Source organism: Falco punctatus, assembly GCF_963210335.1.
Source record: "Falco punctatus genome assembly, chromosome: 11".
Taxonomy (NCBI): domain Eukaryota; kingdom Metazoa; phylum Chordata; class Aves; order Falconiformes; family Falconidae; genus Falco; species Falco punctatus.
The window spans coordinates 2,849,974-2,970,663 of NC_137591.1; the positions used below are offsets into that span (position 1 = coordinate 2,849,974).

Genomic DNA, 120,690 nt, shown 5'->3' on the forward strand with positions numbered 1-120,690 from the left:
TGCTGAAGTGTCAGAAAGTTGGAAAACTGAAAATAAGTATACAGAAAACTTTTGACCAAGTTCCCAGTTTCCTGCAGCTCTCAGTGCCAACCTGTCTCAGAGCATCTGTCTGATTGCGTTACCTCTAGGTGCAGTTTTAAAATTAGAAAAATCCATCAGTGTTGACCAAACTGGAAATATTTGGCAATCTAATCCAAGGCTGGCCCATTGTTCAACTGGTATGATAGTGCCTGGGTTTGAGGCGGAGAGACTGCCAGTTTTAGAAGTTCGGCACGGTGTGGCACCACCTCTTTCTCTTTGGTTTTTTTATGCAGACATACTGCTTGTAAAAAGTGCCGACTTGACAAGTCTTGGTGGCTGAGGTTGCACCCTTTATCCATGGAGTAGCTGTTGTACTCGCGCCTTCACATTTTGGCGCCAGGTGGAGGGTCGGGGAACAAGGGCTCCTGCACTACGCTTTTTGGCCAACAGCTTCCCTTCCTTGCTATCACTGCTTTTATTCCATTAGTGGCAGTAACAGCGGAGAACACTTGTTCAGGCAGTGCTCCAAGAAGCTGGTGGTTTTACCAGTGTCAGCTTTAAAAACGTAGACTAAAATGGAACAAAATGTAATTGTTACTGCTGGCTCCCAGCTTTGGCAAGCAATACCATCTACTGCTGCCGCTAACGAAACCAGACCAGGGACCACAGCAGGGTATTTTTCCCACAGTATTTAGACGAGGCCACTATGATTCACCTGTTAGCTGAAGGTGAAACTTCCAGACCTAATAGATGTTCTGCCTCTGCCACTGAATTCGTGCATCTTTTCTGCTCAGGCCACTGCTACTGCTAACTGGTACCAGCAGTCACTTTCTGCTGGGCATAGAAGAGTGTTGCATTACAAACGCCTTAGTTAAACAAGAGTACATCTGATTATTTGAAGGAAACTTTCGTACTTCAGACATTTATTTTCCCTTAATATATTATTAGATCAACTGTTCACTGAAGACCTCACAGGAAGTTTGCAGAAGAGAGGTAGACGTGATTAAACCTTTGCCTGCAACAGTGCAGGCAACCGGTAAGCACATGGTCTAGTGCAGGCTGCCATGCCAAGTTGGTAAGTCACTTTGGAAACTCCTGTTCACACAGAGCATTTAGTTACGCTCTGAATTTCTGCCAGTTTGGGCTCCTTTGGGTTCCCAGGCAGAGGATCTGCAGGCCCAAACCTCAAAAAGCACAATCCAAAGGAGGCAACATAAACGGTACGGAGGCAGGGAAGCATCAGGCTTTTCTACAGAGATAAAACCGGCAGCGTTTCTGCGCATGCGCTGGCAAACCGACCAGTTATGCTTGGCACTTCACTAACGAGGCAGCGCTGGAGGACTTCACTCTTGGATTTGAGTGTCTAAATTCCACTGTAGCCTTGGCTTCAGAAATGCAAGCCCTTCTGGGCCAAGGTCCTTCTGTGACTCACTTCAGAGCACATAAAGTAGGGAAGATAATTACCTCTCATCACGCAGAAGTGCTGCAAGTAAGTAATATGGAAAGCTCTATGGCACTTACACTACTTTTTTGTATAGTTGGGGTCCGTGGCAAAGAGGGAATTGTACAGCAAAACAACCCAACAGTTACCGAATTAACTGCTGTAGGAATTAATATTCCAAACATCACTGAAAGCCTAGCTCAGGCTCCTTTGAAAATCCCAGCCATAGCTGGGATTCTCTTTCAAAAACAAATCCAATGGGTAGCTAAGAGCTATGAACACTGCAAATTCATCTTTGCACTTGCACACAGCCTCTTGGATTACCTGCACTCTCTTAACTTGATCCATGACTTCTGCATCCTATTTTTTACCCCCTTTTCCATCCTTGCTGCCAGCTTACCACCATAATTTGTACTCTGACAAATACACTTTCTATCCTCATCACCATTTCTGGGTCACTTTGCAGAAAAAAACCCCACCTTTGAAAGCTAGAGATCTCATTTTGACCAGTTATAGTCACAACCGCTGCTGCACATGTGAACATCTCATGAATTCTCATCAGTCTTCTCTCTCATTGCTAAGGGCAAGGGTAAAGATAGTATTTCATGGCTTAAGTGCCCTTGTAAAACATTCATGGGCAAACTGTAACATACTCTTCTTTCCAAATCACGTTTCTATCAAGGCAATAGCGTAAACAAACAGTCTCAATTAATTTTCAAACAGTATATTCTGAACATGGAAACAGCTTGTCTCTCTGGGCAGGCCAGCTGGGTTACTTGGACGGAGGACCAGCTTGTTACAGTTAGGAAAAATCAATCCACTTCACAGCGCTCAAATGCTGAAAGCACCGAGTCAATTTAACATCAGTGAATGCAAATCAAAGGCAATACTCATTTTCGTTTCAAAAGAACTTTTTATAGAAGAATGAAAAAAACCCTACAGGGAATTAACACCACTTTCAAAAAGAAACAAGCAGAAAATGAACGGCCATAAAGTCTACCAGTTATAGGGAAGGAGGACACAGGGTCTGAGTCCAAGTCAGGCAGCTAACCGCTCATTTTATGATCTGTTCCTCAGTCAACACAGTAAAATAATAATGGGGAGGGAAGGCCGTGGCAGCAACACGGGCAATAAAAATGGAAGCACTATCATGCAGCTTCTTAGAAACTTCGATTACATCCATTGTCAGTTTTTCTTTTAAATGAACAATAGCACCTTTACCAGCATTACATTTAGTCCTGCTGGGACAAGGTTAGCTGTCAGCATTTGAAGTTGTGATTTGGCACACCTCTAGATCTGTCTTTTTTCTGCAATTATTCCTTAATAGCAAGAGCTTTGGCTCGTCTCATTACTTCAAGTATAAACAAGGTTGTCCAGACCCCACAAACCAAGAACGGTTTATACGTCCTAGAACAAAAGTGACGAGGCAGCAGTGAGGTGCAGCTCTACAAAAGCTTTTAAAGGTAAAAGCAAGGGGGGCTGATCGCTGCCGCTTTTGATAGCTGTTTAAAGAGAGGTGTTCTGCAGCACTTGGCTGTATTTCTGGCAGGGCTGCAACAGAGCACTGCAAGCGTTTTCTGCCCAGCACATACTGCGAAGAACAACAGAAAAGATCTCTCTGCTGAAATGGTACCGTAGTTAAAGTAATTAACATTATTGCCTTTTACAAGGTATGTGCTTATTCATGTTACTTTCTGATACGTTTTGAACAAAAATGGTTTCTCCCACTGTAAAAACATAGTACAGAATATGCCAGCGTAGGTTAATAGATGTATACATACAAGCTGTGTTTAACACTGTCGTTTAATTAGAGCTGGGCTTAATGACTTGCCTCTCACCACAAATGTGCTCCATGGCCTTATCTGGTTTAAATTAATATCAGCACCAGAGCAGGCAGGCAGGTGCAGATCAAGCCAAAGGTGTGCTTTTCTTTCTTTCTGTTTATATTATTTTATAAGCAAAGAAACTATTCTAATGTTGCTTGACAAATTACAACTGGGGAGCAAATACTCAAGTTCAAGAACTCTGCTGCATAGTGAGATACCTTCGTATGTATGTGGATGGGCCAAATACAATTCAAATTCCACTTTACAAGTCATTAAATCCTAGAGACACTTTTGTCTTGTGGTAACAGCTTCTGGTTGAATTCCAGCTTCTACAATACATTCAGAGTCAAACGCATACAGTCCTAGCTAGAACTTCAAATCTCACTTACCTCTGAATTTCAGTGAGAACACCTTTATGAGTTCTATAGGACTAGGAAATCAACAAAGCACCTCATTCAATGTTTCACTTCAACTGTTATTAAAACTTACATACAGTTGAACAGTTTCAACACTGAAAGCTATTTTCCCATCATGCTTAAAAATTCTGCTTCTTGGCTCTGTATGTTGTTCTTTGGTCGAGCAGTAATAACAAAATAATGCATTGTCTTCTAAAAGCAAACCTGATGAAACAGCCAGTTTGTCCATTATTCTGGATTCAAAATTAGAAATTCTAGTAAGTGGCTCTACAGATTGACACAGAAAGTGTTACAGGGCGTCAGATTCGGACCTTTGAGAGCACAAAGCAGTGCTTAATAGATTTCTACAGCTGTCTGGTCAGCAAAAACCCACAACCCAATCCTCACAACCACAGCAGAATGGCAAACCCAGTGCAACCAATTTTTCAGGTTTTCAGTAGCACGTAAGAAAGAAAAAATCCAAACCAATTACTGGCTTTGGCGAGTCTATGCAGTGGCTGACCACTCCCAGAAATGTTCATTTCCCAAATAATGACCAACAGGCAAAGGAAAAAAAGCTTTAAAACACATCAATACTGTCATTTACATGTGAAGTTTAGACCTTTCAAGATTGTTGATCAAAACTACAGGAACCTGACCAAATGTTTCATTCCTGTTGTTATAGCACTCATTCAGCCAGAAAACTAAAGGAACAGAGATAGAACAATTTCAATCTAGCCAGTTATCCACAGAACTATACTTTATATACAGTTTATTTCACTAGAGATTTTAATTTTATACATAGTATAAAGGGGTATCCTGATATCACACATACAGTTATTTTACCGTACTGTTTAAAGAACCAATTTTTTACATATTACAGTATTAAGTACCATATTCATTAAAACAAGTGATTTTTTTAAAAAACTACATAAAAATGGATGTTTATCATATGCACAGTGCAAGAATGGTTTTATATCATTGTAATCAAAAACTGTGAATCTAAAATACAACACTGTGATTTAAAACTAATTTATAATTATGATGCCCTGTGTTGTAGACAGATGGATTAATCTGTGTTTGAATTACCAAGCAATGTTAAATTCCAGACAAACAGCAGCAGCAGCTTATAATTATGATTTCAAAAAGATATCTTCCACAGTAACCCAAGTTTTACAAAACACTGGTTTATCCCTACTTCCAATCTTGACAGTGTCCTAAGGAAACAGAAGAATGGTAGAGATTTCATTTGGAATTATCTGGTAACTAATGCTAAATAAATTCTTTGTTACTTTCACACAGGAGACCTTTAAGGAAGATCAAAGAGGTTAAAGATGGAGAGGTTTATGGGCAGAATTATCAGAATTTTCGCAATGGAGTACAGGATTTCTCCTCTGCAAACAGGAAGAAAATACTGTAATATAAATCAGGTTGTAATATTTACAGAAAACAATTGTGGAAAAGAAAGCATTCATAATGTAAACACGTCAGAAACGACTTCTTCATTTTCCCTTTTGCAGAGTGGGGCAGTGGATGAGTATCAGCTAATAAGAAACAGATGTCTTCCTCAGAAGAACCACTTCACCATCACAGAATATATGTGGTAGTTGTTGAGAATTGCTAACATGTTTTCTCCCCTCCCTCCCCCCAAAGTTTCAAGTTCAATAAATAGTAGAAAAATAATCCTTTACTTAAAAATCTTGAGATGCATTGTCCCAGGTTCCATACAGCAATTGTCGGAGCAGTGAACTTTCCATGCGCAAAAGAAACCGCAGAGAAACCAACAGCCTTCCCTCCACCCCCACCCCCCCCGCCACTTCTTAGTCTTCAGCTGCACAGATTTCTGCTCTTCCAGTTAAGGAAACCAAATCATCTCTGGCTCTTTTAAGCGCTCTCTCCCCTCTGGGCTCAGCATAACAGGGCTTCCAAAGCTTCAGCTGCTGTATAAACTTGCGTCCCTGGTCCTGGAGATCTAACGTGCCTCCTGCTCCACTTTATTAAATGTTATGTCAGGTCCATTCATCAAGCACGTTTCCCTTTCATTTCAGAGCCAACCTTACATTTATAAAAATGTAAAGCTTTTATACCTAACAGTTTACTCGGGAAGTTAGTTAAATCGTTCCTGGTGAAAAGCACAGAAACCAAGCTGCCCGTTGCCGCATGGATCATTGTTCACAAGTTCGGTTTCTTTTGTCGTTGTTCATTAGCATTCTGCATCCACAGTGTGTACCGTGACTGCAGCCTGTAAGTGGTGGCTGTGGTGAAGAGTTGGGTGGTGCAACCGGTAGTGGTGAAACTTGTGACTCAACAGGGCAGCTGTCTGAGGCGGTGTGTCCAGGTCTAAGTCTTCGTCGTGGTTTCCAACATCAACACCAGCTGACAACGGGTCATTGTTGCATGGAGGGTTTTCACTGTCTTCTTGAGGGCTCATAGTGCTGTAACCTAGAGTATTAAACATATATATTATAAAATAAATATATATCAATATATCAAATAAATCAGCAGGGCAAAGAATTAAAAGCAAGACTAAGAGGTCAATATTCCACGGTGCTGACTGCTGCACCCTTCATGGAATCAGACACAGTCAGTGCTTTATAGAGAATAAAACAATTTTCCTTAATTCATAGAAAAAGAAAAAAACCCCACCCTCTCCTGTAAGTTCATAATGGATCCCTTTCCCTGTTGCTGCCTTTGTTTATGGACTTTGGGGACCTGTGGTCTGTACCACCCCAAACAGTAAAACACACTCACATGTTCAACAGTTTGTTATGGCAGGATTGCCAGCACTGATTTTAAAAACAAATTATTCTTTTTTGGGGGGTGGTATCTTTTCAGATATTATTGAATTTTTACAAAGAGACAAGAAACAGGTGGGTTCTACTGCTGTTACTTCTGTTCCTATCAAGCTACGCTTTCCTAGGAAGGACTGCCAGCTATTGTATCTGGAAACAGCAAAACTTCTTCACATCATCTTTACAATCACAGTATTATATTTTTAAAAGGAAAAGAGCACTTTTCACCTCTTATTTGCAAAAAACAAGCATATGTTTTTAATGCTGGTGAGCTTTCCACAGAGTTAAGGAAATCTATTGAATCCACATGGGAGGTGTTTCACACAGCAGGTCCGTTAAGCCAAACAGCGCTGATGCTTGCAGCTAAGCACGTGCACACAGCACAACTAACTCAAGGCTCTCCTGTGGCTAAAGTATGTGCTCCTGGAGAACAAACCTAGGTCAGCTGTCTATAGGCGTAATAAGACATACTCACTGGATATCCTAAGGAAATTATGTCACTAGGAAGCCAACAGCTAACCTTTGCAAGACAAAATTGCGCTTTCTCAGCGAGGAAGCTGTCTTGTAACAGGCCCCTCAGACATTTTCTGTTTCTTTTGAAGCAGGTGCTGGTAGTTACTATGAGATTTGAATTTACCACTGGAACCAGCTGTTACCACCCAAAATCAGTCTGCAGTACAAACAAACCCACCTCAGTATTTCTAAATGCAAAACACACACATGAAATTTAAAAAGGAAAAGGATCTTGCTTTCATTAGAAAAATAATCCTTCTCAGAAAACTCTGGCTAAGAACTGAAAAAACACTAGCGCTTCTAAGCATCTCGGTCAGGTTTTCAGCTTGAGACACCTAAAAGAAATGTGTTAAAAATACCGGGCTAAGTACCCACAGCTGGTTCTCACTTGCCATGGTCTGAGTCATGGCTTCTAGCTGGCAGAGAGGAACTGGGGAAGAAGACTGGGCAGCCCTTTGAAGAAGATGGAATTACAGAAACTAAACCTAGAAGCAGACATCTCAGAAATAGGTAGACAGTTACCCTGCTAACCCTGACACGCTGACTAGAAAGATGGGAAGGATTTGCCAGGTCTACAAAAAATGGAGCAAAAGGAGCATTAGCCTAGCAAATCTGCCTCAGCACAGGTAATCTGACCCCAAATCCAGGGTAATTCCTCGCAGAGCAAGATTGCCTCTCAGACATCTGTTCAGCGACGCTCCAAGGCTTTGGCCTTCCGATTGCCAGTCTCTCAGCAATTCCATTACTGCAACCACTGTCTTAATAATTGAACAGGTCTGCTGTAACATATCCAGCCACTACCCCAGGCAGCTAGAGCTGACATCTGTGGCAGACTGCCTTGTCTAACCCTCCTCTTAATTTATATGAAGCCTCCTCATGAGTCAACAGCATTACACCCTTCTAACAGCTTTCAGGATTTAAGACGACTTAGTCTCAGGGCATGACAGACATATCAAAAGTCCCTCAACCTAAACAGGGTTGAAGTGCGTGTGCATGGCAGACATATATGGCTGAACCCCCTTCATCACTATACATGTACGCAGTTAACATTGATCATTATTTGCTTAAAGGAGACGTAAGAGATCCTCTGCGCTGATGCTATGGACTGGATGTGCAACAGAGGCAGCACCTGGTCTCTAAATCCCTGCTTGCTTTACCCCAGCAGCAAACGCAGGCGTCCAGCATGTGCTGCTAGAACTTTATGAAAGATGTGTATGTCACATCAAAGAGAAGAGCAGCAGAGATGCTGCCTTGGGTGCAAGGGATTTTCCTTCTCTCGTTCGGTAGGAGAGGTCCATTATCTCAGCTGAACATGTGGGTTGTTAGGGCTGGCAGCGGAAAAGGAGCGTGGTAAATGCAGTACCATTTCTGTCAGTCTGAATTCCGGTCACCCAGTGAAGCTGGCAGAACCCAGAGCCAGCCAGGAGGCGCACGGCACTCAGCTGCTGCTACAGTACCACTCTGAGAAAGCCAGCTCCCTCGCTGGGCAGCGTCATCTGCTGAAGGGTGTCAAAACTGTTTAACTGTGAAGCAATAAGGAGCAAAGGTTTTTGTTTTACTCTGGTTTTAGCAGCCTTATCTGCAACGTGCCAGATATATGAAGGAAACCAAGTAACCACAATGATTAGCCTGGGGCCAGGGCAGTGGTTCAAGGTCTTACCGTGGTCGCTTTCTGTTCCCGATCGCCCCCAGTACCGGCGTCTTCGTTCAGGGCTGTGAGCGTGCCGCTCTATTACCGCTGCTATAAATCGAGTGTTACTAACTGGGAGAGAGAAACAAACAGAACTGGTTTTAAAGAAAGTGCTTTTACTGAATTATATCAGTGGGACAAATCAGGCGCAGGGGAATAGGCTTTCTGCAAACTAGTTCTTCTCAAATACTACTCCTTTTAAGAAGACTGTCAAGCGACAGAGGAGTAGGAGTAAAGAGATGCTGTTTAAGTGTGGAATAGATGAAGATCCAGTCGAACTCATTCACCTCATCTGCTTGGATTAACAGAAGTTAGAGAATTACTGTACCAATGCTAAAGAACCTGTGGCAGCACTGAAAGCTGACTGGAAACTAAAAAGGACTTGGAGAAGCAGTAGATGCAAGCCATGAGATGCAGATATGCTTGTTTTTCGATCTTTGAGTGTTGACACAGTTTCAAATCTTGGGTATTGTTTTAATTCTGCTTTAGTGAGGGCCCAGAGACAAGGGATCTGGTCTGACCCAATTTAGGTGCACCAGCTCATCTTACAGTACACTGGTAATCGTATGCAAAGTGCCGGTTTTACTCAACAGTAAAGAAGTACAAGCATCCCAGATCAAAGCAAATAAAATTTACTGCTACATGTGTTGAGCGTACATGCCAGCCTGGGCCCCTGCCTTCCAAGGCTGACCACAGGTAAGAGTTTTCCATACCCTGTACCATCACAATTGCAATTTTTAAGCTCATCAGAACTATTTCTGGAAGTGGTCGTGATGGGGGGGCATCAGGGACAAACCTCCTCCACATAAAAAATGTAATTTTTCAGCATGAAAAAAAAAGGTGCACCAGAAGCTACAGCTTAAGTTAAAATGCTGTGCTGTCACTTTCTACTGCTAATCAGCACAGGGCTTCCTCACATATTTTTAATACTAGCGTATCAAGAAAAAAAAAAAAGGCTCATTTAATCTCCCCCATCCCACCCCCCAGCAAAGTGATTTGGTACTTACTGATTCCTCTGTCTTCGTGGCTGTCATCGTCTCTCTCGTCCCTATCATTTTCCAGGTTCGACATACGCACTGACATTTCTACACACCATTACAAACAGAAAAATGCAACTGTTAAGAGAAAAATTTTGGATCATCTTACTAACGGCTGTCACCCTGGTAATATAGTGGAAGCATTCTGTGTTACTGTGTGAGGAGATGCAGTCTGAGCTTCGTGTGCTCTTTTCCCAAGACAGATGGGGCTAGGGATACCAGGAAAACATCACAGCTCACCTCCCCCTGAAAGGAACAGGCTTTCAAGTTCTGAAGAAAGTTAACTGATTCAAAATGGAGCCAGGATACAATCAAATATAGAAGTAATTAGCCTTGATCACACTTCTCACCCTCTGTATCTTTCTACCAGTACCCTTTCTCCCAAACAGTTTTGTCTCTCAGACTTCAGCGGTTTTATCCATGTATGGATACTCCATAAACATCACACAGACCAAAAACGGGAAACACAAGTTAAAGAAAAGACACGTCCCAAACAGCCCAAGCAGAAAAGGTGTGAAAACTGTAATACTCCCCAAAGCACCGCCCTTGTGCAGAAATATGCAACTGGCATGCTATGACAAGGCCCAGAAAGCTGTGAAGCTGGGCTTATCATTGCAGCTCTACAAAAAGTGTGACTTCAGCTTCCTGACAAGAACAGCATGTTCAGGTTTTTGGGCAGGCTCTCCTCAGGCGGCAGCAGGTCTGGCTGCACCAAGGAGAGTGCACAAAGCACCCTGGATAAGACTTGACTTTTAGAAGAGTTGGCAAAAGGGAAATAAAATGGGCTGAAGCATTGAAACCAATCCAAAGAAAGAGGGTTTGGATTTTTTTGTTTGCTTAGTTTTGGGGGGTGTGTGCGTTTGGTTTTGGTTCTTGTTTTGTTGGGTTTTTTTAACTCCCACCCTACTATTTCTCTCTCAAGAGTTATCAGCTCACCCTGGGCAGCCAAAGGTGACATGTGCTGGTGACTCCTCCGATGTATCTGGTGGCGATATGCGTATACTGCTAGGACAAGCACCATAATGCAGCCCATAATGCCTCCAGCCACCGGGCCAACCGGTGCACTTTTGATCATGTTCAGAGTGATTACCTCATCTCCTAAATCAAAAGGGACAAAACAGAGGAAAAACACCCATTAACGCTCTGCAGAAAGGTTTAAATCAACATCTCTCAAGATTAAGAGATGATCCTGAAGGTTTTCTGGGTGCTTAACTGCGCACACACAGGACAGCACACTTTAAATTGAAGAAATTCAGAGGGGGTATATCTTAAAGACACAAACATACAGCTACACCCTGTGGTGACTGAGGTACGGACTTTGCAAGGATGGTGAAGCAAAGGCCTTTATCGTTAGTTACATCTTTTATAAGTTTATACTCTGCACACGTGCTGCTAAAAGCTTTATTATTGGTCAAAGTCTACCACCCACGCGCCCAGCCACTGTTCACTATAGGCTACTCTCTGCTGTTCATGCTGCCTCCTTATCTTCCAGAGGTGAGATCACACTCCTCCTTTGTTTCTGTCTCATCTGGGTTTCTTCTCACACTTCCTCAAAGTTATTTACTTCTTTGCTCACGGTCACAGCTGCACATTATCAATGTCAAACCCACCGTCTCCATACTCTATAACATGCAGCTACACATCGATATTTTCAAAAACGTGATACTCACAACAGGCCTGATGCTACCTCTTTACTGCTTGATGCACTATTTATGCTAATTCACCACTCGCGAAAGAGATAAACATGTTACGTGAAGCATGCTCTGACACTGAAAGTGCATGTTATTGAATACAAACAGTGAAATGCAGCGTCTGTTCAGAAAGGCAGAGTTACCTATTGCTCCCAAGTCATCCACGTACGGGCTCTTTGCTCCCACAATGCCGCCAAAGCATTCCTTCTGAGGGGCACAATAGGACTTGTCCAGATGGGTCTTCCCATCACTGTCTACCATACACCACTCGCAGTCCAACACCCCAAAGCAATCCCTGAAAATTAAAAATGAAAGCGTTCACTGCTTTTCATTTGACATGGCTCAGTCTGTTTTAGAATTGCAAGACAGAGGGAGGCCAAAATCATCCATAAACCCTCATGTACATAACATTTGGCCACAAAAAGCTTCTCATTAAAATGCTTAAGTGCCACAAGGGAAGTTATTATACAGGGAAGCCGCATCTTCAGTATGCATCCTCCAAGCCCGCTTGCTTTGCTTTTTTCCTCCGTTCCTCAGCCTGAGCAAAAGAACAACCTACTTATAACGCCTCCAATATGACATTTCTCAGCATGGCGAAATGTGACCACAGTTCCACCCTTTTTCTGCACTCCTTTGGAAGATGGAAGAAAGGATTTGGAACGTCTGGTCAGAGCATGGCACGTTCCAGCAATCGCAGCTCCCTGGAGACTGCTCATAACTAGCAAAAAATAAGCCCCCAAGCTTCTCTACGTAATGCCAGGAGTAGAACAGGGAAGCAGGAAACCAGAAGGGACATGCAGCTACCACCTCTAATGTGCTCCAATGTTACCACCACCGAAGCTCTGTCTACTTTCTGTGAACCCATTTCTCTGGGAGGCAGACAAATGTATCAGCGCTATCCATTTTGCAAAAAGGTAGAATTCATTGTCCTTTCAACAGCAAATCTTCCACACGTACAACCCTTGGATGTGAGAGCCACAGAGCGTGATGGGAAAGCCGTTTGTTTGCCATTAATGGTGTTACGCGACTCAAATGGGAATACTGAGGTCTGTTTCTGCACTGCAGCACACCATTGTCATTGCTGTATGCTGTAATATTTCATCCTGGCATCACACTTCTTTTTTTCCCCCTCTCTAAAATGTGTAAGGAAGAGCTATTTTAATGGAACTATTTCAAGAAGATGGTACAACTTGATCGATGCAGAACGCCACTTTACCCGCTCTCTGTTCTCTGATTGCACTGCGTGTTAATACACTGCGGGAGAGCATCCTGCAGGCTCGGATCGATTGCCGTGAAAGTCATTGGCTCCTGATGAACTTCACAACTCGGATTCCTACATCGGGGCAAAAAGTAAAGCCTTGTATTATAAAAATAGTCAAAGCACAAACAAGGAAAACTATCATGTTCACCTATGACACATCATCTGCTTAATTATATTTAAATTACTGTCTATTCTATCCTCTATCACCTGTACGTTAGCATGAACAAACAAGTAACTTTGTTAATTAGCTTCTGTACCGTGCTGTGCCTTTTCGGAGGAGGCTGGTTCTCACCTGCTCTCGGCGTTGGTGAGGTTGCCGGTACATTCATTTACCTCCAGAGGGCACTCACAAGGGCACTCGCATTCGTTCTGTTCCATTCTTCAGGGGCAGAAAACACACAGAAAAATGCATCAGACCTTGCAGGATGATTTTAACCCCCCAGTGCAGCTCCGGAACAGCCGTTCACCTCGGAGAAGGCTGTTCAGTAACCTTTCCCGTTCTCCCAGGAACACAGGGATCGCTCTGTTCTGCACTGGGCCTGAGGGCAATGCCATCAGAGCGCCTCTCTGGCCTGTTACCCATCCCCCGAAAGGTCAAATGAAGACAACCGCTGGACAAGTCTCAGATCTAGACACAAAGATCCAGCTTGCCAGTGCAACAAACATGTAACGATGCTGGCGTAGGCAAAACCTCCTGCAAGCGCCAGAATCTCCTCAATCAAAAACTACACCAATCCACATAAAATCGCAGGTACCGATATGCCAGCACAAAGGGCCTGACCCACAGCTAACTGACCCTGAGAAACTGAACCTCTCACCGTCTTTTACCATGTCAAGAACAACCAGCCCGTGCTTTAATACACTGATGATATGGCAAACGATTAGAGGTATGCTATGTCGCTGTCCTGCTTTCGGCTAGGATAGAGTTTATTTCCTTCTGCATCGCCGGTTTTGGATTTAGTATGAGAACAATGTTGGTAACGCGCCGATGTTTTAGTTGTGGCCGAGCAGGGCTCGCTCTAACTCAGGGGCTTGCCAGGCTCCCCCTGCCCTGCCAGCGAGCACCTGCACAGGGAGCCGGGAGGCAGCGTGGCCAGGGCAGCTGACCCAAACTAGCCAAAGGGCTAGTCCATGCCGTACGATGTCATGCTCGGTATATAAACTGGGGGAGCTGGCTGGGAGCCATCACTCACCGCTCAGGGACTGGCTGGGCATCGGTCAGCAGGGGGTGAGCCCTTGTATTGTACATCACTTGGGGTGGGGTTTTTTGGTTTTTTTCCTCTTGGATTTTATCCCTCCCTCTCCCTCGCCTCTTCATTACAATTATTATTGCTGTTGCTGTTCTTATTATATTTACTTTATTTCATTATTAAACTGTTCTTAACTCAACCACTAAAACCACAGGTTTTACCTTTTTCCGATTCTCCTCCCCGTGCCACTGGGCCAGGGGCAGTGAGTGAGCAGCTGTGTGGTACTTAGCTGCCAGCTGAGGTTACACCACGACAGACACCACGCCTCTCACAAACAGCACACGTGAAGTAACTATTCTGTTTTCACTTCAGCTTTGCACTGCACGTTTTCATTTAGCTTATAAAATAAATGTGCTTTTATGAACCTTGACTCAAGGAAGAGGAAAGCAGTAAATGCCTGGACCAGCCCCGTTCACTTCCAATCTCTTGCTCACCTGTGGCAGTTGAGGCAGAGTCTGTCTACCATACTGCAGGCACAGAAGGCGAGTGAATCGCAGGTCTCATTGACAATTCCCACGAAGGCGTTGGTGCCTGGGATTCTCGTCAGCCTGTACTTGGAGCAGTGACTGCCGTGCACAAGGTTTGTCAGATCACCCTAGGTAAAAAACAGATAGTGTCAACGGTGCAGCAAGAAATAGGTTGTTTTAGGGAGTGGAACATCTTCCCCTTTCCAAGGAAACCTACAGAACTGAGGGAACACACATGCACGGGAGCACCACCTTCACAAATACGAGGCTTACAAAATTGGTCACATCCAGCTGTTGAGCTTTGCTTCCAAGCCACTGCTGGGTGGAACGACTTTGCTGAAGATGGAAAAAAATAGGCTTAGCTTGTAAACACTATGAGGTGTGGCAGCAGCATGGAGTCCGATATCCCGTCAACGGCAGATTACGTTTCAGTCCTTCGCATCGCTCACCAACCCCTCCCTGCAGAGTGCCAGCCATCGGTGACCTCCGCAACGAGGCTCTGTGCTGACAGGAAGGCACCATCACAACTTGTGGAAAACTTCCTGGCACATGTATTGTAAGAAAAATGCACCACAGCACTGTACAGCTGTGATCTACTTGGTAGGCAGATTCATTCCTGGTTCCTATTTGCATGCCACCGTCTTAATTTTTTGCTCTGTCCTATACAATTTCCTTTACAGTAGTACACTTTCTATTTTGCATTTCAAGTGTGGGGAAAACGTTTAAGCCTACCTGACATAAATCAACGTATTCTGATATAACTTCCAAATAGTTTTGACACTCATATCCCACCTTCTCCTCCCTGTAATAATTGAAAAGTATTACTTAAAGAGCAGCTTCTCTCACAGAGTGTAACAACTTCTGAGTAATCCTGCAGGGGCTGATATGCGGCACTGCTACCAGCATTCACGGCACAGCGAGAGGACAGCCCCTAGCTTAGACCTCTTGGCATGGCTGAGCGCAGGAGGAAGCTCATACATGACCTGTGGGGCCTGCAGGGCATTCGGGTGTCCAGAGACTGCAGCCTGACAAACACTACTCCGTGAATGCTCACGTACATTGCATCCATAAATCCATTTATCTGGACACCTAACTAAAAGGTATCAGAGACCCTTACTACCCGTGTCACAGGAGGACGTTACACTGGTCAGAGTGGGAAGCCAGAGGTCAGGTCAGAGGATCCAAAGTAAAAAATCCCAACTACTGCTGGAAAGTCCTCACCTAACAACAGGGACCCGCTCGCTCTTATTTTCATGATGCTGGATGAGACTCTGCAGACATCAACCACAGCTGGCCGGCGATCACATCCGTAAATCCCTTGTATGTCAACTGACTCCTCGTGCGAGCACAGTTTGTGCAGTCCAGATCGCTGATTTGTGTTTGGAGAGGGCGGACGGAGGCCAATCCACACGGAAGGCTGGCTTCCAGCCTCAGCTGCGGATCCTGGCAAGCATTTGCGTTTCCACCAGAAGAAACCCAACCCAACCAAAGTACGCTCAAAAGCAAAATAAAATAGAAAAACACACTTACCACTAAGCTGGTATTGAATTTATAAAACCGCTGAACTGTTCTGTCACTGAAGCTGTTGCAGAGGTTTTTCTTGACGAAGTTTGGGTGGTTCAGAATGTCATTTGCTACCAGAGGTTCCTAGGCAAAAACCATAGGATTTTACGCCTTTGAAGTCAGACACGAACAGCAGCTTCTCTGCAGTCCTTAGACCTCAAAAATTAGAAAAGGTAGGAATAACCCAAGAAGAAAGGAACCAGACCTTGTGCGTAATGTGCTGTTGCTCCACCGGTGCGTGTCCCTTGGGATCGATGAGGGTTGGGTGGGCCACAAGGTACCCTCTGTCCTCCATGATAAAGCACCTGCCCAGAACAAACAAAGCGGAGAGCCTCCCATTAGACCTCCTCGGGCTTTCGAGAAACATGGTGAAATAAAACACGATCGGAAACGTACAGCTAGAGGAAGGATTTTTAAAGGCTTCTGTTTCCTAAAATAACAGGGACATTAAACAAATTCACTGCAAAATATCTGTAAAGAATACATTGGGGATTTCCCTGAAGCTTTTAATTCTGTCACTGTTACAACAAGCCTGGACCATTAAGGACTTGAAAATGGAACTGATTAGAAAGAGAAAGGAAAACTGATCAGTGCGTTGTCTTGTCTGATTGAGGAAGATCCAGAAACAAATGAAGCATAATGAACTTGGAAAGCTTTAACAGTTTATTAATCTACTACGTTAACTAATTAAACAGAGATTTCACACTCTCCGTTAATGACCTCCCGCTTTAGAATTCAATTTTAAACAGAGAGATAAATCACTCCTGTTTCACTCTCAGCCTTCCCAACCTTTCCTCTCCCTTTTCAGCTCTTCCCATTAGTTTCCCGTGTGATCTCAGGGAAATGATGTCAGATCCGTGCCCTTATCTAGAAAGCAGTGTGCTGCGAGGTTTTAATCCGTAATGTTTTTGGCACCTCCCGTTTCCATAGCCGCAGACAGCTGCGCTGGGGAAGGCGTAGGAGCGAGTGGCACTGGGGACAGCACAGCCTGTGCCAAGATCAAGAGAATCAGTGGCCGCAGAAGGGAGACCGAGGAGGTTAATGTGACCACTCCATGCTCCCGAAGAGCGCAGTGGGGTAGCAGCCACGTTCCCCTGCGCAGCGCGGCTTCGGCTGGGCCCCACAGCTGCCCCACTGCCCCGGCCTCCTGCCTGGTGGGCACTTCAGGCAGCGTTAAAGCCTGCGATTCCCATGGCAGTCTGCTCTGTAAAGTTCTACTTACATCGGCTCACGGAGGGCGGCAGCAGACAGAATGTAAAGCAATCAGCACAGGATAGATGGGACCGCACACTTTAAGTACACAAAGGAGTCATTAAAACTTTTAGTTGGATGGGGTTTTTTTACTGCCCCACACTGTTTGGGTTTTGCATTAGAAGTTCATGTAGTGATGTTGCTTTTTCTCTTTTTTCCGAAAGATGCTATAGGAAACAGGAGAACGAGTAGGCTCGTGACTACCCCAGAATAACTGCAGAGAGAAAAGGCTCAGTAGAGATACATCTAAAACAAAATGCCAACGCCTACCAGACAGAATAGTTGTCTCTTAATACCTGCGTGCATTTTACACAGAGGCTGTAAGCATTAGATCCGGCTTCTACATTAGAAACGTCTAACAAAACTTTTAACAATACGCTTGAAATTCCTCATTTCGGGAATGCAGAAACAGAATAAAGCACCTGACCCCATTGACTATTAGTAGTTTTTAACTGAAATGAAAGGAATGCCAAACCAGAAATGCTGATTGGTTTGTTGTTTTTTTTAGTACACCATAAAATATATAAAAAAATACCCAAATCAAAAAAGAACTGTGAGGATGACAGAAACCCACTTCCCTTCCTAAATTTAAGGTTTAAAAACAAAGAAGCAACAACAATGCCCAAACCATGTTATTAACTTACTCTAGATTCAAACCAGAGTCTACTTCTGCCCCTCCCATGTGATTTTTCAAAAAAAGGGTAAAGGGGAACAATTAAGATACACGTAAGTCTAAATAAAATTAGATACTTCTGAGACTTCTGACTATTGCTGTGCTATATATTTCTGAGAAAAACGTAACAAAAGTTTATTTTATTAACCACAGTTAAAACAAATAGAGATGATACATCACCATTACATGCTCACAGTAACCAAGTAAGTAAAATGAAAACAAACAGAAGTGGATAGGAAATGTGTTCGTAACATTTTTTTTGCCCAGGATTTCAGCGAAGTCTAAATATAACTGAAAAAAAAATATCAGTTATCTACTGTTTTCATATTCCTGCAGACTGTTTACTTGGCTGATGACAGTTTGATCTTGAGTAACAAAAAAAGTCTACATAATCTTTATGAGAACAAGTAGTACAAATTTTAGTGGAAATAAGAGAACCTACACTGAAAGTAACAGATTCCTAGAGTAAGTTAAGTCGGAAAGTACCTCTGGGTCTTTCAGTTAAAGAGGGAAGAAGAAGAAGAAGAAAAAAAAAAAAAAGGCTTTAACTATTTATTGCCTGGAAGGAAGGGTTTACCTGATTTTGTTTCCTCCGTCTTGGTTACACACTGGCAACAGATCCATGAGAACTTTGTAGAAGTATCGCAGGGTGAAGTCAATGCCCATTACTGCCACTGAATGTCCTGAAGACATCTGTGCGCTGCAAAGAGGGGAGGAAAAAAAAGAAAAAGGCTTTCATGGCTGTATTAATAATTACTATTTTAATTACTTAGTTCCCTGCTTTAAAAGCAGACTGGCTTCCCTGGCATATAAATGACCAGCTCAAATCCACACCTCCACACTGAAGCTCAGTTCACCCCGCTTGTGTTTAAATCAACAGTCTGAGCAGCTGTGAAGGGAGAGAACAGCATCTTAACAGTGTTAGTTATTTGCTGCCAGTCCTGAAGTCTCTCCACAAAAATTGCACCTCATTACAACCAGCATGTGGAAGAGACAGGACCCAGCCCAGGACTGGATCACACCCCAGAACTGACCCTTCTCCCTCGACCCTTACATACACCCCCACCACCTATACACATTCAGTATTTGGCAAGACAAATTAGGACTAAAAATTCCCCACCCGCACAAACGAGCGCAGGACGCAGCTCCTGCACTCCCAGCACCTGAACCCCCACCGCATCAGCGGGGGTTATGTTCTGCACTGCTCCTCTGCTCAGCCCCCAGCATCACGACCTGACTATGAAGCTGCCACAAACACTTTGCTAAATCCTTAAAATTCCAAAGTGTAAGAGTGATTACGAATTTCAGCCAGAAAATAGAGGAAAACAGTATTTATTCGGGTGGGTTATGAAAATGATGATATGATGTGGTGGTGTGCAGTAGCCTGCGGCTGGACCGGATGACGAGGGAATCTGTCACTCCTCCACTTCCAACACCCAAATTCTCAAGGTTTGCTTCCCGCAGCACTGCGGAGGCACGGCCAGGCCACGTTAGCTCCCATCCCTGAAGGATGCTAAACGTTCAGCTCATCCTCAAATCGCAGGGCATGCTATTTTGCACCTATGTGGGCTTTATCCCGGTGACCAAGGAGACACCTTTGACCTGCTGTTTTTTAAAATGTACTTTCCTAAGTAATTTTATCTATGAAGACAGGAATAAAAACGTTTAGAAAAAGAAGATACTGAATGGCACAGCTGGACTGCACAAAGTAGAGGCTGCTGGCGAGACCTTATCAATACAAACCCAACTCTGTTTACTGCACTGAAGTTTGTTTGCTTTTATAGAGGTACAGTGAAGATGTAGTCAAATCTAATTTGCAGATTTATAAACACAGAATCTAAAAACCCAGATCTGATTTATTTTTAGCACTATCCATTTCACAGAGAAGGAATGGGAAAGAGGATGACAGTGAAGCAGCACAGATACATTTAACTGTATGTGACAAGACATCAAGCTATGAAGTTTCTGCTCTGTCCTAGCAGACAAAAAGCCATTAGGAACGCTGTAAGTATTTTAGGCTCATTTTGAAACATTAACTCCTTCTGGTTTGCTGATGCAAGCTATATTAAATAATTTCTTGCATGAATCTTCTATTCCCAGCCTCCAAAAAAGAAGTAAGATATACATAAAATGGGAATGAGAGGTAAACGTCAGTTCCAGATAAACTAATGTTGCTATTTAAACCCACACAGCAGTTTCTAATGCGAGCATGCCAATTAACTCTACCGATTCCTCCCCCACCCCTCTGGGTTTTTTTTAACTAAGATTTCTTTGGGGATTATAACCGCATGTGACTATAAGCTTCTAGAGGTCATATTTACCCAGGAATCACACTCGCATCTGCCAAATTTTGTTTAACCATTCTTTAATCATGTTCTAATAACCCACATAAGCTTTAAGTTCGTAAACCTAACTAAACCATCTCTTACCAGATAAAAATCAGAGGTTTGATTAATTGCACTTTTCTTCTTACAAAAGTGCTTATTTCTCTTAAGTAAATTCTTCTGTGAGAAGCACCACACAGGCGTTAGGCCTGATAATACTTCTGCCAAAAAAGACAGGCAGATGTCCTGTGGTGGGAAATCCCAAACAAAGCTGAGGTGTCTCTGAGGAGAGTAGAAAAGCGGTGTCCTGGGCTCTGCCGGCTTTGTGATCGGTATTTACCAGCGCAACATTAGAAGTCACCTTTGTACTAGCGGGCTGTTTGAGAGTGTGCGCAGAAGCCACATGCTCAGTGAAAGCCTTAGAAAAGGCTCCCTTGTAAAAAACAAAATGAGTAACTACAATTTCTGAAACTTGGGAGAGCTTGTGATTGAAAGGTTTAGTACACGTTCTGTGAACTGACCTCCTTTAAACATCCTACATCTCAAACCAAACCTCAGCCTCAGGCTGGGGGCCTGGCCAGGAGGGAGCTTCTGAAACAGATAAATGTCTGGTCCTCAAGGAAAAGGTCATTCCGGTACTGACACGATGATCACAGAGAGACTGAGTCCGCTTCTCCTGGTGGCAATATTAACTGTATTAACATATGGCTGTGATGGCCCTTTAGCTGTATGTGGGGTTTTGATCCCAAAGGCACGGCCGCTGTTTTCACTCTGATTTGTCTTCTGCAGTCCTGTAAGGGCAGTTGAAGGTTTACAGGCTTCTCCTCAGATGGTTCTTCCTTCTCCCGAAAGCCTGTCCAGAAGGGCTGAATTTAAACAGCCCAGGTGAGGTGCTCTGCCAGTGCCTGGCGTATGGACAACTCTTCCGTTAAATCTGTCTTGTGGCCTGACCTCTACTTGCAGTTAGGTATCTGCTTTCACTTCTTATTCCCTTCCTAACGTCACACTGGTACATGCAGCTTCAGCAGTGGAAGTGTAAACCTCAGGAAATCCAGAGATTAATAGTCTTGATGAAAAACTATTTGCCTGCCAGCAGAGAGAGAGCATCTCCCAGACTGCCTAATGGAAGCAGTCCCTCTCCTTCTCCCAGGTCTTTGCCTCGTACACATGACAGCTCATCTCATGCTCATCCAGGAGCACATTCTCACCATTGTTTCTTCTATATGCTGTTATTCTTCATCTATCAGTAAAGTTACAGAATATAAACTATTCATATAACGTGGATTTTTCACCGTGTTTCCATATACTATTTCCACTGACTCTACAGAATGTTAAATTACAATTTCACTGAAAGCACTTTAAAACCAGGTTTGGGTTTCACTTCCTGAACATGTACGTATGAGTTGCTCAGCACTTTTCTCTCCTACCCAAAGCACATCTTGATAATTCAAGATGTATTCTAATTTGACACAAACCTCAAAACACCACTTACCTGGAAGAATGGACTGTGTGACTGATCGTAACGACGTAGCCAGCCCCTCCAACATCTAAGTAGGGACCAGTAAAGGTAATTAGCCCTGGATTAGCCACTGCATGCAAGTACCTGAGGGAAGTCAAAAGAAACGTTCACCGTTAGTGAAAAATGGTTACTGTAAACTTTAAGACAGCATCCTTGATTTTGCAGAAATACAGACAGGCACTGAATTCTGCAGACTGTGAACGATACGCTACCAAATCAATGTTTCTTAATATTCAACAAGTACCTAAGCGTGATTAGGACCCAGGCCTAAAACAGACTAGCCCAATAAATGGTTCCTCAGTACATCCAACTGCATTAAAAACTTCAACTTACTTCTGCACAGAATATGTTTAATATCATTTTAGACTTTTTTCCCCAGAAGAACACATGACTTTATGCCAGCAGAGTCTCAAACGCAAAGCAAGTACTGGCAAAATTACTATGTTGCAAACGGAGGAGAAATGACATCCTATAGTAGACATAATTCATGCACAAAAATTGAGAAACACGCAAGCCACGGTCACATCAAATATCTTTCTACTGTCATGAGAAAGTTTATAAAACACTCCAGTGCTGACAACATTTTTGTGTGAGAAAAAGCTGTTACTCCGCTTTTCCCTACCCCAGTATACTCAGCTGACTCCAGACAGCACTGTGCAAGCAGCTTAACTGACTTCTACTTTATTTCTAGTGTTTTACTTGCATCTTCTTTCAAAAACGCTACCATCTGGCTTTATATGAAACCCAAGACACTATCTCATGCTGCATACGAAGGCTTTTTCAAAACCACAGATTGAAAAAATCAGTGAAACGTAAAAGCAAAAAAACTCAAATCCCAAATCCTAAATAAAACAAGAGTGGAAGTAATATGGGAGCTTTTAAAATGGAGACAAAGGATTGTTAAAGGTACGTTCAGTTTGTTTGTAATATGAACGCACCCCCATTTATCTCTGCTACAAAAGAAAAAAAAAAAAAAAGCAAAATTCATCATCTTATGCAAAAACATAAATAACAAAAAAAGGAAGAAAACCTGAAGAAAAGCTGATCAGTAGCTACGGCAATGATTTTTTCAGGGAAAACCCGAGTCAAGAGAGCTACAGCATCACCAAGGCCAGGAGCAATTCAGACCCTTCCCCGCAGAGCTGGAGGGTTTGGACCCAGCGCTGGCTTGCGGCTTTCACAGTGTGGCAGCTCCTGGCTGGCTCCTTTCAACAAAGCACAGATGTCGAAACACACTCCAGAGCGCTCTCATGTCTCAGGCTCTCGTTTGTAATGTATACAAATACTTTCCCAAATCAGATGCTAGCGTCTAATTAATAGTGCACAGTCGAGCCAACAAATTCCTACTTTACGTTAGAGAGGAAACCCACTGTAAACAAACAAAGAAACAACCAAAAATGGCACAAGTTGCTGAAAACACTCCCGAATTAGCTAATCCCTAAAGCAGATGCTAATTTCCTGAATATTTATATTCCCATCTGCCATAGGAGGGATATGAAACAGAAACCATCACTTAAAAAGGGTTGAAATTAGAACCAATAAAGGTTTTAACTAGCTGTATTTAAGCACCGAGTCTTTTACCCACGATGAAAACAATTATAGTTAAATAGTTCATTAGCTGGCCATAAAAAAAAAACCCCAGGTTATGAAATCGATACCAAATATTTTCCTTATTGCCCTCCAAGATTATCCAAAGCTTTGATAACGGGACCCTAAAAACTCACCATTGTCTCCTGGTGGGATCAAATGCTTTGTCCATGAGGGAACCGGGGTAAATTCGGAGCACCCCATTGGGGGTTGCTATGTAACGGCGCACAATGTAACTGTTCAGGCTACTCATTTCCATTTGTGTCATCCATTCATCTGTGACGTGACTGGTAGCCATTACTTCATTTCTGACAGAGAACTGCAAAACAAAGGCAGACCTAGCAGGGCTCCTCGAAGACTTGCATGAAAAGATAATAAGCTGCTCACGGGGTTTCCTAAAGAGCGATCGGAGATCATCTAAACTCAATTACTTGTTTAAAGTCTTCTCACACCAGACGGATCTGGCACATTCCAAGCAAAGGAAAAGCTTATTATAATGAAATATCGTTGTCATTATCTCTGCAGCTTTTAGAGTTTGCTTTTTTATTTCATGCAAATATAAACACTGCTGTGCTTGCACACAAAATAGAAATTTCTCATTTATATGCCTAAGAATGCAAAGACATTTCCACTAAGAATTTACTGTAGCTTTAATTCTTCTAGTGTTTATTTCAATAGCTGCTTATCAACTTTTTTCCCCCTCTTGCAGCAGAAGCCCCCTCTCTCCCTCTCCACTGTTCTGTGCCTTGAAGGCCACGGCCAACTCTCCAAGCATGGGAATACCATTCCAAACCACCACTCCATAACCCCCTGAGCATCAGGAGGTGAATGTTGCAGGTACTTCCCCGCCGGGTGAAGGCGTGGGACGTGAGGCAACCAGGGTCTCCAGGGCTGACCAGAGTGGTCAGCACCAAGGACATACCTTGAGGCCAGGGTTGGCAATCAGGCGCGTGTTGTCGCTGAGGTACGCCGTGTAATGCTCCACCATCCGCTTTGTCTCGGGCTGGCTGAGATGTTCGTAAGGAGAAGAGAAGCTGCCCGCAGAGAGCATGACTGTAGGGCTTTCTAAAAATAGCAAAATACGAGAAAGTTAAGGCCAACGAATTGCACATATTGCATAGTAAATGCATTTGTACCACGGAAGGGCATCTGACGTGGCGTCCTAGCTGAGTACACGTGGAAGGAATTACACTGATGCGCTCTTCATTCCTCCGCCTGTTCCTCCAGTCTCCCACTCCTGAGCGTGCAAAGTGCACCGCTTCTTCAGGTCGCGGGCGGACTGTGAGCGAGGGCAAGAAACACCAAGTTTCTGAGCCAAACCAGAGCCCTTACGGCACAGCTTGCCTCCCCAGGCACCCACAAAACTTAGGTTGCACATGAACTATCTTTCTTGCTTCAAAATACAGAAGGGACAAAGTTAGTCCAGTTACTCTGATTTGGTAGGCTTTAGTGCCCCTGCTCTCAACGTCTGAACCACTTCTGAATTACTACTTTTTGAAAGATTACAAATGCTGTTTTCCCTTAAGAGAAGATTTTGTGCTAAAGAAGAAGAAATTAATTAACCGTGTTTAGGTTAAATACAGCAGAGGAAAAAGGAACCAAGCACTTTCAGTTACAGATAACAAACAAATGGAGAATTACAAGCACAGAAGAGGGAGCTACACCAGAAGTGTAGCTGTCCGGGGTGATTTTTCAGAACAGACTAGAAAGCAAATTTTCATTGTGCAGAAACTGCAATGCCAGACAGCTTTTTCTTCTTAAAAAGAAAAATGATTATATTAATGCAGGGCCGAAGGTTGCAAAGAAGGTCTTCTCTGAATATTCGACCCATGGAACCCAATTTCCCCATGTGTAATGGTCCCCAGAGGAAAAAATCTCACCGGCGTATGTGAAGTGTTCTGCTTTTATTCACATTCCTCTAAAACACATCACCATACATCCAGCAACCATATGTACTGCAGTCATCACTTATGAACTTCTATTATAGTCCTTCATCTGCTTCCCAGACCAAATATTCTGATGTGATTGCATTTTGCTTTGCATGAAGTTTTTCCACTTGTGAGCTTAGTGCTGTGTTTTGGGGATATTTTCCACTTATAGCTCGTCTTTCTGCATGTAAGATAATCATGACTAGGCACCACATTAAAGAAAGAAAAAAGCTTATGTTTTAAACAATTGGCAAAGCAATTCTGATAGGTTTGTCAAGTTCCTCTGCATCTCTCAAGTCTAATCTCACATGGCTATTTGGGGCACTGCAATATAGCTATGAAAATATCACAACTGTGCCACTAATCCACCATGAGACCTTCAAACCCTGCTACAAACAAAAGCACCTAATTCAGAACTTCTTATAAGAGAGCGCAGATCTTACTAAACCCCCCAAGATTAATACTTAGAAATGAAAGCTTTCAACTTATGATGCTTATATTAAAACCCCCTCTATGTTCTTAGGATATATTAGATTTTTTAAGTTCTCTATCCTTTCCAGACACTAGAACTTACACTGCCGTGGAGACTCGCCCTCTTTCCTCCAGTAATGTTTGAGCAACTACTGAAATTACAGGTAGAGCAGAATCACTTCAGCTTATCAAAAGCAGCAGTGCGTCTGTAACCCAAGAATTTTTAAGCAGTTAAGGAGGGTCTGGAAACCATCACACCACTGAAGCTCTCAGTTTTCCCCAACAGACTTAACTTCCATGTGAAGTCAGATCGATGGCATTAAATGCTTATGGCAGTGAAAAACTTGCATAAATCCAAAGTCAAAAGAATAGCAGTGCTGCATGACTGGCTAGGACTTCGTCCTACTTATTTATCAATAAGCTGCTTTACAGCCAAAAAAAGAGAACTTAGTTTTAAAGCTTGGTGAGACATCTCTCACTCTCTCGACTCCGCTTTCTGGGAACTTGATCGAGCAAGAGTCCCAGTGTATTCATCTCGTACTCTGATGAGCAGTCCCACTGTGTTCATCCATGCAAGTGCTCACCATCAAGCAGAGTAGCTATGATCAATGAAGAGCTATAAGAAGGTAACAGCTGATTAGAAAATCAGCCTTGGAAATAAAAGCCTCTCAAAGGGAGACTGTTTCCAGGGTTCTGTGAGAAGAGTTGTACTTTCTGCTGCCACACTCTACAGAAACATGCCCAAGGTGGTCAAGGTGAACTGCAAGAAAGCTTTACCTAAGGTGGCCAGCTGCTTGAAGTGCAGGCAGGCGTTGAGCTGGCCCAGCAGATCCAGTCGATGATACAGTAGCTTGCTGCTGGGGACAGTGTTGAGATTCTTCAGCTGTTTAACAGGTATTTCTGGCTGTATTACCACAACACACAGGATAAAGGATGTGTCCTGGACCTGAAAAACATAAGCCAGTCATCAAACAGAAACAAAAAGGTGAAGATTTAGCATTCATTCTCTTGTCTTTAATTGCTCATCTTGTCCAGTTCTGGAAGGCAGCACCACACTTTGCCATACTCTCAAGGATCACCGTTTCCACTGCATCTCCTTTTCAAAGAAGCCACCATAGACTTGATCCTACAGAAAACAGAGGGGAGGACTGTGCTCAAGCCACACTGGTCTCCATGCAGGATAGAGACACTTGTCTTCAGTGGTTCGATTACGGCAACCCAGTCCCATACAGCCACATTCTAGTCCGTAACCATCTTGTACGTGTTGCAGCCACTAAGCTGTAACAAAAAATAATTTTCCACAGCCTATGCACAAAATAAAAATATTTAGTTTTCAGGAAAAAAGATTACATTAAGAGCTTCATTTTGTTGTTCAATTAGCAAATAATTTCTCACACAGTTTCATGGATACTTTTTGAAGTGTCATTAACAGAGGAGAGGCTTCAGTTTCCCACTTGATAAAAACACGCTGGTATTCCCTTTATGAAGAATACAGACAAACTAACTCTCGAAAACAAGATCTTATCATTACCACTGTTAATTTTGTGCTACATGTGTCACATGCTTTACTGGTTTGTATACTCTAAGTATCCTATAGTACATTAGGCTAGCAAAACTTGGAGCTGCCCAGCTGCTCTGCAAGCCTGTTTGATATTTAATGTAGCATTACAACATTAGAAAATTAGCTCCAGACACCCTCCTATGTGAATTTCTCTTACACAATGACAGATTTAATCTCTAACAACTGCTCAGCTTAATCTTTCAGGTTGGATTTAACTTAATACTGTGAAATGATCCACAAGTACCCTCCTGAGTTTGTTGGCACAAAGAAGTAGCCAATTATTTCTGGCATCAGTGAAATTCACCTGGATTATAGTTAACCTCAGATTCCATTTTAATCCCTGGGTCAAGATTAGCATTCAGATATGTTCAAAACTGAAGAAAGGAAGACAGCTGCCAGAAGCTCTCTTAAAGCGCCGCAATCGGTAATATAGCCTGCTGCATAAACATCGTGCTCCGTTTCAATGAAAGCTTTGATAGGAGTAATGTTTATAAGAAAAGCACTACATTACAGCAAACATCATCACTGGCTACTGATACAGTTCTGCAACAAGACAGTATCAGAATGAGAAGATGACATTTTCCCAACTGTTAATTCTACTATGGGGTAGAGATTATACTACTCTGCCCCAAAGATAACCACAATATTAAGCAAAAGAGTGACCTAATACTAAACACTGCCTCAGCACTGTACTCAAGTGTGGTCTCTCGTAGGTATTTATGTGTCACCTGGCTTGCAGTGTGACATCCAGACCAGTACAGATTTACCACCATCAGGAAAGCACGAGTATAATCTCCACCTAACTGTACGTTACATGCACCTTACGAAATGAGTGCCTTCATGCAGAAGGGACACGCACTTAGCCGTACAGACACATCTCTGAAGCTGACATGGTAAGAAACCAGAAACGGTAATTTCGTTAGTTCTTCATTGTAACAAAAAAGCCCCACGTGCGTGCAGTTTCTGAGTAATTCAAAACTTTCATACTTTAGTAAGATAGCAATACTGCATGCTTCACTATATTCAGTACATTAACATACTCTTCAATCTAGGAACTTACTCTACGCCATCCTGTAATAGTGTCATTGTTATTCCTTACCATTTTCCAGGCATAGCTGACGTTGTAGGCTTCTTTTCCAATTTCTCTCAGTTTGTTTACATGCCAAGACAGTGAGGAGTTCACAGGAACTGTAATGATCTGGCTGCCCAGGGGAATGCTATATTGGCAGATATAACACCCAGCATGTTATTAAACACTGAGTAAAGGCTTAAACAAAACCTATCTGCTGTACATTCATAGAAGTATCATAAGATACGAAGAGATTAACTGCTATCTGTCTTAGGTGAAGAAAAAACGTATGTATGCTAAAAATGAACTCGTTTACCATCACATTTTGAGTTAAAACACATACTCAGATTAGACAAAGGATAAAGAAAAACCCAGACCAAATAGTGGGAAATCTTCCCGACATGCAAGAGAGAGATTAGAAAGAGTACTGGCCAGATCAGCCGTGGAAGCCACTGCTTAGCACACCAAATGATAAAATGAAGAAAGTTGGAGGAAACAAGCCAGAACCATTGCGGGCAGGGGAATTCCATCCAAGTATACAGATATTGTAGGAAAAGGAATTTTACATTATCTTCTCTTCAAACTCCTCTAGAAATGTTTCTAGTGCCCTAAGGACTGCTAAGATTTGGAATTGCATCCCAGTCCCTTACCTAAGGATGTTCTGTCGCACCAACTCAAATTTAGGAATGTTCTCATAATGGATAATATCCGTGTGGAGCGGTGGTTCAGACAGCAGGTAGGGCCTGGTAAGGGATGGGTGCATAAGAGTGTATCCTAAAAAATAAAGACACAAACCCATACATTGACTATATTATAGCAACTGAGCCCAGGATGAATATTTATTAGGGGGAAAAAAAAAAAAAGAAAAAGAAAGGAATACAGTAACTACATACAGTTTTTGCAAAAGCTTAACAAACACCAGTAAACAAGCAATATTACCATTGAAGAAGCTGCAAGTGCAGAACCAAGCAATAAAAAGAGGTTGGGATCAGGGGAAAAGAGCTGAACACACATATACACAAGTTCTGCCTTCTGCCCTACACATACAGAAAACCTCGGATGTTACACATGTAGAAAATCTCAACAGTAAGTAAGCATTTCCACATCAAAATTCCAGCACAGAAATTTCAAGTTATGAATCCTCCTATAGCCTCCAGCAACTCCCAGGCAAAACTAACCAAACAACATGCAGCTAATCTTTTAGTAAATATTATCATTCATTACTTACAGACTATTTAGAGACATGAGAATTGAGTATCCTTCTGACGGTTGATGACCTCAGTGAGACTAGAAAACATTATGTGAGCCAAAAAGTTACCTTTATTATCAATGAGGAAAGTGTAGGAACCCAAGGAGTCTTGATAATAGGTGACATCTTCCAAGATATAGGCGAGATTAACGTCTACTCCAACAATCCCTAGCAGCAGGTTTCCAAAGTAACACGGTTTACTTACAGTCATTATCAGGCCTTCGAATGAGAGAAATAATATAAACTCATCAGCAATAGTATCTAGTTAATTATTTTTAGAGGAAACAGAGCACACACTTTGTAATTTCAAAATGTTACGTACTTAAATCTTACACAGTGTTCCTTGCTGGAATATAGACAAAAACTGGCATGCCTACAGGGAAGCTGAGCAGGTTATCTGTCTGCTGTTAGCCACTCGCCCTAATCAGTTAATTTCTACGTTTCTGATAGTGACCTAAGGTACATTTAATCCATTTATTAAAGTACACACCACAAGTAATGTTTTGGGCGTTTTGTCAGTCTGCAAATGGATGCTTTACAGATCAGACATGTTTGCATGAAAAGCCAAGATAGTACTTTGTTCTTTATCATTTGAGGCAATTTAAAAAATAGGAGGAGGAGGGAGGAAGAGAAATTGTATCTGTAAAGCAACAACAGAGATAAATTATTGCTCATCTAATTGCATTTTCAGAATATTAAACCTCCTCTGCTTAACTAAATCCCAACACGGCCACTGTACTGGGAATCATACCCGTAATTACACAACGCTTTGGGACACATCTTGGGCCTGAGGTAAGAACTCTTGGTAATACTTTATTTTTCTTACTTTCTACACCACTGCTATTTGGAAACTCAGCGACTCTTTTCCTTCAAACCAATATAAAAATCATTTGCATGTATAAACTAAGTACACTTTGAAATTTATGTAATTTCCTTCTCCGTTGCACCAATTCTAATCCTTCTGTTGCTCACATTTTCCATTATGCTTGGATATGTCTTTGTGTGAGAGTAATCATACGGCTTAAGTACCGAGGTTAGGAAACACAGAAAACAGCAAGCATTCTGACTCAGAAGAGATTTGCTCAGGAGTAGTCTTAAATTTCTTTTGGGACTCAACACATAAGGCAAATGCACAACGCAACTCAGCAGTCCTTGAAAACTGTTCTGCATAACCCTCAACTACTCCTGCCTGCTAGCAGAGACTAGGAGCGTGCAAAGTCCTGAATGAGGAAATACAGAATGTGCTCAATTCTCAAAGCAATATAAAATCACCAATACATTTCCTAACAGCACTGTGACGGTCAGATCTCTTTACAGAGAGGACACTTAAGCAAAGCAGGAGCTGAGGCGGTGGGACCCACAGCTGGGTGTGTGTCCAGCCGGGGGAGCTCTGCCAGCACCGTGGGAGCAGCCCAAGCGCGGTGGTAGCTCCAGAAGCCTCTATCGGTATCTGCACCTTCACTCTCCCCATTACTGGAGGTAGCGGGGAGATCAGATCAAGCTGAACACGCTGCTTTTGTTAACAAGGCATCTAATCTTAAGGTAAAAGGGAAGACCCATGCACCTTCTCACCCCATCAGCATAAATTAGAAACTGATGGGAGAGTCAGAGTGCAGACATCTGCTGCGTTAAGATGGATGCGTTCACACAGTCTGTGGAAAAACTGTCACCAGGTTTCCACTGAATTCAGCGTATCACTCACTCCAGACTGGCCAGGCGATCACCAGCCAGCTCAGGCTTCCTCTTCTGCCTGGTGCTGGGGGCAGACCAAGTGTGCTGAAGCTGAAGAAGAGCTAAGAATAGCAAATTTGGGGCAATAATCAATCAGTAGTCTCTCTCTGTGCCATATGCTAAGTTGGTTATCTTCCCCCTCTTACAGAGCTCTGACTGCCGGTGTCCAGCATACCCGTCTTCAAAGCCTGTCAGCAGGAACAGATGCTAAACCAGCTGTGAAGAGCCACTACTTGGGTTGCAAAGACAGAATGAAGGGAACCCTGGCAGGAAGCACGACTCTGAAGTCACATCCACGACCCCACAGGAAAGGGAGGCTCAAATGGAAACAACTTTTTTCTCTCTTCCACTGTGGTGACCTGGGCAATCCCCTGAGTCTACCTGCAAGACCTCAAGACGTACCAAAGTACTGCAGTAATGAATCCTGCAATGGTGCGGCACAGTGAAGCCTGTCATTCCAACGTGACAAGATTGCTTCCCTCAAGTGCTAAGAACTTCTCCACAAATTATGGATGCTGTGTATGCACACATACCTAAGAACAAATTTCACCCTGAAGAATCCAACCTACATCTACCTACTCCATGTGTTATTACCATTTTTTTCATAACCAGACCTTCTGCAGATCAAAAAACTTAGCTGCGTGAAAGGCTAATTGTATATTTGCCTTGGGAACACACCCAAAAGCATCTTATAAAGCCACAGTATATCTGAGAACAGGTAAGCAAATGGAACCTATGCCCTTACAAGTTTATACCTAAATTCAGCGTAAGCACTTACCATCTCCCATTTCATCTGAGAAAGGCAGGCTGAAGACTGCCTCATCGATCATTCGGTTGGGGAGGTTTGTATAGAATCGGCCAACTGTAGTTTCCAGGTTACTCAGCTGGTTTAGGACCATCATGCTTCCCTTGATCACAGGTAGGGCTGTTCGGTCTGGCACCCCGTACTTCACCGAGTTCTGCTCTGCCAGGTCTCGCAGAAAGGCCAGTTCCTTCAAACCTGTCACTCCCTCTGAAACAGAGATACAAGACACAGAAGGAAGGAGATAAAAGCAGCTTAATTTCCATCAAGACTTCTGTATCTTACTCCAAAGTACTGTAAGTAAACGCAAAACGATATATACTGTGGGACTGAGTATACTATAAGGCTTATTTAAACGGTAAGGCAAAGTGCTGAAAGACTGGTGTGGTCTTAAGAGAAGTAATTAGCTAGCTCAATATTTAGTAAGATTGCCTCTCACATACCGTTGCATGATGTAAAAATTGAACACGCTGTCCACATCGCCACTTTAAACAAAGATCTTTTAACAAAGACTTATGTGACCCATAAATCCATAGGACAGCTCTTTGTTCGCCACCAGTGGCTGGTCCGCATAAAGGACCAGGAGCGTATTACACACCCGTGGAGATAACAGGCTTTGTTCTTTAGCTTAAACGTTAAAGTTTCATGTTTTACACAAGTTCCAGGCTCAATTTCTGCAGACAAATCAAATACTTTTGTACATCTTACATCTCAAATGAGTATTTAAATTTACAGTCAAATAATACTTCAGCTTTAGCATTAGTTTCCTTGGCTAGAGTCCACGTGCAACTTTTTAGTGTACAACATATACCCTTCTTACTGAAAATGCTTTATTGGAAAAAGCACAGGATGCCAAACTACCGTGTGCATGATGTTCACACTTAACTTCACTCTTAAGATGGGTCCCGAGTTATTGGAGGATTTCAGATTACATTTGATATTACATTCATGCTCCTTGGCTAATGACCGAAACAGAAGTCACATACATTCTCATTCTGCTGCACCAGGAAACACGGGCAATGCCAGGAACATTTACAGTTGCAATAGTCATCAAATTTAATTCAGTCTGGTTGCCACTAGACCAATCAGGCAACAATACTTTATGTCCTGAGTAGCTGCACTGTGATATATAAACATACGGTGGCACGCAGTTTTATATAGCGAAGTACCAATATCTGGATACAGCCTTGGATTATATGGGCCAGCATCTATTAACAAACTGCTCCAAATAAGGTATGGAATCACAATTGAATGAGCTTAACAAACTAGCTGTACAATGAAAGGGAATTTTCATCAACTGGAAATACAGAAACATTTCTCACCATTCATAAGCGCGTAAGTAAGAATCATTACTGAGTTATTGAGGAAACTATTTTCTTCATTGATGACACGTAGAGTAGCTTTTTTATCATCTTCTGAGGAATCTTTTGAGGTAATCCCAGCCGAGAGATAAATTATGACCATATCAGTATCTAAAAAGAATTACATACATACAGCAGAAAGTGCATTAGTTTTTTAACTCGGGAAAGTCAGGCACTAAGAGCCTTTCCATCTGCTTACAACCATGTATTGCCAACAGCTTCATTTGTGAGACTGACAGGAATCTACAGTGGATAAACATGCTGCAGCCTTACGAACTGTGTCACTTGCTACTAAACTTCCACCCACAGTATTTAACAGACACCTGTTTGAGTCGGCACCTACCAGCCACCCAGAAGCACTGTGGTTTGCTTCTCCTGAGCAGACCTCACAGGCACCTTGTGGCCTGGCTGCAAGCGGGCAGGAGCACGCAAGACCTGCACGCAGTGTGCTGCAGAAGCGACTCTGACTCCATGCAGAGGGCCTTAACAAAAGCAAAAAACCTGCAGGTTTCCTCCCCTGACCCACTGTTCCTTCTCTCATCCTGCAATTCTACAGAGCGGAGCTGTGCTGCATCCTAGGGGAGCATCTGATTGATATTTCCTACATGAAAAGCACACGGTGCTTTCCCAGCCATTGCTGCTGCAAGAGCTGCGCGGGGGCTCGGAATCGCTGTTGCTGCCGATCACAGAGCCCTCCTCATCCTCCCCTCCTGCAAGGCTTGGCCGTGCAGCCAGTCTCTGCTGTAGCACGGTGGCAGACAGCCCAACGGTCGTACATGAGAAACACGAAATCCCTGTACAAGGCCTTTTCACCCGCTCCCCTCCCTCGTGCCTGCACCAGCACCGCGGCCACCTCGCCCGTGGCTTGCAGCGCCACAGCGGGAGGCTGCCGCAGGACGGAAGGCACCTGGTGCTTTCCTGTGGTGTAGGTTAGAGCCTAACGCCCAAGAAGGGCGATGCAGCACACCGCCATTCACCGTCGGCTCGTTCGCGTGAAGTTGAGCACGTTTTTCAAGCCGAGTATGTTTTTGGCAAGAGGCCTGCCTCACAGCCTTTGAACACGGACATTCTAATCCTTGCTTATACGCTAATCTGTTTCATCATAACAGATCTCAGTATTAAAAGTGTTTTATGCATGTAATTAAGACACTTGTAGGGATCATACATCACCACGTAAGCTGAAGAACATTAGGTTAGTTGGTTATATACTAACTTTGCCTCATCTGGCTGAGGTTTTTTTGTGGTTTTGTTGGGTGTTTTGAGTGTTTTTAATAGGTATGAATGCTTTGACTTGCACATTTTGTCACCGTGACTTGAAAAGAATTTCTGCTGGAATTGGCTTTTGATACAAACAACTAAGAGGAGCTGTTAATTTTGCAGAAATTTCTGCTTTTTTTTTTTTTTTTTAGAAGCTAAAACCAGGGGAGAAAAAAAGCAAAGCCAGGCATTAATGCAGCTTTGGCTGTAGTTTAAGGAAAATTGTTAACGTCTTTCCTAGGCTACAGCATAGCTATCAGATACTGCAGCCTGGCATGATGCTGCAGTCCAAAAGCTTTGCCAGCAGGAGTAACGTAAGACAGTCTGAAGCCTGCATTAGGGACCAGTGCTAAACAGGGCATCTCTCCGTTCATAGCTGGGGCCTTTTCCAGCTACCAGTGTACCATTACTGCATTTATCTATCTATAGCGTGTGCATGTATATAATGTATACAGCCACACAGCAAATTTTTTTGGTTTGTGTGTGTGTATATATATATATATATACACATACACACAGAGACAAGCACACCCTACCTATTTATTTTGAGCTTTCGGGGAATGTTGGTACTCAGTGGCAGAGCATTTTCTTTACACTCTGCGATGGGGGTCTGCTGAGCAGGACTGCAATAAGAACCGGCATAAGGCAGGAAATTCAGACGTGTTCAAGGGCACAATTCTTCCATCTCATACCAGTAGTTCCCTTCTAACTTTTCTAGTGTGAATTTGGGAGCAAGGCTGTATCTCAATAGCTTTGCTGTATCTCAGTAACTTCCCCGACACACCCACACATTGTTCTCTGGGAACAGGATGTTAGAAGATTAACAGTGAAATGAATGACATTTTTTTCCTAGGTTTATTTTCCTTTTTAAAAAAGATGAAAAGATTATTTACAAGAAAATGAGACAGGTTTTATAAACATCCTCTTCTCAAAGCTACTGTATCTCACCCTACGAATTCCAAAATTTGCTATATACAACCTTAGGTTTTCGAAATGTTTCAAACTTAGAAAAACCTAACTCCAAAGCATTTGCCTTTTCTTTTAGTTTTCTGTGCCTGTGCCCCACAATAATTGTTCGGTATAGAACTTAGTCAAAGTATGTGTTTTCACATTAACGAAGAACACGCCAAAACCTTCTAATCCTAATATACAAACAGTGCCAAACACACAAGGTATGTAGGGGGATGCTGCAAGACTCTACAGCTGGTGTTCTTGGAATAACACTTATAACTAATGCACCTTATCCCAGCTAGCTTCAGCAGCACTGGATTTTAATTTATTTTTTTTATTTATTTTCTAGAAAGTTGCACCCCTTTCATCATTTTGCCAGATGATGGTAAAAACCTGCCCTTGACAACCATGCCTTTCAGCCAAGCAGTGTACAGTCAGAGAATTATTTCACTGTCACCTATGGCCTAAAGTTCAGAAGTTGGCTGAACCTTTAATAGCAAAAGCACCATTTTATAAATGAAAGGCAAGTCACATGAAGTATGAGCCCATTTCCTCAGCCTTTCCAAAGCACTTTCATTCCTGGACTTTTCCTTTTCACCTTCTTCTGTTCTGGACAGCATCTGAGCTGGTGTCCTTCAGGACACTGAAGAATTTGCACTCATTGGAGCGGGCACGGGACCAAACTATGGGATCTGTGTTACACAAACTGACTAAACCAACAGAGACCAGCCTGCTTTCTCTACCCTGCCGCCGCACTGGCAATGTTACTCAATTCCAATGAGCACTCAGAGCACAGGTTCAAGAATTTGCCTTCCACAGCTTCCTGGCAAGCAAACAGGCAACTCAGTTTCACATCCATCTTTTCCACATCTTTCACCACATGCTCAGTACAGAAAAAACACAACGCCCCCCTCCCCCAGTCTTGGGAATGGGAAGGAGAAAGCCCACAGTGCATACACCAAAATTCAGGAGGATATTCTTAGATGAAGGAAAATTTAGCCAGGCCAACCTCACATTCCATAAAATACCACCCATAATTGGCATTCTCAAAAAAAACTTTTCCCTGAGAAGCAAGGACCACTTCCGTAGGATTCCAGCTATGCACATTACCCATACACAGAGGTTTTGGCAATATTTAAATGAACCTGCAGCAACAGCAATTTTCATTGAAAGGACACCCCACACACATTTGGGAAATAATTCAGCTATCAGACAATTCAATCCTGCAATTTCATATTATAGTTCAAAAGAAAGGGAAGTCGGCAAGTGAAATAAATAAAAAGGGAGCGGCCACATTCAACAGTCACTCATGCAGCTTACAGATCAAGTAAATGCTACTTACAAAAACATGTGCTTCCCCCCACCTTTTTTTTTTTTTTTTTTTAAATATTCGAGACTACACACTCCTTTGGCCTCTGTCAAAGTGAGAATCTCAAATAAGAAAACATTTGCAAGCCCTAGAAATAATCAGGATTGCCCAACAAGAGACTTACTTCCTTGGAGTTTTGTGCCATTGTTGGTATTTCGTATCAGCTGGAAAGCCTTTTGAAATCCCACTGCATGCTGCGTAGAGCTGTCAGATGACTTTATACTGCTAACGAAGGTGGACATCTTCCTTTTTGTCTCACTAGTGGCAGGAGACAGAAATGTCTTATAGCACTGATCCAGCGAGCAGGTTCTTACTGTGTCTGCCGCGGTTAACACAGAGATCTTGAAAGAAAAGAAACTATATTGGATTACCTTACCATTTATAATTCTTTACGCACCGATATAGAAAACACAATGATAAGCTAACTGAAGAGATTCCGTGGATTTAAATGCAATTGTTACAAAATAAATGCTGGAGGCATAAATCCATCAAATTTGAAAAGGATTAGACTTATGGTGAATTCATGTCAGTCTTTGTTTCTCAGATGAAGTCAGCTTCACTCTGCTCATACACAATAGTTAATACACGGTTCTGGGCAGAAGCCTAAGTGAACTAGAGATAACTGAGAACAGAATCAGCAAAGAGCATTTTCAGGAAAGCCTTCAGTGGCTAGAGAAAAGTGGAGTGCATACAGAAAACAAAACCAAAAAACACTTCTAAGAACTTTTTATAGGCAAAGCATTATATTGTTTTAACATTTCAGTCAAAGCATGCCAAAGCTACTGTCAATTTTTATCCTGTAAATAAGGTATATAGTGGTAACACTTGCATTAATATACACATAACATACCAGTTTTATTAAATGAGCGGCATACGTTATTAGAAATTACGACTGATGCAAGACAGTCACAGAATGAAGCACTACCCGTCTAACAGGTTTCATAACCACTGAGCTACTGACCAAGTCATACATCTTAAGTGTATTTTCTTTACTACAGGTCTATATTAAGGCAAACACTTCCGACAGTTAAATTTAAGTACTATTAAGTCTGCTAAACTATAAGCAATATCTTACAATCTTAAAACTTTCTAAAAGCACAGAAGTTAGAAGTGTTTTTCCTGTACTATTAATGGAAGATTTAAGGCAAAGATTGTTGTTCTTCAACTTGATTTGACTGAAACTCCCCTCCAACTTAAAAAAAAACCAAAACCACGAACCCAGGCAGAAAGAATGATCAAGTTCCCACTAGCAGAGAATTACTGCAAGGAAAGACCAAACTGGGGGGCTGCTTGCAGTCCTACAGAAGCACCTTACGGGCCCCTGGTTGTAATCCATACCTCAAAAAAAATACAGGTTAAGTACCTTTCTCATTGCCAAGTAAAGTATCTGTGGCAGAGCATGGTCAAGGTTTATTGGCCCTTGGCTTTATCCTTTCCTTGCTAGTATCATGGCTGTCCAGGAATCTTCCGAACACTCACTACATTTCAGCTCACCCAGCGTAGCAGCAGAATAGATAATTTCCATTTTCACAAACAAAAAAGACAGCCTCAGAGATAAAATGAGTTGCTCAAAGCAATCTACTACTTCAGAAGTTGGCAGGCTCAGAGCATGGTTCTCCTAATTGCACGCTGTATCACACTGCTGACCGTCACCTGAAGTCTCTGCCAAGATGAAGGAGCCTTTAAAAATTACTCAGAAACAAGATTTTGCCTTAGATCAGTAGCTTACACTTCTCTTTTTTCCAGCCTGCAGATCCCCAAATGTTTCCCCTGCAGTAATACAGACTTCCAAAAGTGAGTTCAAGTCTTCAACACCCATTAGAGGTAGACCACAGATCCCCATGAGTTCATGGACCACAGTTAAAAACACCGCTTTGGATGAAAACTGAAAACACAGAGCATGGTTGAAACCAACAAAAACATGCTTATTGCTTGGAGAAAGCTTACCTTATCGTGTTCATCTATAGAGCTCAGAATAACCTGAGCAGCATCTTTGGCAATCTGGAGCTGTGTCTCTGTGACCGAAGCCCCGTGGTCCACAATGACAACAATATGCTTGGACTGAGGTCGAACAGTAGAAACATAGACGGGCCTGAAGAAGAACAAAACCCAAACCACCGTCATGAGTCACCTTGTAGTTTCCACTAAAATGATTACAAGTCAAAATGGTCAAGAATTAAAAAAAAAAACACCAACCAACAACAAAACACCCCACAAAGAAACAATGAAATGTAACAGGAATTCCTGCCTTTATGGAAACTTCTACTAAGACAGACCAGCCGAGAACCTGAACATACAGAAGAGGCCCTAGTTTTCACTCTCTCTCTGATTTTTTAATCCAAATCAGGTGTCGGATCCTTCTCCCTCTGTCACAGCAACTGCTTTCAGCTAGGAATAAAACAATTTTGCTGACGCAGCAGCAGTGCTTGGGATTACTGTTTGCAGCAGCTCGCATGAAGTTTTGGAAGCACTGACAAGCAAGAAATGCCTCACGATAAATGCTGGGTGCTGGGAACCTCACTCACATGTGAAAGTAAGAGCAATAGTGGGTATATGCTGGTTACATGACAAGTAAAAACCTGTGCAACTGTGCAGAGCTGCATTAGCATAAGGTGTTTGGTTTACTGCAGTAAGGAAAGGCTTCTGGCCAAGAAAGGGTTTTCTCTTGGTGCCCTGGAATGCATCTCACATGGGTCATGCTCCACAACCCCTTGGGCCTGTGCAGTTTCAAACACCATGGCCAAAGGGAGTGAACTCTGGTGGAGGCTCCTGGTGCTGCCATGTGGCTGTGCTAACATCAGAAAACATATTTTCAGTGAAGCGACGCTCAGATGCAGTTCAGTACCGTGAGAGATGCATGAAAGATTTCAAGGTTTCAACCTGGAATAGATTAGGAAGACCTTCAGCAAGGAGGAAGGATTTAAAAAAAAAAAAAAAAAAAAAAAAAGAAAAAAAAAAAAAAGACAGGATTCTGCTCCCTCTTCAGTCCAGATGCAAAACTTGTCAAGAGTCAAGTGTGAATTTTGGGACCTACATTTTGTTATATGAAAGACAGCCAAAGGAATCTTATGAGTAAAGGAAGTACAGAAGACTTTAGACAAGGCACTGCAATAAATAACTGGCACAAATCAGTTCTTAATTGTAAAACAGCCCGCAGCTCTGTACTGGTATTAATACCTAGAACATAAATAGGGTCTTTGATCTTCAAAGCACTTAAGTATTAACTAATTAATCCATCCAAACTACCCTCTGAAGTAAATACTAGCAGAAAGAGATCCCCTATTTAGCCGTGGAGAAACTGTGACCCAGACTAAGTGATTTGGATGAAATCACCAATGGTTTTCATATCAAAATTCTGATCAAGACTGGAGTACCCCTGGCTCTCACGTCTTCAGGCCACACCTTTCCAAGACCACAGAAAACTTAAGCAAGCCCAGACACTTCATGCTTTGATGACACATGGAAGATAACATCTGAAAACATTTGACTGCTCAACACTGACAGGTAACCAGAACACCTTTTAGTCTCTGTGCACTCAGCTACGTGGAAAGGTACCTGGATGCGCTGATACTTCCTCCGCACAGATTGATTAACTGCTGCAGTTAGCTAACGTGTGACCAGAGATACTGAGCCACTGCACGTTGTTAGAAGGTTCCACCCTTGAGTCTCTATTAGTCCCACGGTAATGACAGCAAAAGCCAGGGAAAAATCCTGCCCTGCAACTGCTTTGTTTCACACCCACACAACAGAAACATAACCCTGTGCAAAAACCCCCTGTCACCATTTGATCCTTTTTTTCTACATTTTTTTTTAGTAGAAGAAGAATGTTTCCATTATTGCTGCTTCTCTACTATCCACAATGTGCCACCTGAACCTTGGGTGGAGACTGGAGAAATGCTTCTATGTATGTCCCTTCCAGTCCCTCACCCTCCCACCCTCCCCTCGCCAAAGCGATGCACCTGCCAAACCAGTAGAATATGTGTTCACTACTTCATTACCAGGGGCCAAGCGCGAGTCAAATACAAGTAAAATTTTGCCTATAGGCTGACCTACAATTTACAAATAAGCTGCTATTTACAGCTTATTTGATTTGGGAGAGGTAAGCAATTTTATTTTACTTCAAAGTTTCTTAAAAGTGAAAAACGGAGCTTTAAAAAACAAACCTAAGAAAACTCAAGGGACTCCATTAAAACTTACTCACGAAGGCCGTCATCTTGGCAAAGCGTAGCACTGAAATGAAATCAGCGCTTGAGGAATCCGATTTTAGTGCTTTGCCCAGTAAATTGTAAGACAACAGATCATACCTGCTGCGGTGTTCGTAGCTGCCTTTGCACCGGAACTTGTGGGCTGGGAAAACAGTGAAAATGCCTTCTTCTGAGCTGAAATACTGCCATTTAATCCCTGGGTTAGACTTCAGATTATCAGCAAGAACTGAAGGTTGGAGAGGAAAAACAGAAAAATTAAGTAGAGTTACAAAAAAAGGTCAAACTTGGAAGTACGTTTATTCAAGGCACCTCTTGTATGTGCTTAGAGAAGAATAACCCGGCTCCCAACCCGAAATACAAGTGGCTCTGTTTGAGAACGGACAGAGCTTCACATCTGATCTGCAAACACTTAAAGTCTTTTGAAAACTTAGCACTGGATTTGACAGACTTTCTTTAATGCGCGATGACAGTTCCTGAATCTCTGAAGTATAACTGGGTCCCGAGAAGTCAAGGCAGGAGCAAGGAAGGAAGAGATTAAGGCAATTATATCTAACATGTATACACACATACAATTACATGTAATGATAAATACATTGTCCACATAGTTTTCATAAAGAAAAAACCCCTAACGTTAAAAAAAAAAATAATCACATATCCTTTATACTGAAATAACTCCAAAATATTAAATAGGTTTGCTGCTTACAGCTCTGTATCCAAAGCTGTTAACATAACTTGTTCTGACATCTGTTTAAAAACGTCTACAGGAATATTTAGCAAAAACAGTTTTACATGCCAAAAATGTGGGTCAAGGAAAAACTGACTGTACAGAAACAGCTGAAAAGGTTAAAAAAAAAAAGGGGGGGGTGGGGGGGGGGAAGTCTTTTTTCCTCTTTGTTCCCCATGCTCTCCTGTTTGTGTAAGGGTAGATAGGAATAGTTCCCACTCTTGGGACTCAAGAATTTCTCCAAGTTTCTCATTATCCCTGTGCCATAATTAACAAGGCTGTGGCCTCTCAAGTACTGCTTGTTAGGAGAGATAGCCACTTCTCCGCATCTTCCCCCAAAGGGTTATGCAGTGGCCGCGCTCTCCAAGTGCCAGCTGGTGGGTGGGGGCTCCATGCTGGTTCCACCCATCCTCACCATGAGCATCACCACCAAGATCATAAAATTCAGGAAGAATGACAGTAACAGCTGTTCGCAGCTATATCGCAACTTTCCTCCAAGTCTCTCAGACTCCTCTGTGGCGGGTGATTATTAGTTACTCCTTGCATAGACAAAAAGTGAAGAACAAAGAAGGTAAATGACATGTTCCCAAGTCATGTAGTCAAGCAGGGACCGAGCTCAGAATATCACCGTAGGGTAGAGATCTCAAACCCTCCTGTAGTTTATAGGCCACGTTCATTCTCCTTAAAACGTGCTTGCTTTCTCATTAAAATAACCTCTAAGGAAGCACTGTTGAACACAACAAGAAAAGCAATTCAAAAGGTGCAGCTTGGCGATAGTAACAAAACCGACTACACCAGTAAACCCACAGACCACCACCAAACCCAACAATCAAATAAAGCAGCTGCCCCAGGGCCAACGAGTAACTTGTGAAGGTATTTAAGATACCAAGCTAAGCCAACGGCGTGCAGCGATACTGCGGAAATCCCGAGTACTCAGAGCACAGGTGGGGACAACCGTGTCTGAACGAGCGGAGGCAGAGGCAGCGCTGGGATTTCTGCCCTGGGGGCGACGGCAGTGCCCTAGGTGCCACCCGGAGCACGCACCTCGGCCTCGCTCTGCAAGCCTCAGCCATGGAGGGGTTGCTGCTCACCCCACGCGATCCCCAGCTCTGCCGCACCGATGGCATTAGGCAGCTGTAGGCTGGCAGAGTCCTCTAAAGCGAGAGGAAAAACCCTCCCAGGAGAGAGGGAACAGAAAGTCATCAGCATGGGAGGCACAAACCGTCTCACCACCGTGGCAGTAACAGGATTATATTCCACTTGGGGCAAATCATCGTCTGTGCTTGCGGCAAACTGAAAAGAAAACCTCCATGTTTGAATTCTTTCATTTTTACCTCACAGTTAAAACGGATCGTACCAGCTCAAAATGCATTACAAAAAAACCCCAAAACTAAAACCCACAAACAAACCACAAAGAAAAAAAAAGCACTTCCTCGCTATTTCTCCTTTCATGTTCTTTGATTACAAAACTAGCCAGAACTGGCACAGGACAGCTCTGATTTACAGGGCTGCACCTTTTGCTGAGCACTCACTTTTGGCATTTCCTTCAGGACTGACACTGGAAATAGGCCAGGCGGTTTCATCTCCTGCATCTCACTCATTACCAAATACCCCAATATCTGGCTTGGAAATCACTGCAGGGCACATTTCAAACCCTCCCAGACATTCTACAACAAAATATCCACACAGTATAGTTTAAGTTCAACATCCTCAACAGTCTGGCACTTACTCAAGTTTCCCAGACTGGCTGCAGTAGTGATGTTCTCTCCACATCCAGCTCAGCATAATTACCCTGTAAAACCCACTACCTTGGTGGGTTTCCCCCTCGACTCTTGCCACAGTTTTTTGTATTTCCACAGTCCCAGTGGAAGTCCCGGCTGCACCCTGCTGGACTCTGTACAAAGATGCAGCTTTGCACAATTGTGGTTTTGAAGAATTTGGTGCCTCAATAGACCGAGGAAGAAACAAGAACAAGATGTGAAATGGCTGATGAGGGTTTTCCCAGTGCGCTAACGACTGAGTCTGGAACCAGAGCTATCCTCTGCTCACAACTCGCACTTCCTCATCCTTCTCCAAGTTGGTACACCAGTTCAACTCCTAACAAAGATGCCAAAGCTCGTTTCTCTTTCTCCGCTGCGCACAGGTAAAATCAGCCTGGTGATGCTCTGGGGAGCAGGAATCTTTTCTCTCATGAATTTTCACACTTGCAAAGAAAGCACCCAGGCCCTCGCAACAAAATGTCAAACAAACTACCCAACAGTGTTTGCTTCGAGCTGCCTCTAAACTTCTCCCAAGTTCTTGTTTTGTTTTTACACCTGATAGGATAATACCAGTTTAGCAGCATCGTTTCTGATCGGTACAAAGAGCAGGTTTCTTCGGTCACAGACAACCGTTTCTGCGTAGCAGGGACAGAAAGCAATTTGTAATTTTAATATCGCCAAATTTAGGTACCATGGAAAACTTCAGGCAAAAATCAGTATTAATTAAAAACAAAATAAACCCAAACCGAATTTCTAGCTTTTATAGCTAGGACTACCAGAAATCCCTCTCCTTATCCCCCTCCAAAGCACCCACCCTCTTCTCCTCTCTGAAATCTAGCGTGGAAAGCCCCAGCTTAGTTTCTGAACTCCTGGAGGGCTGGGCAGTCTGTCCCTTCAGAGAACGTGCAGCACCGGTGCTCACGGCCCACACACGCTCTCCCGCGGGGGAACACACTGCATGGCCACAGCTGTGGGAATCCAGGGAAGTATCTGATAACCCTTTATTAAGCTGCAAAGAGGAACCTGGCGAAAAAAAAAAAAAAAAAAAAAAAGTCCCTTGAAAGTATCGAAAACTTGGAAGAAAAAAGAAAATCCTGTTTACACACTTTTTTTTTTAAGCAACACTGTCTTTCAGCAGTGTATGCAGATCAACGTTATCCATTCTCCTGCAATACAAAAAACTTAGAAAAAGGTAATACAGTGAGACTTTGACATGAATAAGGTCTCCAAAGGCCAAGCACACCACGACCCTGCAGCAGAGCACTTGCCATGTGCAGGTCATTGCTGGTTTCCCTGATGCCCAGGTCCATGTGCCAGAGGAGAAGCTCACAGCTACATCGCGCAGCAGGCGTAATGTAGCAAGTTAGCCAAAAAATGGAAGAGTGAGTTGCTGTCTACTTAGGTGCAGGCACAGAGTACCTACAGAAGCGTCTGCCACGTGTACCGAGTGCTTCTTTTGGATGCCACGGTTTTCAGCGAGACCACTACGGCTGAACTGCTGTTTGACTGCACTGCTTTGCAGGCCGGGAGGGACATGAGACTCTCAAACATTTAAATCCTTTCTATGTCTGGCCACCAGGATGTCATAGTTCTGGGGGTGAAGTATGGCAATTGTTTTGCATAAAGAGGCTGAATTTCTGGGATTTAAGTTATTGTTACGGGTTACAGAACTGGAAAAATGTATTTTCAAATCAGACATGTGAGCACTCAGTTAAAGCCTGGATGAAATAATTTGCCCTGTTTAATTTCACCAACAGCAAAGGAGTTGATAATTAAAAGGCGGGGGTTTTTTAGTCATTACTTTCTATTTACTTACCCACAAGAGTATCTGGATTTAAAAGTTCATTTTCCCCGCAAAATAATTGGTTTTGAACCTCAAACCCCTTACAGCCTTAGTGCCTCTCTCTGCTATCCCTCCTTTTCACAGAGTTCTGCTCACGTTTTCCTTCAGCTAGTATGTCAGTTCAATAATGCCACCCCGCACCCCCTCCACCACCAATTGTATCGTAACTCTTTGTTTGGGGTTTTTTTGGTCTCTTTTTTCCTACAACCACAGAAGTCAATCTCCCAGCAGATAAGCTACAGCTGAGAAATACATACTTTTTCTCTTTAAGTGCACTCTTATTTTCCATGCACTAAAGCTGTAAGAATGCCCCATAGATATTTCCTCATTTATTGCTCCCTGCCAGGACACCCAGCAGATGTTCTTTTTCAGCCTAACCTTACTCACCCCAAACTTTGCCTGTACTTTACTCTTACCTCCTCCTTCCAGCAAAGCCTGCCTCTGTACAGGTTACACAATCACAACAACCCAAGAAAGAAACATACTGTAAGACGATTTGCATGCCTAGACTATAGCTAAAGACTAAATCTGTCAAAATTACACCCTTGACAACACCAGCAGAAGTGTGTGCAGGGCATCTGTACTGGTCCTCACTTTCTAGGCTCCATATGCTTGACCTGTGGTTCCCGTTTTAACTCAAAAAGTCATTTACTTTTTTCATCTTCTGGTCAGGTTCAAGATATTTTTGCAAGTATAAGGCGGCACCCATCTCCTTATTCTAATAGAAATTACGAAGTATTCTGTATTACTGAATAAACATAATAATTTTGCTTTTCTAGAGTGAGCATCACTAAATAAAGACCCAGCCTTGATACCACATTACTTGGAGAAAGCCAAGAGTCCAAGTCTTATAAACACAGTAATCTTAGCGGAATCCCTTAGTTCCAGACACAGGCTGGGGATATAACTGGCCAGCTGGGAGCTGCTGCCCATGAGCTGGCATTGCCAACTTGCTCCACAACATCTGTCCCCTCCACTTACAATGCAGCACTATCTGACCCCAAATCATGCCACAGGCAGAAAAAGTTGGAGAGTATTAACATGAGAGTATTTGAAATGATCATTCTCTTTAATTATAAATATATCACAAGGCAAAAAGGACTTTTAGAAAGAAACCCTATGTGATAGGGTTTATAAAACTTCAAAGGGAATGTGATATGATAACACTTAGTACTTCTAGATACCACTTTACATCTTCAAAGCATAGTCAAATCATTAACTAATTAATCTTCAAAGAACGGCATAAACAGTCAGTGAAAAAAAAAAGGAACTACTGAACATAATTGCTCATTATAAAAGAGGTTCTTATAGTCCTCTTTATCATTACATTTACCGAGCTGCAGACCTCATGGTTCTGACCCTGCAAAGAAGAAAAGTTCAATTTTCTGTGCAACACATACTGCAGTTCTTCTCTGACAAGTACCTCTATTAAAAATAATCATCATGAAGATGCTTTAGTGTTCCCCAGAAACAACAGCAGCAAGCAAATGTGTTTACTTTACAAGTAAAGACATTCTCTAACTCTCCAGACCTACAAATCTGATCCAGGATTTTCTGAGTCAAAGCGTATTCTGGCTGATGCACTTTCACCAGAAATAAAAGGCTCTGCAGCTCAAACCCAATTAAAATTCTGTTGATGGCATAAGCCAGGATGGAGCCCTGCTCACTCCTTGGGAGCTTTTTTGACTCTGAAGGGGAAACAAGTAAAAAAACTTTTTATTCGAAGGAATGAACCCAGCTTTCTTGATTAAAAGGATCTGGAAGGGGGGTATTAACTCTGCTGCTCAAATACCTCCCAACTATTTTAACTCACTCGAACACTTTAAAGCACAGTAATATAAGGAACATGACCAAGGCACTCCACATTTTAAATGATCACCACCTTGAATAAGGCACAGACAAAATTTATGGAGCAAGTTGATACCACCTCTGTATATGGCTGGAGAAGAGCACTCTGCTAAAGCCACCTGACTTGAAACAGACATTGCGGCACTTTGAAGGATGAGAAGGAGAAAGATTTACTCGTTCCTTGTTTATTTAAAAAAAAAAATAAAAGAACCAAAGGAATCTGATAACATAATGCACTGGCTCTGGGTAAGATTTTGTTGTCTAATAAATAAAGGACTATTCATACCAGTGAGGACAGATCTCTTCATCTAACTAACCGAAGCCCGCAATCCCATCTGAAGAATAAAGACTCTCTCCTTATCTATTTTGTAGTAATGGCTAAAAGTAATCCAAAAACTCAAGCCAAGATAAATCAAAAGCTTTTCAAAACATTAAAAAATGTCACCTAATATCAAGAAAAAACGCAGCAAAAGCATTAGTTTTGAAGGGCTGAGATAAGATAGACATACATCTATTTCTTCTTCTTCCCTTTCCCAAGATTAACGTTTATTTTCTTTTTATATTATAAAAAACCCAATAGAAAATGGGAAAAAAAAATTCTTTATGTTTTGGAGTTTCATGAGCTACACTCGCCCTTCTTAACACACTGTTCAGACTAGAAGCTGAAACTGTTGTCTGCACCGAGGGCTCCCAGGCTCTGTTCCTGTGGCTTGCCCGGAGTCTGTGGTGCAAATTCCATTCCACTCCGACACCTACAACTTCACCACTCTGATCCCACTTTCTTAAGCTGTGCGCAGAGTGGGCCAAGATTAACATTTAAAGAATTGAGATAGAGGCCGAACAGAGCAGAGTTTAAATTTATGTTTTGCTGAGAGGTTTTTATAGGCTAGATTATTTAAACTACAAAACTCATGCTGGAAAAAAGACAGACACATGGGAATTTTTTTTACGCTAAGAATGAAACAATCAACCCATCTGAGAGGACAATCGGGTTGACGGACAGTCCAGGCTGGATTTGGAAACTGCGGGCAAACTAGAGAAGAGCAGAAGAGCTCCTGCTTCTGGGCTGGATGAGCAGAGGGCTTCCAAACCCTTTCTCTAGGAGGCTGACATGCTTGGGGTCCCCCCCAACATGCTGCATCCAGTGTGAAAGACAGTAGGACACAATTTTGGGGAAGCCACTGGCTTCCCATGCTGCCTCTAAGTCTAAAAAGGCAAAGCAAGGCAGGAGAGAAAAACCACAATCAAAATACCCAGATGTACCAAAAACTCTCAGGCTTTTTAGAGTAGAAAAATAATTCAGGCTGAGGCAGAGTCTGATTCCAAAGTGCAACAGATATTCCTCGCGTAGCTCTACATGAGGACACTTACAAGAGGAGTAAGAAAAATACGAGATTAGAGGAACTTTCTTCTTGTTTGATCTTTATCCTCTTTCAAAGGCAGTTTTAGTTTAGAGTAATGCATACACACACATAGATTTATTGAGAAGCATCTCCTGTGCAGACAAGGTGCTCTGTCCTAAGTGTATCCTTTAAGATAAGCAGTTTCACAGAACTAGGTCACTGCAGAAGTAAGAAAAAATTAAGCGTTTCAAGAGAGAGATGACACTAAGTAAGTACTTTTAAAAAACATTTCTAACCTGACAGCCATCTTCACAGCTCTAAGGACACACTGACAGCACTCTGCCCTTCTAAACAAAAATGTTTCCTAGTCTGTTTATGCCCCCAGTCTGCCTCAAGCCAACTATTGTCTTAGACCATGAATTCCTCTGGGCAGAGACAGCTTTTTTTGGCACAACAGGTCATGGGCCATGGCTACATAAGCAATACTACAGATACCACCAACACAATACCCTCCACTCACAAAAAAACCATCCAGCCTCCTGCCCCTAAACCTTCCCACATCCATTTATTCCAAAACCCGAATACTTCTGCAGGGATACAGGGACACCGCCCTGGATGTGGGCAATGTCCAGCTTCACACCAGCATCATTCTGCTTGACCCTCCTGGCAGCAACCCTTCCCTGAAGCCACACTGATCTCCTGTTCTGTTGCTGGGGTGGTGGAGCTCATGTGGTTTTGATGTTCTCAGCTGAGGACCAGGGAAAAGAAGGTGGGAGCCACCATCTCACAGATTTTCAAATACCTTCGCACAAGAGGTGAGGACTTGCCTACAGAAAACTTAACTTCTTACTTCACTAGGTGTGTACCCAGTACCAACTTTTGTTTCTCAGATAAAAGTGTGCTCATCTCATCTTTCTGCATCAATCTACTCTCTCCATTCCACTTCTCTCTTACAGGCATTTTCTCACTAATAAAAAACTTCTCCCTAAAGGCTGTGTTTCTGAGAGCTGCTAACAGGAAAGCCGAAGGAGAGTCTGCTGTCAATAAATCTTGAAGCACTTCCCTGTTCTGACTATCACTCCAATTCCCTCTTCTCTTCTGCTGCCCTTTTCTGCCAATGCCATTTTTTGAAGATTCTCCTTTCATCTGGAAGCTTTCAAGCCGGAGGCAAGGGAAGAGGAGGCACTCAAGTCTTACTGTCAAGCCAGGACAGCAAGAACCTTGAACATGCGTTCACTTTGTTTCTGTGAGAATTCAAACCAGAAATTTAAAAAACGTTTAAGGGGAACTGTAGCTTATTCATTTTCCACCACTCAAGAAGAAGGAATATTTATTTAATACTTCTTTTACATCCATCTTCAGCAGTAGAAAAAGAATGGGTTTTTAACTTAAGTAAAAAAACCTAAGTGATTCATTCAATGCTTTGTTTTTATAACAGTTTGAAAACTTGCTTTCAAAAATTATTTTGATAAATCAACAACTGCATGTGATTTTAAACATTATTTTAATAAGCTGTTTGTATGTTTTAATATAGAGATAGCTTATAAATAAAACAAAGCCCAGCGAATCGTAGTAAGTGAACAAAGACTGCCTATCTTTAGGACGGAAAACACTACAGAAATTATGGTGATGAGACATATGTCAGGAAATTAGCTTGCCTGGCCAGCACCTGCATTCAAGATGTGGTGTACGATAGATGGGATGGAAAGGAGCCTACAGAGGTTGTTCACTTTGCTTTTGGGTTTTACTTTTTTTTTTTTTTTTTTTTTTTTTTTTTAAGATTACATTAGAAATCCAGAAAGCAAAGCTGTAAGAAGAGACACACTAAGACAGGCTACAGAGAAATTTGGGGTTCTTTCATCCTATTTGTTGTAAGATATGCAAATGCTCTGTGCATGGTGAGGGTAGAATGGCGGGTCTGCGACTTTATCAGTCAAGTTAAAAAAAATTAACCAGTACTTTATTCCAAAAGATACATGAAAATTAAAATAAAAAAAGTCCTCAAGTCTGTGTTACCTGTCAACAACAATAAAAAAAGTAAAATCAACAAAAAAAGCTCCAAAACTTATGCTAAATGAAATCTGCAAAGCCTATAGTGTTCTCTAATTTACAACACTAAGGCATCATAAAAAGTTGAAAAAGTAAGATGGAACAGCTGGACAAAACTATGACTAAAAATAACTGAAATCCATGTATTTCATGTATATCAAGTTGACTAGGACGGAAAAAAAGAAAACCTTGCGGCACACTGGAGGACCAAAAGCTGAATTTTTCAAGAGATAAGTCATATATATTTTGGTTCTAAGCAGATTTCTAGCTCTTTGAGTGTGCCAAACAAATGCACTGACTGTCAAAGATGGAAATGCCCTGACAAGACAAAGAAAGGAAGTATTTTAGGATGTCCTTATACTTCATAGGTTTTGCATATCGCTGTGAACACAGTCTCACATTAGCTGAACTCAGCTAAGAAGATCAGAGAAACTTCTTTGCATGGCTCCTTCAGCAGCTGACACTACTGATGCCAAAGCAGACAGACCTGGGAAGGAAAGTGCCTTGGAAAAAAAAAAAAAAAAGAAAAGAAAAAAGAAATAAAAAGTGCATAAACCACAACAAAATTATCCATGGTAGGCTGGAATAAAATCTTCATGACATTTTTATGAAGTACTTAGACTAAGGGCATTACTTTAGGTATCATCTTTCAATCATGAAATCTCAAATTAAGAACAGGGTGACAGTTTCAAGGAGAAATAAAAGCTTGTTGCTATGGCAATCAATGCTAATTCTCTAGGCCAAGGAAATGTTAAAGTCTAATGGAAAAAAGAAAACCCAACTCTGAGAAGGAAAAAAACCCAAAAGTATACTACTTACCAGAATTTAAGTCACGTCCAGGATTGAAGGCTCTGCTGTTGACAGTGGTAGACAGTCTATCACAGCTAATAGTTCTAGAAACATTGGTGTTAAAATTTCCATCAAATCTGAAACGACAACAACAGGATTAGCAGCCTAACATTGCCTATTAAACCTACACAGCATTTACAATGGAAACACACCTTTTTGAAATTTCAATGTAAATTAACGATTCTGGAAATTCCAACGTAATATGTATTTTAAGGGTCCAGGAAAAATTGTGAAACCCAGAAATAGGGGGGATGAGCTCATCATGGTTGGATTGTATCTGCTCTCTGCAATGATATGTTGCATTTTCCTCCACAATATTCCATGAAAGACAGGATCATAAAACAGTAGTGCTCTTTCATCTAGATTTAAACAGTAGAGGTTCCAGCGTGGAAAGTGTGCGTAGCATCCAGGCATGCCATTAGGAACTGTTTTCTCCTGTTGTTGAACCAAACCTTTTCTTGCTAGACACTCTTCCACCAGAGCTATTACTTCATCATTCCCTTAAAAAAAAAATATTCCAAGTGTCTTGCATGAAGAGGATTTCCTCTTTATGTCTTTCTGCAAAAGATCTAATAGAACACTGGTAAACCCGTTTTCTGCACCAAAACCTGAGGATTTACATTCCAAGCAGCAGAAGGAACTTGATAGTCTGAAGTTTTGTTACAGTCTGGTTACGTTAAATAATTCCAATACAGCCATAACTCTAATGCAAAAAGCATTCTAGTGCATAGTTCTAATGACAGTAAAATATAATTGAACCAATGCCTTAACAAAATTTAAATAAATAGGGTTTTAAAGGGTTATAAATAACTAGAAACGCTTCTGAAGCTTTCAGGGACTCAAATGCAGTTTTGTATCATTTACATAGGCCAGTTTTATTTGTTAACATTTTAATGACCTTGAACATTTTGATGACATTTGACTTCTGGTGTGATTATTCTAGTACTTAAAAAACCTCTTTACTTCCTACCAAAGACTTTTTCTACCATCAACCTATTCCTAAGGAATTACAATGAACTGCAAGCGAGGGATGCATAACATCCCGTTCTGGACGTTCCAGCGTGAAAGCTAATAGCAAGTAAGTCTTGGAAAGGAACTGGGCAGAGTAGGGGTTTGTTCAATACTGTCAAAATTAAACCAGCAAATTACACAAAAAACAGCTACATCAAAAGATACTGACCAACTTAATATTAACAGCACTTCCATCTCTTGCTTTTAGCTACATACCACTCACCCAGCGCCATTCTAATGCCTTCCACTCAGCTCAATGCACATCATATTTGTGCTTAAGGTTCTTTATTTAGTTGCTTATTGTCAACTGCACTTAACTGCTTAAGCTGGATGTTACGCTTTTTCATACGCACATGTGCATGTACACACCCAATGTATATATGCTATCACATAGTGGAGGCCCAAAACATTGCAAGCAGTAGTGGTCTGAAAAACAAGCACCATTCTTCTGGTGGAAGATTTTAATTAAAAAATTAAAATCCAGTAAGTTGCAACTACTTCAACAAATACGGTGCCCAGTAAGAATGGAAAGACACTGATCTTCTGGTTCTGTCCTTACAGAGTGCTTGCTGGAAGGGCTGGGGTTCGTAGACACAGACAATAAAACAATGCACTTTTAAATCATCTCCTTAAAACAACAATTAGCAGAAACAAAAAACCACAGACAGATGGAATTGGTTACCACAAGGAAATTTCAAGTTACGACTACAGGAAGCAAGTCTTTTTAAGCAAACTAAACCTCCCCTAATCCAATATATTTTCTTCCAGCCCAATTCAAAATAATTTCATCCTACAGGGATGGAGCTGCAGCAGCCCCAAGTCAGCCAGATGCAGGATTTGCTGAGAGACTCCATCTCTCATTATGGGATCCTTGCACGTGGGATGTAGGAAAACCTTTTAGGACCCCTTAGTGAAAGCTAAAAAAAAGAAAAATATTCGTTAGTGGGCTCAAGATCACCACCTCTGTAGGCAAGTGGATCCACCTTCAGCAATTTTAGCGTTACAAAACCGGGAAAATGGCCCTGAGAGGAGCGCTGGAGCTCACTGCAAGCAGCACGGCTGTTGCATACGTGGGCCACCAGTTTGCCTTTTGTACATGATCCATGCCAGTATAACTGTAGTTAAGGTTGGGCTGATTTTTTTGTTTGCTTAAAGCAAGAGGTTTAACTTCTGTTACAAGTGAAGAGTACAGCACAGCCTTCTCACAAGTTAAGGAATTTGTCCTTCGAGTGTAAAAGTAATTTCCCAAGAATTTACTATTAAACTCCTTAATGATTTTCTGAATTACAAATAAGTAAAAGTTTATGCAAATGCATAACAAAACCTCAGACACTGACTTCTTTGTTCTTAACATCAGATTAGATTTTATGACTCTTCCAGAGTCCCAGGAAGTCTAATTTTACATCACTAGAGCTCATCAGACTAGAGGCTCTGTTCAACAAGGCTCTAATTAAACCAAATCTTTGAACATGCAATAAGTGATCACTATTGATTACTAACTCCTTAATTTTAGTATTTTTACTGTCACATACAAATATCAATAAAAACACTGTCTGCCTAAACTGGCATGCTTTGAAATTAGTTTAATCAATATCCATAAACACTACATGCATCTTAAACTAACTGATATTCTTAAAGGAGATGAACGATACTACCAAGAAACAGTTAAAGAGTTACCAAGGCACCAACATTTTTTGATCCCTTCTCAAACCTAAACTTAAGGGGGGGGGGGGGGGGGGGGGAAGTCATATATATTTGGAAATAATTAACTGCCCTCCATACACTTTAAAAATTATATAAATGCAGTGTAAACATAGCTTTATCAATCTGGCTCAATTATTTTTTATATACATATATAAATTGGGGGAGGGGGAACTTGAGTTTCAAACCTTGTACCACATAGATGCAAATGTGGATGAAGAGTGCAAGTCCTTGCATCAGGGACTCCCAGAGCAGTCTGTTCTCAAATGCTCTCTCTCATCTCTTTACAAATATTTTACATACCTCAGGCTTTGACATATTCAGGTTACAATGCATAAAAACAAACGTTTAACTCCGCTTGCCCTCCTCCGTCCTCACCTAACAGAGGCAATTATGAACTTGTTCATCACTGGAGAAACATCTTTAATTGCAGCAACTGCTCAACACATCAAACCAGCCAGCAATGAGCGAAGTGAATAATGCCATATACAGCGGGAACAAGAACAGGCAGCTGAATTCTTTGCTATACAAAAAAGTACTGTGGGTTCCTTATTGGACACAGATGTTCAGTGCTATTGGTATTTTATCCAAAACAGCATAATCAACAGCACTCCACCGGCGCTGGTGTTTTGATTCAAGACTCAGTTAGGGGCAAAGAGCTTTTGACGAATTCTGCATATCCTCACTCTTCATGGCAAGGAAGAGAGAGAACTGGGCGGACAGATTCATAGAAAAGCCTCCTGTCCTCCTGCTCAGACACCACCACTATCAGGTTCTAAGGTCAGGAAGATCTATGTCAGACACCAAAAGCAGCCAACCTGTGATGCTGCGGAGCTCTGCATGGGCTCACCCACTCTGTCAGGAGCTGCTCGATATTATTGGCAACCTGCTCTCTGAAAACTCCCCAAAGTCCCCTCCATCGAGGAAAAGCCTTGACATTTCATGGGAACGTAGATCTCCGATCAGGGCCGTGGCTTTTCCTACCCCCATTAAAATGTAACCACTTCAAAAAATTACAGCTTTTACCAAGCAAACAAAAAAGTTGGTTTTTTTGTTGGCTAAGGAATCTCAAGACTAGGATCAATTGGTAAAGGATGGATTTCACAAAAAGCATGTTTATCTTTGGGCGAAACCAGATGGAGAAGAGGTAGCAACTGCAAATTAAACATCTCCATGCTGAAGAAATATTTCCGAGCAATACTAAAGAACAAACTCTTAGGGAAAAATAATGACTCTTCAGGATGTTAGCGAATTGTCCCAGTGCTCCTATCAAAGTCTATTAGTGATGGCAACAGGATGCCTTGTTAGCAACTAACATATTCATATCTCAGAACACGGGCAGTAAATGCTGCGGTTTAATTCAAAATCATCTGGAATCTTCCTCTGCTCTGAGTTTATTTTATGCCAAAACTTACTGCTCACACTCACTCAGTGTGACATGTGCATCCTTTAAATTACCTGGCAGAGAAATTGTCTGAATCTTGATTCACAATGTTGAGCATATTACTACATCACTTCTTCATACACACAAAGCTGCCAAACCAAGTTTCAGGTCTCTCAGCCATGATACATATTAACAAAGGGTTTCAACCAGGTCCAATTCTGGCATGCCTTCTAGGAAGGCAAAAATCAAGTTATCACCATCAACTGCCCCGCCACAGGCTCTCCTGCGGCCCCAAACTCATCACCACAGGCCAAGGGGATCAGTATTCCAGCTATAAACCCCCTATTCACACTGCACATTTATTGCAGCATGTCAAAGCACATTAACGCAAAAATCAACACAGTTCCTCAGCTTTTCTCAGTAAGCAAGTATTATGTTACCCATCAGGAAAATGAGGATATAGATACCTAATCTACCTGCAGCAGAGCTGGAAAAGGAAAGCTAAAAAAACCTGCAGCCCAGCCCCCCTCCTTTCTCTTGCTACAGCACACAAGTAGCAAGAAGAGAATACAGTTAATGGCAAAATGATATAAATAAAATATGCATAAGAAGAATTGCTTTAAACCCCATAAATTAAAGACCAGCCCTCAGACAGACTTGTCATCCTGAGCCACGTGGGATATCTACTTCAATTCTCTTTTCAGGTGCCGTCTGCCTTATAACTGACTTTTGGCACCTTGCAATGGGGTGTATTTGTAAAGCATGACTGCTTCCACAATATGAGGACCTTGAGAAAAGACCAGCTCCCATCGCAAACATACGCCTTCAGAAAACCAAGACCAGAAACTGGGCAACAGCAGCACTGTGGAAGATTTACATTGCAGTTTTCGCAGTCATTTTAATTACACTGGAGAATTTCCATGTGCTTCTTTAGGGTGCCTCTAAATAATTTCAATTAAGAACACAATATTAACCTATTTGGCAATCTTTGCCGCTAAAGCAACAATTAAAACTAAAGCCTCGACACTGCCATGTGGCATTTACAGTAAATGCTTATATTCTTGGCCGTCACTACTGGTTTTACCTTTCCTATAACATGTTTCTGCCTTGCATGTTTTCCATGCATTTTTCAAATCTGCCCATCACTTGCTTTGGAAGAAGTTATAAAATCAAAAACTTTAAGATTTGCAGACAAGCATTGATCACCACCCCTTTTCTGCACAAAGGAGACTTAACTTTTACCAGTGTCTCTCTCCCACTTTTCCCAGCAGCCAGACGGTAACAGCGATGGCTGACCAAGGTCTCCTCTGAGATTCAGCCCAAAATGTTCTAGGTGGCACCACCACAGCAAACGCTCAGGAAACCCTCCAGAATCCTTATCAGAAAAACGCAACAAAGCCTGTATTTAGATGTAATTAGGTTTTGTACCTACTTAAGCAAGAGCAAAAGACATTCATGGCTGAAATTCAGTTTGACGACAGGCCCACTCACCCCATCCCCCTTTCCCTGCCTCCCTCTAAAAAGCCCTTCTTTCTGGATTCACTTTAATGAACAACCGATCGAAACTGCATCCCGAGGGAGCAAACAGAGCTGCGACTCCAACTTTGATCTCTTCCCCATGGAGAAACGCGCTCCCTGCCTAGCTTGCAAGATGTTAATTTGATTGACATTTGCTCTGATGTGCAAACTGCTTTGAACTTCAGACATTAAATTCCCATCAGGCTGCACTCATTTTTATTCTCCTTCAACAGGATTTACAAGCAGGAGATCAGCAAGTGTAGAAGATAAAATAAATTTGCAGAAGCTTTGAATCTTACATCAAAACAGTGCTCAAGTGAGCTCCAATTGGATTTTGTTCGGCCTGAATTTACAGTGTAAATCAGCCCCTTTTGTACAGTTTCAGTTTAGGGAAAAATGAGGGAGCAGCATATAAAAACGACACTCGAGTAGCTACGAAGGGGTTCTCATTGTTGTAAGACTCATTTCTTTCCTTCCCTTTCCATTCATACAAATTTAAAGCTGATTTTAGTATGCAAATGAAAATATATAAGTTCATGGAAAATTCAGCATTTCCTTTGAAATTCACAACTAGGCATACTTTCTTGATTGTAAGGCAAGATTTAAACTCATATTTTACATAAATCCTTAAATATATAGTTCCCACTGCAACTAAGCAGTACGCTGGAAAACAATGTTTTCATGAATAGATTCAACAAAGAAAAGCTACTGATTATTCAGTTAACCAGTTTCTTCTGGTGAGGCACAGAAGTTGTTCCAATTATTTCAACTGCTGCTTGAAGAAGTCCAAGTATACTTGCTCTCAGATGTAAAGAAAGTGTATTATTGGAAGGAGGGCTGCAACCCAGTAACACAACTTATTTCAGAAACCGCTTTTTCACGAGGAACTCGGCCACATTTAAGAAGTCCAAGAGAGCGATTTCCTAAATTTACCTGCTACAGTTTATGGACAAAACAAGATCACACCAAGACTAGCACTATGCATGCTCCCCTACATTTTCTATAAACCCACATGCATCACTGTAGACTGATACTCTGTACGAATGGCAAATACATCTTAAAGTTCATTTGGTGTGGCCCACCCGCTTCTCCTTTGGAAGTGCAGCTCTTCAGGTATTGCGGCAACTGAAGGAACTGAATGGGATTCCTGTTATCTCCCACTTAACTGCTCCAGAGGGGAAAGATAAACACAAAAAAAGCTGCGATAAAATTGAACTGCATTAGCAAATATTTAACCATCTGTTCAAAAGAGAGAAAAACAGACCACTTCTGAAGGTGGTATCACAGTCAGGGAGTAAATGATTTTCAAAAATAGGTTTGTAAAGTCACTTATTCAAACAGCTCCATTAATGTTTGTAACCAACGCTGCCAAGTAGTATGTTTTACCAACAAAGATTTCTTCATTCCATCTCCTTTTACAAATACAGATAAATGCATTCCCTAAGCTTTTATCAGGACAGTTAAATAAAGAACAAAAATAGATTTCCGGCTGCCTTGAAACATATGTATTAGCAGCAGACGCAAGAGCATTAATGAATGGCAATGCGCCTTTAAACATGTGTTTTGGAGACTCATGACAATCTTCCATAAAAACCAGCAGTGAAATTATTTTCTGTCCTCCAGGGTCGGAGCAAAGAGAAAGGGGGATGTTCCCACCAGCACATATATGTGTTCATGTCCCATCTGCAGGTGCAGCGTTATTGGGGGCCACGATCAGCCGTGCAGAAGCAAGGCACCATGCGGGGCAGCTTCCCGGAGCTGCGACTCTGCCCTTCTCTCTCCGCTCAGGTCCCAGTCACACGCAACTCAAAGAGACTGTCTCCTACCAAATCTCACAGACACCCGAGGACAGGAAATGCTGTAGCACATCAAAGCATGATGGGTCTTAAAACCGAGCAGGAGAGGAGAAGCGCTGACACTGGGTTAAGGAAGATTTTTTTTGTCTCCCTTTAAAAGCATCGTCTGTTTTTTTGTTGGAAAAACTGCACAGGTAGCTGCATGCTTCCTCACAAATGTGTGTGAATAAGAAACTACAGCTTCTTGGGTTTGTCGATTATTGGTGGGGTTTTTTGGAAAGTAATCTTACTGCAGATATGCAGGACTTTGCTATGTTAAGAAAACCATTGGAGTGTACTCTATGGCACCAAACTGGTAAAGTACACGCTTGCAACTGCATCTTCACGTGTACATAAATGTGCAAATATAACTTTAACTTACGTGGCAAAACTGGAACTATATAAAGCTACTTCTGAAAGTCTCCTACAAGAGCCAGCTAGCATCAATCACAGCTTCTCCTGAAAAAGGCATTTTGTATACCAGCTAAAAGATGAATACTCAAACATTACACACATTATCAGACTTACTCTTCCTTTTTGTGCGGGAAGAATTTGATTTTCTTTCATCTGCAAATATTCAGTATAAAACACCTATTTGATCTACATGTTGCCATCCAGTCCAACACCATCTTTATGAAGAAAGCTATTTCAGTTGTCATTCACGAGTCAGCCCACACAGACCTGCAAAGTTACAACCCCCCACAAAGCTAATGCTTCCAAACCTGTTTGCCAAAACTCATTTCTTAAGACCCTAGTTAAGAGACACATACCCCATAAGTTCCCCATAAGCGCAGGGAAGTGCAGGTGCTCAGTACTTCTGATAGATAAACACTGTTCATTCCTTCCCCTGCCCTCCTGCTGACACTCTGCTATACTTCCATCTGCACCCCATGCACATCAGGCCACTTCAGTTCCAGGATTTCCTAAAGACCTACCGAGGGCTTTCTTGGGAACAAAGCATCTCAGAGTGACAAACAGGAGACACCATCTTGTACACACACCATCTTGTACACAAAGGTATTTATCCTTTTAGAAAGCAAGATAATTTAATTAAAACATTGTCTTGTAAATAACCACCCAATGCAATCACGATAGGGAATGTCTGGCAACAGCAAGAGATCGAGATGAGATCTCAATCTCATTTCTCATGGCTTCTTCAGCAGCCTTTCTTAGTGAGGAAACACAAAGCCTTGTTTCTCCAGCAGGGATTTCTTCAGCGATTAGATGTGTGTCACTTGACATCCACTTTCCTTATCTCCCTTCAGTTTTGCTAAGAGCCCAGAGCACTTTATCCATATTAACTCTGTCTGCTTGGAGCAATGCCTCTTCTCAACTGCTACACGATTCCTGGACGCAGCACACAGCCCCAGGAAACAGAGCAAGTCTCCAAGCTCTGACCCCACGGACACAAATACCACCTGGATGGTAGGGCAGATGCTTGATCTTCGTAAGGTCCGCTTCTGAGCTCATCTGACAGGTATGCTCACCGGCTGCTCTTCTCAACTGTTGTCTCTCCCTTCATTGCCATCATGGTTTTTCGATTCCCAAACCTTGATTAAGTAGAACTGTTGCGTGGAAACGTATTCATCTGGGCTCTTCACCATGTAATGGCAATAAAATAAATATTGCTTTTCCTGTCATATCTCACTACTCAACTAAATAGGCAATTTAAGTGCCAGATTCATTTTACATTCCAGTTCATACTTTGTTAATCCTATTTTATGTCATTTATTTATAGTCACCAGGTGTGGTATTCTCACAGTTCATCTCAAGCAACATTGCAAATTGTTTTCGAAGCCAGTGGTCAGATTTTCAAGATAAATACAAGCAAACACAAGGCTACACATGGGTAATTTTGTTAATGGTAGCAACAAATATACACTAAAGAGAGATGAAGACATTAAAAAAAAACTTCAAAAAAAATCCTCTCTCTACACCTAAGTTCAGCATTTCCTTCCCAAGTATTTTTTCCAAAACCAATCCAAACTGGCTGCATTCCCACCACAATGTCAATAAGCTAGAGAGCAACATAAAGGGCTGATGGAGGAAACACCTGATAGCCTGAAGTGCTCTCAGATCTTCAAATGTCACTGTGCATTTAAAGGCTGAACATCATGTGATGAACAGCCTTAAATATTGTGGGACAAGCTTTCAAATCTACTTTAAAAATACAACCTGAAAATAATGTGCTTCTAACACTGTTCTTGCACCAAATGTTTATCCAAGTAAAAGGCCACATGATGAAACACCTCCCCACACCAAGAAAAAGAACACACAGAGTTAAGCAGTTACAACGCAAGTATTTCACAACCCTCCTGAAAGAAAAAAACAGCCCTAAGGACATTTTCAAAGTACAATCCAAAGCCAAGTACCTCCTGAAAACAGCAAATAGCAACCGTCTTTTTCAATGTGACCTCTTCTACAGCAGCAGCTAATAAATGCTATAATTATTGTTGCTCTAACACCAGCACTCTTCTGCCCAACACCAACACGCATCATTTAAATGTCAAGGACAAGCTGTTACCAGCAACAGCAGATCTAACCTAACTACTCACAAGTGCAGGCCTCCTCATAGCTGGAGCAAGGAAGTCCAAAAATTAAAGCTAGAAGAGTTGAAGTAAATCAGCAGCCTTTATCTGTGATTTACAGAAACAGAGATACTTTTATCTGTGTTGTTTTAAAAATAATTCCTAAATCCACATACAAACACCCATACCTTTGTTACAGTTCTCCAAAATCTGACTGTTAAGGTGGTATCTTAACTTCTAGTATCTTCTGTCAAAAATTACAGTTTTTTATCTCTTTGGACAAAGGGGAAAAAAAAAAGAAAAAGAAAAACCCATTGGTGATTTCGGATACACCTGCCTGCATAGACACTGGCGTGCTGGCCATTTCCCTTCTTTTAACCAGCCACCTCATGCCCACGTGAACCGTTTTACCTTCCCCTTCAGCAGGCTTGTGTCAAATATAAGACCTAATAACACCACCTTGGATATCAACATGTTAAGAAGAGCAGCAGCAGGAGAGGCAGAAGGGGGAGAAACGACAACTGAAATGATGGCAGAAGCATTTAGACAAGCAGGCAACTAATAAAGCATGGTGCTAACAACTTAGAAGTTAAGTTTCAGAAACATGTTTTTACATTCTTTCTTTTTATGACTTGCAGACGATTCCCCAAACACAGCAGTGGGTCTATTCCCAATGGTCTGGTAAGTCATCGTTCTCAACCACATACTCGACCAGGTCTTGCCAAAGTGCTGTCTGGAAGATCCTGCAGGCTGATGGACTGGTCTGGTAATCACTAAAGCTGACTTAACTTTATCAATCCAAATAATTAGATAATGATCATATTGTACAGCCCAAAGGAGGAGCTCTGCAAATAGATTCACCTCTCTGCTTTGCCAGCTGTGACCTCCGGTTCATTTTTCAAACCACTTACTGTGAAAGACCCCTTACGCAAGTCCACCACGGGTAAAGAAATTTCCGAATGATTTGCAAGCTACTGATTTTGGCGGACAAAGTGAAAGGAAATTCATTAAAGTTTCCAGACTAAGAGCAGACATTGCTTTTTATTTTTTAATGAAAAATTATGCAATACCAACCAGGGGGTGATATGCTCATTCCTCCTGTTCACCTCTTGGTTTGAAGGTGTTACTGCTGGCTGGCAGTTCCTGCATGCAGAGATCAGAGGGCAGGAAAGTTTTCATCCTCAACTGATTCTTGACCTTTCTTACTGACGCTGCCAGCAACCTGGCCATTCAGCACCAGATGTGCCAGGATTTTATGTAGGCATCTTATCCAGCAGAACTGCACTGAGACCACCGAATCTACACACATCCCAACAGCAAGGTACCCATTTCTCTGGAGTCACCCGAGGCTTAACCCTATCGAGATTTCTTAGTTTTGTGCCAATCAAAACAAACACAAAACAAGCAGGTGGCCTTTCTCTCTGGACACAGATCCATACCACATATTTGAATACAGTGAATATTTTAAATCCTTATATAAACAAAGGCTCATGCCATACTTCAGAAAAGATGAAAGCATGCTGTCATTAAGAACTGTCTTATAGAAAGTGCTTTTAATATTTATTACCCAAATTACATTCCTCTCTAAAATATTTCTAAATCAGACTAAGATATAAACAATGAAAATATACTCTGTAATCAAGATTTACATAAATTGAAAGTTACTCTCATTCTTTCCTAGTACATGTTGAAGTAAATGTTTCAAAAGTTGAGCATTTAAAAATTTATTACACTTTTATTGGAAAAATAAGACCTTCTATCAAAATCTCCTACAAACCCAAAGATGTTTCTGCAAACACGCAGCATAATAAAACAGGATTAAAAACAACCAACTGCCTGGATTTAGATTATCCAGAATTCCTGTATTTAAAATGTTCATTTGAAAATAATAAATTCAGTTTCCAAGCAGTGTTCTCAATTTCGGTAAACCTCTGTGTATCAAGCAGCAGCACATCAACTTGAATAAACTGTAAGGCAGTATTTTTAGCATGTGATGTACTGACCAACTTGTGATTTTCGTTACTGCACTTAAAAGGGGAAAAAGAAAAAGAAGTCTCATGACCAGCTCTTCAGAAGAGTTACTCAGGGTAAGCAGTATCTCAATGCAAAAACAGTAATCCTGGATATAAACAAGACTCATTTTGTATAGAAGACTATTCCATGCAATTAAGGGATGAACAAACTTTTTTCCTTTTTGTTACATTTTACAGTCCATCACAGCTGAGTCCCAGTTCTTGTTTAGTGCTCCTCATTAAACATGTACATAGTAGGAATGTAAAAGAATAGGAGGACAGTGTTAGGAGCATCTTTGGAGTACCGTCTTCCCCCTTTTTCTGAGTTATCAGGAAAATACAGGCTATTTTGCAAAGAAATAATCTTTTTCCCTCACATATTAAATGGAAGCATAAGTAAATTCAGAATTTAATACTTACTCCATCATAGATGGTGGAATAGTACAGCAGTCTTGGATGGCAGTCAAGGGCGACGTGAGATGAGCAGTATACGATGCTTCCACTACTTGCTTGTTACGATTCACAACATCCAAATAACGGTTAAATTTCTCACGAATTTTTTTTGCCAACTAAAAAAGAACAAGAAAGATTAAAATTAAGCCAATTATTCTGTATGACCCCATTCCTTACTAACCAACTGAAATGGAAAGTAAAACCTGTGTATGTTAAAGATAATAGTTGCCTGCTTTGCTCACTGTACTTCTATTTTGGTGGCTTAAGCACTGTGAAGTCAAGTTACTAATAACATTGGCCACAGAAAGCAGTCTATACATAAAGATATATTTACCATCTAGCGATGCCTACTTTAACATAAGAGTCTTGCATGTATGAAAAGTAACAATCCATTATATCAAACTTGCCTTTCATTAAGAACTGACACCTGGATGTGATGCTACCTACGCTATGCCTTACTACTGAAGTTCTCCAACACGATGCTCTTGCAAGGCCTGACAAGAACATAGAATCATTGAATCATTTAGGTCGGAAAAGACCTTTAAAATCATTAAGTCCAACCGTTAACCCACCACTGTCAAGTCCATCACTAACCCATGTCCCTAAGTACCACATCTACATGTTTTTGAAACACCTCCAGGGATGGCGATTCCACCAACAACATGGAGATTAAAATAAACAGGCCACAAGACAATTCAAAAAAGCTCATTCAAAAATGGACACTTAAGGAAAGCCCAAATAATAGTATTACAGCAGACCTCACCTACAGAGGAATCTCCTGCTGCTTCAGGAGCAAACAGTCAACAGTCCATCTACCAGTGCACTGTATCTGTTTAAGGGAACAAGCTCAGGATCCTGGCAACCTCAAATACCACCATGAATACTCCTCTGTTCATCAACAGCCTCCCCAGTCAGATCTGTGCAGAAATACTGCACAACTCCTTTCATATCGTTCTCCTCACTGCAATTTGGGCAAAATAAGCCATCCCAGCTTTTGCTTTTTTTGTATCCCCGGCTGCTTTCCTCGGGGGCACGACAGGCTCTTAGCTGAGCATCTTCTGAGTGATTTTCTTCATCAATTTAGCAGCTCACTGTGGCTAGTCATAAGCTGCAATACTTTTGACTACAAACTTCAACAAAAGGAAGTCTGTAACTGATATAATCTTGTATCAGAAAGAACACCATAATCCTAGAATGGGTTGGGTTGGCAGGGACCATTTACAGACCACCCAGTCGCACCCCCCACACACAGGCAGGGCCCCCTCCCCCCAGCCCAGGCTGCTCCCAGCCCCGTCCAGCCTGGCCTTGAGCCCTGCCAGGGATGGGGCACCCACAGCTGCTCCGGGCAGCCTGGGCCAGCACCTCGCCGCCCTCACAGTAAAGAATTTCTTCCTAATACCTGCCCTACATCTACTCTCAGCTGGAAGCCATTCCCCCTTGCCCTATCGAGACATGCCCATGTGAAAAGCCCCTCCCCAGCTTTCTCATCAGCCCGTTAGGTGCTGGCAGGTGCTCTAAGGTCTCCCGGAGCCTTCTCTTCCCCAGGCTGAACAGCCCCAGCTCTCAGCCTGCCTGCACAGCAGAGGGGCCCCAGCCCCCTGGTCATCTTCGTGGCCTCCTCTGGACTCGCTCCAGCAGGTCCGTGTCCTTCTTATGTTGGGGGGGCCCCAGGGCTGGATGCAGTGCTGCAGGGGGGTCTCACCAGAGCAGGATAGTATATAATGACAACCGTCTCACATGGGTGAAATTCTTCCACAAGCCTTTTGTTGTCAGAGGTGCCCCTGATGAAGGCAGCCACTTATAAATCAGGACAAGGTTTAGAGGTTACACTATTACTTGGAAGAGCAGATGATCGTATTTCTCCTTTCTGAAAGGGAAAACAGACTGCCATCCCTCCCAAGCAATTCTCACGCCCTTAAAAAAAATTTGAGTGCCAAAGTTTAGAAAGAGAAAGTTGGGTACTTCAGCCTTTCTCCTTAAAATGTTGCTTTAAAAAAAAAATTTAACAAATTAACAAATTTTTGCAAACAAATACTTCTGAGCTGTGCTCAGGGTTTGCTGGTGTGTAATTTGAATGCCCGGTTGTGCCCATACCTTTTGAAGGCAGAGCCCCGTGCTCTCTCCGTGCCAGGCAGATTCAAAGCAGTGTGAAGGCGCGCAGTGTTAAGGAGGGTAGAGCCTGCTGGGACACATCACAGGCCTACTGAAGCTCCTGTGCTGTCAGATAAGAGCTCACTTGTGTCTAGTTCATTAAGCACTTCAAGACGATCCTAACTAATGACTTTGCAAGAGAAAATTGGAAGGGAAAAATTTGTGGCTGTTACTTGAGCAAACCTGACAGTAAATAATTACTAGGAAGCATCAGGTTTTACAAGAAGCATTTACTGAGACTTTTGCTCCCAGTCTTTCACTCGAAGTGAGAAATTAATGAAATGGATCAGGCATGTTCAAAATTTTCTCTTGGTACATTTGGTAACCTTTCCACACCAAGATATCTATTACACTTAACCATCTGCCAGATGCTTCCTAAATGAAAGTGAATAATCTCTAAGTAACATACTGCAGTGCTGAATACTCAGAAATACTGACTTTTGCATTTCTGCAAACTTTCTTCAGAGCTGAAGTTAGCTCATTAATTCCTAACATTCATCTCTCCTGCTCCCTGCTCCACGTGGATGATTTAATGGTGCTTCTACATCTGTGTGCTGAGAAATGCCGTCAGTTGTTCCAGATCCCCTGGACTGACAAATGTCTTTCTTAACTGTTATTAAAAGGACATGTCATCATGATTTACTTCGTTATGCGAATAACGAGGCCCACGCTGATAACAGCATTGCCTTTGCCTCCATTGTTCCCAGCAAATGCTACAGCTCAACAACAGGTCTCCTAGGAGCACAGGTTTTAATAGGACCTTGCTCAAATGACTTGCAGAATTATACCTAATTAGTTTTGTAGAATGATTTATTGCCAAGGCACCAGAGGACTACTAATGGTCTCCTCCGTGTTAGGCATCCAAAACTAGTAAATTACTCCCAGTTGTTAGATAGTAAGCTGCTTAGTAGTTCCTTTTCTATTTTCCAGTAAACTTTCTTTTTGTCCAACCGTGCTCCTCAAATCTGTCCTTGAGAAGTCTATTCTTCTGGAGAACCTCAAACACACATAAGCAAAATTTCCTAAATCAAAACATTTCAGTTTCATGGTTACAAAATCCCTCTCTCTGTTTGGGCAAATGAAATACCTGTGCTTAAGCATTATATAAACCAGACATTTGAAAGCATTATGTAAATCAGATACTTGAATCTATATACTTCTTTCTTGGTCTCCCCACCTGAAATCATAAAAAGGGGAGGCAGCTTAAGTCTGCTGAAAAAAGGACCATACGACCATTATTAGCAGTGACAAAACTAACACAGAGCATCACAGCGAAAGGACTCCCATTTGGAATCACTGCTTTTCTCTGATAAATGAATGCTGTACAAAGAGAGGTTTCAGTGTTGATGAGTTTTAACCTTCCAGGTTGAACGATAAAAACACCCTACAGCCTTTGAATTTTACCCTGCTGCGTGGAGTCTGAAGATCTGACAAATCTGGTTTTCAGAAGAGCCTGTACCTCAGACGCTGACAAAAAGCAAAGGCTTAGTACCTAACCTGCATCTCCCATCGAAAAACCTCTGAACGGCTCAAAATCATTACGTTACTTTTATTAAATGGGATCCAGCACTTCAGTCAGGGCAGAGTCATGCCCATGTGCATGTCAGCAACAAGGGAGCTGAAGCCTCCCAGAGCTACGGAGACATCTATTCCCTGCCCACAGACATAAGCATGGTCGGAAGAACCAAGTTTATCTCATCCAAAGAACCCTAAAAATACTGCCCTCTGACAGCAAGAGAATACTCCCAACAATCAAAACCACTTTAAAGACGGCTAACTCAAAAAAGTCATCGATGGTAAGATGATCCAAAGTAATTTTCCTTTGAAAATTGATTACAATGAAGAAACCATGTTAAGAATGTAAGGGCAACACACCAATCAGCTGAAAAATTACTAAAAACAAATGGTTCTAATTCATCAAATCAAGAAGTATAATCCAGATGAAACCCAACAAAACTAACTCAATTTTTCTGCCATAGCTGGGCTTCACTGGAGCACAAAAATCCACAACAGTGAACAAGCATTCTAGCTCTCAGCGATTAAAACAACAGCAAAAAATAATACATACTTCCTAGCTCCTCATCTCTGCCTTGCGTGCCCAGGCATGCATGCACACTCACATCATTAGCTCAGAAACATTATTCAGTTTGCAAAGTGATGCGCTCAGTTGCTAGAGCCTGTCACAATAAAAGCTGCAGGCTTAAATCAGCTTCTCATTTTTCTAAGTAAAAAAAACCCTAAAACCTTTAACCAAATGATCACTTTTTTTTCCAACATGTACCCTGCTTTTTTTAACCTGCCCAGAGCTGACTGGCCATGGTGTACTGGTGGATACACAACTGGTTACAAAACCTCAAAGGTACAGAAAGAAAGAGGTAACAAATAATGAACGGACGGAGCACTGAACTATGAAACCATCCTAACATAATTGTTTAAAGCATTTTTAAGGCAAAATGGAAAACTGTGTCCCAAATCAGGCAGATAAAAGTGGCAGGTAGCTGACAGCCCACGCTCAGGTATACCCCTGGGTAGGTACCAAGTGTGACAGACATTTCCTGCTCCCACAGAAGTGCTCAAATTCACCCATTTTAATGGAGACTAAAATAAATCTGGATACCTCGAGACTGACATAAAATGCTATTATCCTCGGGTCAATTCTCAAAGCACTCTTCATTGCAAAAACAAAGGGGGTGGAAAAAAAGTCTCGCTTGGCATTCCTCTCGCCTTTTTTCAGATTTCTGTATTTTCTCTTTAATTTTAAGGAACTGAATAATAAAAAATGAGTGCTCGCTCCAAACAATGGAGCCATTAGCTCTATTTTTTTTTATTTTTTTTTTTTGGCAGCTGGCACGAGGCCAAAGCATTTCAGTTTGCAGACAGGTTGGATGGTAACACCTGTTTCTATTAATGCAGCACCCACGGGTAATGCACTTCAATTGTCACCATCTCCACTGACAACCTTTCATCACAACATCAGTGAGTTTCTCTAATTTTCCCAGAGATATTTTCCTCATTTGCATAGTTCCCTTGAGCTTTTTTTTTTTAAAAAAAAAAAAAAAAAAAAGCTTCATTCCCCTAAAAGCTCCACAGCTCTGAAGTCTTCTCTTTTCAAGGAGCACTGAGGGAAAGCAGAGCTCCAAGGTTAGGTTTTATTTCTGGCTGTATCTTGAAAGCCAAGATATTTTTAATTTTTCAAGACTATATAAAATATGTATCAATGAGATCGACAGGCACGGATGCCACAATGGACTCACAGCCAGGGGTTTAACACTGCCAGGCTCCTCGAAAAGTATTGTTTACACATTGAAGAGTTTAGTTAGCACTTTTATTTTTCAATCCCCTCCGTGAACCAGAAGAACTTGGAACAAAAGTACGTCTCTCCAACACGTACCAGGCACTCCTCTTGCTGTATCACAACTTAACACTACCATGCATCCACAGATTCCCATTCCAGAAAATTTTTAACATTTATTCCTAACCTGCTTGGCTTTTGAAGAAACCACTCCTTCTGTCCAAACCCAGGAGAGCACAGCGGTCAGCAGGGACGTGGCTTGAGAAAGGAGCTTTGAATCCCCACCAGCACCTTCCCACACCTCTGCTTTTACAGATTCAAACCATCCCCACTCCTCTGAATGACACTGAAAATACACTCTTGGTCATTCAATCAGGATGCAGGAAGCTAGCTACTTTCCACCAGGCATTTCTTCAAAGAGACCAGCACTCACTCGACACTTTCCACCAGCCAGTACTTTTGGCAAGGCTTCCCAAGACCTACTCCAAGGAAGATGTCAAACATGGCGCACAAGAAAATCTAGAGAAATGGCCATAATTCCTGAAAGTCATTCTGGAAATACGTTAAACACAGAATGCATCACCTTTTATCATGAGGCTTACAATTAATTGACACAAAATTCAATGCTGTGCAAGCATACCACTTTTCCTAGCCAGGGAGATGTCACGCTTAACAGCAAAATCTAGGTTTTTCAGCATGCTAATCTATTTCCCCTCAAAAGGGTTCAACAGCTCTTTGCCCAGTCCAAAAATCAAACAAACAACCCAACCAAAAGCACAGCAAGCCAACATGCCAGCTAGGTCTTAGCACCCTGCACCTCTCTGGCCAAGAGAAGAGTGCTTATGGCAAGCACGGAGCTTCCCTTACCACTTCTACAAAACCTGAGTGGGCAGAGCAGCACCCCGGGCAGACCCTCAAGACCCTGTTTCTACTAAGAACACTGCTGAGGAGAACAGCATTTGGTTTCTCCGAGGCTGCCATGCTGTTTTTGCAGGAGTCTGGCGCTGGATCGGTGTGACTGTCAAAGCTGTCAGCTGTGGGCAGCGAGCACTGATGTGTGACACGGCGAGGCAGCGGGACAGCAGCCAAAAGCATCCTTCCTCCTGCCACAGAGGAGAATAGCGAGGGCAACACTTTCTTCTAGCCTGGTGACAGAGGGAGCAAACGCATTTATCTGTCTGGCAGGTACCAGTGCTCCAAAGCCAGACGGGCTTTTGATGGCCTGTGTCCCTCACCAGCACAACTGTTTCTGCAGCAAGCCTATCCTTCCAGGCTGAGGCACAGCTTAGTTTCAGAAAGACATCACATCTTGGTAAAAAAATAAGTAAAAGAAATCAGGTGATGAGGAGTCCTTTCATTAGCGTGACTGCAAAGCAGCTCCTTAAACTCACATATTAATTATTTTTATAACAAGACATTACCTGAAAGAACAGAGGACATCTTGTGCATAGCTGGTGTCTGATGTGACGCTGGCCTTGGCAAGAAATGTGTTGAGAACAGAACAGAACACAACAGACAGCTGTGTCCTGTCCCACAGCTTATTAAAAACCCCACAATATATAGAATACAAACCAACTGCCAAAGAGAAACAAGGAAAAACAAGGAATGGCTATGGCTCTGAATGTAATCCCATCACCTGGCAACTGGTAACAGACGAAGTAAAAACCAAAAACCAAACCAAGAGAGGTCTGGCTCTGCAGCAGGCTTAGAAAAAGTGGTACATTATCTTCCAGGTGGGCTGCATGGAAGTCCTCCACAAACCCAGAAGATGACAGCAGCCCAACAGCATAAGGACCCAGTGAAAGAAACCCATAGAAATAATACAACCCGGGATTTTTATTCATCTTAGTCTACTGCTCTCCTTGGGCCACAAGGTCAGTTTGCAAAACAGCTATTTGATCTTTAAAGAGAGCTCTCCCAAATGCAGTGAGTGCCTGTGTCCGATTCAGTTTAGTGGGCACAACTTCTATCCTTTCCCATATTTTCAGAAGCAAAGCAGACGTTGGCTATAAACACTACTTCCATAATAGTCATCAGGGAAGAACCCTTCACAAGCAAATGAACACGTGCCCTTCACTCATATGCTGCTATATAGTTAAAAGTATCTCAAAAAATGCGTGCCCTGCCAGGGTGAAAAATCCTCAGCAGCTGTATCCCACTTGTGCAAAATTTCTTCTTATTTTAATTCCAATTATTAACAAACACTTCACTGAACTTGCCTGAGTATAACAGTAAAATCAATGTATGAAATAATTTTTGTCCATCAGGAGTCTAAGAGCAATGCAAAGCAAAACTGTGAACAGCGGATCTTTCAGTTTGTAGTCAGACATGGAAAATAAAACAATCCCCAAATTCAAATATAAAGTTCTCTAGCAGATTGACAACAAGTATGTCTAGGTATTCTTTGTACAAAAATAATACTGGAAGTTTCACTTCAGATTAGCTAACAAATAATTTGATTTTTTTTTAACCATTTCATAGAATCATTTAGGTTGGAAAAGGCCCTTAAAGATCATAGAGTCTTAGCTTTTATAACTCTGAAATATAAGCATTTCTGAAGTTAAAATATATTGTATTGCAAGAAGAATGCTTTGAATTACCCCAGAAGACATTTTGTGGCAGACAGAATATATTCAAACCCAAATCATTAAAGCAGCTTTCAGGAATTTTATAAATAGATATATATATTTTTTATTTCTCAAAAAAATACTTTCAGTAACCTGGTTCTATTAGAAACAAAATCGCATACCTGCCAAAAACCAGCATTTTGCCTCACAATTCTGTTCCTGAACGTCTCAACAAACTCCCTTCTATTTCTTAGCAGCTCCTACAAGATTTATAAAAAATGGATTCTCTAGGTTATTCTTGCTGGTTTTATGGATGATGATTATGCTCTGAATGAGCTAGAAGGAAAAGGAATGACAGTCTTCTTGCTCTAAACACAGGAGTTACACAGAGAGAAGGATACACTGAACAAGGAAAAATCTGACGACAAAAGGCGTTATCTCACTGCTTGTGCATTCACTTCTTCTAAATTAAAATCCTCCCTTGGTCTCTGTCCTTCCCAGCCTTCAAACAGGAGTGAATATTCCCAGGAATATTCCAGCAAGGTGATTTTCAGCTGACATATGCATATTTACAATTTACTATCTCAACTAATTTATTATTTCCTTTGCTTCTGCTTCTTCCCCCAGGATGCATGGGAAGCCAGAAATAGCAAAAATTATTATGAATTTCTACCTGCAGAGATGTCGCTGCTGCGCTCCAACTTCTCTAGCAGAGTGTTCAATGCTTCAAGATTTTTCTGCATGAAACCGGTAAATATGCTCTTGCTCAAGACACTGTCACTGTCCTCTGTCCTCCTTGGAGCCCAGTTTATTACTCTCTGTACCGCAGAAACCAGCTGTCTGGCAGGGCGCTGAACACTTGCTGACTTCCTTAAAAATGGCTAATCTAGGTTTTCCCCTAATAAAACTAACCATCTTTCACTTTGTTTATATCACTAGTTCACACCACTACATTTTCATATTGTATGCAAGTTCTCTGATACTGAAATAACTTACAGGAAAGGAACCAAAGTTATTTTTGGCAACCACCTTCCAATTTTTAATAACCTTTTCAAGGCCAACAATGTTTTATCTGTTACGTACAACAGTAATCCTGTTATTGTAGACCTTAAAAGTGTAATCCGTTCAACGGCAAAAGGTAAACCACTCCTTGTGTGGCATGAAGAAAGTCAGAAAGTCAAACGTATTAAATAGTCAGGCCTGAAGGCCAACAGCTGTAGTTTTTCACTTTCTCAACAAACTGAAAGTCATTATTTAAACAGTTTGGTATAAAAAAACCCACATCCACACCCCGCAACAATCCAGTGGTCTGCCAGAAAAAAAATCCTAGCTGACATAAAACTGTAATTAATTGCCTTTGGGTATCAGTTGCTAAGAAAATGTTAATGAATGACAAAAACAGAAATGAGCGACAGGGGATTTAATTTGCTTATATTTGTTTGCATTTGCTCAAGACGATCCTGTTCAATGTACTACTCTTACTCATAAAACTCCGATTATATTGCTTGTGATTCATTAGGCCTAAAAGAACCCAGTTATTAATGAAACAGAAGTGCTCAATTATTCTTCTATCCACTTCATTGTTGAGCTTTTAACCACAGTAATTATGCTTCACTGGGGCCTCGTTTTTCTCCTCTGACAGCTCCAAATTCATCACACTACCTACAGTGTTTAGACAGTTATTTATATCAATTTAGGGTGAATACGTACATCTGTGGCTGGGAAACATGCAGCATCTTTTCCTAAGTGGAGCATCGATAGTTGAGACTTCAAAGAAGTTTTAATCCAGTTTCTTGGTTTCCCCAAAACATTTTTGGCTTTCAAAAGCCATCTGATACGTATAATCTAGCCCACACGGCCCCTTTCGTGGTGTGCAGACCACCCAGAACTACTCAAGAAAAACATTACCCCAGTGTGACGTTAAAGCCAGAGAATCCTTCAAGATATTGGGACAGTTTCAGATTTAAAATTTTAAAGTAGGGCAAGCCTTTCACAGTCACTTTGCACACAAGCACCCACATGCACGTGCTTACAGGGTTGCCAAATCCTCCCAAGGGTTGCCAGTGGCCTCCAGCAGCACACTGAGCACAGCACACGTCTCCTCTCCGCACCACTGAACCATCACTGTTGGTGCACGTCTGACCTCGGGCACCACAGAAACCAACTGCCTAGTGTCACCAGCTGCAGTGGTGATGCATCACCTTTGCAAGCAGCAAATTTCTTCTACAGGATCATATTTGGGCATCCAATTATATGTTTTTTATTGACAATATTTCACCAATATGTCAACCAAAAAAGGTACGCCCAAATTAGTAACAGAACACACATCAGAATTGTATAAATTAGTAACAACGATACAAAATGAACTACTCAAATACATAGTCATACCCATCTGGAACTCCAAGGAAAAAAAGGTAGCACTTACACAAAGAGAACAGGATGTTGCTGTACTCTGTTCCATATAACCTCTTCTTAATTATGTGTTCTCCAATTTTTTGTCAAAAGTTCGTCAAAAAAATCAAACTCAAAAGTTCGTCGAACTCAAAAGAGTTTGTCAAAAAAAGAAAAATAAATTGGGGAGTTTCTTGAAAGAGAGATTTCAAAAATAAATGAAGGGTTCTACAACATTAACGGCACATCTGCTGCCTCCATGTCATGCCACTCATACACAGGTGACTGCTTCAAAAAATAAAAGAAGAAAAAAATGGGGGGGGGGGAAATAAAGCAGAAGGCAACCAAATCCAGGGGAGAATAAGGATAATTACTAAAGGTATGGAAAGTCTTCTGTGCAATTCACTTGAGAAGGGAAGTGGGAAAGGCAGCATAACGAAGAGGCAGTGGGATCAAAACCAGCAGAGGGAATGTCCTCCTGGCTTATTTACCCCTCATCATATTTTTTTACTCTTGTATTATGGGTGATGAGCTATCTCAACAGTTATGATCAAAAATCAGAAACATGTTTCTACAGCCAAACAGAGTATGCAGGACAAACTCCTGTAAAATAATCAAGCTTCAGGAAAAACTTGCATCAAACATCTTTTAAATAACCAGAACTAGGAAAAACCTCCTGTAAAGCATAACACCTCTTATTACAGTTGAGACACTATTATCCGCAGGGTCAAGTAATTGTTAATACCAGAATTAAGGTAATTTTCTAGGATTAATGCATTGCTCTGGCTTCCCCTGTTGTTTCCCACTACATCTGCACCTCACCAAACATCTAACAGACACAAGCAGTACTACAGATGAACTCTGCTGGATTTTTCCTAAACACAAACCTTCTCATTTTTATGGTAACATGTATAAGGGATTCACCCTAAAATTTGTATAATGTCAATCTGAGTCTCATTTAAGTCCCAGATCATTAATTGTATGCTCTTGTATTTATTAATTTTTTCTGTAATGTTGTCGTGCACTTCAATTACATGCCAGTATGGGACAAGACACCAAAGGCTTCTTTTAGGTTTAACAGAAACCCAGCATCAGTGGAACTTTCCTGAATGATTCTGTTTTCTGCAAATTAATTTAGTTCCTACATTGACCAAAAGCCCATCGAAAGCTACCGTATTTCTTCTGAAATAGAAGAGGAGCTGAGCTATGCTCTCCAACTAAAACTCACCAAAAATGTAAATACAGCGTACAGGATGAGGAAAAGGCTTAACATCTTCTTTGCCTCAGCCTTTATCAGTAAGGCCAGTTGTTCTCTGGGTGCCCAGCCCCCTGAGCTGGAAGACAGGGACAGGGAGCAGAATGAAGCCCCCACAATCCAAAGGGAAATGGCCGGTGACCTGCCACACCACACAGACACACACCAGTCTCTGGGGCCAGATGGGATCCACCCCAGGGTGCTGAGGGAGCTGGTGGCAGCACTCACCAACCCAGCTTCCATCATTTATCAGCAGCCCCAGCCAACTGGGGAGGTCCCAGTTGACTGGAGGACAGCAAATATGATGCTCACCTACACGAAGGGCTGGGAGGAGGATCCAGGGAGCTACAGGCCTGACAGCCTGACCTCGGTGCCGGGAGGGTTATGGAGCAGATCATCCCGAGTGCCACCCCACGGCACGTACGGAACCACCAGGTGATCAGCCCAGCCAGCGTGGGGTTATGAAGGCAGGTCCTGCCTGACCACCCTGATCTCCTTCTGTGACAAGGTGACCTGCTCAGTGGATGAGGAGAGGCTGTGGACGGTGTCTGCCTGCACTTCAGTAAAGCCCTTGGCACCATTTCCCACCGCATTCTCCCGGAGGAACGGCCTGCTCACGGCTGGGCCGGGGGTGCTCTGCGCCGGGTAACAGCCTGGCTGGGAGGCCGAGCCCAGCCAGTGGCGGCGACTGGAGTGACCGGCCGCCAGCGGGACGTAGCAAGGGGTGTCCCCAGGGTGCGGGCGGGGGGCAGCCCTTAACACCTTCACCCATGACCTGGGCGAGGGCTCGAGCGCACCCTCAGCAGGTTTGCAGGCAGCCCCGAGCTGGGGGGTGCTGATCTGCCGGGGGGTCGGCCGGCTCTGCAGGGGGGGCTGGGCAGGCTGGGTCGAGGGGCCGAGGCCGATCGGACGAGGGTCCCCAGGGCTCAGTGCCGGCCCTGCCCGGGGGTCACACCAGCCCCTGGGGGCAGGGGGCTGGGAGCTGCCCGGCGGGGAAGGGCCGGGGGGGCCGGTCAGCGGCCGCTGAACGTGAGCCGGCAGCGTGGCCGGGTGGCCAAGGCGGCCAGCGGCGTCCTGGCTGGTACCAGAAACAGGGTGGCCAGCAGGGCCGGGGCAGTGACGGCCCCCTGCGCTCGGCACTGGCGAGGCTGCACCCCGAACCCTGTGTGCAGGATCGGGCCCCTCGCGGCAAGGGGGACCTGGAGGGGCTGGAGCGTGTCCAGAGCCGGGCAGGGGGCTGGGGAAGGGGCTGGGGCACAAGGCTGGCGGGGGCGGGGGGGGGGCTGGGGGTGTTCAGCCCAGAGAAGGGGAGGCTCAGTGGAGACCTTCTCACTCTCCATGACTACCTGAATGAAAGAGGGGTGTAGTGAGGTGGGGTCAGTCTCTCCTCCCAGGTAACAAGCAACAGGATGAGAAGCAACAGCTTCAAGCTGCGCCAGGGGAGGTTTAAATTGGATATTGGGAAAAATGTCTTCACCAAAAGGGTTGTTAAGCCCTGGAACAGGTGGTGGAGTCCCCATCCCTGGAGGCATTTAAAGACCTGTAGATGTGGCACTCAGGGACATGGGCTAGTGGTGGGCTTGGCACTGCTGGGCTAACGGTTGGACTCTGTGATCTTACAAGTCTTTTCTGATCTACATGACTCTATGATTCACAATCCCATTTGATCCAGCTTTGCTTTGACTTGGCGCAAAAAAGGAAGTCTGGGCATTTTACTATTTACAGTAAACACAACTTAAGTGTTAATTTCTTTGTATTACATGACCAGTTTTCATGCATGTGTACTGATACACTCTTGGAAAGCAGCAACTGCAGCTCACGCATAAATCAGGTTACCTGCAAGGCTGAAAAGCAATTCCCTTTTCCCCAGGGAGCGCCCTGCTTTGAGGCACTTCTGGTTTTACTGAACATTAAAACTGGTTTGATGAGGGTCTAGAAAGGTCAGGTTACTCGCTGAAGGTTGTGCAAGTGAGTCTATGCTCAAACTGGAAAGAAAAGCCAGATCTTTGTTCAGATGCCCCAGCGGTCCACACAGCACAGTGGCTGCATCTTCTACGAAAACTCATCACATTTAGCACGGAGGTGCAGTTGTGAGCACACAGAACTGGTACCTTAGTTTCTTAAAAAAGAAAACATGATCTATTTGATGTTTTAAAACTGATCCCAAATTAGTTTTTGAAATGCATGCATGTATTAAAATGCAAACAGTCCATGTATTGAGATATATCACCTCAATATGAAATGTTCAAATGTGTTCCCGTATGTAAAGCCCACTCAAAATTACAAAAAGCCCTCAACCGCAACTGTTATGCATGAGGTTGTAGCTGTCCCATATTTACACAAAGCAATTGATACCATTTCCACATTCAGAAACAGTATTAGTGTTTTTGTTTTGAATTAAATCTATTTTAAAGGAGACACTTCGAACATGAAAACCAGTCAATTAATGAGATACTACACGGGGGCGCCAGCTCTGCCTCTGCTCTTTTGTTTCTAAGGGACAGACCCACACAAAGCAGATGGAAAAGCTTTTCATGGCAATGCAAAACTCTCCAATACATAATCAGCCCATATACCCCATCTCCATTTATATTCTATCCCATTTATTGTTATCTGATGGGCTGGATGCTAGGAAAGTAGCCACAAAAAATCCAAGACAGAACTGTAATTTTTAAGCTGACTCTGCCTTTGTAACGCTGCCAGTGGGCAGCAGAAAGTGGGAAGGGGCTTTTGGACTCACCTGTTGAACTTCACTTTCTCCATTCGATATCTTCTCCATGTACACAAAGGAGTTGAATATCCTCTGGGGAAAAAAAAGAAAAAAAAAGAAAAAAAATCAGAAAGTATACATAAGAGACATTTTGTCATAAATGCCATGTTAAAGCAGCTCCAAAAGGCCATGGGTGAGGAAACTGGTGTCAGAAAAGGACCGTTTAACCCAGGGAGTCTCTAATGCCAGGCTTCCCCAAGGGGAATCAGGTTTCTGTATACCTGTTTGTGGGTCTGCATGAAGAGGCTGGTTTTGTTTCGGAAGGCAAAGACATGACAGTTTTTTTCCAAAACACCTGTTAATTTACCAAACTGACATAAAGATGCTATAAAAAAGTATTACACATTAGAAAGCGTACTGCTGTGCAAACTATGACTGATCTCTAGTGCTAAACATTTAACCCAATGTAAGTATTTTTAAAAGTACTTGTTTCCAACTAACACATGAGAGGCTGTGAACCAGATCTAGACATATTTGGTATCTGGAAAAGAGAAAAATGAGACCTGCTTTTGAAAACCACCAAATCAAGCTCATTAATGGCAAAGAAAGGACATATCAAAAGATAGAAGTGAGGCCTGCGCTGTGCCCTCAGAAAGCTTCCGACCTGTTCCCAGACGGACACAAGTGCCTCCAAAGGCGACAGCCACGCTGCCATCCTTCTTTACTTACAGTGGTTATGTGGAGGAGAAAAACACTCAGCACCTTGTTAATACTCTGCTTCCAGACTGAAAAATAAGATTAGAAGGATTCCAGGTTACACTGATGACATTCCTGGAAAGTTTGTCTGATACACCTAAGTTTCTCTTTCGGGACTTCTCATTTCCAAGGGCAGCTGTCCCCTTAGGGACACTAAGACATCCCCACTGGAAAACATACAAATGTCCCTAAAATATTCCTTTTCTATGTGTCTTAATGGGAATACACGGTGGCTGCATAACACAACGGAGGTTTCAGAGAACAGTATCATGCAAAGCAGCAATAGTGTTGCTATTCATTATCAATAGACATAATGGTAATACATCGAGGTTATTTAGGTCATTATATATTAGAAAACAGAAAAAAGTGCCCATTACTTTAAGAAAGATCTTTAACTTTCTCCTGTCCTGCTCAGGTGCATGCCAATCCCTGCAAGCTTGGGGGTAACTAGAAGGCTGGGAGGGTTTGTAACAAAGTGGCCATTTAGCCACCACAGATCAAATACCCTGCACAAAAGCAAGTTATCCAATATAGAAGCTGAAATAATTTTCCAAGCAGATTCTTATCAAAATGCTTACACTTCCTCAAAAACATGGGTGTTTGCAACACACTGCACTTTTTACAAGAACACAGCCCAAACCCAAGACATGCTGCGATTGCCACCCACAGAAACAGCAGCACGGGGAGCCCATCTGAGTTGTACAAGAGCTGTGCCGGCTGCTCCATGGGAGCAGGTGGTCCAAGAGGGCACTTTAACATGGCACACAGTGCGACATTTATGGGAGCTTCTGTGCATCTTATAGGGAAGAGAGGGAACTGCTAGGAAATACATCTTATGACTTCAAATATACCAGAAATTGGTGATAGAAGCAGAAAGAACACAGAGGGTAAACTCCTTCCCGGACTGTGGAAGAGGCATTACAAAGTTAAAAAAAAAAAAAAAAATAAAAGTCAATGGGCTTTTTCTCTACCAGCCTCAAGGGGAGCTGGGATTTCACTGATGAAGTAGATTCCACATCTATCACCCTTAAGTCAAACACATGACAACACATCTGTAGGCACAGCTACATCTGGCAAAGGGCAGTGATTCATAAAGACCCTGTTCAGTCCCTCCCTTGATGTGATAGTTGTGAAATTACTACAACTCATGTTTACAGCAACACAATAAGCAAGAGCCAGCTCTCCAAATTATTGACAATAACAATTGCAATTACTAAAGAAGTCCAAATTTCTTCCAAATCCAGTGTAATCGTTGGTCCACAGATCCAAGAGTTACCTTGGTTCAGGTTTAGCTGACTTCCTCCTAGTAAGACTGTATGCAGCCATTACTGGCAAAACCAGCCTGGAAAAACCTTTGGTGTGCTCTGCTCCACTTACAATCATCACTTTCCCTTATCCCTCTCCCTCAAGGACTTCAGGAATTTTAAAAATCTGAACTCTTAATTCTAAAGCACCATTTGGAAGGGCAGCAATAAATCTCCTTGGTTTACAAGTTTCAGAGAGCCAGGGGGGCAGGGGGGTGGGGGGAGGCATCTACTCTTAAAAGCCGCCCATACATTGAGACTTCCTCTTTTTCCAGACCTTTGTTTAAAGTTCTGCTTGGATACTTTAACTACAAACATGTTGGCCTTTTTTTTTTTTTTTTTCCTCCCCCTCATGAGATGAAAAGACAATTTAAACATCAGAAGAAAATACATTAAATCATGTCATTTTGATGCAAAATGTTTTAAATGAATTGAATTTTTCTCTCCATGCAGCATTTAGTCTTCAGACATCAAAAGGAGCAAGAAGGAAACAGACTGTCAGCTACCGAGAATGGAGCTTTCTGTCCTTAACACAAAGCTGACCCCTCCCCTCCACCCATTTAACACGTAGCTGTGTTGACGAACTTTCAAAATAATGCCAGAGAACATTATACAGTGTTATATAAGAGTCACAGTGCCAGCAGTTTACTGGCCACTGGGCTAGGTTATTAACCTATTTTTGCTCGATTTATAATTCAACCGAGTTCTTTAAAATGTTACAGTATCTTCCACTTTTTTTCATTAAAAGCCCTGTGCATGGCAGAGACAGGGTAGCAGGACCCTGTTAGTCAAACTGCCATCACAGACAATGAGCCTAAACCAACAGTAAAAACTAAACAAGGATAGAGAAACAACCCAGGAAAATGCGAGCCATTGCACGTCAAGCTCCCCGAGGCCACCCATTAACTGCTCAGCCCCTGCCTGGGTACAGTCCCGTTACTCAGGATACCTGCTCCTCATTCAACAACTCCTATGGAGAATCACACCCAAAGCCAAAAACATCTTCCTGTTGTATTTAACCTAATTTCACTAACTTAAAAAGCAATCTCACTTTAAGTAGAAAAATACAGCTATGTGGCAACCTCCTAATGAAGTTAAGGGAACTTCAGAGACCCAAGAGTAAGTCAGCCCCACAAACTTACAAAAATAGTCTAAATATTTAAAAGAACTTCCCATCGTAGTTTACGCAGTGCATTAGCATCTGTACTTTATTTTTCCCACCCCTCATTGTTTAATTGAATCTGCTTAGCAGATGGCAGCAGGCTAAGTTCATTCCAACAGGAACAATTACACACATGTTTAATGAGATGCTCGCCCAGGATTATTTGCCGTAACCCATCACCACTTGCTCTCACAGCACATGAAGGCTGCAGCTGCTGTGCTGGTTCAGCATCCAGGCTTTCCTCTCACCCAAGCTGGTGCTCCACCAGACACGGAGATATCTGCACCCCTGCCACCGTTCCCAGTGCCTCCTCATCACACACTGACTCAAGCCCTCAAACAGCATTTTATTTTATTTTTCTCCATTTTCCTCCCTCTTTTTCCTATCATCAACTATTTTAAGATTATTATAATCATTATAAATATTCTGGTTCCTGCTGAACATTGGTCAACTATGTGGAAATGATTCATTTTCTCAGAATTGTCAAATTCCTTTAAACCAAACATCTTTAAAAGACAACAGCTTTGTTCTCGTGGCACATGGCAGAGAGCAAAACTTCATGCTCTGCACAACTTATCTTCAGCACTGAGCTGAGAACAGTTGCTTTGCAGTCGTGCTCCAGCCCCACACATGCTGCAACACACCTGTACACAGCACACTTACGTACTCCAATGGCTTGGTTTCATCAAGCAGATTTGCACCAAGAATTTAACTTTTAAAAAAAATAAATTTGAAACAAAAGCAACTTTTGTTTTTCAATCCAAACTCTGAACTGAATTTCATGATTTGGTTTAGAAAACAGCATTTGGTGCTGCTGTGGCTTACCCAGCAGGGCAAGCAAACTTTGCTTCAGCTATTTCCACCACAAAGCATCAGTTTTCAAACACAACATTGAGAAGTAAACAAAATGGAAAATTTCATCAAAACTTAGGAGTTTTGAAACATCTGTATTTTCCATACTTTGTTCCAAAAGCAAGCTTCAGAAATGACATGAATTCCAGACTTAACCGGGCCTAAACTAGAAAGTCAGTGAAAGTGTTATTTTCTGTTCAAATTACTCAAACGTTGGAGATGCTCAGAGAGAAGTAACACTTGGCTGGCTGGCTGTGTCTCTCACCTGCTGCTTTATACTCACATTTAAACTCCGAGGGGCACGCAGGGGCTGAGCACAAAGCCCTGCGCCATCCCTGGGGCCCCTGCGCCTCCGGCAACACCTGAGCCCTGCAGCACGATGCTCGGCACATCACTGGTGCTCCTTCTAAATCCTCCCCTTCCCTTATCGAAGACGGCACTCGCATTTAGCTACGCAAACAGAAAATCACGGCATCTGCAGGGACCACCACAGGATTTCTGGTGATCTGTGACAGCTCCAAGATATGCAGGCTTCCAGAGAGCTGAGCAATGTGTCTCTGTGAGCTGCAGAGAATGCCCACAGCCTGGACAGAGTCCCGAGAAGGCTGGGGTTTGTTTTACAAACACACATTTTCAACACATTAGAGACACCTGCCTTCCCAAGCGCCTTCATTACCCGCCTGGGTCAAAGCACTTGCAAATTCCTAGAAAATATTCCTCTGTGGTATCTGGATATATCCTTTAATGACTTTAACTGCAGCCAAGTGCTTCACGGTGCCACCAGCCTGCCTCACTTACAGCTTTGAATAGCAAGACAAATATTTGATAAGTGAGATAAACTGGGAAGCGATGAGAGGATCCAAGGGCAGGGGTCCTTGGGGCTGGGATGGGGAAGATTTGGGCCACCACTGTCTAATGTTTCCCGCAGGTGGGGTCTGACAGTGATGAATGGGCACGGCACCCAAACCCGCATCTCCGGGTAGGATGGAGTCAGGTTTCCCACCAAGCCAGAGATAAGGGGTAGCTGGGGTTTAGCTTCATGGTGTGCCAAAACAAGGCTTAGGAGACTCTTATTTATAATCTGAAGCTGGAGGCGACTCAGTTTTAAATCTTGGAGATGACTCTAAATGAACCTTAGCATAAAAAGTAAATATTAACTGGCGTGTCCCCTCCATTCCTCAAGATTAAAATAAACTCAGCAGCAATGCAACGCAGTGAGAAAATAACTTCAAAAGCCCCCAGTTTGACTGTCAGCTCTGCATCAAAATAAACAAAAAAAGCCATCACCCCCAAATCTCCAAGGTCCCCGGCCAAATACAAGCACCAACTGCTCCACAAAGCAGTCAACCATTTGCACATCATGTTATTTGCCAGAGATACGAATTCATCTCCCTACTCCCAAAAATAACATTCTCAGAGACAAAGAGAATCAGGAAAAACAAATACAGGATTAGTAAAATATCCACTGAACTGTAAGTATGTTGAAGCTGGTTTACCATCTATACCACAAGACATTTAAAACAAGCAAAAAAAACCCCACAACTTTCAGCAGATTTAGGACATAGACTGCTGTTACCTGTCATATTTGGGAAATGACAATGAAAAAAGCCAACAATATTTAAAAAGTATACAAAACAGCTGTAGTGAAATGCATGTGTGTTAAATATAGGCAGTATTAGCTCAGCAGGGCTGCAATACTTTTTAAACTTCAAGCAGCTACTAACCAGGGTCTGTTTCTTATTTGAAAGGTTAACATTTTAAAAAGTGGTGAGCAAACAAATATATAACAAATCCTTTTTCTGATGAAACTCACCGAGTGAGATTGAAGGAAACCTGTGACTTCTGTCTGGAGTTTATTTTTGCAGTGTCTGAAGCCATATCACATTATGTTTTGTTACCATTCTCTAAAACCAAGAAACATTAAATAGTGGGGTCCCGTGAGATCAAGGACATGCTTCATGTTTTTTCTTTAACAATTTACAATATACATATAAGAAGCTCATGAAAATTGGAGGAAAACAAAGCGAAAGGGAAACCCGGCCACATGAGAGCAATGATGGCAGCAGCCCAGTATTACAGAACCTATCCAGCCACGGCAACAACACATCTAACAGGAATATCCCAACATGACACTGAAAATACCCTTCTCTTTCTGTGGGTTTCAGAAAAGAAGTTTTCAGGAAGGATGTAACTAATTAATGCTTTTTCATTACACTATTTGTCAAGAGGCAACAGATATCTTTATCAGACAGGTAGACAAAGAGAAACGTGATACAGAGCTCACAAGCTGAGCTCAGGTCGGCGCTTTTGTGGGGGTTAGAGAGCAGGCAGCTTCTCCTCAGAGAGCAGGAACCATGAGCAGCATCTTCAATTACAAAATGAGAAAATGGAAAGACTCATACAGCTTGTGATTCTGTTGTCCTGGCCCAGTTCATCTCCTACCATCCACAATTTGCTTGGAGAAGCTATGTCACTTAACGGGCAAAGCTGGTCTAGGCACAGTTATCCAGAGCTCTGTTAAGCTACATCAACATTTGAAAGACTCCTTTGGCAGCTTCAATAAAATCATTTTGCTAATTTTACACATAAAATTTACACAAGATTACTTGGAATGCGGAAGAATTTGTGGGGAAAAAAAATCGGAGAAGAACCTAAGACTACCTATCAGACATAACTTTTCCATAGGCAAAGTGAACACAGAACCTCCTGGCATTCAGGATGAAGGGTGCGTGCGTTTGCAGATGTGTATCTCCACATGCTCATACACACACCTTCATGGGTGCATGCATTCCCCAATATCTGAGAAGGTTTTAGGCAGGCAAACATCATCTCTCTTCCCAATTTTTATCTTAATGAAGATCCCTTACCAATTCACTATTTACCAGCTATCATTATCATCTCCCACGTATTGAGCTGGTCAATCACATCTGCTCCCTGCTCTGCGACCAGCACTGGAGCAAAACATTTTGTGCAACACAGAGGACAACAGAAAAACTGGTATTGAGGTTTGATCTTCATTTTGATGGTAGAAAGCGTCACGGTTAGCATTTATAATTTATCTACCATCATCAGACTGTGGGAGGTAAAAGCCTTTGGGATCATTTCCAGAGTCATATTTGGAAGAGGAGATAGTAAGTAGGTACAGCATTGCTTGCAAAGAGCCGAAGTAGAGCACAATTCTTATAAATGTGTTTCCCTTGAAAACTTCAAGCATTTGCAAAGAGAGAAAACTATGGAAAACTGAGTAACTGCCAAAAATGCAATCAAGAACCAGCAGATTTTTTTGTCTTCTTTTTCAAGGAACCAGAGAAGAGGGAGGAAAAAAGAGTGAGAGGGGAAAATACCCTAAGAAAATTAGTTCCACATGTTAAAAACATCATTCATTTAGCCAATGTAACTTGACTAAGGTTATACTCATGACAATGTATATGGCAGTATTTCAGAAAAAGGAAAGCCATGCTGCCCAACCTTAAAATATAAAGCAGATGGTCTTCTCAATAGGACTGGATTTTTTTTCTTCCTACACTTATTCCTCATTCCAGCCTCTAGGATGTGAAACTTAAAAATATTTATACTTTTTTTTTTCAGGTTGAGAACTTTTTGATTACTGGACCTTTTTCAACTCCCTGTATTTTGTCAGTCCTCTTCCCTTTAAAAAGAACATAAATTTGAGCATTTATCAGGAGTAAAATCAACCTGAAACTTCATTCTATTGGGAAAACTCTGGGTTTCATTTTTCTGGTTTGTTTTCAAGCTCATGTCAAAATGACTAACTAAAAAATGGGGAAACATTTAAGCAGCAGACCAATACATGTAAACAGATGCAATCCTATAGCCAGAAGAGCTGGGTATCATTTTAATTACTGTGCTTTCCAGTTTGGTCATTAATTCAGTATACTGCAAGTATGCAGAAGAAACATGGATCAATTTATGCAACATTCCAGCTAGGATTGTGTAATTTCACAGCAAAGTAAAAAAACTCAAAAAACAAAGGGACATACACACACACACACTCCCCCTGAAAGCATCTGATTTTGTTTCCTGATCCATTTAACACAATAAAGGCAGAAGCTGTTGGGTTTTGTTTGGAGAAACTGCAGCACAGAATACCAAGGCTGGAGTGAGGTATTAAAGAGATCTACTTGAATCAGGAAAAAAAAAATAATCCAAGAACAACAAGTTTAAGCATGGGAATTTATAGATCATAAATCACAACACTAAACTTATGTGCATAAAATGAATGAGCTGATGCTAACGTAATTACAGAACTGTTTTCTTTAAATGTCCAAGAGTATCATTTTTCAGGATCTCGCAGCAGGAACCATCAACATGCACACGATAAATACCATAACAGCCTTCCCCTACAACTGCTGCTGCAGTGCCCCTTAACAGTAACTGTCTAACACTGCCTGCGCTCAGAAAAACACTAAAAGTTTAGAACTGTAACACATATGCTGCAGTCAGTTCTCAGCTGCTTCCACACAAGGCACTCACACTTTTTTCAAGAGAAAAATAATAGATGACCTGAAAAAGACTGCTTGTGCCCAAGTACCTTCCTGTATGAGTCAGTGTCTGTAATAAAAAGTACAAGAGTACGCTCATTCAGTACTATTATTTGTATTAGTAAGTAGAAGAGTTTTAAGGTCACCTGTTTTACACATTTCATCTGCATTGGTCTTCTTTGAGACAATCCACACCCTTTTTGAGCTGAAGGGAGAGGAAGCACTTCTTTCCACTCCTAACTTAGGAGGTTTAATCTCTCAATTAAATTTTAAAAGTGGTTAAAAAATTAACTCAAGAAGATAACCACTTTGTATTAATTACCTTAATCATTCTCTCCAACCTGGATGTAAGTCATTTTCAAATAACTGTTACATTTCAAATTGACCCAGGGCTTAAAATTGAGTTAAACTTGACCCCCTCCGGCTGCCCACGCAGAGGTGAGCTCAGGCACACCAACTCTCAGGTTCAAGGCCTCACCAAACCCAGCCGAGTGCTTTGAGACCTGCACACCCGATGAAGGTGCATGGCCCGCAGCAGTGGTGCCCGCAGCAGGCGATACCTCCGGCTGCTGAGCTGCGCGGGTTCAATCATTTTCCCCTTTTCACACGGCTGGTTTTGGCATGCCAGCTCATACAGGTGCTGCAGCAAGAAAAATCGAGCTCTTGACAGAGATTTACAGGATGGCATATATATTTAAAAAATCTTCCAGTTTAATGTCAGCATATTTTATGAGTTAAAAAAGAGTAATTGCTACACATACTGGGGTTATACCCCACCTGCAGATGTAGCCTCCCAAAACACTTCTCCAACCAAACCTGGTTTACACAGCGACTGAGGGAGCCAAAGGAGTACAGACGGGGAAAGGATCCATGTTTGCCTACGAACAGTAAATGGAAATGGCATCCATGGCAGCCGCAGCCACCAGAGTGCACCTGCGGGAAGAGGCTCTCACAGCGGCACGTTACCACGGAATGTCATATGCTCCTGGCAGAGCTGCCCAGGCACTTGGGGAGTCCCATCCTTGGAGGTATCCAAACCCAACGGGACAGGCGCCCCAGCCAAGAGGGGCACAAGGACCTCAGGGGGTCCCATCCCACCTCATCTGCTCTCCAGTTCTCTGAGGACATGGTGCCAGTCCCAGAGCTGTGACCCCCATACGTGGGTCAATCACCCAATGCCTACAAAAGCAGAGAAGAGTATAATTTGTACGCTTACTGACCTTGACATTTGAAATCCCCTGGTACTCTCTGTGAGCTTTAGGCAACAACATTTCACTGTACTTTGGTGCTAATGAAAAGTGAATTACCCATCAACCAGCACTGGAAATAGGATATTCCTCCTCTGGCTTCCAAAACAGGGGTGGAATGAACTCAGGGAGCAAGCACATTAATGGACTAATTATCAGGCAAGTTCTCCCCATTATGTTTCATGAGCCAGAAGATCACCTGACACTACCAGCAAGATTAAACACACCTACAAGAGAAGTGCGTGCAGTATCCCGGACCCCCAAACACAGCGTACAGATGCAAAGTAGTAAATAATTGCTAGGTCAGTAAAGCAAAGAAGGTAATCTCTAGAAGAAACTGCTAAACCCTTCTCCAAGTGAATTGCTAGCGCTCAATCAAGGTCAGTGATAAACCCCCATGTTCTGCAGGGCACCAGCCAGAGGGGCAGAGCTGGCCCACGGCATCCAGCAACCCACCTTCAGCTGGCCGCTGCTGAACAGAGGTCAATTAGTCCCTAAAACTATTTTTCCCCTCATTCTTTCAGAGAGTTTGGCCCAGCATGCGTCACCCCTTCATGAAACAAAACGTCACAGGAACGCTCAATGGGAGCTGGCTGATTAACCATTCTTCCTCGGGTTTAACTTGTTATCTCAGGACACCGAAGGAGGTAGAGCAACCCACAGAAAACAAATGTAATCTTCTGGAAAGAACAGAGCCATTAGATGTTATCGGTTCGCAAATAAAAATTAGAGATTGAGACTAAGGGGAGGCTCATGAATTGAATTCCAGCAGCACTTCAAAGCAATTTGTGCATGAATGCAAGCATTTATTCTTCTAATTAAAAGAATAAAAGCAAGCAAAATAGCAAGACATCATTTACATGAAAGAGGGGGGGAGGAAAAAAAAAAAAGGCAAAATCCCCCCACAATCAAAACTCTAACAAAACCCTCAGTGTTAATCAAAAGCAGAGTAGAGTCCAACCCAGAAAAGGGAGAGAAAACTCCCAGTTTAATGAGGGAAGGCACTGAAGAAGAGCAAAACTCGCCTCAGCGTTTTCTGTAGCACTCTGGCCAAGCCATCCCATGAGAATTTCCACATCCACCCTTTGGGAGCAAAAAATTATCAGATGTTTTGCACAGAAGAGTCCTTTATCTTGCTCCCTCATTGTTTTACAAACTGAAGAGGCTGGAAGCCAGGGTGGGGCTCCAGTGTCCTTGACTGTGGGTCCCAGAAGATGGGATGGTTCCAAGGCAGCTGCTGAGATGGAGAAGGCTTGGGCCAGCGAGACCTGCCACAGGCCAAGGTGTGATTGGGACCAAGCGAAAGAGCTTTTTCATATTTCCCTTTTCAGTGGTCTCACTTTGTTTTAACAAAGAAAGCCATCCTAATAAAAAACAAGAGAGATGGCTGTCTGGCATACCTCCCTGTTCCATGTCTATACCAGGTCTCCTCAGTAGAGACATCCTACATATCAGCTATGTCCCCATTTCTCCACACGAAGAACACTAGACAGTTCAAGTTCACATAACACTAGCAGCGTTCAGGCAGGGGCTATTCAGCTATGCGCAGTAATTTCAGTTAAACAGAGTCCATGATTTGACACTCAAGTCCAAATTTTTGTAGATAATATATTGGTCTCTAAGACTCCCTGACAAGTGTTGTCATTATTCAGGGAGTCACTTAACCAGGGCTCCAAAACATAAAAACAACCACAGTGCTGCTTGTTTCTCTTGCCACAACAGCAACTGTAGCATGTCATATTTCAAGAAAAGAAGCCTAAATAGCATAAAAGGCTTATGAAAAAAACAGAACACAAAACAGAATTTCTAATCTGCTACTCTAATTATTTGAATATTGGCAAACCAGTATTTATTATCGTAACTGTAACAAATACACACCATGAAAACAATAGTGTCATTCACGATTGTTAAATGAACAGCCTACACTATTTCCTAATTTAAAATAATTATTTCAGCCTTCTAAAAACTAGTTTTGCTAAAATTATTAGAAATCTATTTACCTTTTACTTAGCAACAAGAAATTACTGACCCTCAGTTTAAAAATCAGCATATGCACTCTTCTGATGAGCTGATGATTAGCCATACTGAGATGAACATCACTGGAATGATTTCTGTGCTTGAAAATGGATGCTACAAATTAGCAGTTGAAATCTGTAAGAATTCCAGCCCCCCCCCCCCCCAAAATAAAAATCTCTAAAGGCATTTCACCTGTCCGAAGACAACACCTCAGGTTACAGTGCAGGACTTCTTCAGTTTCCACACAGGCACCTTTTCCTTAGCCAGTGGAAGAGCTTTTTGCAGCTATTTCAGTGTATGGGATACCCTTCGCCATGTGGCCAGATTCCTGTGGTTTCACATTAAAGCCATACATCCTCAGAGACACTGCAGGAAGAATTTTCTGCTGGGGGTGTCCCAGATCTGTCACTGTTTACCCTGGGAGTTTTCAGGACAGAAACACACTACTTCCCTGCACTACTACAAGCTTTTGTAAGCTGTTATTTTTCAGAAGCCTTTGCAAAATACACTTACTAAAGGATAATGAAGGCTGATCATTTGATGAGAGCACCAAATACATGCACACAAAACAGTGAATAAAAGTATTATACAAATACACAAATCAGATATATATTTCTCAGTGTGGTTCCTCTTCGCCCAGTGAAAAGAGAGAGAATTCTTTTTAAAGAAGATGTATAAAGACTAATTTTTGTAATTTATACTTGAGTTTGCAGACACACATGGTGTAGATTGAGTAGCATCACCTGTTCTCCATTTCCTGAGTTCCTCTTCTAATCTTCAAGGTATGACCATATTCAATAACCGTGCTCCTTTGACCCTTTGAAAATACTCCTATTTCTTACTCAAGTTCAACTTATTTGTGAAAACACTGAGAAAAGGAGCAAGGACCCTGCAAGTTGCAAAGGGTTTTGTTGGTTGGGGTTTTTTTTAAGAGATTACCAAATGAGAAGAAAGCATGTTCTTTTTCTAAGACGACCTGGAACCCTTGAACTGAATATTCACTGGCTTCTGCAGGTTACTAAAAAACAAGTAAGACAACAGTGGATTTAATCAGTTCAGTGTGGACTCACCCAGGTGCCAGCACAACTTGACTCACGGGGACAGAAGACCCAACAAGGCTCCAGAAGATGCTGTGCGGGAGGCACTCGCATCCCCTTTCCACCACCTCGCTGCCCCACGCCGCCGCTCTGCAGGCAAATATCCTTAACACTAGACTTAATCATTTGTCAAAACATGTAAATATATCACCCACCTTTCAAGGGGACTCCGCTCAATAACCTGCTGCAAGGAGTGACCTTTTATAAGGTTTGGGCAGTAAAGATGGAAAAGCACACAGTTAAAGAGCCAAAACCTTCCAGCACCTTCCAATGCAGACCGCTAATGATACCACAAGCATCGTTACTGTACCTAGTCACGAAAGGATGAGTCAGTGATCCTCATCTGCACTATCCTTTTACACTCCCAGAGATGCAGGCAAACGTGCACCCCATAGACCTCTTTAACCTAGTTAGCCTCAACTGCCAGGATCGTACGGCCATTCCACACTAGTTACGGTAGAAGTTTATTTCTGGATGTTTAGAAAAAGTTCAAGTTTTTAAGGGACTGTACCAGTATGCAATCTTGTCATATGACTATTACCCAAGCCCCCAGCTCTCATTAGAAAAACTGCATATTTCTAAACAGACCGGTCCTTTAATGCGGCCACTACTACTGAAAAATAGAGGAAGACGTGCAAGAAACATCACAGTGCAAAAGCTGCAAAGCAAAGCAAAGAGGAAAGAAGAAAAAGAAAATGGCTTTCAGGATGTTCAGAAACAGTCGAGATTGATTTCATTTTTTTTTTTAAGACAGGTTTTTACTCTATTTTGACTTTGGTTTACCCCCAATGCAAGCTTCCAAGCCCAGAGAAGAGAGCAGACGGTACTGAGAACAGCACTATCCCAGCTGTAGAGGACAGAATTAAAATCTCGAATTGCCTGACATCAGATTTATGTTTTGTAACCTAAAACACACAAGATAGTTGCTACAAACCTACAAGCACAGTCCTGGGACCCTGCACATCCACACAATCTCATAATTTATGTTCAACATAGCACAACACCATGAAGACAGGAGGAACAGAACAAACAACAGAATTTGGGAGCAGATTTCCCCTGTAAAAAAGGGGGTTTTGAACTGGAGGGAACCAGCTTTTCAGGAAACCCCCCCCCCCCCCCCCCCCAAAAAAAAAACCCCAGGAAATTTATAATGGTAGTATTAATTCCTTTTATGACATGACATCGTTGCCAGTTGGGTTGTACCTATTAAAAAGATCAAAAAGGACTCATAGGCACACACATTGTTAAAATTAAAACAATGACAGAGGAAATTACCATTTTTCATTCCTTCTGTAAATATTATTTCAAGCTGCTTTTTCACAAAATATTTACAAACTCTGAAGCAAGCTCCACTGCTCCTGGTAAATGAACACAATTACAACAATTTCTGTTTCAGAACAGAAGTGAATTATTTGACCTTTTTTTTAATCTCAATTAATGTTTAACTTTGTCTAAATAAAATATTTTGAAACCTCTGGAGAAAAGGCTGCTCATTTACTCAAAATAAATCTCTGCTGCGACTTCTTCCAGAAGACACTACTTATATCAACTCGTTTATTTAAGAAGCACACATGCTGATCATGTGCACAGTGTCATCTTCATTAAAAATAATCAAGAATCCCTAGGCAGACATTTGCACTTGAAATTATAAAATCTCAATGTTTCATAGTACTACAAGGTTTCCTAACATTCATTCATATTTAATTGTTGAGGATGTTTCAGTGCACATAAAATATATATCAAAGGGGCGTTCAAATTAGACTGTTTAGTATCAGCTTCTTCCTTAAAATAGTTTTTATTTCATTTTCAGTAAATCATCCAAGCTTTCATTTGTTAAATTTAAACAAATTCAGAAATACAAAATGTCAATGGAAAGCCCATACTTCTATGTGCCGCTGCACTACAACAAACAGCGGTTTACTAAAACCTGTAGTTCTTTTATTATATAATAATTCCACTCCTTATGAATACATAATGAATTGTGCTGAACAGGCATCAAAATATTATTCTGGTGGAAGCACAGCTTCCCACGTTGCAACTGCGTACAAAGCAAGGCCACAAGCTTGCCAAGCCTCACCGGGTGCATGAGCCCAACAGGACTGACTGGCAAACCTGAAATTGAATTAAGGATTTAAGGCTGTACAGAGACCACCTCCAGCTCAGCAACCTAAATAAATTCCCTTTCTTTGCTTTTCTGTGCAATTATCTATGTGTTGTACATCTGTCTTAACACGTGCAAATGATGCTGTAATCCACTTTGCTATCAGGATTAGCGAGTTTAGACACCAAGGAGAAATAAAGGCATTAACGCTACTTTGAATGTAGACAGAATTGAAGTAGATTAATGCTACTCAGGGAATAAATATTCCTGTTGTCAAACAGTTACTACTATGCTGCTATCAGTATTTGACAGCCAGAAAGTGGGGAGGGAAAAAAAAAATTATTGGACAGGGAAATTTTCATTACACTGATACTGATAATTTATCTTATCGAATTAATGAATTTTAACTTTAATAAATTAATAACTTACTGATAACCCAAATTAACTTTACCTCCCTGTTTCAGCATGCAATCTGTATTTTAATTTCCAAAAGCCCTCCATGGCACAATTTAAATGCATGTTTTCACAATACAGTTTTCGCTACATAGAGACAGTGGGAAGCGACAGAGCTACGCTGAGAACAGCTTAATACTTCTGTCTCACCTCCCCAGATTGACTTAAATTCTTTCTACGGCTTTTCACTGAAATCTAACAAGGACACAAACACAAGGCCAAGGTTACAAAATCAAGAGCATCAATTTTTAAAATATCCAAAAAGTGATGTCCATCCTAAAAAGAGATATGATAAAGCACAGTAAGACAAAGTAATGGCATGAATTTCAGCATTAGAAAGAAGTCACAGAATATAATTTTTAAAAAGAAAAACTAAATCTTCTGAAAGTTCTGTAAATCCTATCCCCATGCAAGGCAAAGTCCTTCCTCTAGTCTCTCACAACACATTAAATCAGAGTTTTAAACAATATGGTATGCTCCTGTTTCTCCCTACACTTGCAAATGAGTGATTAATAAGCGGCAATGTGAAACAGCTGTATCTTACAGTGGATGGTTTACAGATTTTCACACTGTATGTGTATATATGTAATATTTTTAAAGTGTGGCATTATGATGTGGCAATTATAATGATACCACCAAGTACAAAGTAAATGCCACCAATTCAGACCTGTACATTCCACATTTCCAGGCGACATCCCTGGTTTTGCAGCATCCCATGCTCCCACATGCCAGACTTGGCTCCTACCTGCTCCCTCCTCCACTGCACTTCCACTCTCATCCACAAAGTGAAGTTTCTCGTATGAGCATCATCTCATAAAAACATAAATTATGCGGACATAAAACGTACCACAGTATGTGCTCTGCTCCACATGTTAAGAATTACGAGGTGGTGACCTCCACATCAAACTACAAAAAAGTGGAATGCTAACCAAATTCTCCCCAAGCATGCAGCAGACAGCCAAGAAATATCCCAGTGTATCATCTGAAGATGAACGATAATTACTGAAGTTTAAAACAGTTTAGGAAAGTATTCTATTTGATAAACATAGCAATCACTAGTTGCTTATGTTAATTCAATATTTTTTCATATATTTGCATTCAATTTCCCCCATTCACAACCACAAGCTATTATTCATACAAAAGTGATTTGAAAAGCTGATTTCTTGCTGCAAACTGCTCCTCTATTCAACCAAAGCAGCAAGGACACAGGTTTTCTTCAATCGGGAAAATCAGAGCAAAACCTTTACAATACTTTTCAAAGTCTAAAGTGCATTTGCATGACAAAATTTGACAATTACAAGGAGTTGGAATTTTTTATATTTCCTTACACAAGCAATACAGAGAATGAAGCAGAGAATCATTTCCAGATGGTGTCCTGGTTTGCTTTGGTTTGTCAGCTCTACAGGGTTTTGGGAGGTTTAGTTGCTTGATCCGAGAACACTAGCAATTCAGATACGTTTTTTGTCCAAACCAGAATTAAATATGTATCTTCCTCCTACCCTCCTTAACCTTCTACCACGTCACTCTGCACCCCCCTCCTTGCTCGACACCCCCCCCCCCCGGCCCAGAGTTATCAGGAAAAAGTCTCATTTAGTTTTACTTGTACAAAATGCAGCCCACTGCAAAACAATGAAAAAAAAGAAGCCATAACTTGAATGACCTATTGCATCTTTGATTTTTATTTGCAAAGAGATGCAGTCATCTTTAATCTAGATGATTAAAAAGTTAATTTCAACTGTAACACCTGCCCCCTACTCTGTTATTTCATAGGGGAAATATCAGTGTTCCTCTCACTTGAGGCAACTAACTGAAAAAGAGTAGGAGACTCATACAAAAAAGCTATCAAATGCATGAAGTGTAAAAGAAACTGGGGGAAAGATGGACCCTAAAAAAAGTATATATTGGTTTAAAAACAACAACAACCACCACAAAAAAACCTAAACAAAGTGTTCTAAGCATTTATTCCATCTCTCCAAGGATAGAAGACGCGTGCTAACCTTGGGCATGGTAGGCTTTTGCAACAAACACAAGTATGAAGACAGCTTTCAGCTACAGAAATATTTGATGGGTGGAAGCTCTCTCTTTTGAAGGAACCTGCCTATTCCAAGATCAGCACTAACCAGAACCGACCCTAAGCCCTGGTTAGGTTTCCACAATGTTCTCACAGAATCATAGACTGGTTTGGGGTAGAAGGGACCTTAAAGGCCATCTAGTCCAACCTCCTGCAATGAGCAGGGACATCTCCAACTCAATCAGGCTGCTCAGAGCCCATCCAGCCTGGCCTTGAACACCTCCAGGGATGAGGCATCTACTACCTCTCTGAACAACCTGTGCCAGTGTTTCACCACCCTCACTGTGAAATATTTCTTCCTTGTATACATCTTCCTACCCTCTTTTAGTTTCAAACCATTATGCCTTGTCCTATTACAATAGGCCCTACTAAAAGGTTTGTCCCCATCTTTCTTCTAAGCCTCCTCTAAGTCTTGAAAGGTTCTCCTTTACCTCTGCAGACCAGTCAATCTGCAGAGTCAATCAAAATGCCATCAGATCTAAGGCCTGTTTTTTAGAAACACAGGTTTGGGGCACAAAGAAATCTCTGCTATCAGGCTTAAGGGTCTTTTTACATGTCTCTCTGTGTATTAAAATACTAATAAGCAAGCCCTGCAATTTGTGTGTTGCGAACACAAATAGTTAATAATTTCAGATCTTTTTTTGTCACTGTGCATGCGTCATTCTCGTGTAACGAGTTCTGCTCAATGATTATTGCTGAAGTTCAATCCCAGCAGCTTAGGCAGCTGCTCCGGCAGCAGCAGGGCAAGGAGGCACCTCTTGGCAATGCTCTTTTCATACCAAAACAAAGGAGAATGAGCTTCTGAAGGACAAATTCTTTGAGGCTGGCATACAATGATGACCCGTCTTTAAAAGTGGCAGGTTTTAAACCACAATTATTCTTTACCTCAAATGGTGTAGTTATATCTACGAGGGCATAAGCAGCAAATCTGCCTTAAGAAATACTCACCCTAGCACTTCTGCTATACTGGCACCACTGTTATCTGGGGCTGTGCTGAACCCCTGTGACCCCAGGAATTCATTTCAAGGATCCAGTTTACACCACAGCCCCACAAATAGCTGTACTAACACTACTACTAGTGAGGCAAACCTCAGCGGAGAGGTGGGGCAAACAGCCAAGGACGGAACCTCTGAAGTTCTACAGCTGCAACACCAAACCCACACGGTATGCACCAACACTGTTAGCACCTGAGGGGCGTCAAGCATTCAATACAGAACGGGCCACTGTATATCCAGCAGTAACCACTGGGTAACTATCTCTGAGCTGCCAGTATTGCGGGAAGTGGTAGGTTCCAACCCGAATTTGCTACATGAAGAGATGAGCTGGCATGCAATAGGGGTGGCATGGTGCAATCTGACTTCCAGAAACGAGCATAATGCAGCTGGACATGCAGAAATTCAGAAATCGTCACAAAGCATGTTGCAAGAAAGATGACTGCTAAAAACAGTATTTACCAAGTGGTACAGCTGATGAAATATAAAGTCCATCAGGTAGTTTTTAAGCCTAATGCTCATTTACTCACTGCTTTGTGCTTTGCTGAAAGCATACAAGACCCTTCCAAGGTAAATAAATCACATTTGCAACCCCCTTGAGGCACTTACACCATTACAGTGATGTAGACAAGTACTAGTGAAAGAGACCTTTTTTCTCTCACCTTTATCTTCCCTGTAGCTAAACTGCACTTTGCTTAGCTCCAATTTATTTGTTCTATAGCCTTCTGAATAGCTGCATTTAAGATAAACACCCTTATTAAGCACTTGCTGTTCCATCCATTCTGAAGATAAATATTTAAAAAGGTGCAAAAAAGATTCCTATCTCCTGCCTGCTAAACATTTTCCGTACAAAGTAGTCATGAGAATACAGGGCTCCGGCAACAGCATCTATATGAAATGTGTGTTTTCTTGAGCATTGAATTCAAAATCATTATTAAATTGCCACTTCTAGAACATCTTGTTACCATTTTTTGTTTTCAGGTTAATTTCATTTGATCTCGGATAAAACAGATTTGTTAGAAGAAAGGGACAGGGAAAGAGGTACAATCGTCAGGGTGGCAGGACCTGTAGGACTGTCACAGCTGCTCAGGAACACGCAACCTTCTGCCTCTCATGTACAACAGCAGATCTATTTTATTTCAGCCTCTCAATGCACTTGTAATGCCTATTTCCTGAGCAAAATAGTTGAATATATACTCCGGGATCAATATTAAAATTTCAGCCTGTGAAGAAAAATAAAGGAGTGCCATAAGAAAGCTCCATACTGACAACACAAGCAGGAGATTGGATTTCAAAATTTCAAAGTGCACAGAAATTTCTGCCAGCTGCAGACACTGTTCCTGGGAAATGACACTCTTGACACTGCACCATCACACAGGAGTAGCAGCAAATGCCACGCTTTATTCATAAAGAAAGAAACATCTTCCAATTTCTGAAGGCAGGGAACACCTATTTCTCAAAATCCTCACCAAAATTCACACATAAACCACAATATTAAAGGCTCTTTCGGCAGAGAGAGCTGGAAAGAGTTGGTAAAAACCCACTGGGATTATTACACCAGAAAATACTGAAATTGCACAGAGCAGCTAGCCTCCTGCGAGGAGCACGATTAGCACGTTAGTTTAATTCCTGCGCATCACTCCAGCCCACCTGCATTCCCGCAGTGTCAGACCGTGGCTCTTTCTTCATGTATTAATTTTACATGTTCCTCTCTCGCAGGCAGGCAGGGAGCTAACGAGCAGTCCCCCAGGCTTAGTCTGCAGAGGAAAACTGGCAGTGGGACTGCAGCTGTTGCCTAATAAGATCTTCATAGGAGAAGGCAGAGGAGCTGCCCAACGCTAGCAGTCAAGCTGGTTTTAGTGGGGTTTATTTATTTACGTTGAAGCAGCCCTTTCAGACAGTAAAGCTCCTTCCTTACCACTGCAGAAGTTATGAGGGCATAATGGTATAGTGAAAGGGTCTTACATCAATCAGCCGGAGCTGTGCCAAATTCCTCCAGACCCATCTCCTGTTGGCTGTTTATCGATGGTGCAGCAGATTTTTATGTTCACAAACCACTGAAGTCTTTGTGAAAGACTAGCAACTCTTGGCTTAGATAGCTTTCATTGGGGAGATCCTAATCTCCTGCATTCAAAATAAGGCTTGCTTTGATACTCAGGAGATAAAAAAGCAGACTACTGCACTTAATTTGAAGTATGCCAGCCTAGATGGCATATTCTGCATAGAAAGTTCAGAAGGAGAAAAACAATGCATGGAAAGCAACACTAACCAGCTGGAAACACTTCCAGGACCACCAGGGCCATGGAGAGTACTTAAGGTCCCAAGAACAACAGTGACCTCAAACCATTCCCACAACTTTCCCTTCCAGGCATTCAAAACTTCATGGGAAAACAAAGGTAACCCACACACAGCAGCAAGCAACACCTTAGGTAAGGCAATTACCTTCTCCATCTGGACAGGAAAACACCTACTGAAGAAGGAGCAAGCCATGAAAATCCATCCAACCGTTCATGAAACCGCACCCTCATCAGTCACATCTCGCTCTGCAACTCAACTTATTAGGATTCCTTCAGGACTTGTCCCTCAAATCAAATATACATGCCAGACACCAATTAGTAACAGGATCATAAGTTTATCAACTTCAAACACCCACTTTTGGAGGTCAAATAATTTGTTCAGAGATCTGCAGCTCCCAAAGTTAGATGGCAGAGGGAAAAATGAACACGGCAGGACTGTATGATCTTTTTCTCTCCAGTTGTATGGTCATAGGGAACCTGTACTCATTTCATACTGTTTCAAGTCCCAGAAAGTAAAATAACACTTAACCTAAAACTGTCTGAATATCTAGCATTTAATCTGCTTTACTACCTGAGATTTGAACCATTTACCAAAAAAAGTCCTTGTGGTAAAAATTATTTTACATAGAGTGAAATATATCACCTTTGCCATGTCTGGGAAGGCTACTGTTCACCACAGATTTTACATGTACATTAACACCCTGATCAGCATCCCCACTACCAGCAAAGAGACTTCTCAGATTTAAATTTATATTCCAAAAAGATAAATTCTTCTGGTTTTGCACGGTGACATTTTTAACACACACAATTAGAGGTGGAGCAAAAGCAATGATCTAAAATGGGGACATCCATGAAGTGCCCTCAGATGAGCTGCAATAACAGCAGAAAGCAGACCTGGCTGCACGCTGCTGTAACTACACATCTTTCTGGGTAGGAACATACTGAGCAAAGGAAAAAGCCAAAAAAACTGAGAACACTGCCATTTTCTTGGGATTTTTCTAGACAGAAGCAAAACCAACATCACAATTCACAATTCACAAGGAGCAAGAGGTTCTGTTCTGGTTTTACAAATTCAGTATTTATTAATGCATCCATTCCAGTAGATTTTTATTTTAAATACCTGCTCACCCCCAAAAGCCACATTTATGCTTTCAAAGACTCTTAATTTTCCTTTCACTGAGGCATTACTGTATTTCCTTGTCCTTGGAGAGTTTTAGCTGGATTATACATATGTACCAAAACACAGCTGTTCCACTTCTTTTCTCCTTTATTTTTCTCACACAGAAAAACCTGCCTCTATCAGCCACCCAATTAGCTGCTCACTATCAAAAGACTGCTTTGGCCTTTCATCTTGTTGAAAACTGAATTCAAGTGAGAGGGTGTCATGGAAACTGTGTCTCAGGTCATTTCCTGTTTCAGTTTTTACTCACCAAAAATAAAATAGTAATAACAATAATAGTGGGGGTTTTCTGATAAAAAAAAATATGAACAGTTGTTATCCCAGTCTGCAAAGCATGCAGTAGCTATTAAAAAAGAAAAAAATTATTATTCATGAGAAATCTTCATCTGACAACCTGATTTTCAATTCTGTGGTCAACTAACTCTTCTCTAAAGAAACTGAGGATCAAATGTAAAAAACACAAACCTGCAGCAAATATGCAATGAAATTATAATGAAAAAAATATATCTAGCTTTCTGAACATGTATGCTTTTTATAGTTCACAGTACTACCATACAGTGTACACTGTGTATGTTTCTCTAAGTATTTCACTAAGCAAGTAGGATAGAAAGGTGTTAGATAATTATGCAGTGCATTGCTATGACACCACCGAAGTTTGGTGCTTTACCTATTCCAAATACCTCCTTTTATAAACTAACAATCTCAATTACCTCTTGCTTTTGCAAAAACAGTGCAAAGCTTGCTGAATTGATTACAGAAGAGTTGCACTTGACTGGTAAAGCCATAGAAAACCTTATAAAAGACACCAAATTCACAAACATGACAAATTTCAACATGCCTGAGGTTACAGGTAACATCACATTTCTGCAACAAGCCCACGCGCATGGGAAGGCCAGTGCAAGGGGACATTTGCAGGGATGCAGCACCTATTTTTGTTTATTCATCTGAAACCAGCAAGATGTTAACAACATGAATGTTCACCATGAGCCCACATGCAACATGCTAAAACAGACTGGCTACTCAGGTGATTGCCTGGAAGTTCACGCTCCTGACAAAGTTCCTGCCAATATTAATCAGAAATTACTTAATTCCCTCAAGTTCTGAATGTTAAACTTTAGCACCACCTTACAACACACAGCAATTAAATGAGTCACAATCCCACACTGTTTTAATAATGGCATGGTTTGGAGGACCTTTCATCAGGAGAAATTTGGAACAGGGACACTACGGCAGAAAAGTGCCAATTTATGTATATCCACATTACTGGGGAAAGGTCAGCTTCTGATTCCAGCAACCAGCGCTGCCATCTCCAGTTCCTGAACCCTGCAGGACATAACTCCTTGTTTCTTTTTTAAATTAACACACTACAACCACAGGCTCTTAGAAATTCCAGGTTGTCTATCTAACAACACAAGGGCAGTACTCAAAATTGAAAAGCATATTTATATTATTAATTTATATATATATGAGAAAGCTCACAAACTAGGGTGCTTTTATCTTTAAGATAGGTGGTAAATAAAAGTAATTGAAAAAAAAAATCAAAATCACTCAATGATTTAAGAACGCCTTAGTCCTTTGTCAGATTTTCTTCTGTTTTCATGAAAAAAGAGAAAGACACCACAAGGTTGCACACATAACCATGTAATGCACTTCATTAAACAGAGCTAAATGGCAGGGCTAACAGGGAAAGACAGACAGCCTTCTCTTAGAGAAGGAATTAAATCAAAGATATCACTTATATGAGAGCTTTTCTTTGGTAAGAGGAGATTGAGGAAAGTGCACAATAGCTGGAATGCATCCATTTACAAACATGCCTAGCAAGGGATTATGCCTCCATTCGAAAGCTAACAGGTTGGTGTACACTTGATTTTACACAGAGAAATGCTGTGTGCTCATGCTGGGACTGCTGGCCAAAAGAAGTGTTGAGTGATTTCTCTCAAAAAGCTTTTTTCAACTCTCAAGATTAAATTCTCAAACAGAATAGTGACATCAATGCATAATATTCCAGTTTATCCCAAGACAAGTGCTTTCAAGTCATTACAGGAACAGGGAGAGCCCAGCCCACTGCCTTTCACCCCCGATTCACTTCAGATTTGGCCACACATGTTCCTCTTGCGACACTTTCCAATATAATACCTTCATACCTCTTTGAAGGTACCTGGGTGTAACCCAGTCCTCAGCTTTCGCTCTCAGCCACCGCACAACCAACTGCTTTACCCTTTGGGGGAACCCGCAGACACCCAACTCAAGCCAGACACAGACCTACTTTTGCTCTTCCTTGACACCATGAGTTTCCAGCTGTGATCGCAGCTGAAAACCCACTGGTAAATACGAGGAACTGGATGAAGGCAAGGTGGCTGGGGTCCAAGGCAAGGAGAGGTGAGGTACACTGTAAGTTACTGCTATCTGTCTGGAGGTACCCAACCACCAGCAGCCCCTGGCTCCTTCCTCATCTGGCTGTTTTCTTAGAAATGTGTGAGCAGTATTTGTACAGCAACCAGCAAGAAAGAGCATACAGAACACACCTACCCTTCCCACCAGGCACAGAGCATCTGACCAAATCAGAAACCCTACTCCAAAGGACCACAGTCACATCTGTCAGCTTTATCATCCTAATCAAAAGTGTGAAGCTTTTTTTGTGCCCGCCCGCCCCCCCCCCCCCCCCCCCCAAGAATCTCCTCCGTGAATCTTTACTCAAGATATTTCCAAACGGGAATAGATTTTCTGGGGTCCTCACTACAGGACTAAGGTGTAGCACTCTCTCCCTGCAGCCCCACAGAGCGCATCAATCAGCAGCAACTGCAAAAGGGGATGTCTTTATCAGAGAACTTAAGGACTTTTTTTGTTGTTTAGTTCTTGCTATTGGGGGAAACTTAATTAGGTGTCCACTAGATTCTTATTCTCATGAAGACATTTGCCAGGTCAAACCAAACAAATCCTCGACCTTACAGCCTTATTTTTTGAGAAAGAAAACCATTTTCTCACCAAGAATCCATGGTGAACCACAGACAGAAAAAAAATACCAAAATCCAGCCAAGAGATTAAACAGAAGATGAAAGACAACATCAGATCTCAATTTTTATAGAAATAAATAAATCTAATGCTGTTCTGGTAAGTGGCCATTACAGACAAACCTGATCCATGAACCAAACAAGAAATACAGGGACTACCTGGGCTGAGAAAAGTTGTCTCAATTTCACCGGGCTGGGAAGCCGCTATTGTTGATGCAGACCCACTTGTGCTGCCAGGGTAGCACAGAGCTCATTGCAAATGCAAAGCCCCAGCTGGGGGTAGGAAGAACTAAATGTGTTAAATGCTCGGCTGGTGAGTGCCCATACCAATCACCCCTGCGTCGGCGAGCGGGGGTTCCCTCCCCCACTCCACCTCACTCCCCATTATTCTCCATTCAAGCTGAAAGCGAGAAGGTCTTTTCCTCTGCTGCTCGGTGTCAGCCAGACTTGGGAAGCTCCGCAGGAATTGCTGAGAGATCCAGAAACGCACAAAAGCCTCCTTCCACAAAGCCCCCTTTCATCTAGGCAGTGTGTCTATTAAATAAGTTCTGTTAATGTGCATACATTTTTATAAAGAGATTATAAAGTGAAGACTCAGTCACTAACTCAACTACACAATAAGATTTTCAAGTCTATTACTAGAAAACTGGGGTTTAAAATGAGTAGCTGGGAATGCTTTGCAACTCCTCGGCAGTAATACTCGAATAGGTCTGGTACCCACAATGAGAGCTTAAGGTGTACTTTCTACATTTTAATGCTTACATTTCTGTATTTGGTGACACACAGGCACCTCAGACCACGACCACTCTGCTTTGGGCACTGTTCAGGGATAAAACAGGAAGGACGATTCAAGCCCAGGCAGCGTACCTGCACCAAAAGTGATGCTCAGAGGACAGACACAGCAGGCTGGCAGTAGGAAAGCTTAAAAACAAACAAACAAACAAACAAACAAATAAATAGCTTTGATTAGAGCTTGTTCTTTTAGCATGGCATTACAATGAACAGGCGAGCTGCCATTCCTGAGTACTTACTCCTGCTCTCATCAAAACTAAAGTAGTAAACAGCCACTTTCTCCACTTTCTCCGTTATACCCCTTTCTTCATCTTCTTCCTCCCTTTCCTTTGCCCACAGGGGCTCAGCATCTCCCAAGATTTTGAATAACTAAGTCAGGTAGACATAAATTCCTGCCAGCCCTGTAAGAAAGCAAGTTATTTTCTGTCCACCAAAAGGCAAAAAAACCTAGAATCTGTCTTTTTTCTTTCTGCATCAAAGCAAGGCCACAAGTTGACAATCTTCACCAGCATGGGTATGGCCATACGCCAGCTTCACATACCGGCCTTTGCAGGATCTGCAGCTAGCCACACTGCCAGCCCGCAGACTTGCTATAGCAAGGTTTTAATATTTTAAATGTATTTTTGGACATGCAGGCAATCAGACTTAAGGTTAGAGCCAGTGTTAGCGTTGGGCCCTATTTCAGAGCAAGAATCCCAAGAAGGCTATAAATCTGTTTTCAGTATTAAAATGAAATGTAATTTCCTAGCAGCGGTGGCAAAACCCAGCCCAGCTCCTCATTGTGGGCACAGAGGAAGAGTGGATGGTTGCAAAACTGCTGGGTTTCATCAGGCAGACAGTGCTCTGTAGGCCTATGCATTCACAGCCCTAGGCGTCCATCCAGCTCGCTGCCAGTCCCTCAGGGATATCTTCCATTAAATGCAAAATTTCAGGAGATCTGTCACAATCATGTTATTTCTTGTGCCGATCAGAGAGGTGTGTCCATCTGCCATACCAGAGCTGGGAACTGACCACCTCGGCCCCACACACGTCACATGGAGGAGGCCTTAGTGCTCATCCAGCGCTGACAGGCAGGGAAACCGCTTCCAGCACGCTGACAGTACTGGAAAGCAAGCAGACAGGGAACAGCAAAAACGACACAAAAGCAGCAAACTAGGGAATGGTGGAGCAATGCTGGAAGGCAGCAGAAACCCAGCTCTGCTGCACCTTCGGTCTGCACAAGAGAGCCTTAAGTACAACTCAATGGGAACCCCTTAGGCTTCCCAATGAGTGAAGGGTTGGGGTCAAAGGTCTTGAACACACAATAAGATTTTTTTGTACAGACACACAATAACATATTTTTTTTGTATCAAAGTTGCACCAAGATGTGGATTAATAAAAACCAGCTAAGAGCCTGAAATATGCCTGACCTACACTATATGCACATTTAGCAAAGCAGCTCTCATCAAACTTGGCTCAGAGGGGACAATGCTTTCCTTACATTTTCAAAGAACCCCCAAAACAATGCACTTCTCTACTAAAATTTTTTAATGACTGTGCTATCCCTTTCTAGCTGCTTTTTTTTGCCTCTTCTCCTTTCGTGTGAATTTTCAGGCTCTATTGAATCATCCAGGCAACACACTCGAAGCAGAGAGCACACTCAGCAGGTCTTTCTTACTTTTCAAACAAGCCTTCACCTAGCAGGTCTGCATGCATCTCATCCTGACTCCAAGTCTTCCCTTCCCTTCCCAAAATAGCTGCTGCACCTCTCCTCCTCAAAGAGAAATCCTCCATTTCAAGCACTGAAAACCATGGTGATGTATGTCAGGTTTAATTTATTTTTGGAGGCTGACTTTCTATTCTTGGATATGTATGAAAAAGAAGCAGTTGAAAGTCTGAGGTTGCAATTACCAGAATGTGTTTTTTTTAATGTATTTCTAGACTTACAGTCAACAGCTTACTGAATACATAAATACGAAGGGGGAGGCAAAATTACATTTATGTGACATCATGGTGAATCAGTAGAGTTGTAAAAGTCATTAGATTCATTTTCTCACCAAACAGAATTAAACAACTAGTCATTTCTATTAAGTTAGTTACCTACTGTCATGATTATGTTGGGGTTATTTTAATTTTAGCTTTGCATCCAGTAGTTTTAATGGAAATACAGTATCATCTGTATGTCGGTATCTGAAATGTTAAAAACCAAATACAACTTTCGGAACAAAATCCCACAGTCCCAGCAGCAAGCTCAGCACAGCACGGGTACCTCTGCCAAGAACAGCTGGATCTTCAGCTGACTGATTTTAACAACTTCAAGACCATCAAGCATATCCCTCAGAGCAGCTACCGAAATCATCTAGGGCTACATAAAATACAACAGCAGCAGAATTCAAAAGGAAGAGATGGAACATTGTGATTTACAATGATAGTTTCATTTTAGTCAAAAATAAAACATTAAGAATAGACTACATTGTTTCCCAAATTACACTACTAAGCCGTAACTGACAAGAGAAGGTAGGCTCCTGAATGGTGGTTAGCTTTGTGTTTGCAACTTCAACTTTGGTGAAGCTAAGTTTTAAAAGTTTGCTATTTTCACCTTCCTCCTGCAATGTATTTGAATGTTAACTTTGTTCAAATGGTTTTTTCCTTTTAAATCATGACCTCCTACAAGCCAGACACAAAAGACTGTGTATCCAGGAATAGCATTTTCTAATTTTAATCTAAAGATAAAAGACTTCAAAATTTGCAATTTAAAAACAGACGCCTGACCACTGCTAGATAATGTGACAAATGAGCCATCCTCAGTACTTATTCCTGTCTTCCTGCCTGCACCAGAAAGTGCAGTTTTCCCTGTAAATTGTCCTCTGTAGCCAAACTCCACCAAACCAGACCAAGGGAATGAACCTCTCATCACACGTGACAGACCTGGATAGCCACTGGCAAAAGAAATGAAAGACAACAAAGAAATTCACATTACACATGCTTCTTTAGGCAAACAGTATGCCCAAGGAAGCTGTCTACCTAGACCACAGTTGTAGGATATTTAAATTAAATATCCTTTCATTGTTGAAGTTGCTAAATGTATTATCCTTAAATTAATAAACACCTTTATTTTATGTTTCATATGACTTCCATGTAACACAAAAATTCTGTCTCAAAAACATTGGTTTGGTCTCTCTCAAATATGCCGGTCCACAAGGGCTTGACCGTGCCAGCTGTTGTCAACTGGGAGCTGAACCTGCAGACCACACACCCGCCTTCAGCCTCACTAACAAAACACTCAACAACAATCTAGGACCCACTGACTCGAAGCAGCTCCTCCTCCTCCGCTTTACGCTCCTTGCAACGAGGAGAGATCCTGTGTCTTTCTTTTCCTCCAAATTGTGTTTAGGTCTCCAAAATCAAATGTCAGAAGCCCCGTATGACTTCCGTACTGGGAAAAACAAGGGAAAACAACGTGCTAGTTCACTGACCATGAATAAAACAATAAAAATAGCCTGAAAACTACATTCTTCTGTGCTAATCTTCCACCAGCATTTGCATGCATGTTGATTTGCAATGGACAGACGACCACTGAAAGCAAACACTTCAGACAAACTTCATTTTGCTCCCAAAAAGCACATGCTCTGTAGCCATACCAAGGTGTCTGTGCAGAGTATTCCCAGAAAGTGCTCCTCACCTGATGCCTGCCAATGAATCAACACCTCAGCATCTACTTTTGTCCAAAAAGCATCACATGACGTGGGGTTTTTTTTTCTTCCTTGCTGTTTTGAGGCAAAACAGTGCTAGTGCAAGTCAAACACAACCAGTCTCTGCTGAGGACTTGGGCTATCTCCTGTTGCGAAAGCAGCCAGGTTTGGGATGCACCAGCGAGCTGAACCGCCCCACAGTGGAGCGCGCTGCCTGGAATGCAGCGGAGATGGCATGGTATGCTGGAATGGTCCCTGGCCAGGGACAACTCTGCCATTACTGCTGGCCACACCGCCATCCCAGTGCTGCTGAATACCCCTCCCTGCAGCTGCAGCACTATTTGATCAGTTTTCACACCCATCTGCCATCATGTGGTAAGGGGTAAGGAGAAAAAATGATCACAAGCGCGCAGGGACCGTATATACAGCTGATCTTCTTTGTGCTAACATGGCTTCTGGGAAAGAACTGGTGAAGACCGCTGCTTATTTGGTTAAAATCAAGAGATTTTGCTAGCTTGCTGTTCATTTTAGTATGAAATGCTACCCTCACACAAAAGGAAAGTCTGCTATCATAAAATCTTACATTCCTGACCCACATAATTTGGGGTTCCTTTATTTTCCAACAAAAGGCAAAGAGCCCTCCTGGCTCTCCGCACAACCTTCCCAAGGGCTGGTGAACCCTTTCCAGCCTTGGCTTGGAGCCTGGATTTGCCCCAGGCAAACAGGCTCCCACTATAGCTATTTTGGGGAGTCTGTCCCTTCTCCCCTCCGCCCCATCACCACAAACACCTCCCCAGGTTTTGTTCAATATTACTTCTGAGGGGAAAGCACAGCCCAAGAGGAAATATTTCTAATGCTTCCTTTGCTGAAAGCAAGAGAAGCAGCGACCGAACCAGAGACAGGGAGGTCGTGGGAGCACCTCAGCCCTTTGGTGTGGTAAAGTCATATCGTCACCACCAAGCTGAACTTACCTTCACATGCAATCTGGTCTGAAATCCACAAAAAATGGCACAAAAATACTCTCATAACCCTACCAGGGTGAATGCACAAGAAATTCTGCTTAAGGCATTCAAGCTTCTAGAAACTTTTATGGCAACTTCCAGATGTGTCTATTTTAAAGCCCTTTTCCCTGGCCTCATTCCCACCTGCGACGATCGTAAGTATAGCCAAAAATTCCTGCTGCATTGCAGGAGTATGTGCAAAAGATGGCCAAAACCGGACAGAAAGCACTGGCCAGACAACTCCACAGAAATGTTGAAAGTAAAATTACAGCTTTTCTCAAAAAGGTGTCAGGGCTTTTTTTGCTCTTCTCATGGAGTGGTTGCAGCCTCATTTCACATAGTCAAAGCTGAGCAAAACTGTGTGCTTGGAGGGAAACAGCACTAGTAAAAAGCTGGTTTTATCAGCTGCTTTGGCTGAGAAGCTGGTAAAGGGAGATGTAATAGTTTGGTTTTGCTAATGATTGTAATTGTGCAAATATACTTTTGCAAAATCACTTGGGAGACTCTAAAGAGACCTTACAAGCTGGTAGAAGTGACTCCATTAAAACTTTTCATGGGATTGGAAATGAGTATCATTGACTTGTGCAACCATGATTATTTCAAAAGTCAGCTAAGATTTTTCTCTGCAAAATTAGACATATAGCCTTGTTCAGAAATCTGCACCAGGGAAGAGCACACATAACGCAAGATTCAAGCAATGACTTAGCATGCACTCTATTTTATATAAGAAAAGACATGTCTTCACAACAGACACTGGGTAAGTAACGATGTTATTAAAATCTCTTTTCCATGGGAAGGAGTGCAGAAGGATATCCTTTCAGATTAACACTGCATAGTATTGAACAACAATAAACTACAGGAAAACAATGACTGCAGAATGCAATCCCTCCATACTTTACAATTTTACATTTTATTCTGCATTAAGCCTACAACACAAGAAGAGGTAGTACAGCTATTAGTCAAAACCTCAGCAGAATTTTTGACATACAAAACAAAAACTGATACATCAAATAAGCTACGTAAATTTCAATTTTTAAGCTATGTTATCTGTGTACAGGAAAAATGAAAAAAAAAAAAAAAAAGTTAGTGTTTTCCTATTCAACTACATAGAAATAAATCATTCCTCGAACATTATCCAACCCTTACTGAAGTCCCCAGCAAAGCCCCCATAAGCTCGGATCCATGAAATGTTGCCATTAGCAGGTTTCACAGAGCCAGGCTTGCACTTGGGGAGCCCTGCACCCCAGCCTTGAGCAGGTCACACTGGAGTGCCCTGACAAAGGAAATACAGAAATCCAGAGTACTTCCTTACAGCTGGGCACTCCCACACGTAAGGGTAGTGAACTGACAAGGCTCCAATCATTTCTTTGTCCATTTTTCACCAATAATCAATGAACAGAAAAGAATAATTGTTTTTTAAAAAAATCTGTTAATACTTCCCTTTAGCCACAGACACAGCAGAATAACTGCTAAACACACACACACACACACAAAAGAAGTCCTTTAACACTTTGTATCTCCCTCCATTCTCAAACATATCTTGCCTTTCTGTCTGAAAGAAGGTGAGGCACTCGACATTGCTTGACAGCATTAGATTTTTTTCTGACCAGTGCCTGGCCAAGCTACCGGCAGCAGAGCAGCTTCCCCACTATGTTCAGATCATCATGCACTAACCATTCTTCCCCTACTGAATTAAGCCAAGAAAAAAAGAGGGCTAACACATGCTGTATCTACTTTTGTGCCTTCTTAACATACATGTTATCAGCCCTGCCGCAGCTGAGAGATTCCCAATCACTTCACAGCATACTTGGATTTCTTGCTGCTAATAACCCCTCCAGTCCCCGCCATGACTAGCAGGGTCCTTCATCGCAGCAGTGCAGGGGACGACTAATTATCTACCAACCCACCTTGCTGCACCACACTTGGCAACTTTTATCTGCACAGGACAGCTGCATTCTCCCTGTTTGAAGCAAAATGTCAGTCTCCACTAATGCAACAAGACTTACATCACTAACAATGTCCCGACACTTTGAAGAAACAACTCAAAGCCTAATTAAAAATTCAGATTCGGTCTCCTAAGCGCTGCCATTTTCACTGTCCTTCCACCAGGACCTCTCTCTATCTTTTTGAAATGTTTCATGCTGGAAAAAAAAGAATCCATGTGGAACAGGATAAAAAACTGCTGCAGTCTTGGGCTTTCAGAAAGCCTTGAAAAAGGCTGCTGTAGCTGGATTCAAACCAAGACATAATCATGTAAAACAGATGAGGTTTTACTCGACTGGTTTCTACTCTGTAATTATTACTAAAGGGTGCAGTACTGCCAAATAATAATTAAAACAAAAAGAAAAATACAGTCCAACATTTATCAGCCCTCCTTACTTACATTTTTCTATTGTATTTCAGCTTCACAAGCTGGAAACAACCTGAAAGTAAAAGGGGGGTGGGGGGCGGGTGGGGAAGAGGTTTTCTGTGCTGTCATTTGGCTGAGGGTCCACAGAGGTCCAGGTACATCACTTGTTGTGCAAGAACCTCACAGTCACTGACATTTATTTGTAAATACCCATAGAAATAAGTGTGGAATTGCGTGAAACCCCTGATTTCAGAGATAGAGAACTACAGTTCTGGCATTTCAACTGGTCTGCAGCACAGCTCAAAATGGGATTTATCTCTTCAGAGTTGTAAATCCTCTGCCATTAGCCAGAAGACCATCCCATTAGAAAAAAAACCAATACTCTATTCTGTCAGTGTTCATTTTCAAAGAGATTAAACAAATGAACAGTTCTGGTGACTGCAACTATTTGCCATCACCCAGAAACCTTCAAAGAATGTGGATTTCTCAGAACAAGGGTGTCAGGGCATCCTCCCTATATAAACCCCCGGACATCTCCCTGTCTCCATGTCATTCTGGTCTGTGCATAGTCTTTTCTTCTTGAAAAACCTAAGGCCAGACAAGTTATTAGTAAAATAAATAAACAATACGCTTGCCAATCAACCTGGAGAAACTTGTACTACGCAGTTTGTTATTTTACACATCACTACATCACTTGAACCAGTATTACTATAATAAGGAGGGAAAAAAAGCACCAAACCTACAAGCGCCAAATTGGGAAAAAATGACCAGCAAACTGCTGTTTTCGGATTCAAATTGCATTTTTTTTCCTTCCAGCCTCCAAGATCAGTTATACACAATGAGAAAGGGCCGTGCTTCCTTCACAGAGTAAGCGTAAAGGATTAAGATGGCAGAGCTGCCTTCAAAAATATTCAGGGCCCTCTGGGCCTGTAACTTTTGTTACTATCTGGCTAGAAACACCAACATGCATTTTGAAAGTTATAGAAGCACTTAACAATGCTTTTCATCTTCAAAGCACTGCTCAATCCTTTCAAGTCTCACTGCAAGTTTTATATCCCTGTTTCAGAGGTGGAAATGTTGCCTTGTCCCGCACTATCAAAAAATAGTCCTCACCTTGGATGCCCCATGCAGATTTAGAGGGTTAAACCTTGCCAAAATGAAACCAAATGCTCACAAAAGTTCTGATTTATTCTTTTCCTGTTTTCACCTCCCAACCAAAGAATTTCAGTTGTTTCAACCAACAACCTACTCTGTACTTTCAACCAGGCCAGAGAAGACAGGTAACAGGGATGGTGGTTAAAATCCACCAGCAGACCACGTCATGCCACAACCAGCAATTTATTTTAGTATGATAGGTGCTTAGCTTTTAATTACTGCCGAGTGTCAGCTCTGCCCAGGAAAATATATTATAGGACTGCCACATGAGCCACGCGTTGACCAAGCTCCAGCCTTCTGCGAGTCATGACATTAGTCTATTTAAGATGTAGTCTGCTATGTAATGACAAGTAATACGGCTGCTCAGACCAGCAAGCAGAGACATGAGTGCACGCTGCCTTGCACGGATGCAGCCTGCTGCCAAAAGCTGCTCCCTATAATGATACGGACACTGCCAATGCTGTCAGCTCTAGCTAACAAAAAAAGAAGGTGACAGTTACAGGTGACTGTAGGTACACCTGCTGTGGGCACAGCACCCCGCGAACCAGCGGCTTCTCCTCCTGCCGCTGCCACAGTGCGGCACCTTCTGCCCTGCAGGAAGTGGAGGGAAGAGTGAGAGATCATGGTGTGGTTGTTTCTGGTTAATTTGGAAGAACCGTTGATGAACTTTGGGAAGAACTTATACATAGATCAACTCTATTCCTTTGGGGGGGGGGGGGAGAAGTGCAAGCACATCCACATATGCACCACCCCACACCCTGAAGCATAAAAGGAAATACATGTGATATAAGATACAGCGATGTCATTCACTGTGCTTTTGGTAGAACTGTCAAACAGAGTGGGAACAATAATTAATCAGTGCAACAGAGGAAGCCAGACAATCGAACTTTCTATATTTAACCACTTCTGGAGAAATGACACCCAGGATGGTAATACAAAGACACCCAAGAACCCACAAGTCCTTCTGCACTGCCGCACCCAACACATGTTCTTACCGAGTACTTCGTATGATACAAATGTGTATATTCTAATTTTAAACTTAAATAAGAAACTGTTAAACTGCTGTCCGATACATTCAGCAAATGATGCATCTCCTGATTTGTCACCTGCATTACATTACCCTCAGCTGCTCTACATAGTACCATATTCAAGGAATGAAATTGTATATGAAATCAGAGCACTTACATGTGTGAGAAAACAAAGCATTACTTAAAAGTAGTAGTCAAAGAGACTACACTCATGCAAGTGTCTATAAATAGAAAGCAGTGGTGTGAGTGCCAGAAACAATTGTCAGACTGATGCTGACATCAGAAATCCCTCTCATCCTTCCCTTAGCTTCAGCCTGTATTACAACACAGACGTACATGCACCTCGTTCCTCTCAACAATGCAAAATAATGCAATTTGATTAAAAACACTAAGTCCTTGTTGCTGTTGGACTAATTACATGAAACACTGGTAAAGGAAGAATGTATCACAAGAAGTAGATACTGCACGGAGGAGACAGATCTTGTTTATAGCACCGATGGCTGCTCCAGCAGAAATCTAATCTATTTTCCATCTCCCAACTTCCATATTCATTACACCCTGCCCCTTTTCACAGGCATTTAAGGCTCACAAATTTTGTCGTTCTTCTCTTACCTCTTCCACTTGCTCCTCTAGTGTCCGCTCTGGAGGCTCCACCTCATCCTCCCTTCCTGCACTTATGGAGGCTCTGTCTACAATTTTCTCTTTCTCCAGACTCAAAACACACCCAAACCAACCTCTCACCTTCACTCTACTTAAGCATCTCCACCTGCTCCTCACTCATTGGATGCTTCCTCCCCACATCCAGCTCGACCTATCCTTCCTTCAAAGCCCTCTCCCACCATCATGTCCCACTCCGGCAGCGGGTGACACCACCTCCTGCCTATTACCAGGATCTGCAGACGTGGGAGACACAGCTGGCAAGGACCAAAGCACGAAGACAGCATGCAAGGGAAGCATTAAACCCTGACGCTTCCTCCTCTACAGTTTATGAAACTAAATAAAACCGCATCTCCCAAATGGTTGGTTACTAATCCTTCCTCTCACTACCGCAACTTCCTCTCACTAGGTCCTGATTTAGGGCCTTGCCTCCATGTCGCCCTCTAAACCCAGGACAACACCCCTAGACTTATATCTAATTAAAGCCTGAAAGCTCCATCGTTTTTCTTCCAAAACCCCCCTCCCCTCCTCCTTTCTGCCCAGGTGCAGCCTCACCACGGCACCTGTTTGCATCGCCCTGAGCATCCCCACTGTGCCGACAGTCCTGCAGCACAGGGAATCCACCGGTTGGCACCAGGCACCCACCACCACCTCCCCAACAGCCCTGCGTGAGCGGGGAGAAAAGGATAATTCTGTACCAGCTACACCCGGCCCTGCCTGAGCGGGGAAATTTCTGCCCTAAAATCGAGTGAGAAGCATGGGCTGCAGTGACACATGTCATAACATTTTTCGTTCTACTGTAGGAGGTCAGCAAAGAAGCTTCTAAAATCAGGGGAGGTTTGTTCCCACCGGTTTTTAATCTTAAACAGCTGTAATAATGTTACAGGGGAGAGCAAAGGACAGGCTGCGCATTAGCTTGATGGGAGTTTAGACAGCCAAAATATTAAGCATGTAAAAATAGAGCTCCATATGAATAGGGGTTTCAGAGTTTAACTACCAGTTTCACTGCATTAAATTACTTTGGGGTCTTAAATATCCAACTAACAGTAAACACAGTTTTAACATTACTAGCATCCTGCACACCGGCATCCAGATTGTTCCCGAGTTCGTATCATCCGCACAGTTCTTGGAAAGAAAACCCGGCTCATCCTACGGTTAGCTGGTGTATCGCAGCAAGGTAACAATGTACGTGTTTATGAGTTGCTTTTTTAAAGACAGAAAGTGTTGAGATGATCGTGTGTTGCTTTTTTTTAACACCAGGCAGATTTAGTGCTACAATTATACTGACTTAATTTGCGTTAGGCAGAGACTCTACCATTTACAGGATTACGCTGGGGTCTTTTGAGGGGGAATACATGCATGCGTATGCACGGCACAGGAAAAAAAAAAAAGTGACTTCCTTGAATTCAGTACATCAATAATATACCTTGTTAAGTGAAGTTATTTAAATCCACGTCTTCTTAGCATCAAGGACAAGAGACAGCTCAGTGTTTTCCTGGACAAAACGCAGCCCTAGGAGGCCGGCCAACACAAAGATGTTTCAGAGGTGAGAGAATGAAGCCAGTTTAGAGAAGATAAAAGGCCATTTGGGTAGAGACCCCTGCTGATCCTCTGAAAGTGTCTCCTTTTCACATGGGGAGGCTTTTAAAACTGCATTTGCTACTGACCATACCTTCCCCTCAGCGCCGCTGGGGATCTGATTTCACTCCCCGCGACTGCCCCGGAGGGTCGGTGGCCGATAGCTGGGGCCAGCACAGCCCCCGCACGCAGCACCCTGCGCTGGGCACCCTGCACACGTCACCCCACCAGGATGCAGCCTCCAAGGTCGGGATGCGAATAACTCCTCACTACTACCTTCACCCAAATCCCGACGCGAATTACAGCATCCGAATAAACTTGTCGGGCCGGGCAGCATTTCTTTACCCCAAGCCGAGCGTTTTCGGGCAGGACTCGGCTCCCCGCAGCTGCCGGCCAGCGGGACGCAAGGGCGGGATGCAGGTCAGCCCCACGGCCGGCTCGGCCCCCCCTCCCGCAAACCCGGCCCCTCGGGACTTGCGGGGGGCCACACGCTCCCGCCCGTCTCTATTGTGCGCGGTACAAACGCGGAGCCCGCCCGCGCCCCGCGCTGCCGCCTCAGCCCGCCCCGCCGCCCGCCGCGGCTGAGGGAGCGGGGCCGGGGGAGCCGGGCGGCCCGCGCAGGCGGAGGGAAAGTTTGCGGAGGAGAGCCGGGGCGCGAGGGGGGGGAGGAAAGGAGCGAGCGAAGAAAGGGCGAAGCAGGAATCGGGAAGAGCGTGCGGAGGAGGGAGGGAAGCAGGGAGGGAAGCAGGGAAAACCAGGCGAGGCGCGGGCCGGGCCGGGCCGTACCTGCATGGTGACGACCCCCAGCTCCTCGGTGGCGAGTTTCCTCATCTGGGTGGCCAGAACTTGCGCCTCGTCCAGGATGGAGAACTCCGCCTCGGCGGCGCCCAGCCCGCAGAGCAGCGCCAGGCAGAGGAGGCCGAGCGGCCCCCGGCCCCGCGGGCGGCGGCCCCGGGCAGCGGCAGCGGCCTCCTGCCGCCCGCCGCCCCGCGCCATGCTGCCGCGGCGGGAGAGCCGCGGGCACCGCCTCCGGCCAACTTCCCCGCCGCCCCGGCCGCGACTCCCGCGCCGCCGCCTTCCCCCGGGCCGCGGGGGCCGGCTAGGGCTGCGGGGCGGCCGCCATGCAGGGGGACGGCGGCGGCTGGGCGGGCGGCCGCTGCGCCCCGCGCCCGGCTCCGGGGACACTGCGCGCCGCGGCCCCGCCGCTGACTGAGAGCGGCGGCGGAGAGACGCAAACTGCGGAGCGGAGGAGGAGCGGGAGCGGCGGGGCCGGCAGCGGCGGCGCCGCGGGGAGAGGCGGGCGGGGGCAGCGCCCGGCTCCCCGCGCCCCCCACCGCCCGGCCGGCCCCGCCCGCCCCCCGCCGCCCGGCCCGGGATAGGGCTGCGGCCGCCGGCAGCACCCGCCAGCCCCGCCTCGGAGCGTAGCGCCTTCTGCGTGCTCTTTTCTAACCTTTTTCTGTAAACGTTTTTTTAACCTTTGTTTTAAACCTTTTTTCTTTACCTTTCCTTTAAACCTTTTTTTTTAACCTTTTTAAATCTTTCTTACACCTTTTTACCTTATTTTTAACTTTTTTAAACCTTTTTTAACCTTTTAAAACCGTTTTTAACCTTTTTTAACCTTTACTTTTTTTAAACCTTTTAAAAACCTTTTTATACCCGTTTTTAAACCTTTTTTTAACCTTTTTCAACCTTTCATAATAACTTTTTTTAACCTTTTTTAAACCTTGGTTTTTTACATTTATTTAAACATATTTTTTTTACTTTTTCCTTTTACTTTTTTTAAGCTTTTTTTTTTTACCTTTTCTTTTAAATCTTCTTCTCTTAAATCCCAGTGCAATGTGCCTGTCTCCTCTTGTGACCTGAAGCACAGAGTCATCCGGCCCCAGATGGCACCCTGCAGCACAGGCTCAAGCAGTGAGGCTCGAGGAAATGTTTGTTATGCAACAGAACTGACAAATAAATAAATGAAAGGAAGGCACACAGACCATAGCTGTCCTCCCAGGAAGAGTGGCACGGAGAATGTAACAAGCTGAGACCCCTGGAGAAACATCCCCTTGGCGGGACGAAGAGCTGGGGGAAAGCAAACCACGTTACAGGCGATGGGAAGAAAACCCTTTCTGTACCCTCTGCTCATAACCCCATCGGCCCTGGAAGCGGCGCCCGGGCAAGCACACATCAGCCCCTGCCCCGGCGATATGTAGCAGCATCTTTCTCAATCCCTCACCTTCCTCACACCTTGGCCTGCCCTCCTCATCATGCTCCTCACTAGGAACATGGCAGAAGCCTTGTGTGCACTTTGGGTTGTGTTAGGAAAACATGTACAGGGGAGTAAAATTTGCTAAATGAAAGCCGGAGTCCCTTTACGTGGCACCTGGCAGCAGTTCCTGCCTGCGATCAGTGAGCCCAAGCAGCCAACTACTAAGCACATACAAAATACATAGCCTCTAGATTTACTCTTTGTTAATTAACACTTTACATCATGTCAAACCCCATGGGTGTCTAAAATTTTTAAATAAATCTGACCTGTAGTGACAAGATGGCTTCAATCTCCACTTCACCGGTTGATTTTTTTTAACGGAGTCCTACCGGAGTCACTTGGGTCCAGCAGCAGCAAATTCCACGAGTTAACAATTCACCTGAGACATATAATCATATCCTGTTTTCTTGGAATGTGGTTTCTATCTGCTTTAATGATTGATTGGTTTTTGGTTTTAACTTCTCCCAGGCTCTGAGTGCTAGCAGTGATTTCCCCATCCCACTTTGTCGAGTTTGGGACCTGGGTCGGATCCGAAACCCTTCTCCTGCAGGAGAGGGCTGCGGCCAGGCAGCACCCACGGGCATCCCCCAGGGTCAGGTTTTACCTGCCGCTCTGTTCTTGGGAGGGATGTCAGCAAAACTCTCTTTCCTTTGGTTTTAATAAATGAAATCTAATTCTTACTATGCAAAACCTGTATCAGTTTATCCTTGGCTTTTGTTCATTCAGGTGATTTATGTGTCTAACATACATTTCTGGGTTTGGTGGTTGGTTTTTTTTTTTCATTTTCCTGAGGAGGACTTCTGGTTTAGCAAAAGCAATCTAAACCAAAACACCGCCTTTCCAAAGCTGCCATAATTGGTGTCTTGTATTTCCGTTGCTGAAGTAGCATTTGTTACCTGAAAGACAAGGAATTTTCTTTCCATCATGCTGAAGCTTTTGGATTTCTGTTGGAATATTTTGCTGGGGCCCAAGAGAGAGAGATGCAAAACTGAGCCAAATTCGCTCTTAGCACTAGTCATTTTCGTATTACATTTTATGGGTTTTTTTATTAGATTCACTAGTGTAAGACGCAAAGGTTTTAAATTATAGTGAAAAGCCGAGTGGTTTTCAAATATCTTGGCTAAACTACCCATATTTTTTTGTTTTATTTCTGACCTTAGCTGCATGTTCGAAAAGAAACCTCCATCTCTGTAAACTTTGTTACATAAAAAATTATCAAATCAAGGTTGCAGCTGGAGCTAAGTCAGTAGCTAGCCGCATTAGCAACACCACTGAATTTCCAGCTATCCAAGCCATCCCATTCATACACTCGGTCTTGAAATCACAAGCTTAATGCTACAAATAGCCTTTCTTTTTTCTTTTTTTAACAAACTAACCTCAGGAAATGAATGAAGCAATTGTCCTTCTGGTTCCAAAGCCCCCGGAACCTGCTCATGGCAAGGGAACCAACTGAACAGGTTTAACACTTTCGTGTAGAATCTAAACTCACTTACTCTACAGCCCTCCAGGCAAACCCCGACTCCTCCTGGAGTTCCCATATACCTCACGTCTACACCACTGCCTCCCCAGACAAGCTAGCCAGCTTCCAGCACAGCAGCAGTCAGCAACCCTTCCTTCCACCCCACAGCCTCCTTGCCTCCCGTATTTCACGGAGGAGCTGGTTCGTGATGTGGAAAGCAGACCCCATGCAGAACTGCAACCGAGGTAACCACCGGCGGTGCCATTTCTAAATTAGTTGTACATGCGCTCATAGTCAAAATATCTAAAGAATAGGAAACAATTCCCTCCAAAATGCCACACAGAAAAAGTATAGGATATCTAAAAAAACCCCACCAAAATCCAGATCATATGGTCTACGGAGTCACAGGACATCAGTCAAAACTGCCAGTTTGGACAACCTGACGTTTATTGCCCTCTCAAACCAGGCTGGTCTTTCAGATGCTTAGGTGGTCAGGCTGACACAGCCGTGGATTAAATCTGTCTCCTCTTGCTTTGGAATAAGCCTTGAAGGGAGGAGGATTGCCCTTGCTTGGTGCAGTAGAGTTGTGGCATCCCCAGAAGTGGAGTGTGTATGTGCTGCAGGCTGGAGAGGGAAAGGAACAGGAAGGTGCAGAGAAGAGAAGCAGCCTCTGCTATGCTAACAGCCTTCAGGCATAAATAATGCAGCCGTTAAGATCTGCAAAAATGAGGCCACACTAGAAATATGTCCCTTCTTTTTTTAAAGAGCAAGAAAAGAATGAATCTGGAGTTTAAGTGCCAGAGTATGGGAAGAAGAGGAACATATGTCAGATATAAATCCCATTGCCATGGTGGGACTAAACATGCTTTTGACAGCAGCATACACAGATGCCGAATAGGTCAGTATATGGCAATGCTGGAAAACAGAACGAGTGAGATGTCTACAGAATAGCTGGTGCATGTGACAGCACCAAAGAAAAGCACTATTTCTGTAGCGTATGATCCAACGTGGTTTCTCTATTGCATAAAAGCCTCTAGAGATCGTGACATTATTGATACATATTCTGTAATTCCTTTACAGGTAAGTATTTATACTTTAAAAACTGTAATCTAACTGATTATACAGGTACAGATCCATTTGAATCCAGAGATCTGTTTTGTGGTACCCCTAGGCTGCTGTGCTTGCTTCACTTTGTAGCAAGTCCCTGTACTCTCCTAGCAAA

General features: G+C 42.5%; 1 protein-coding gene across 2 annotated transcripts; it reads right to left on the reverse strand.

Moving 5' to 3' along the window:
- Positions 1 to 4,438: 4,438 nt before the first annotated feature.
- Positions 4,439 to 116,997, reverse strand: CACHD1 (cache domain containing 1). 2 transcript variants are annotated; one of them, XM_080407236.1, is made up of 27 exons: positions 116,539 to 116,982; positions 78,510 to 78,572; positions 64,081 to 64,229; positions 51,642 to 51,748; positions 41,355 to 41,481; positions 38,998 to 39,142; positions 37,175 to 37,391; positions 33,435 to 33,584; positions 32,089 to 32,322; positions 29,649 to 29,798; positions 28,981 to 29,104; positions 28,361 to 28,478; positions 26,478 to 26,646; positions 24,224 to 24,366; positions 23,439 to 23,620; positions 21,688 to 21,798; positions 18,449 to 18,571; positions 16,153 to 16,252; positions 15,915 to 16,031; positions 14,352 to 14,512; positions 12,960 to 13,046; positions 12,623 to 12,739; positions 11,550 to 11,701; positions 10,652 to 10,813; positions 9,686 to 9,763; positions 8,649 to 8,750; positions 4,439 to 6,125 (listed from the first exon to the last, which is right to left on the reverse strand). In XM_080407236.1, exons 1-27 carry the CDS (start codon positions 116,746 to 116,748, stop codon positions 5,887 to 5,889), a joined length of 3,837 nt encoding a protein of 1,278 aa, XP_080263362.1. In that variant the 5' UTR covers positions 116,749 to 116,982; the 3' UTR covers positions 4,439 to 5,886. The 2 variants fall into 2 exon arrangements, with proteins under 2 accessions (XP_080263362.1, XP_080263363.1); XM_080407237.1 differs by lacking the exons at positions 4,439 to 6,125; positions 8,649 to 8,750 and having other exon boundaries at positions 9,759 to 9,793; positions 116,539 to 116,997.
- Between the last annotated feature and the right edge of the window lie 3,693 nt (positions 116,998 to 120,690).

What these genes read in the sequence shown, in the direction of transcription:
- CACHD1 (XM_080407236.1), bottom strand. Translation starts at nt 116,748, where the DNA reads ATGGCGCGGGGCGGCGGGCGGCAGGAGGCCGCTGCCGCTGCCCGGGGC. An exon ending in TGGGGGTCGTCACCATGCAG is followed by an intron (nt 78,573 to 116,538) that starts GTACGGCCCGGC and finishes TTTTTTCCCCAG; the next exon opens with AGGATATTCAACTCCTTTGT. An exon ending in CACACAGTCCATTCTTCCAG is followed by an intron (nt 18,572 to 21,687) that starts GTAAGTGGTGTT and finishes CCCTCTTTGCAG; the next exon opens with CGCACAGATGTCTTCAGGAC.